The sequence below is a fragment of the Genypterus blacodes genome, unplaced genomic scaffold, assembly GCF_046128005.1.
Source record: "Genypterus blacodes isolate CSIRO-AG114 ecotype Tasmania unplaced genomic scaffold, CSIRO-AGI_Gbla_v1 ptg000029l_1, whole genome shotgun sequence".
NCBI lineage: Eukaryota > Metazoa > Chordata > Actinopteri > Ophidiiformes > Ophidiidae > Genypterus > Genypterus blacodes.
Genome location: NW_027466842.1, coordinates 5,522,161 through 5,644,056, shown reverse-complemented (window position 1 = coordinate 5,644,056; position 121,896 = coordinate 5,522,161). Strand labels below are relative to the sequence as shown.

At 44.1% G+C, this 121,896-nt stretch overlaps 2 protein-coding genes across 2 annotated transcripts; one reads left to right on the top strand and one right to left on the bottom strand.

Moving 5' to 3' along the window:
* Window positions 1-4,545: 4,545 nt before the first annotated feature.
* gpc5c (glypican 5c) lies at window positions 4,546-85,858 on the bottom strand. The gene is made up of 9 exons (XM_076144933.1): window positions 85,681-85,858; window positions 77,495-77,656; window positions 64,507-65,210; window positions 51,248-51,411; window positions 49,824-49,883; window positions 48,614-48,736; window positions 30,039-30,159; window positions 20,687-20,828; window positions 4,546-6,870 (listed from the first exon to the last, which is right to left on the bottom strand). Exons 1-9 carry the CDS (start codon window positions 85,856-85,858, stop codon window positions 6,695-6,697), a joined length of 1,830 nt encoding a protein of 609 aa, XP_076001048.1. The 3' UTR covers window positions 4,546-6,694.
* A 9,915-nt stretch (window positions 85,859-95,773) lies between these two features.
* On the top strand, window positions 95,774-106,623 carry nyap2b (neuronal tyrosine-phosphorylated phosphoinositide-3-kinase adaptor 2b). Its single transcript, XM_076144772.1, has 6 exons — window positions 95,774-95,949; window positions 99,193-99,506; window positions 101,941-102,996; window positions 104,749-106,032; window positions 106,148-106,248; window positions 106,354-106,623. The coding sequence occupies exons 1-6, from the start codon at window positions 95,774-95,776 to the stop codon at window positions 106,621-106,623; spliced, it is 3,201 nt and encodes a 1,066-aa protein (XP_076000887.1).
* The last annotated feature ends 15,273 nt before the right edge of the window (window positions 106,624-121,896 follow it).

Sequence of the window (121,896 nt, the reverse complement as noted above, 5' to 3'; positions counted from 1 at the left end):
GTGGGCAGTGCAGTCCTCCCTTCAGTTAGACGAACTTTTTGGCTCAGGGGCCACAATGATTTTGAAATTTGACAGACGGGCCGGGCCAGTATGAATTTACATAAATTACCTGTAAAAGCTATTGCATACATTCCCCAAATTCCTACTTCTTCCTTTTATTTTTATATAATTTCTGTATTGTATTGATCTTTCCCTTGTAGCTTCACTTTCAGCTCATTCATGTGTGTCAATATGTCCACAGCAAAAGCTAAATCACAAAGCCAATCTCTGTTGCTCAGCTCAGGAAAATGAGCTAATCTCCCCTTTGAGCTCCCACACTCATAGACTTAACTTAACCAGCGGACATTTAAGTGGTAAAGCAGGTCCTGGTGATCAGCATCAGTTTCCTCAAGGAGCTTAATAAACTGATAATGCTGAAGTCCTCTTGCTCAGATGCAGTTGATGAACTTTACGACTGGCTTCACTACACGATCAAACTGCAACACCGACTTGCACAGGGCTTCTTCGTATCGTAGCATGAGAATGAGCGTCCAGAAAACATTATTGCTCCATGTTTGTATCCTCTATCAGGTTTGACTGTCTGTTTTTACTGAGACTCGTCGGCATGTTGTTGTTTTTGATCCACGCTGCTTCACACAGTAGTTAAGCGTTATGTTAACATTTTCCTGTTCGGCTCCACGACCGTGGTCAAGGAGCACAGACGAGATGTTTCCTCCAGGGCCGAAGTTGATGCTCCGTAACTCCGCAGAGGCAGCTTTATTTTCACCAGTCTCTGGCACACTGTATATTCATATTTTCAAACGTAACCCGTAATTGTAACATTGCTCCTGCCAACGATCTACGTACCATCGGACTCTCTCTCCCTCGCTCGTCCACACACACAGACGCACACCAGCGGTAGCTGGGTCTCCCTGCAGAAAAAAATTAGTAACCACTGGATTATGTAATGTAGGAAAATTACATCTAGCTCAAAGTTTTCCACTTTTCACCTTATCCTGGATCCGTTTAAGCAGGCCGGAATTTTTCCTGTTAAATTCAGCGATCTGTCCATAATTGTATCAGTATTTGACAGGCCGCATTTATAAGTGCAATGGGCCGCATGTGGCTGGGGGCCGTAGTTTGCCAACCCCATGCGTTAGTAGCATCCATGCCATCCATTTTCCTATCGCAACAGATGAAAGGCATGTTTTGACATTGGGAGCTGCGCGCTGTGTACACTGTCTTTCCCAATACTTTAATTTTCCACATTGTCCCACATCTCAAAGTTTATTATTGATCTGTACAACTTTGATCAAGGATCTGTATGTGTGTGTGTGAACATGTGTTTTGTCATCATGCTTAATCAGTCAGCCATGAATCCCGCTTTGATTTGAAAGACAGCCATGTGGCGTAAAGACAAGCAGCGCCGGCCACCCAATGTGCTCTGATATGTTGGGTTTCTTATTAGAATCTCCCCCGTGGATGCAGACAGTGGAATTGACAACAAACTCGCAGTAGCTGGCAGGAGAAGATCTTCTCCCAGCTCTGTTTACCTGCCCTCTGCCAGCAGCACAGTGCATGACGGGGAACAGAACTGACAAGTGAGGCCAATCAGTGAATGGAAGGAACCAAGCAAAAGTTCTCTGTGTTCCTGTTGCAGATTTGATCTCTGTCAGTGCTGCCGAGGTTCCTCTTGACGGTCTGTCGTGTTGGAAATTTGTTTAATTGGTCTCAATTATGCAGCTCAAGCTCAGAGTACATAATGCTAATTTGCCGATGGAGCACAGTGACAGAGGGAGGGTTTGCAATGACAGCTTGTGTTAGCCTGTTGTGAGGGCAGAGGGAGCTGTGAGTAGAGGGGAATGGATACAGCTGACAGCTGAAACTCAAGAAGCAGAGCTGTGGTTAATAGCAGCCGTAGGTCCTCCTTCGTTTCCCCTCTGTCTCAGCCGATTGTACATTTTTGAAAAGCTATTTCCAGCTTTGCCTTCCTCCTCCTTTTGCTGCTACCCTGAATGCCAGACTGGAAAGGTAAGACAATCTGAGGGGCTTCTGCTGGTATCACGCCACCACCACACACTCAGTCGGGTTCAGAGGAAATGACTGTTAAAAGAAGTCTAAAGTTTGATGCACTTATGCACACTCTCTCTTAAAGATAAGAATCAATAAGAATTGAGGGGCTGTGAGTGTGTGTGTGTGTGTGTGTGTAGTGTGTGTGTGTATGTGTGTGTGTGTGTGAAGACACTTAGGTGCAGGCCTGGCCAAGCTAGTGAGACAGAAGCGCTGATCTGTGCTAGCATTTAAAATAGCCCAGACAGACAGCTGAGCAGCTGTGACCTCAGGTCCCCCTAACTCTCAGTTACACTTACTGACCACACTTTCCTTGCTTGGTGTGCGTGTGCGCGCGTGTGTGTGTGTGTGTGTGTGTGTGTGTGTGTTTGTGTGTGTTTGTGTGTGTGTGTGTGTGTGTGTGTGTGTGTGTCAGTGTGTGTATGTTTGCACTTACCCAGCTTGTGTATATGGAGTTTTTAAAAACCCACACTGAGCTGAATTCCTGCATGTATCTGTCTTTAAAAAGAAACCTCACTTTGATATCTTTTGCAGACTCAAGGTAACTCTCATTTACTTCATACGTCTCACTTTTTCCCATCACTGTCCAAGTCTTCTTTGACTTTCTTTGTAATACAGCAGAGGTTATAAAAGGACGGCAAAGGGCTTTAGCTTTGTTCAGCAGAGACAATGCTGCTTTAGCGAAGACGAGGCACAAAATCCTTGGACTAGGCACTTTGCTCTTGTCTCCAACCAGGCACTTAGTTTCACAGCAACAACCGTGAAATAGACTCCAAGTATCAAATACGATCTGCGTGCAAGTGGAAGTGCACAACTGTGGGACAGGGTGTGTGAATTAGATCATCGGTGTGTGTGCGTGTGTGGAAGGGAGAGAGAAAGAGAGAGAGAAAGCGTTTGTGGACATTGTGTGCTTAGCCAGAAAAGTGCTTTCAGTTATGTGCTCCCAGGCTGATGGTTTAAACAGTGGGAGGTGTGGTGAGACTTGGAAGGCCGCTGTCGCCCGATCCATCGCCATTAAACACTTTTTTTTAAACAAGCTCTGCTGAGGAAAAGTACCCTGATGACCAATTATAGAATAGCATCACTAATTCATTTGCTTCAATACTGTAAGTATTGCATGGTATGTATCGTTTAAGTGACTAATTTGACACGAGACGGTAATATTTCTAACAACACTAGAGTAATTGCATGAAACAGTGCAACTATAATGACGATAACGCTACCACATGACACAGAGCTAATTCAGACCATCACCTCATTCCCTTTTACAGCAGCAGTGCATGCTTCTGTTGTGTTAACACTGGAAGCCTGTCTGCCCGCTTTTAATGCCATGTGTGCTACTGTAAATAAGCCAAGGTAACAGTAAGGCTAACTTTGGAGCTGACTAATTCAGGGCCATTATAGCCCGTACATGGACAAGGTTTCCCCCCTACAGCAGCAGCCAGAGGATCAGCCGCACATCAGCTGAGCGAGCAAACTGCCCCCGTCGACGCCGCTGTCATCACGGCTGACTGTCTGCGGCCATCATCTCCAGCAGCAGACCTATTCATGTCTGCTCCTCTCTCTCTCTCACACACACACACACACACACACACACACACACACACACACTCCCTCGCCCAACCAACCCAACCCCACCATCCCATCCCACCCCGCCCCTCCCTGCCTCTATTCCTAGTGCGAAACTGGCACAGGCTGGGCTTCGTAGTCAGAGCGACTGATATGTTTAGAAAGAGACTTCCTGGATACAAATAGAGAAGGTCAGACAGTGACGGTTTGCCCTGCCTACGCTTTCACAACTCACTTCTCCTCCTAGCAGAAGCAATATGAAGTCCAGTGATATAATAGCGTGAGGGAAGCGACTGTTTGCAGGGACTGAAATCCAGAGGCTGTACAACTACTTATTTTAGTACATGAAGAAAGTACAATATGTCAACTACAATAAGGAGTTGTTCCTACTCAATGTACTCCATTGCATCTGATGGTGTGATTCCTAGTTTCTAAACAAACACTGGAAATATTGCTTTTGTGAGGTTAACATATGGCAGAATTTAACAGAGGAGTGTGTGATCATCTGTTCTCAGAGGAAGATTGCAAAATTTCCAATTGTTTCAATTTGGTGACTTATCTAAATTAACGTTATTTTTTATACAACCAGTGTTAATGCATTCTTCACAAAGAGTACTTGCACTGTAATACTTACAGAGTTCAAATTTATAAAGGCAAATAAATAAATGTGGAATTGTAGTCATTACTTTACTTTTGTGAAGGATTTGAAAAGAACAGAGCTTAGATCACAATGTGGCCTCCTCAGAGTCTGTTATTCCCTTTTCATAACAGTGGAGGAGTGACTTGTCTAAAATGTCACACACCTTTTGTTAGAAGCAAAGCACATAACTGTAGTTTTATTATCTACAACAAATTCCATTATTCAAGGAGAGGCGATCAAGAACCAGCAGAATAAAAGAAGCTGAGCGCATTTAATAGAGCTCGGCTACACCGTATCATACTGATACAAAAGAGAAAGAAATGCAACAAAAACGTATGGCAAGTGACTCAAAGTATGTACATTTATACACATGCTAGGGTGTAGGGTTATAAGTGATCTGTGGTGCACTGAACACCACTCAGAAACAAACCAGACATAGAGGAAATTGCATAAAGTGACATTTCTAAACTGCCAAATAAAAACCTAATACATCTATAGTCATCTTTATTCTTCGTGAGCTGCCTGGCTTCACTTCATTGTATGACTGCTTTTAAGTGCAAATAGTTAAACTTGACAGATGACCCATTTTACCTCAGGCAGATATTACCCACTTAATAGCAAAGTAGTGAAGAGTTCATTGATCCAATTCGCTGGAGGATATCTGCCTCTTTTCTTACATGACAGAGAAGACAGTGGAGGAAGAGCTATGACTGCTTTTAGATACATGTAAATCCACACTCAGCTTCAAAATCTGTGTAACTTTGAATAAAGGCACAGTCATTTTAAATACTGTATCAGTCTCTGATCATACATTCACCCCTCTCTTTAACTCAGGCATCTGTAATCCCACAAAAACATCCTCGCTAGAAAGAACAGAAGAAGCTTTACAGAGGCCAGCCATTGTAGTAGTCTCATATTTCACTGTTTGTTGAACAATTGTTACTACTTCCAAGAGAAAAACTATTCTGATTTGTTCATTTTCTGGGTTATAGCCTGGACCTGGATGGAAAACATTTAGTCAGCCATTAGGGTTTGTGGGAGTTAGGTAAGGCAGGTAATTTCTTCATGGATGTGATGGCAAAGCAGACCAGAGAGGGTGCCATCTCTTACTAATGTGGGTAAACGGACATTAGACTTATCTGCATCATACAATTTTGCTTATTCCGAACAGCATTCCAGAATGACAACACATCTTCAGTCCATGCAGGGGAAATTCCATGGAGATTTACACACTGGCGACTACTGTACTGCATAAAACAACAGCTGCACTCAACATTGTAAAATATTCTACTTTTCTATATATATTAATATACATAATGTAACTGGTTTGAATCTGAATGTGTGGGTCCAATCATATCAAAACTTTAATATCTCGGTAGGTCATACATGCATTAATGTGCAATTCATCAAGCAAAACCTGGATGCACAATACACATACGTAAAACGATCAAATATGGAGCAAAAGTCCAAAATAAAGTCCCGTTTGTCGTATGCTGTGATAGGCAAATTTCTTGATTTATTGATGATAGAACCCTTTATAGGCGTTTATGCGTTGCTTTCCACCGTATGCAACGGAGTTCATTCCAAAGCTAAAGGGAGAGAAATATCCGCTTCAGTCAGTAAGAGCTTCATGTTGGATAAGGTTCATCATCACCTCACACACACCATCAAATCTTTCCACCCATATATACAGTTACATACTATACACACCTAGTTTGTCTTGTTGAGCCGTGCAAATGCGCTCATACTCCTTCCTGTCAAGTCATGACACTGTAATCTCTGCTTTCGTCCAATGCACCAGGGATCTGTGCATCTGTGCGGCTATCATGCATTCGTTAATCATTGGAAAAATAAATGTTTTGAGTTTTCAAATTATCTTGATTTGACTGCGATGAGGAATTGGCCAGAAAAATAAAAGGATTGTTGTATCTGAAAAATGAAGCTGTGTGTATATGAGTAGATGTCTCTAAATGTGTGCAAGCATTTGAAAGTAAATTCAGTGCGACGCAGTCCAGCCCAGCAGAGTGTGTGTGTGTTTGAAGCAACAACCATTCGGGCCGCATTGGTGTCTCTGTACACACACACACACGCAAGTGTAGCCGGCAACATATACAGAGCAAACTGGTCGAAGCAGCAGGCGTTTAACTTTGTACGTAAATTACTGTGCATGGGATTAGCTTGTGCAAACGCCCACACTGGTGATGAGGCAGGACAAACAAGTGCCCATCTACAGTCTCCTTCGTCTGCACCATCGTCTTCTTCTCTTCCTCAACCATCAGCTTTTCTTTTCTCCATCCTCACCACTCCTTTCATGTCGTTTGAGGACAGGATGTACAAAAAAAGTGTATGTGATATGTGTGTGATGACATGAATGAGAGTTTATGTGCATGAACATTTGTCTGTGACTCGGCAGAGGGGGAGGGGCGGTTGCTTGCATTAGAACAGGGTCCACTGCAAGGAAAGTGCAACGAGGAGCAGTGCGAGGCCCCAGGGTCGTGGCGAGCTGACGGGCGGCGAGGCCCCTCTCACCCTCACCACAGGGTTCTGGTGTGGGACGTCACCCCCGGGATGTCTCTCTGCAGGCTCTCCCTCGCTGGACACATCTGTGTGCGCTGCAAGAGGGACAGAAGAACACAAGCAGGAGATGAATGGTTGGGATTGTTACCGTAATCACGGTAATCTGATCACAATAACCTCGCCTCCCTTCCTGCAGATTTCCATGAGTAGGGATATAAAAATGATGTATTATTACAACTAATGTGACATCATCTACATAAGAGGAGAGTAGTGATGTGCTTCTTTAAATCAAAAGCCGTCATTATTTCATTTTTCATGAACAAAAATTAAATAGTATTTTTCCGCTCTACACACACACACACACACACACACACACACACACACACACAATGATAAGGGGGTCCCCTGCTGTCCTATCTCAAGCAGTAAATGATGGACAATACTGGCCCTGTCATTACAGCTATTCAGAAATAAATCAGCCCAATGAGAGGCAGGTCAGACTTTGTGCATTATTTTATCACAGATCAATCAAACACAGGGACACCCACACAAACACACACGCACACGCACACGCACACACACACACACACACACACACACACACACACACACACACACACACACACAGAATTCCAGTCTGTTATGGTCGACCTAAAATCAGAGGGAAATTGATTCCTTCTGCCCATTACTGATCCTTCTTTCCATCTTTCCGTTCCTCCTTTATCCACAGAAGACAGATTTCAGCCCAGCCCAGCTACAGTATGTAAAACAATGGATTAGAGTGGGATTACAACCCACCGCACAGCAGGTGCACCACACAAACAGACGCACCCCCAGTTTCCAATTAAGTTAGTTCCTTGGCCCGCATCGGTTAGTCAATATAGGTGTTATATTTTCACTTTGCACCCACGTGTTGGGAGTTTAATAGTTCTCTGAAAGCATTGTGTGAGTGGACAAGGAGGGAAGAAGGGAGGATGTAAAATCAAGGACTGAAGCCAAAGAGAGAGGGGAGGGAGGGATGGAATGTATACTGTGTGTGTGTGTGTGTGTGGTGACAGAGGGTAATGCTCGTTATCAGTGCCAAAGCTCGGTGTCAAAACGTCTCTTTAAGCGGTCACTGTCACAAAACCAGGCCAAGTTCACAGTACTGACTCTAGCCAGATTGTGTGTGTACAGACTGATCTGTCTGGAGCTCAGCCGTCTCGTAAAAGCTTCAAGTCTTCTCCATACGGCGACCTGGCTGTCAAACAACTTGGTAGGCAGGTGTGGACTGAAGTACTAGACATTCTATTATAAACGATCAATATTACGTCAATATACGTCAATATTATATTAATGCAAGAATAATATAAAGGCTGAACTTCTTCCTTCACACCGAGCATTGACCACAAATGTAATTGTATTCTTTCACAGAGAAAGAAATTGCTTATCAACCCAACCCTCCTCAGTGTGTGTTTGTGAATGTGTGAAATGGGGCTGGGCAGCTCTCTAGGGAGACACAAGTGTATCCCGTGCCAATGGATTTTGTTGTTCCAGTAGACAATAGACAAAGACGTCGTTTATCCTAAATCAGATTGCTGTTATTGTTTCAATGGAAATGGGCTGCATCTCATCAGGGAGATGTCAGAAAGGAACAGTCCAATGGGCCAACACAACACTTACACTGCTCCACTGCAGGCTAACAAACTAATTAATGGAGCTCATCTTTGCCAGAACAACAAATTACAACATAGAGAAGAGAACTGCCAAATACTCGATCAAAGTATTTGGTCCACCCAACTATTTAATATTTTACCCTTAAAATATTATCCTAATATTAACACACACACACACACACACACACACACACACACACACACACACACACACACACATGCTGTATACACAGCATATTGTGTATTGGCTGCTTTATTTCCAATATTCAGACGTGAGAAGATGGAGTTCTTACAACTTGTGGCAATTTCTGTTATGGAAGCACTGCGAGTTTTGTGACAGTAACCTAAATGTAAACAAATGTTAAAAGCACACTGCTAGAGGGCTCTAAAAATGACACAGTGTTGCTTTGAGAATTTTTTAACAAATTAGAGTAGAATAGAATATCAATACGATTTTTGTCAGCAAAGCGCTTAAGGCAAAAATGCAAAGTCAGTTAAAAACATGGATGGGATTAATACGATTCTGTTTTTTGCTGAATACACATGAATTGCTGCTCAATCATCTGGGGAGGGGAAGAACACCCTTGCATGGAATGCTTACGTGGATTGTAAGACGAACATTGATTATTTTGCTACCATGACTGGAAAGAGTCAATTTTATTGCCTTAATCTAAGTTGGATCAAACAAATAGAGTGGCTATCCTGTGTCCTGACAGAGAAACACCACGGGCACGAAAGTACTGCTGGGACAAAATACTAGAAACGCCTTTCAAAGTCATGCAATCCAATAAAGAAATCAAATCAACTTTATTATCTTCAGATTTATTGCAGGCCTGTACTGTTGGCCAGCATTGGATAGTGCAGGTGTTTCCATTTTCCTTAGTGGACGTGTTTTGAGACGAAAACGTACACACACGTCCATCAGAGCACGCAACACCTCCAGACAAAAGGAAATAAAAACTGCGAGGGCAGGGGCGATAAACGAAAGTGATGCTGTTATAATAACAATAATGAGACAATGTTAGCAGAAAAGCCGTCGTTCATAAGCTGGCTCAGGTGTAAATCCTCCAAATGTGGTCAGAGAACATCAGAGAGAGCAAGTGACGCAGAGGAGGAGAGTGTGAAAAATGGCCACGGGTTACAAAATGAATAAAGTACAACAATATTTATGTTGGCTTATCTGTTTGAGGATGAATATGCAGTGTCACTCATACAAGGCAGATGGAATTAGTCATCTTGAGCAACTTGGATGCTACCCGACAGCACACGAATGAACTATGAAATATGTTTTCTACCTGCAAAGCGTTTGCTCAAGCTGTGAAAAGTGACGCAAGTAAAAGGATGAAGGTGATGGCAGAGACAAATAGGACCAAAGTATTCACAGATCCGATCATGACAGATAGCTGCAGACCTCAAGTGTGTGAAGATTTATGTAAATGTTGTGTCTGTGCCTGATGCTGTCAAAACAGGAAGTGGTACTTTGTTGTTAATGCAACAGGATGCAGGGTGTTGATGTTACCCTGCAGAAGTAGCTGTTTTACTGTTCCTCATGAGCAAGTTCAGTTGCCTGAAACTGTTACTGCTCCATGTTCAATGACCTGGATGACTGAGAATCATCACAGACGCGCAGTCGGGCAGAGGAGCCAACACAACTTCACCCCCCCGTTAACGAGGGCGGCAAAGTCTTCTGCCACTTTGTTGACCTCTAGATCGACTAAGTGTGTGAGAAATGGACTTTGGTGTGCACTGCCACTAATGCGTCTCCAGATGGGTGGACTGTGTCATTTGTAGAAAGCCTCCATTTCCCCCTGGCCAAGAAGCACAACAGCTGCTCCTAACGCGGCTGGCCACGGCACCGAAGAGGTGGACCTCAGACGCTGGCCAAGGAGAGGGAATGATGGAAGGGGAGGGAGAGAGGAAGGGAGGAATAGGGGTTGGAAGGTGAGTGGGAGGAATAACAAAAGCCCTGGCAATCATTTCTATGGACAGAAAATGTGAAGGACACGAAATTGCATGGTGGTTCCTCTGGGCAACCACGACAGTTTTTTGTGCTCCTGCTCTCTGCTCTCTGCTCTCTTTCTCGGTCTCGCTCCCTCTTTCTCCATCTCTCTTCCACTTCATTCAGCCCTATGCCACTGAGATTAAATCCACAAATTTGGTTTCAAACAATGAACAACAATCATCCCTCTGTCCTCCACTGATATGATTTTGTTTCTCCCTCTTAACAAATTCATAGGCAAGTCGACATGCAGTATGAATGCACGCTGAACACAGATGGGAAGGTTTTGCTGTGTTTCTTAGCTGCACTGGGAGAACTTGGCAGAGAGTTTATTCAGGGACAGATCCAATAACTTAACCCAGGAAACTCTGGTCAGCATACATGTGTGTGTGTGCGTGCATGGCACTTTTATCTGACCACTGGCTACGGAGCTATAATCCAGTGAGGAAAAGAGCTATTATACACTAGAGCTTAGCAAGTTGTCACACTATCTGCTATGTATTGGAGATGACTCGTCGCTTCACCATACAGAGAACTAGTGCGTAGCCACAGCAAACATACAGACATATGTGTGCTCAGGACCTAATTGCACGTCACTTTGTTCAATGCACCATGCTGTCCACAGTGTACTTCTGCTGGATTCGCATGTTTTGACGTTAAAAAAACAGCCATACCGGTTGTTATTGCGGAATCTGTCCACCGCAGCGGAGGACAGCAGACAATGGCGGATGATATGTAGTAATTTGTGTGGGATAAGAGCCACCGCTTCCTGTGCAAATCCCAGAGAATCTCAATATCAAAACCTTCCGTAAACATAGGAAAACTTTGGCCTTCGCAGTTTAATACATTTATTTTTGGAAATGGCGAGAAAAGCATGCAGGAGGATGTGGGTTCATAACTCCACGTGTCTCTTCGCGAGGTTGCGATGACTCTCATCACTTATGTCTTTGTTGTGCAGAAGTTGAATGAGACACTCGGAATCCATCAGCGTCCCACAAAGAAATCAACATTGGGTTTGTCTTTGCAGCTGCGGTACTCTTTCTACCGCAACATGAAAATCCAGCACTACACTACACGCTATTGTACAACGTCCCTAATTTGACTTTGAGTGTGTAACAAGCAGGATTTGACCAAACCTGGAGTTTATCAGCACCTGTAGCAGCTGTTATTAAGAGGGCCAGGAGGTGGAGGCTTGATTTGAGGCACATTGAGGGACATGGAAGAGCTGGGTGGAGGTCAGTACTTTATCCTCCTTTGGCTGATGGACCTGTATTTGGATCTTTCTAGGTGTGGTGGGTGTCTTCCATTAAAGAGAGGTGACCTCTGTCTCAAACATAAACGCTGTCTGAATTTTGCAGCGTGACAATGGCATGATTAGCTGCGCCCTCCCCCCGCCTTCCCTCTCTCAGTACCGCAAGACAAGCGGCTGAGTAATGGCACCGCTGATTTGCTAAATCAATCCGTATTTGCTGTGAATCAAGACCTTTATGCAACAGCCAATGTCCCTGCGGAGTGGACCGGCTCAGTGTCTTCCAGTGCACTAAAGCCGGGAAAATGACATGTTCCATTAGTCTCTGTCATTAACAAGGATAGAACATTCTCTTGTGATTCAGCCCCACATGTGACCTTTAGCAGATGTTTGCAGGGCTGCTATCTGCCATCCATCCCTGTGTCCGTGCAAGCAAAAGGCGAACACACAGATCGAACAACACTGGGGAACAACTTGAGTGAGTATGAAGCCCAAGTGGTATTAAGACCTCTTTTATTCTTGGTTTAAGTCAGAATCAGTAATGTCCTATAATGTTATTCTGACAGTCCTTTGCAGACTTATAAGGGACCGCAGGACAGATCTTGGTGTCTGTGGATGTTCAGCTTCCTGACGCTGTTTCCTAGGGCGAGAGAACGCTAAATAGCTCCCTCACACACAAACATACACATTCCCCCCAAAACAACACCATTACTTATTTCTTTTCACACAACCTTTATGTTACAAAGGAGGAAAGAGAATACGGTTTGCAGAGAAAAGGAGGACGGATTCATCAACTTCACCACTGGCCATCCATCTCTGTGTTTGTGCGGTTCCATGTCAGGAAGGGGCACCTCTCTCCTCAAACTAATCTCCCTATTCTGTATTCTGAGAAACACATTCATTCTGTGTGCATGTGACACACACCAGCAACACACACACACACACAGACACACACACATATGCAGAGAGATTCTCTTCCCTGGGAACTATCCCACTGGTTCACAGGCAACCTGTACAGGGAATCCAGGGCTGGTACAGGGTCTCTGGCAGGACACTCGGGGAGACAAAATGGACATAATACAGGGGCACCAGTGGGGTTCACATCCTGGCCTACAGCTACCCTAGCAACAGGCGTATCAGCATGGCAACTCGAGAGCAGGGATAAGTGCAATGGAATCTCCCCAGTTCGTTTCTTGGCAGCTCTGTCCTATAAAACTCCTTGGCAAGATTAAGATTTACTCCCCTACACACACACACACATACACACACACACACACACAAACACGTAAACAAATAGGCGAAAGGGGGCCTGGGAGGACCGTGACCTTGACCAGTTGGTACGACAAGTTTCGAGCCGGAGGGGAAGGAGGAGAAAAGCAGCCTGTAGGGAGGACAATGGTTACAGACCCTGTACATCACACCAATGTCTCTCTCTCACACACACACAGTCTCATTTGAATGATATCGCACCTGAAACTACCCACAGGTGCACACACACACACACACACACACACACACACACACACACACACACAAACACCAGATGTCTTATTGCATTGGCACAAGTCGAGTTGTCCTTCTAGACAGGAAGGCATGAAGGACACAGTGATAAGCTCTCATTCATATTCACTTTTTTCTCTCATCTTCACACACACACACACACACACACACACACACACACATCATCGTTTCATCATCCATTAAGGCCTAAAAGGAGTGCACAGCAGGTGCCACTTTGTGCGTCTCCTGCCACACAAACATCTGACACGCTGACATGCAGTGTCATTTCTTTCAACCATTTCCTTGGAAACTGATACAGAATTCTGAAGATGAACACTTCAACCCCTCCCAACGCTCTCTTCCTCTTCCTCTCCCCCTCCTTCTCTCTCAATGTGAGTGTGAAAAACACAATGCAGCATACACTGGCAGTGTGAGCTTGTTGTTACTGTCAAGGATCGCTAAGAGTGAAGTCCTACTGAGCTGCTACTGGTTGAAGCAGTGAAGTAAGATACTGAGGGTGCAAGACAGCCTTCAGTTTAGCCATGTGACCAGCCTCCTCTGAGTGTAATGGATCTGAAGCCATGATTGCCGTCTCAACTTCAAAGTGTTTTAAGAAGTCTGTGTGTGTTTTAATGTGATGTTTGAATTTGAGCAAAACAGTTTGATGTAAACACGTTGTTACTTGTGGTACTGGCTCACTCCCTGTCCCATCTGAAGTCGGCTGAGGCAGTGTGAGGTCAGCGCCCCACCCACACTCAGACTCCAGCTTCCAGGTTCAGGTCTAATTGCCACATCAATTATAGATAAGGGAGAAGTGCTTTGTCACTCTCACTACTGTTCAATAGGATCGACCTTTAATGAAGTGACTTGGCTGTCCAACACTACACACACAAGGGGGGGCATGCACTCCCACTTCAGGTAGTCAATACAAAAATTGGCTTGTTGCAACCAACTTCCATTATCTGACCACTCGTGCAATGCTAATGTGCGCCATGGCTTTGCTTTAAAACAAAAGTTCAAACCTGTGCGTTACCACTTGAGTTTGAGAGAGAGAGAGAGAGAGAGAGAGAGAGAGAGAGAGAGAGAGAGAGAGAGAGAGAGAGAGAGAGGGCCCCTGCAGAGTGGGAAAATCCCACTTGTATGTTTATGCTTGCTCTTCTCTGCCTCACCTTGTCTGTTTTTCCCTCTGCATTCCAGGCTAAGCTGAGACAAAGAAGGTCAGTCTCATCCCTTCTTATCCCTCTACTGTATTTTTCAATATCAGTGGAATGTCTGCCTTTATTTGCTCAGTACTCTGTTACAGCTGGAATGTCTGTTGTATTACTAGCCAGGACTGGGCTCAAGGCTCTGAGGGAGTCAAGGCGGTCACTAACTCAAAGTCACACACACTAACTGCAAACAAACTCTGAGACTAAAAAGCCCCTACATGTTCTTGCATTATAAGATCACACAACAAGGTGTTTTTTTGTGTTAATGCCAATTTGTGGGCAATTCTGATCTTTGTACATGAAGTTACATGCTTGTTGTATTATTTTATGTTCCTCCATAAGCCTGTGAAGCTCTAAGGCTTATGGCTTAACACTTCTCAGAGTACAAACAAATACACAAACGTACAATTCATTCAATCAATGAAACATTATAGTAGGATAAGTGTGTGTGAGTAAGTGAGTAAAGACATAATGCCATGTCAGTAAGTAAGAGCTCATTGTCTTCACGTGGTTGGAGTAACCAGGATTACTCACTCCTTTGTGTGTAAAACCTGCAATACAAATTGCTCAATGCCACATTTTCAGTGAACTGTTCCTGCCACTACTTCCCCTTGTGTATAAGCTGTTGCAACACCAGCTTCTTACCGTTTCCTAAAGGTGTGCTGGAGTGGCTCAATCATAAAGGCCTGAACGATACTGCTAGGACAGGAAACGATGATGCCGGCTAATGAGGACCATTCTCCTCTGATGACAGTGTGCCTAGGGAGCCCTTGAAGCTAATATGCTCTCAAACCTCAAACTACCATAAAAACCACAGAGTAGAATATGCCAGACGAGTCAGAAAAGCCGATACATCGACTGCAATAGGAAGTGGATGATGGGATAACAAGGGCTGGATGGGCCAGTGGGAAAATGGGGGACAGTGGATCACAAATGTGGATGTGATACAGTGATTATCATTTAACAGAACATCTGTCAGCCAGTTTAAGTGCTGACAAAGGGGTCTGCACACATATTAGTCTAGATTATGATGCCCATCAGTGTTCTGCTGTAGTGTGTCATTCTCCATGTTCATTTAATTAGGAAAAGGGAACACTGATTCACAGCGAAGACAAATATTTAAAATTCACGATTCATGTCCCTCGCATATTGAGACACACTGCATCTGTAATGACTCTGCATATCTGAGTGAAAACATGATTCTGGTCGAAAACATCCATCCACAGATCAGCCCATCTCCCCCTTCAGCTGTCTCTGATCCTCCCATTACCTCTTGTCCTACCGCACTCTGCACTGCAGAGCTTTGTCTTATCCCCTCCAGGTTCAGATGAAAGGCTAAGGGAAATGGCAGTCCTGCAGCTAATATCCGCACGGGGACACAGCCACTACATCTGCAAGCCAGCCTTCCTCTGCAGTCCCAAGGGGCCATGGCTCAGTCTAGCACCTCGGCTGTATGTCTGTTCCTCTGTTCCTCTGTGCCTCTTGTTCTGTAACTAACCACCTTGAGATCTTTTCACATGACACAGCTTCATGGTGTTATTTCAACTGCTGCCAAACCTTCCCGCCTCCCTTCCTCCTTACTTTTGACCTTGTCGCCCCTCTGAGGCTATGACCTAGAGCACGTCTCCCTTAATCTCTGCTGTTCTCTCCCTCTTACATGTTTCCGACATGAAAGGCAGGTGCGTGCTGGGTTGAGGCGAGGAACAGACCATAGTGGGCTGTAGTGGGCTTGGGACTGATTCTGAATAATCCTACTAACACTGAAGTAGAGTGGCCATATCCTGCCCAGGCAGCCATTCATGTCAAGTATGCACTTCCTCTGCCAGGGGGAACAGCTGTGGCACACCTTTGTAATCTTTGATAAGAAGTTCTCTCGATGGTTTGGACAATTAGGTACAACTACATCTTGGGACCATAATAGGCCCTTATATCCAAATGAAGTCCCTGCATTAACAATCAGGGTTCACAGCCTGTCTGACACTATGGAAAGAAAGACAGAAATGTGGTTCTACAAGTGCAAAACCTAAAATCCTTCTGTCCGTGCGTAACAAAGATACATTTATCCACAATCTTGCCAAATTTAGATAATTATATTCCATGACAGGTTGACAAAGCAAAGCAAACATTGCTTATGGATTTACGCAAACAGACAGCTTATCCACTAAACTTTAGCGGGGTGTGTGAGCAATGCCGAGGGTGTCTTCACACTCTTGATGAGCTCACCAGCATTCCTGACAGATGGTGTTTGCTACCAAAAGAGAATTGTACTTTCATGGCTTTATGCCTCACACTCTCATTCGCTGCACACCCCTCTGGCCCAATTGCAGGAAGTGTTTATCCATGCATTTCCTTCTCCTCGTCCTCTGAGATGGATAACCTGCTTTCTCCCCCCCCTTTTTTGTGTTTTATGACTTTGCACACTTTTGCCAGGCGTATTGCTTCAACGGCGGCACAAAGAGCACCGGTCTGCAGTCGACACAAAGGGTGGAGCAATGAGAAACTAATAAAATTGTTTATCTCCCACATTCCAACTCAAACTCCCTTAAGTTTTCTGGAGAACAAAAACAAAACTTGAAATGTTAATATTAGGAAAAACAACGTGGCCTGGATTCGGCATTGTACACTGTGCTCCTGATGTGATCTTGCAAGAGGAGAGAAATAATGGTAACAAATGTCCTCCATTTGTAGACACTTAGTACTGTGTACTGACACCCAGATCTGCTGAGAGGCTTAGAGTCTGTCAGTAAGCAGACTTCATGTGCCTTTATGGTCCATACCCTCAGTCCCATCTGATCCGATAAGAACGTCTAATCCCAATTATCTTTAGCCATTACCTCAGATGCTTCACTTATTTTTACTTACAGTTAATGTCTGTGTTTTCAATGCAAAAGCGTTCTAATGTCTTTATCATTACTTTAATTATACTGTGCTTGTCTACCATTATCGCTCAGATGAAGATCACATTTCCAAATAGTTCACTAACTTTGTCTTGGCCGTGTCTGTTTTCTGCAGTTCTGTGCGATAGCCCGGCAAAGACAAGAGTGCACTGCTACAGCAGAAGGCTCAAACACGGCTGCTGGATGTCTGGAAGCAGACAGACAAAGCGCTCTTCTGCCTTTCAATGCAGAGACATTCAGCGTTAGCTCCTTTCTTTTCCTAAACATAGATTTCTGTGAAGAGATAGTCATCTCAACTGTCACTGCGGGTCTTTTGGTGGTGAGTAGTAGGTTAAAAATGAATAGGTCCTTCAGAAGGAGCAGCCATAAGTCTTCTGGCTTTTGCTGTTAATAAGCCATAGTCACGCCACAAAATGTGCCACGGAAGGGGCCCTCGTAGCTGCAGGGCAGAATCAAGACATGGTTCATTAAAGATTGGCTGATTTATTCTCCTGTCCATGCCTGTGGTCATGGCAGTCTGTACACGACCAAGTCCGGTTTAGCTGGCACGTATGTTGGCATGTACGCAAGCATGTCTCCAGGCGAGAGGAGGAGTCTCTGAGACAACATCAAAACAGGCATGACGTCATGCAATCAGACTGCACTTTCATCCAAAACTGGAGAGAAAAGTGGTGCTTGTCTTTTTCAATTTTTGCCAGACTGGCTGTTGTCTATGCAGCAGCTCATCTTTTTCATCTTTTGCCAAGTCAACCATCAACATCCTGCTCCACATTCACAGCACAGCCTTTATATGGCTACCCTTGGGTTTAGCCGCCCTTTCGTCTCTGATAGAAGTCCAGCATCAAGAATCTGTATCTAAGTTCCTCATCATACCTAGAACGTGACAGAAGGCCTGTAATCTTAGGCCCTATGCATGCACCTAATTCTTTCCTAATTGCTGCTGCAGTTGCATCACTTTGAATGATGGGAGCAACAGTGAGTCTGTTCGTGGCAGATTAGTACCGTTCATTAGCTCGGTAATGAAGTCTGTCTCTTAGCAGAAGGCATGAACAGTGGGCGGTCATGCCCCCTTTTAACACGGACCTCGGGAGCTCTGCCACGCCGACACAGAAGCAAACAAATGCGCAGGCAGACGGAAGGAGAAAATAAGCCTCCAACCCCTGCAACACATTACCGCCTCACCCTGTTAAAGCCCTTTTAATGGATGCCACATTTGTTGTTTCTATAGTCGACTGTTAAGCAAATATTGATGTAGCACATATGAACGTGCTGATAAGATGCCACTGAGAACTGGCATTACATCCAGTTAAACTGCGGATAAAAGAATGTACTGTTCACTCATTATCTTGTATAGCATAACAGTGGATGAAGCAGGGAGACGAAAACTTTCCAGATCATTGCATTAATGTACATCACGCTAACTACCAAACTATGACTCGCCTTTGATGTGAACTAAACCGATCCAACTTGTTTCATCTCATATATAAGGAATGTAAATTTAATTCCATTAGACATTCACAACCTGTAAGACAGAAAACAGAATAAACAACTCCAGTGGAGACACAGATGGATAGACGCAGTGATGATCAGAACAAAAACGCAGCCCAGACACCGGCCCATTTACACAAAGCACAAGGGGGAGTTACGGTCATGACGGTCAGTGTTAAGTGGTCTGGAAACATCTCACAATGTCCTATTGGAAAGAAAACCATCTCGTGTTTCCAGAGATGATTTAATGATTAAATGAAATTTGAAAGCTTCTGTTATTGAAATGTTTGTCTGATCTTCTGAGCCTCTTTATCCGGAAAGAAAAGAAATCTACCTGCCGTTTTCTCTTTTTCTTTTCACCACTTGGGCAGAAACAGGCTCCCAAGCTGCACTGTTTGGTGAAGGAGAGATGTTTCAAAAGCTGCAGGTCGGCTTTAGACAGGCAGCAGAGCTCACCAGGATATTGATTTGTCCTTTGAGGGGAGCCTAATGGTTTTTGTTCTGTAAATCTCTGACAGTGTTTTTTGATTGATTGCACCCTGCTGTTAGGACACCAGAGCTGGTGCAAGAGCTACAGGCCAAGCTGAAATGTTGTATCCACATCACTGGGAAGAGTGGTGCATAACTGGGACTGAATAGCTATCGATTGGTATTAACTGCATTGTTGTGTGGATGGCCTTTGATAAAGCAGCGGTAGTTTTCGTGCTTTTGTCATATTTCACAGGTGTGTTTCATTGCTTCTTACAAAATGTGCTTGTGTAAGTTTGTCTCAGAGTGAAATAAACAAGGTGCACGTACAATACTGTGTTTGTGTGAGTCAGCATCTGGTATTTCTGCTGTGTTGCACGCTGGGAATCCAGCAGGGATCTCATCATCGAGTCTCATCTCAGGTTCCCATTTCTTGACGGATCGTTTATCGTGATCAGGCCACGTAATAAACTATAATCTAACTGCCTGACCCGATGTTGCTGTTATATAAAATGGTCTGTTATATAAGATGGTCTCTGGGTATGAATTGCTATGTATTACATTTATCAATACAGAAGATGTTGGAAGAAAGAGTTTAATACGTGTTCCTGCAACAGCTTAGAGCTGATGTTGGAAGATGTCTTAACACATCATTAGGCCCAGCTCTGGGATGTGCAGTTATAAGTCTGCTGAATGGAAGGAAAACCTTTTACTCTGCACTAACCTACTTTAGATTCTCCACAGCGTTGCTCGGCCTGTATTCTCCTCAGAGAGCAGATGTTGCAGACAAAACAGACCCGCTCTGTTACTCAGCCACTGTCAGTTACATCACCGGCCACAGACAATCACAGATCACCAGATCAAAATAAAAAAGAAATCTATGTTCCTCGCCTGTGGCATAGACGCACATCCTCAAGTCTATTGTTGTCTACTTACAAGAACAACAAAGCTTCACACCAGATGCCACGTGTTCCAATGTGACGCAAGTGGAATAAGCAGCCTGATAATTACAAATGATTAACATGCAGCTTGTTCAAGAAATTCTCCAATTAAAGCAACATGAACACATTTGAAAACATATTTGCAAGATGTGAAAATTAGACTGAACAGCGACAAATGACGCATGGAGAACAGAATAAAAATATACAAGGAGATGTTTGAAAAAAAAAAATCCATTCTGACCAAAGGGGTGAAAAGCCTTTGATGGTTCTTCCCATGGATTTAAAAGACTCTTCACTTACTTTACTTGCCATTTTTAGAATATCTACACTCGATTTGTTTACTCTCACCCACTTGAGTCAAAGATGCACCACTGGGAATTCACACCATTCTTGTTTTGAAAATTCATGGGAAGATTATGTTCAAGTTAAAGGCGAGCAGATGGTTTGTAAACAGGAAGACAACAAGGGGAGAACTATGTGTATATGGGATGCGTGTGTGTACTCACAGGTCTTGTCTTTGCCGTCTCCTGATGCTTGACATCCATCTTCGTCGTCACAGTCTGTGGCGCTGCCCTCTTCTGTTTCCCCACTGCCCAGATCCTCCCATGGCTCCATCTGACCTAGTTTTGGAAACTTCTCCTGTGTCTCCTGGACCACAAAGACAGAAATGCAACACTTATTACAAAAATATACAGAATATTCTCATTTATGCGTCACGTATTCACACATTGTTGAAACATTGACTTAGTGAAACACTTTCATTGTTTCCTCCTATTCAGCATGGGGCCTACTAATTGGATCACATGCTGGCACCTTCCTGTCTTCCATGATCATGTTTGAAGAGGTGCCTGCTCCTCCTCCTCACACAACAACTAATAACGATGTGATGCCGAATGCAAAGAAACGCTCATTAATTATAGATTTTTGGAATTGGAAATTTAAGGACACAAAAATACATTTGACAATCCTTTTCAACACACACAGTCAATTCAAGTCTACACACGCTATCACACATTCATGAGAAAGCTAATGGGGTCAGTTCTGGTACACAGCTGGCCTTCATTTAGATGAAACAACCACTAAAGGCATCTTGAAAGGCGAGTGGGAGGAATGGGTTTGAGGCTTAAAGTGTTGAGGAATGACTAATATCATCGCAATAAACGCCACTCAAGCGCCATTTCACTAGTTGTTTACAGCAGCGGTTCTCAACCCCTGGTCCCTGAGTGACCCCAGCACTTCACATTTGACACCTCTTCCCTGCTTCCAGAACTCTATTAGCTGGACACACCTGGTGAACTAACCTGACAACTACTGATCCTGTTTTGCTACAACTTAATTTTACAGTTACAGTAGTGTTTACTGTTTATACTTCATGGGACCAGCACTCACTCAGACCCGATCTAATGCTATAGTGAAGGGTTACGGGCAGCCAGGACGCAAGGAGAGACGAGCAGGCTGCTGAAGACTCAAGCGAGCCCCTTTAGAGAAGACAGCTAATGCATCACTTACTTCACAGAGAATGTGAAAGCCCTTGTCGACGATGAGATTGTTTGGGCTTTTATGAGCTCCAAGTAAAGTAAATGTGAGCAGTATTACATTCTGGTCATTAATATGCATCTTACAGGAACAGACTGTGCTGACCAGTGCTTTGCTATGGGACACATAACAGACACACAACAATAGGGATTTCCTCCCTTAGGTGTTTAGTGCTGTATGCTCCATACTGACCTCTACTAGTTATTCAACTACACATTTATCGTACAAGAGCGTACTGTTGCAAAGAAGCAAGAGGGATTAGTTTATAAAAAATTGGATGATATTGTAAAATAATGTGAAAGAGCTAAATAAGTAAGTTTGAATTGAATGTATTAGTATTTTACCGCTGTATCAATGCAGATGTTTTAGAGAGAGATGAGTGAGACACTAATAAAAAAAATGGAGAGAAAAGAGAAGTGGAGAAATTTTCCCTTGAGTTTGAACAAAAACCGCAATGAACCTAAAACCCTTTCATTATGCAAAATAACTCAATAAATTCAATAAACATTTCATGAGTTTGTGAGGAAACACTAACTACTTAACAGCTGAACATCCGGTGCAAAGGCCTTCCATATAACAAGCCTGCATATTAACACCAATAACTGTGCTATTCAGGGTATGTTTTCACAATGTTAATTAGACAATCAAGCACCGTCACCCTGGAAACCAGTGACACATCACCGCAGCATTTTTAACTGGCTGCGTAGCAAAGCAGTTAAAGGATTTCCGAAACTAAGGACAGGGAATTTGATATTCTAACAACTTATTTGGCCTGAGAGCGATTTGGCATCCCAGTGTGAGTTTGGAGGACTTCTGAATGCTTGTATGCAGCAGATCATCTTTCTCTGCTGTCTGGTTGAATAATAATAATGTGTAGTTGCTTTCATGACTGGCTGTGGGTCTCAATGAGCGTAGGTATGCTGTTGTTCAGACCATCAGAACAGGAACAGAGGCAGAAATCACGTCAGGGAGCAGTTAAAGCACATTAAAGGCTCAGATGAGGAAAAACGTAACAATAAAGAAATAGATCAAGACTATCGAGCAGGTAGGGTGAAGCGAGCAAGAAATCCTGCCAACTCATCCCCCATCACTCCCTTTTCTGAAGTATTTCTCATTCAATGATGATGTAGTAGGTTTGAAATCTCACTGCTCTCAGCTCAGTGTGTGTGTGCGCTTGACTGTGTCCTCCACACAGTGAAATGTGCACTTTCAGAAGTTGCCAATGCCTCTCTGAAGATTTAAGCAGCAAAGCCTGGCGTGTGTGTGTCTGTGTGTGTATGCCTCAACCAAGAGGGGCGGTAAGGATTACAGATTACAGTTGCTTGGGAAAACAGAAAATTTGACTATATAAAAAATGGGGTATAAATATTGCAACAGTTGCAGTAGTAGTAGTGGAAGTGTGTGTGTGTGTGTGTGTGTGTGTGTGTGTGTGTGTGTGTGTGTGTGTGTGTGTGTGTGTGTGTGTGTGTGTGTGTGTGTGTTTGTGTGTGTGATTGATGTGGAAACCAGGGTCAAAGTATGAGTGTGTGTATATCAGTCTACATGCAAATTTCCATCTGCAATAATATGTAATCAGCTCATTACTGGCATCTGGCAGAGACTGATGTGGATAGAGAAAATGAAACAACTTCAGAGGTAAAGTCTGCAGAAGTTCTGTAAACTTTTTAACAAAAAATCTTTAAATTCAAGCTCATAGTATTTTTGTGTCTAGGATAAACATTAACTGTGTGTGTGCGCGTGCGTTCGTGTGCGTGTGTCGTGTTGTGCTGTGTGTGTGTGTGTGTGTGTGTGTGTGTGTGTGTGTGTGTATGTGCGTGTGAATACGTGCTCTTATCCGTGGCTTCAGAGGGAATGGCTGCAATTCTCTCTCCATCTCGCACTGCCTGACTGAAAAGAGACAGCCAAGAGACGACAAGGAGGAGTGTATTTTCCAAGAATGCGTGCAGAGAGCGAGAGAGAGAGAGAGAGAGAGAGAGAGAGAGAGAGAGAGAGAGAGAGAGAGGGGAAGAGAGAGAGAGAAGAGGAAGACTGCAAACAAACAAACAGCAACAGTAGATTGCTGCAGTGCTCAGCCATCCCTAGCTGCTGGATCTGGAAGCAGATATGATGGATTGTTTGTGTGGATTAATGGTGCCTGTTATGGGCCAACTGGTCTCCAGACAGCTCTTAATTAATAGAGAGAGTTGGACAGGCAGATACAGCAAGTTCTGTACACGATGGCATTTGTTGCTGTCAGACACGGTTCCTTAGTGAAAGCCTGCATTGCAATCGACAACAAGGAAGATGAAATCCAAAGCGTAGCTCTCTGGACGACAGACAGCTGCTGCGGTTAAGAGATGGAACCCAACACAGACTCTTATCCAAACCTGACAGGCAGTGCTTTTGACCGTAACACACTTTTGATCGTCCACACCCTGTGGACGATCAAAAGTGTAATTCTCAACAGATCTCTGGCCACCTCACAGTTAAACACACACTGGATGACGTGCAGGCACTTGTTCGGAATCATGTCAGCATTGTCTCCATACGAGTGTCAGTAAAACGATTTTGTTTTTGTTAACAGGGGCGTGGACGCACTCACTCGCAGCCGTTGCTTCACCGAGAGACTTACCGAGAAGTCTGACTCATGCTTTGAAAACATTTTAAACAATAGCAGAGCCACACGCCCGTGCACTGCAAGCTCCAACATGCTGACTGCTTTGTTAACCGTTAGTGACACTGTATTTGGCTTAAAACCCGCAAGGGCCTCATAAGCGAGTAACGACAACGCGCTGAAGAGCTGTCCCACCCTGCTCCTGTCAGCCACTGACTGCAACAGACTGGGAACATGGCAATGTGTGTGAGGGTTAGGGTTAGGGCTAGGGTGTGTGTATGTGCTGCTACCTGGCAAGAGATTCGTTTAGGCCAGGTTCCGATTGCAGAATTCTCGAAACCCCTAATCGCTTAACTGTTCAGAATACTGTTGATTCTATCTTATGAAGCTGCAGGGTGCACGCGACACGATAAGGTGCACGAATCACGACATCTACGCGGTAACGGTGTGTGCAATCTGGACAGAAAAAAAGCTCAAAAGGAGGTGGAAAGCCAGAATGTTGAGGAGTTGTGTTGTTTTTGTGATTTCCAAGTCCTCTCATGCTCTCTCTGGCTGCTGCTCACTGCCACTCAAACTGCAAGAGCATTTTAGATTTTGTGTGCCGATAAAGTCAAACATTTCATGTGCGGCGCCTCGACTCGGGACACATCTCAGAACTGCTCAGATTCAGTGAACGTTGAAAAGCAAGCAACTTGGGGCTATTCTCTTAAATCGGAAAAGTTTGTCTTTGAATAGAAAATGAGCAAACTTAAGAAATCTGTGAGGCACTGGCACCATCGCGATCATCATCAATGCCCATCATCATCCCATGCGTGATCTTGCTTGAGAGTTGCTGCCATATTCAATAGACTAAACAACATAGATACATTTCTAAAAATCGTCCCAACAGGAATAACTTCGCCTCAGGAAATGAAAATCCTGTCCTAATTTATATTTTCTAAACATATAAAGGCACAGGAGCCTATAATCCTTGCTGCAGATAGATTGCTATGTGGAGCCGTGATATGGTTTAATCTGAAGCACACCTCAAATGAAAAGCCACTTTCAGTACAGAGGCTGACCTTTAAAACTATGTGCCACAAACACACACAGGTCATTTTTTGTTTTTCTATGATTAAGATGTAATCATCTTGGACCTGGATGGAAAATGGCAGAAAATATGACCAAACATGGAAACAGTCGGTCCACTGAATAGTTTCATTGATCTCATTGTAATGCGAAAAAATGTTATGATTGAATTTGAGCCTGGTTTCATAAAGTTTGGCTGCCACGTTAACCAAGTTAAGAGTCCTGGGTATAGCCATGTGTTGATGTATCGTTGCCACAGCAGCAGCAGCAGCACTAAAGAGCAATAGAGCTCCTGTGAAGGCCAGTTCCATCATCTTCTTCAAGTGGAAAGAATCTGTCGCCTCCCTTTGAAGGGCAGCCAGCTCAGCCTGAGCACTTTCTTTATCCCTGAATTTACACTCATTGAGCTTTGCACTGTGAAGCTATATTAAAATCAATACAGTGCAAACATCACACTCAGCCAATATTATTTGAGTAGTTTATGTCTCATTTCTATTTAAGAAACTAGCTAACAAGAGCAATCTGTAACTCTGAGTTAATCCATTCATTGAGCATTCTCTCTCCCTCTCTCTCCCTCTGTCTGTGTGAGTGTGCATATGTGTGTGTTTTCTGAGGCGGATTCTGGCCTGGCTGCACCAAACTGCGCAGCGAGGCAGTAGTCAATCTCATCAATCACACATACAACTTGCACTCACTGCTCTGTTTTCCTATGCTGGAGTCTTTCCAACTCCCCAGCCACCGTCCACCTTCTCTAATGATGTGTGTCGCTGAGAGTAAGTGAGTGTGTGTATGTGTGTGTAAAAAACTAAGCGTGCGAATGAGGGTCTGGCCATTCTTCCCTCAGTGTTACATGTTGCCACTGATGAGATGAGACACATTTACCAAATTGCATATTGACAAACTGACAAATGATCTGGTCTTAATACTCCATGTGGAAACAGATAGACTATTGTAAAAGGATCCCCACCCAAAACCAGCTGGGCTTATGGCCGGGATTCAAAAATCCTCTTTGAAGCATTAATCGTCCACATTAGCAATATTTACAGGCAGAGAGGGAGAGAGAGGGGTTAGGGTTAGGGGGTGAGGGGATAGTCCGAAGTGAATCACACAAGGGAACGCCGTAAACTTGGCCGATTCATTTAATGGACCATTTTAAAGGACGTACTTGTCTTGTCATGCGTTGGTGTGTTTAGTGTGTGTAAGTTCATCTTTGTTCCCACTCTGACCATATTAAGTTGTAGCTGTGCATCTCTGTGATTTCCCCCCTTCCTTCCCACCTTGCCGGGCCGCCGGCTGCCGGCTTTCTGAGCGTCTACAAATCAAACAACAACCCACTATCTCACCAAAATAAACACACACACACACGCACACTCTTTCCGTTCGTGTCTCTGAGTACTTTGAGAGGAAAATGTCACGGCTAGATGAGAGTTCAGAGTCTGTGATACAACGGCAGCAGTTTCCCCAATCCTCTCAATGTCAGAGTGCCCTGGGATTAACTACTACAGTCGGCACAAAACACACACACACACACCCACACACACACACACACACACACATACACCTCAGCCTCACTAATGCTCTAAATGAACGTAATTCCAACAGAAAATGCAAAGATGTTATTTGTATAATGTCTGTAATATTTATATTGACTTTTCTCCGCTTTATACAAATATGGCACAGTTGAGTCTCAACATCTCTCAACTGTTTCCCAGCAAGAAAAGCTCAGAGCAGCTGCTGTCCCACCACAAAACAGATAACAGAACAAGACTTCAATGGGATGCTCATGTTGCACCGTGTCTGTTGCCTATCTACATAAGCAATCGTTGGCCAAAACATTCTAACATTCTACAGTTAAATAGAAAAAAAGGAATATTATTGTAAAGCAGCTTTGGGCAAAATAGAGACATATAGAATATAGAAAATGCCTCTAGTTGGGCTCATTAAAAGTGCCCCTGAAAGAAGCTAAAGAGTTTAAGAGTTTTCTCAGTGCTGCTCCATTAAAAGAGACTAACCAGATAGTACATCCAGATGATGCTATGTTGATTTAAAGCTCACTGTTGCAATTTCTAGACGGAATTTGCCATTTGCCAGGATCATAAAAATTAACTTCAAACTTATACCAATTAGGGTAATATCTGGATTTATCAAACTCTGTAGCTCAGTTGAATATTTTAATCGCGTTTGTATAAATTCTGAAGGTTATCATCCATAAACCCAAGGTAAGTGAACCCCTGTGGATACTAACTTCTCTGAATGTATCTATGAAAGTGAAAAGCTGCCATTGGTGGTATTATGCACGTAAATGAAGAAGACTCATTCATAGACTCCCTAGTTACTCAATCTCAGCACCACCTTACACCATAATCCATAGATGGTGTCTGCACCAAAAGATATATCCCACATCAAACAATATTTTGCATCAGTGAAGAAGTCTGTGCTGATTGAACCACAATTAACATTACACGCTGCACTGAGGATGCCCAGTAAAGTTTGTTATTTGTAAAAGGATCCAGATGGGCTTGTCAAAACTAACTGCAAATAAACTCACTTCGCAGACTGACTCGCCCACCTGGAGGATTCTTATATAATGGGCCTGTCTGTCTAACAGCATCTGCCAAGGGCTCCATTGCAGGGATAGAGACAGAACCGGGGACACTTTGGCAGGTTTGCCCACTGCGTCTTCATTGTGCTGTTATAAAGATTGTTCTAAAACATTTCATTACGGATAGAAAGTTACTTCAGTGATAATTTGATTTAAATTAAATTTCTTTAACCATCCGGCTCCTCTGAATACAGAGCAAAAAAAAGAGAAGCGAAACAAAGAGAGCATTAAGCAGACGGAACAAGATGAGGAATTACATGAAACTTGAATATTAATGACTCGTCAGTTTAAAAGTCATAATCTTTGTTTTTGTTTTATACTATATCAAATAAGAAGCTAAAATACCAGTATAAACCTCAAGAACCACAGCTTACAGATACACACACTGCATATTTACATTCACAGATGTTGCTATAGCGTCCAACCCACTCAGAGCTCTGTTGCTGTTCCAAGCTGTCAACATAGTTAGAACCACCTTTTAAAACATCAACATTGAGTATGGAGCAAAATTTGGGGAAACCTTTAAACCTGTCAAAGAGCATGAGCAAACATTTCGGCATTTCTGGGGGTTAACATGTTGATGCTTACATGGTTTTTGAGTAAAAACGTATGTATAAACAACAAGACACAGGGTATTGTTGCACTTCTATTTTTTTCACTTGTGTAACTTGGAAACTGTGTCACATTATGCAGTGTGACACTCTCCTATGGGCTACCTGACATCACACCAGCTCAGCCAAACTATGACACCTGGTCGAGACTCAAGGCTTTTCAACCCTGTAAATGTCAACGGTCGACTCGACTATGGCGTTGCCGTGACAACGGGGCTACTTGGGAGCCGTCGTGCACAATGGGATGTTTTGGTCTGACAGAAATGATCTTGAGCTGTCAGGGGCAGACATGTGGACAGGCTATAGGAGAGATATATGGGACAAGCCAGATATACGATACGTGCAAACTGAAGAAAATGGGTGATGGAGGGAGAGGAAGGAGGGAGATGAAGGTGCGGAGGTGTATGAATGAGAAGAAGTTAGGAGGAAAATGAACAAATATCTGGAAGAATGACATTAGAGGAATGGAGGCACAAATGAGAAAAGGGCTGAGAGATCAAGGAGGAGGATAACATCAGCAATCGAAAAGGCAGTGAAAGGAACCAGAAAATAGTGTAAAATAGGGGAATATAGGGATAGAAAGTGAGAGATTGCTGGTGTTTTTCTGTAGGCATAATTTTCAGGGCAACAAAAGGGCAGACAGGCTGAGGGGAACTGAATCCTGGTCCGTTTGTCTCCTCAAATGGCCTCTAGGGACTTTGTGAAATGGCCTTTTTCTTCCCGGCCCCTTTCAGCCCTAAACCCCATCTACATGACAAACAGTGTCACTTTGAAGCTGCTGGTGTCATCTCTGCTTATCTGTCATTCATTCTTGACCTTTTGCTCCCGCCTCTCATCTTTCCCTTTTTTCTATTCAGTTATTCATTTCTCCACGTCTCCCTTCCAGCTTCTATCGTTGTCTTTTATCTTTGATTTTCTGCATAGTTTTTCCAACATAGAAGAAAAATGGCAGCACTTCCTGTTATTATGTTATGGTTCACATGAAGTGTAAAGTCTTTTCAGCTTTGTTATTTCCTATCTAAACACTGTTGGTTACATGATAATTCAATTAATGCAATTGTTTCATCTAAACAAATCCAAACAAAACATCAAATGTGCCTGAAATGTTTTGAAACTCCCAAATCATCTGATATTTTTATAGTTAAAAATAAACCATCAAGTAAATGTTTGTTTTCCCATGTAATCATTCTACCCACTGTGACACTTTGCGCTCAGCAGTGTATGATGTGCTGTGTGTTACATGAGCATAATGAAACAAACGAGTCAGTGTGTATTTGAGATACAATACAATTTAACCCTGAAATGCCTGTAATGCTGCTGATTGATAAGGGACAAACAGATGAATAATCAGGGGAAAGAAATAATAACTTCAACAAAAGTAAGTTTTGTATTTTGTGTATACAGTAAATGGGGGAATGTCCTCGTATGCTGTGCAGTGACAATCGTACCTGGTTGAAGTGCTCTAACCTCTCCTTGACCTCAGCCAGGACAGGGTTTGGACTGCGAACTTTGACCTCTGGATTTTGCCTCTGGGCATGAAGACCATTTCCGACCACTCTGCCAGTATAGCTGTAAGGGAGGGAAACATGTCATTAGTGAAAATAGTGGCCAGTATTGAGTTGATGATGATCATAATATGAGCACAGTTAGGATGTCTGCATTCACAGTAATGACAACCGCAAACTCCTTCAAGTTCATTTTTCAATTCATCATCACCCAGTCATTGGGCCACGATTGTGTAAGTATAGATTTGAAACGGACCAAGACCGGACCAAAGACCAGAAAGCCCTGCATGCGGAAATTAATGACTGAATAGTTAAAGTTCCATCCATCCATCCCATTTTCAAATTTCAGTCTTGGTTGAAATGGCAGCAGAATAAGCCAAGTGGTGTGACAACCCTCCCCCCAGCCACCGCTGCCTAAAACATCTTCAGAGAGGATTCAGAGGTTTTTTCCGGCCCAAATGGAATGTGTAGTTCCTGCCCAGGGGTCGCCTCCAAGTGACATGCACCTGGATCACCTCCACAGAGAGCCATCCTGGGGCAATCTCTTCAGATGCCCAAACCAAATTGGAAATTGGAAACTTCACTGGAAACTAGTTCTACTCTGACCTCTAGATATCAACTCCATGTCCTTAATAAAGTTGACTCTTTGTAACATTCTGGCCACTTGTATTCATAACCTTATGGTAATACGTCATGTCTGCAACATCTACCACTTATTACATTGAGAGCTTTGTCTTTAAGCTCCGTATAGTGTTTACAGTCTGGTGCATCACCCCATGACATCAGATTATATTATTAAATAATTTGTCCTACAATGGTATCAAAAATCGTTTGAAAGTTGTTTTATATTGTTATAAATCTTTCATGTGAGGGATCTAAGAGCAATGGAAATGAGGGACATGCTGGCAACTACTCAAAAGATGCTTTCCTTTTAAGTGTTCAGCAGACAGCGAGAGGCACTAATGTGATTACGGATGGCATCAGTGAGATTGTTGTAAGGAGGTGTTTGTGTGTATGCGTATTGGTGTGTGGCTGCGCCTGCACAAATTTGTGTATTTCCACGTGAATATGAGCGGAAGCAATCATAAAAGTGCTGAATCTCTGGCCTGTGATCTGAGCAATGTCTCGATAAGGTCCGTGCTCCCTCGTCTTGCTGAAACAGCGCGATACAGCGGGCCCATAAAAATGCACCCATTTCTCTTCACCTTACCCTCTGTCTCTACGCATGACTTTCCCTCCGCTTAATTTCATTGCCTCTACCTTCTTAAATTCCGCTCGTTTCACTTTGGCACTTTGACTGTCTGCTTGTCGACAAATGAAGCTCTTTATTGCACCAGCGGCTCTCTATCTCGTCTCGTCATGAAGGAAACAATCGATTGCTTTTGGACTTTCAACTTCCTCCCTGTGACATAATGATGAATTGAATAAAGAAACACCTCCCCTGCAGGGGTTGAGGCCCTGTGTGTTATTGAGAGTATGTATGTGTGTGTGTGTGTGTGTGTGTGTGTGTGTGTGTGTGTGTGTGTGTGTGTGTGTGTGTGTGTGTGTGTGTGTGTGAGAGAGAGAGTGAATAGAGAAGAGCAGTATCGGTGCAGAACTAATCTCATCAGATGGAGGGGGGGGGGGGGGGGGGGGGGGGGGGGGGTTACTGATAGGGGGTTGTCAAGATGCATTTGTGTTAGATCCGGAATGTTGCACTGCAGGGTGTGTTTGATAATACATCACAGGTTATGACAGCTGAGACAGCAGGCTGTCACAAAGCTGATTACCTTGATAGACAGAGACGAGCGCAAATATCCCAAAAATAAATGTGCCACTGCCCAGCTACTGGTATTCCACTCCCCCGATCCTCTCTGTGTCCCACCAAAACAAAACAGACATTGACACAAAAAACAGCGCCGAAGATTCTACAAGAAGGCTACACAACCAAGCAACTGTCTCTCTTTTGCATGGATGAAGAGTTGGTGAGGTCAACAGGGCCTTGCTCTCACACACTTAACCCCAACAATCTGTATTACACACTTAAATGACGACCTACACGTATAACATTTCTGATTCATGGCTCTCTGACTCCTTGTGTAGAGTGAACTCATACCCATGTGAATGCCCCCTTGAAGTCGTTTGCTAAAGGCGGCTTTGTGCGTTCTCCTCTCTCCCTCTGCCAGCAGTGACCTCGAATCCCTCATGTTAACTCAGAATTGGCTTAATGTGGGAAACACTTGCCAGAAACCCATGGGTTGTAATGGAAAAATACTAGATTTTAATATCTCCAAGGTTTGTAGTGAGGGCAGGGAAAACATGTAAATTTTGGCGTCTGCTCATGTGTGTTTGTGTTTGTGTTTGTAACTTGTAAACAAAACTGTGATATTGTGTGGATGAAAAATTTGCAAGCACGTGTAAACATTTGATTATGGGAGTGGAGAAGGTTCGCAGAGTGCGTGGTAGGGTGGGGTGGGGGTGCACATCTATCAAAGTTTGCCCGAGGTAAAGTCGATCCTGGCCGTCTTTCATCTGCACTCAGTTTTTGACTGAACTGAGAGCTCTGGCTCGAGGGCTTAATGAGCCCACAACACTTGCCAGAGACTCAATTACGTAGCGTGTGTGTGCGTGTGTGCGGGTGTGCGTGTGTGCGTGCGCGTGTGCGTGTGTTTCTTTGACCATACACACAGGTCATAGTTGCATTTGCCCTTACAGCTCTTTGTTTTCCTCTTACAACTGGTCTCAACTTCAATCACGGCACCATGATAATAACAATAATTGTTTTTTACATCAAGGCTTATTGAGGTGTAATTGTCCCAATAATTTAATCACATTTTTTGTATTGCTTGGCAACCCAAAGCCTCAGACACACTGAGATTAATCACTCGTATGTTTCAGCGAGTTGATTATAGGCAGTTTGGTAATATTTTCGATACAGGCTTCAAAATCCCGATCATTATTTTAAAGAAAACCAAGGTTTCTCGCTTCAGGCGTGCCGTTTTCTGCCAAGAATCTTAAGTACAGAGTAGTACACAGTTTATTTTTCCTTTTGCTGTGTTAATTAGTGCGGTTGATGCTTTGCACTGAAGGCAATTTGGTAAAATTCCAAGAGTTGATAAGATAAATTCACTCAACCAGTAATTACATCTCTATCTAATTACATTTCCATCCAATTAGTCTTTGTACATCTGAAAGTAAAGAGAAAATATAACACAGCTAAAGTAAAAACATATCTATCACAGGTGGAGTGGTAGAGAAGTTAAAAAGAGAGGGAAAAGGGAAAGATGAGTTGATGAAATTATAGATTTTTCAAACAAATTATGTTGACCTGCACACGCATAGACACGTCTTCTTCAACAGAAAGCAAACAGAAACAGTCAATAATATAACACAAACAACAAAACATCCGCATGGGATGAAAGACAGAGAAGACGGAGAAATTCATTAAAATATCCCAAAAAAAATGGCTTTTGTGGGAAGCAATCATTGAATATCTTTGATTTAAATAAGAATATATGAGTATCATCGTTATAGTTATTGAAACATGTGTTCTAAACTACTGCACATTTCCTTGTGGCAGCAGGTGAGACCCTGAACGCATCCTTGGCAGACCCCACATGGTGCAGTGAGAGTTTAGTCCTGTCAAGATCAAAGATCACCTTGAAGACAGGTCCCTTGACTGGAGGCTGGAGAAATACCTGTATAATCTTTCTCTCTCACTCTCTCTGTGTGTGTGTGTGTGTGTTTGTGTGTGTGTGTGTGTGTGTGTGTGTGTGTGTGTGTGTGTGTGTGTGTGTGTGTGCGCGCGTGTGTCTGTGTGTGTGTGTGTGTGATTGAGCCTTTCAGCAAGAAGCCATTACAATCACAGTGTGACATTTCAGGCCACCTGCACCGTTAAAATGTGAGACAACTAATAACCGCAGCGTTTAGACCAATATCGACTGTGCTTCTGAATTCTTTGTGACATGCATGCATACGTGTGTGTGTGTGTGTGTGTGTGTGTGTGTGTGTGTGTGTGCGGGGGATGGGGGACAGAGCATTTCACAGGGCATTATTGAGTGAAACACATACACAAACAAACACATGATTACATCACCAACACAGGACCAATGCTTGGTCTGTTTAGCCATAATATGGAGCCTTATATCGGAATGGAAATTGATTTCCACAAGGCCAACTAGCACAAACTGAAAAGGATTGAAGTGTAAGATATCAGAGTGACGACTGGAAGTAAATTAGTGTGTGTGTACGACAGTGTGTGTGTGCATGTGTGCTATTGCTGTCAGGGTAAACAGGAAATTGTTGGTTCATCGTGATTAATCTCAGCTCGCTGCTTTCCTTGGAATGAAACATCCAGGTTTTGGTCCTGTGATCGCTCTACACGGAGCTTGTTGTGTTCTCTCTGACTTCACTATGACATTGTCACAAAGCTTCCCTCTTCTGCTGAGGTGACTCTCGCTATGCGCTGTTTTTTATGCTATGTACACTGTGCAATAACCCAAGCACGAGGGTCTTCAGGCAGCAGGGACAGCTGCTACAGGTCAACATAACTCTTGGTCTGCACATTTTAAGAACACACACGTGTGTTCCATGAATAACAGGCCAGTAACAGACTGTTCTGTATATGAGAAAGCCCGGCTGAAAAAATTGGAAACTGCACTGCCGCATCTGTTTGTGGATGCCATCAAGTGGGCTTCTCCAAAATAAATGAAAAAGGGCAACCCTATTTGTATCTCTGCTTTTCCCTATTACTTCTCTTACTCTTCTGTCAGTCTGTATCTCCTGTGCCCATACACATACAGGTGAAGTTATATCCACTGTGCTTTCCAAAGGCTTTCCAAAGTCTTGACTGCATACACCAAACACACACACAGCAACCTGTTGCCTTTTTGTAGGGCTTAACTTCCTTGTGTGTATGTTCAGTGATCAGTGGTTCTCAAACTGTAGTATGTGTTGCTACAGCGGGTACATTTTCTTTGCAGACTCAGAACAATTCTGTACAGCACAAATGCTTCATAAGTTTTGTATGTATATATATTGGCCTGTGCAAAACGTATAGCACCATAAAATCAGGCATTACAGTTTTATATTCCTGTTTATTGGAGCAGTGGACCTGCAGTGTTTTTTGTAGCAGGCAGCGAAGTTTATGAGCAGGTCCCGAACATGTTAAATACTTTGAACAGGAGGTTTTGTTCGGAAAAGGCCAGACTGTTCTCACACACTGAGCTTAGCAGACGTGCACTGTACTAACACAACACACTCGAACAGGCGAGTGGTCAAAAAAGCCACTCGGCAAACATTTCATCAACATGAGATATGTGCACATGCTGTCTGAGTAACCATGAACGTGCACACACACATAAACGTTGTTCAAGCCTGTGCCCACAAACGCATGCTGGCATATATACACACACATAAACACACTTAGACGCTGCCCATAATTCCTCTGAATTTCTACCGACCTCGTTCCCAATGATGAATATTTTACACAACTCACTACATACTAATTTAAGCAAAAACACAATTTCTGCGGCGGCTACTGTTCGTGCCCCGAAAATGCCGACATTATGCAGTCTGCTGTGCTTCAAGGCAACGTTATTTCGTTGCAAACGCTAAGATCGTATAAAGCACAAGCACTAGAGCTCCAGAGAGGTTGTGTGCAGGGCAGGCGAGCTCCAACTGGGGCGTCTTTTTTCATTCTACGCTCTGTTTGCCTCCTTCCCCTCTGTGCTCCTCCTTCAGTTAGGATTTTCTAAATTATTTGTCAAAGTCTACTCGGCTGTCAGATGAGGTCTTGAGACACCTCCACACACCCTAAACTCATCTCTCTTGTAACCCTCTTGTCATTATTGAAGTTGGAAAGTTGTAGAGTGTCATCAGTAGCTGCGGTGACACGGCCATCTTCATCTTACCGTCTTTCTTTCCTATATCTATACCTATATCTGCTTGGGGATTTGGAAGTGAAACTTGTCCCCGAGAAACGAGGAAGTAATGGACGCCAGTGTTGTGTTAGGTTTTTGCTCTCAGCTGTTTGATACACTGAAGAAAATTAATGATTGGTTGCTGAATGCTGAGACATTGAATGTGTTTTCAAAGAACTGCAAGCTATTTATTTTTTCCATTTTTAGTCAAGTGGGCCCCCTGCAATGCTCCTTCCAAGCCGGGGAGGTGATTGCATCGAGGCACATGCACGTACGTAGGTAGAGGCAGCTAGAGTCTGAAGTATAAATAGTGGTACAGACTTAGTAGTTACATCAAAAAAAGATCAACAACTCTGTCTGGAGGATTCAACGGCTGAATCAAACAAAGCCCTGAAGTGACATCGAGGCACTCTCATGATTCTCATTTTCGAGTGAGTTAGAAAGCAGTTTGAGAGCAATTTGAAGTTGTAACAGTATCTCTCGCTGCTGTGTAAGACCCCATTTCAGTCTCCGTGATTAGCAGTAATTTTTAGTATATTTGGAGTATTTTGTTGGTGCATAGGAAGCAAATTAATCAAGAAATGACTCTTTGTACAGCCTATTATTATTATATTATTATTAGTTGTAAAATATCCGAAACTCTTCTGTGGCTTTTACGATAATGGTTTGCTAGCTAGAGTGATTACATGGCTGCTTAGGACAGGTCTTTTGACCATTTATAATGAGGCTCTACAATAAAGTGTCCTCAGGCTGTTTTTAACTGCAGGGTTATGTCATTCCAGCCAACATAAAACATCTTAGTCCGGCAGCTTTACATTAATGAGGCCTTACGGTTTTTGTTTAGCTTTGGCGAGCCTCACCTGAGGCAAGACACCTGGCCAAACTGGACGTATATCTGTCTTTGTGGCACTGCGGAGCAGTGAAATACAGTATAGCTGTTTATGGCTGTGCGGTTGGGTTGGAATTACACACCCCTATGTGGGTCTCAACTGCTTTACCACTTCTTAAGAGGTCCCATGGTGATCCTGCTAAAACCAGGCTGGTTTATTGTGTGGTAGCACTGTAACAGCTATATGGTTGGAGTTCCAATGGATCAAATTACTCATGGCTATTACCCAGTGAACACCAGACCCCCACATGCGTTAAATCCACTGATGAATGGTTCCCCTTCATAAGTTTGTTTTGAATCCTTTTGATACTATCAGATACACATCCAGGGTCTCTATTGGGTCGGGTCAAGTATCCGGTCAATATTCATTCTCGGGTTTATCTTCAATTATTAATGTAATCATTTATTACCACAACCACTGTGGAATCTGGATATCCAGATCTATCCATCTTGCACAAATCATTTCATTTGAGCTTTTTTCCCCCATCATTTCTCATTTATTTACTTATTTCTATTGTACCCATTCTCTTTCTTGTGACTGACCAGGACCTTGTGTTGTTGGGGAAAAGAAAGAAGCCCGACTGCTTGTTTGTGTAGTCAGCAGATGTCCCTCTGGCAGCCAGCTGGGTGTATCTTATCAGATTGGTGGGTGGGTGAAGATGAAAGCTGACCCCCGTTCCCCTGCACCAGTAGACCATGGTTGCGTGGTGATGCGGCCCACTGCTAATAGCAGGTTGGAATTCTCTTAAGAATTGGGATTTCCAAGCTGCTCATGTCCAAATGCTGAATCTCAGCCACTAGGACTTGTTGTTACTGCACAGGTATCAGTACTTGAGTAATTTCCATAGAAACACCTGGCCTAACATCTTAAACTTGAAAGATGTCTTCCTTGTCCTATTCTATAAATAAGCATTGTGGGACAACTCAAGGGTGATGCCATATTCTGGGTTCAGCCTGAGCTCAGTCCCGTCTGGCTGTGCTCTCTGGACCAAAACCCTGAAGAAAGACACTGAACAACAAGGAGGGCCAAGAGAAGAAGTTGGTCGACACAGAAACAACAGAAAAAGGAAAAATGATCCACGACAAGGCCCAATGATTCACTTAGTAGGCACATGCACTTTCAGAGATTTACAATACTGTGATTACTTTGTGCACAGGAAGTGTTTAGTGCCGATCATTAGATCTAATCTACCCATCTATTCCTATTTCTGTCCTCTGGCTAGGTGATGTCTACAATATCTAGTATGGATCAGGTCTCATCATTAGCCCATTACTAGCCCACACACACCCGAGCATGCCAGATTTTTCATTTCGATGGTACTCCAGGCAAATGAACAAGTATCGATTTATCTAACAAGCATAGCAACTGCAAAGAGCTGAATTAATTTGGTGTAAGTGACTCACTCCAGGCAATAAATAGCTCTCCCGCTCTTGTTTTTTCTTACATTCGCTTTCACTCACACTTGAACTTGTCCCTGTAAATATGTTAACCAATCCTGACATTCGCATTGCGAAGAAGAAACTGGGGCAGGATATAATGTATGTACTCATTCTCTTATGGCCAAGAAGCCACAAGATACAACATTTAAACTACACCCACTACTTGGCTCTGCACACAAAGTTGACCTCATGTTTAAGGTCTAAGATGTTCTCTCATACTGATGAATAAAATACAAAATATGACATATATTACATTATTATTTTTACACAGCTGTGTCTGTTGTTTGCCAGTTTAGCAAAATATGTGACCACACTGCATCCATGTGGCCAATTGTATGTACTGAAGGATTTAGTATCTCCTGTTAGAGCATCGGGTCATTCTGAGGCGAGGAGTGGAAGAATAAGCTGTATAAGTTAAAGTAAAGTAATCACGCTTTCCTGTAGTTCTGTGTTTTGATTCTCATATTTGTAGTCATTCACTCTATTCCTATTCCTATTAATACTATATTCTATTTCAGCGAAAATGCAATACAGCATAATGCAATCCACTCTATGCTTCAGAACACAGTATGACAAGGATGGAAAGATGCAGTGTGGCTCCACTTGAAAGCTTTTATACTCTGGTGGCAGCAGGACAGATTAAAGCTGGAATTGGCTGGTGGTTTCCTTTAATAACATTCCCAGAATGAACTGTCCCCAGCTCTGCTCCAATACACCAATAGACAGAGTCCAGGAAGAGGCAGCAGACCACACAGGCTCCTGGGAAACAAACGCCACAGAGCTCCATTAGCCTGGATCAAGCGACTGTGGCACATCTGCTTTGCCCACATGTGCACATGCAAGCAAGCATCATAAACAAAAACAGAACTCTTTTGTGCAGCTAAGTGTACTTGGACACATTTTTCTATGTATTTTTTGCACACACACACGCATACAACACCTTATTAGAATAGTGGGGGTCTAATTACACAGGTATGTCTTCACTATGAAAAATGTCACAAGTTAACAGGGAATGTTGTTTCTATTTGTGCCATTTTTACAATAATTGGTCCTGACAGTGAGCCTGGTGTGAAGCTGAATTCAATTACCCCACACAGCTGCCCTGAATATTAATCCAAAAACAATTTAAAGGCCCTGAGCGCCCATTGAACACCCACACAGGCGTTTTTACTTATCTCGGCTGATAAGGCCTCTTTTGCGGGCTGTGTGGGTGTTTTGACATCTTTTTGGTATGTGTCTCATGTCAGACCAGGTATGCAGGGCTCTCCAGGTGCATTGCTCCAGGTTTGAAGACAAACATGTGAGCAAAATTTAAATCACATTTATTAATTTCTGTTCTTCGACCTATTGGCTGTTTTTTTCAAATTCCCATCCATGGATTCCACACATTTTTCAAACATGTTCACAAACAATAAACTCATCCTGTGTACGCCTGTCAGCCCGGCACTGTGTTCAATGACGTTAACTGCCCAATAGGTGGCAGCATTAAACAAATTAGACTTCACCTAGGCCACACTGACAACTCTTTTACTTTACAGGCATGAAGTGTGAGAGAAAGAAAGAAAGAAAGAAAGAAAGAAAGAAAGAAAGAAAGAAAGAAAGAAAGAAAGAAAGAAAGAAAGACCTGGCGAGATGAATCTATTCCTTCTTTCAGCCACATGCCGAGGAGGGTTTAGAGGACTTGGGGGTGGTTGGTGTATGGAAGCCAGGAGGGTGAAACTATGCCCTGGAGTGCAGACATATGGACCATGATCCTCTGGTGTGGTTCAACCACCTGTTTGTCTGTCTGTCTGGGTGACTGATCCAGGCCAGAATGTCATGATCTGGTGCTTAAGATGACAGCTCCAGTGTAAACAGCAGGCCAGTCAGGGGTTGAAACCATTCTACTTTTCTGCACCGGCCAAATGTGCAGTGTAAGAATTACTGAATTTATACAAAGTATGTTATAAACACAGACAAACAGACAAGGGAGAGAACTTACCGTCACTGGTTTGGGACTGTATATGCTGCGTATGTAAGCAAAGAACACTCAGTGCAGTCTAATTTTAATTCACACATGCAATTTAAGGGGTAAATGGTCTAAAGGAAACACACACACACTCACTCCCACACACGCACAGCAGAGAGAGCTTACGAGGGTATTGACTGAGAGGGTCATGGATCAGAATCTCTCAGCTGCTGTTGAGGGCACAAGGGAGCAAAACTATACTGTTTCACACCCATCTTCTGTCACGAACACACACACACACACACACACACACCATGTGAAACGTCTATTACGCCTTGTGTGTAATCATAAGATAGGTATACCCACTCCAACACACACACACACAGAAATAGTCCCCTGACACTTGGTAAAACGGACATTGAGAGCATATTGTAGATTAGAGAGATCGAGTTGCAGCTCTAACTACAGCAATCTGACACCCAAATAACACACACTCCCAGGGTGACACATCGCAATATTGTGCAAACTGCCATTGAGGTCAAGGAGTAAGAGTGACTGGACGCTAGGCAGGGAGAAGAAGGGCAAAGGTTAAGATGTATCATTGAAATGAAGTCAGGCAGATGGTGGCATTGGAAATTTTACCACCAAAAAGGATTTTCTGGCAGAAATCCAGGCCATAACTACCACATTTGTCCCAATCAGGCCTGTCTGTCTATCAGCAGTGTGGAGAACATGAGAAGTCCAGGTTTGGGTGAAGAGCAGAGGGTGTTTTCCCCCTCAGAGCTCAGAATCACTGCCACATAACTTGTTGTTCTTTCCATACCTCTTTCATTTATCTATTTATTTGGTGTGCGTGTTTTGATTTTGCAAATTGGTGGGCGCATGTAGTGATTAATTGCCAGGTGACGTCCTGTATTGAAACTCTAATCAGTGGCTTATTTCAATTCCAATACCTCTTTGGTTGGTGAGAAACATGGAGGGATTTGAGAACATAATGATTAATAATTCCCAGAGAGTGATAGAGAGTGATGTGTTTGTGTTTATCATGAGATGAAGCACGCAGCGTGTTCCATTGACAGGGTTTCTACTAGACTGCCCCCAACTTGTAATCGTGAGATTCAAATTAAACATTCACTATCTCTCCAAGTCATTACATTCGCAATATATTCTGAAACAAAACTTTGAGAGTCCTTAATTGATCAGTTATTTGGGAATGTGTGGATTTGGCAGCTGGGTAAAGTGTGTGTGTATATGCATGAAGATAGGGGGTGGGGGTTCGGGGTGGGGGGGGACTTTCCCTTGATTTTTTTGGCTCTTCCGTGCCGTGCAGAGGCCTGCATTCCCAGTACCACTCAGGGGGCTTGCAGCGAGCGAGCTGCGACACCAAGCCCACCCGGAATTCTAGGAACGTTTTCCCTGCGGTCTCAGGTTACCGCATACACACACAGAGCACGCGTTACAGGCACACACAACACCCTCAACAGTAGTGTACTGTACTTTTGTTGTATTGGACTCAGCCGGGTTTGTTGGCATTCCCTCTCCCCATCACCTTCCTGTCATTCATTATAATCGCGTACTCTCGTATTCGTCCGCTGCACGAGTGGACAACAACTGTGGACTAAAGCGAAAACTTGTTGCAGTCAAACCAAACGTCCAGTAAAGATTCTCACCCAGATGGCAAATACCACACTGGAAATGCTGGAGTTGAACACACATTGACACTACAACTCAACCTGGACTGTTGCCAACGCTCATTACAGGCCTCCGGCTCAGCCTCACTTTGTATCACCGTGAATTTCAGCACGTCAAACACCAACTCGTGCTAAAACATCTACACTCAGTCATGACGGCTCCAACTGACGTCCGCATACCCTGCAGCATCCCCCAGGAAAAGGATAACAGTGTCCCTATAAATAGTCACGGTAGAGAGAGGGGTTCAGCTCTGAACGTGTCAGATGGGAGCATGTTGTGGATGTGTTATGTGCTCGCTGTGTGTGCAGTGCGTGACACCATTGGGCACACAGAAATAGTGTGATGGTCAATAAAGCCGTAATCCCGTGTCCATATGGCCACATGCAGCGTGTTTGGATCAAAGCAGAGGTTTTGAAAGCGGATTTTCTCTCCCTTTGAACTGTGTTGAAATGCACAACAAAGGCAGTGAGTGTTAAGAGTGTGTAAGTGTGTGAGTGATATGGTAACAGTCAAATCTGTGAAGTGCAGATCTTTTAATCTGTTAACCTGCAGCAAATGTGTGTCTTACTTAAGTCAGTTATGAGAGTAAGAGATTCTGTTGAAGAGAAACTTTCACAATAAAGTTTGATGTTGCTGGTACTGCTCCAACTGAGTTTAATTTGTTTGACAATTAAAGCAAAAATAGGGCATCTGAGTCTTACAGCATATGCCATATAATCGCAAGAATGTCAAATTATAAAGTTATGCTCATATAATTTATTTTCCTTTGATAGATTACCGAGAAATGACTAGTTGTTCTCTACAAAGTTCACCGACGTGCCTCTAATATTTGAGCGGCACGATAAGCATCAGCGCAGCCTCAGAAACAACAAGCGCTCCATTTGTGAGCTGTGATTCTCAAGAGCTATGTTATGACAAGAGAAAAATTTGCCTCTCGAGTGTCTTCCTGGAGGACTCGTCTACAAATGTTCTGTGCTACATGTAATAACTTCTTCTTCGTTTTTGTGTGTGAGAGAAAAGTGTCTATAATCTGTGGTTCTTGGAGATCAAGGAGGCATTTTTGAAGGCTTTTGGTGCTTTGTCCACTCGGGCAGTGAGTCCATGTGTGTCCCAAACATGAGAGGAAGAGATGCTTGAGAGGGTTTTTACAAACACACACACACACACACACAGAGGGGGGCGGGGGGCGCAGTGACATACTGGCTGGCACCCAGACACGCCACCATTGAGGACTTCAAACTGGCTCATACAGGCAATTAAAGCCACAAAGAAGCAGGGCTCTTCCAAAAGCCACTGCTTCCTGATGCCACTAACCTACATCCCTCTTTTTTTTCCCCTTCATCCATCCATCCAACAGTCTTTCTTGTCTTCATCTTTCCTTCCATCCATTTCATTATTTTCCCACATCTCCGGTTTCTCTCCCCCTGCCCCTCCCCCCCCTTGGCGTGTCTATTCCTCCATTTCTCCTGTCTTGTTATAAATCTGATGCCTCGCCAGTGGGCAAACACAGAGGGCAGCGAGTACACAATGTCTACCTCACCCAGTAGGAACCGCTCCAGTAAAACATCCCCGTCTACTGTGGCATTTTAATTATATTAGTTCAGCCCACTCAACCAACTGGGCACACAACAGAAGGGAGAGGCCGTGAAACTATGTCCCCATCTATAAAAGTGATGACAGTGAGACTGAATGGGCTTGGAAGGAAATTTCACAAACACACAGCGTGCACACCATACAACTCTGAAATGCATAAACACACACTCAGAGACATTATACTACACCCCTGCTAAGTGAATGCATGGAGGCCCTTTTCATAGATAACACACTCAAACCTCCCACTATCTAAGCATTTCAGCAGAGAGAATAAATAACATACAGTTGCTGCAATACGATCGCCCCTCTCTCTCCCTCCGCTCTGCTTGTCTCCCTCGCAAGACACAAACTCGCCAGTACACACACATACAATGGAAAGACGTAGGCCCGATGGCTGAGTCAGGAGTGTAAGCAATGCAAAGTGGGGTCACGGTGAGGTCCCACGCAGCAGCCCAGGGTTATGGGAAAGGGATGGGCTACAGAATTAGATCTGAAGAGGAAAAGAAGAAGAGAGGGGCTGATGGAGAGACAGAGGAAGGACTGAGCAGTTTGTCGGAGGAGTCGGTCCAAATGGCAGGGGTGAAGAGGGTAAAGAGTCGTACAGGAGAGGAGGGAGTATAAGTTACTTTCCAGAGCTCTTCGCTGTGTAGGATGTGCTGATATGTTCTCATGCTGCTGCTGCTGAGACACTGCTGAAGAGACTAAACTGACCTCTGCTGTACTCTGGTATGCAGGAAGGTATGCTGCCATGACACAAGCCCTTGGCCACACACACATACACAGGCTCAGAGCCACAACGGTCCTCCGTCTGCATAGGCTAATTAATTTACTGTCCCCTCTGCTATGCATTCCATTATCCAATTCCATTGCATTTTTTCAAACCTGAGTTCTCCTGACGCGGGAGACCTGCACAGAGAGCCAGCAGGGAAGTAAAAAATACGACATGATGGGATTGGAAGAAGCCTAGGAGAGGGAGATAGAGAGAGAGAGAGAGAGAGAGAGAGAGAGAGAGAGAGAGAGAGAGCGAGAGAGAGCGGGAGTGAGGGGGTGAGAGGCCTTTGCCCAGCGCAGCACTCTCCCTGCTTCTCCCTGTAACGTCGGAATGGATTCCAGATGTCAAAATGATAAACAAATGGATTGTGATAACCTTATAAAAATGCAAGGCGTTCAGCGGCGCTCACACTGCTGTATTGTCTGTAGCCCGTCACCCTGTGCTCACCCAAATTGCTGGAAATAATCCCTCAAATATGGCGATGAGTTATCAGCTCTTTGTTCTTAAAGTGGATACACGTGCGCACACACACACACCCACATGTGGATACACTCACAAACTCAGTCACACGCCCTCTCATTTTTAGATCTCATCCATGGCAATCTGACACTGTCACAACAACTTTTGACCCCACTGACACATTCTTCCACCACCGGGGTTCAATGTTGAATCATTCAGAATGAATAAACTTAAAAAAAAACTTTAAATTAATATTGATCGAAACAATCTCTCTTAAAAAAGGTCAGGGAAAGGAAGCGAGCCGTCCAATCAGCACACTTGCTTGGCTGGAGAGGATAGTTTCATTTTTTCCCTACTGAATCACACACACAGCGCCTGTCTGCACTGTGTAAGTGAGTACAAAATGAATCCCGTAAGTGTTTCTAGATCCAAAAATGCTGATGAAATGCCAGAGCCCGTCTCCTTCTAATCCTAACACATGTACGCAGATCCTAGCTGGAATTCAGCGAGGAAGACTACTCCATTCATCACTTCATCCCAGCCACACCTCTGGGCTCCTTTCCAGTTATTGTTTTCCTGTTTCCTTATGCGATCCAGTAAAAAAATCTGAGCGCCGCCACCTTCCAGGTTCACTTCGTACGAACAAGTAGGGCCAAATCCGAGCAGGGCCTCCCGACACAGACGCCAAAGTTCAATCCTGATCTTGTCCATCGCCACAGCTACAATTATTAACAATAATTTGAGTGAGGACAGACGTCAACCTACTGTTTAGATTAGCAATAACGCTACAACAATATACGTGCAGTTACTTGTCAAACAGAATGAAGCAATGCTTTAGTTTTGGTTGATCTTATCCGTCTGGGAGAGATGGAGCAAAGTATTCACACTTGATGATGTAAACGATGGCGGACGTTTGAACACATGCCAGGACACTTTTGGTGTTTTGACTCACATTTGTGAACCCCCACCTATCATCAGATGCTGAGTAAGAGAGGTAAAGGAATTTCAATCCCTGCTGACTTTGATGTGCTTTGAAGTGTGTGTGTGCGTGGTCCACACGCGGATGTGTGTCTCCTTGTCTGAACACTGTACAAGTATGTCCCATGAATATCCCCTCCAGCTGTTGAATAGCATATGGATAGAGTGTCGACTGATATAATAGTGTATGTCTGTGTGTGGGTGTGTGGGTGAGTGTGTGTGTGTGTGTGTGTGTGTGTGTGTGTGTGTGTGTGTGTGTGTGATGTCAGAGGCATTGTGGGGAAATCAGCAGCTTGACATGTCTTACTAATATACTTCCTCTATGTATTTATTTACTGCATCTCTTCTTCACACACTTTCCCATCATGTCCTTTCTCTCTCTCTCTCTCTCTCTCTCTCTCTCTCTCTCTCTCTCTCTCTCTCTATCCTCCACTCCTTCTTCACTGCTACTCGTGCGGCGTTCCCAAGCAGGGTCCGGGCAGTGACTGTTGCAGTGGCAGCAATGTCCGAGTTGTTCCCATGCACGCTCATAGGAGGGTCTTTGTTCCCTCTCCAGGCTTTGGGGGTCCCCACGGCAGGGCTGTGCCCCAGTCTCCAGCCTCCACAATGGGCCTTTATCCTGCCAAGGTCCCCCTCCCCCCAATTCCTCCACCCTGCTTCCATCATCAGGGGCAAAGGGAGACACAGGGTGCACAATGGCACCAAAATGGCAACCCGTTTAATGCCATGTCCTCTTTCCTTCTCTCGCTCTCTCCCTCTCTCCTTCCCAGTCTGCTACGATGGAAGAGAGTTTGCTCAACAGCCAGTCACTAACCTAAGCAGTTTGTAAACCTAAGCAGGTGCCAAATGTCTCGGTGGGGTGCCATTTTCTTAATCAACCCAAGAACACGCATTGACCAGGCTCTCAGCGGGGAGTGTGTGATAACATGCAGTTAAAGCTCATTAGCACAATGGTTGAAAACAAGTGCCATTGGCTGTAAAAATGACACTTTCACTTCACTGCCGCACATGAAGTGAGAAGTTGAGAGAGTTGGTGGTTTGGCTGTCAGAGAAAGTGAAGAAGAAGTGAATACGTGTCTCTAAAACTGGTAAATGGTTCCATCTCTCCATTCTCATATGTTCCTGATCGTGGATGCAGCCCCTAGACATTGGCCACCTGCTATGCATGCTGTCACACAGTCACAAGCCCTGATGAATGACAGAAGAGAAGAGAAGAGAAGAGAAGAGAAGAGAAGAGAAGAGAAGAGAAGAGAAGAGAAGAGAAGAGAAGAGAAGAGAAGAGAAGAGAAGTAAAGTAAAGTAAAGTAAAGTGAAGAGAAGAGAAGAGAAGAGAAGTTAAGTTAAGTAAAGAGAACAGAACAGAACAGAACAGAACAGAACAGAACAGAAGAGACAAACTAAAACAATAATGGGGTTGTGTACGCTGTCTCATGGTCCCATCAAAGGCTCTGACAAAAACCTTCTGCCCTCCACTGAGGAAAGCTAAAATGCTCTTTTTAGTAACAAGAGTGTGTGTTTATGTGCCCGATGTGTTGTGATGTCTAACGTATGGCAGAATGAAGAACAGGAGCTCAATGCCAACACTGGCACTGCGCAGGAAGTTGCCATGGTGATGGAAGCCTGCTTAGAGGCGCAGGAGATGTTAAACTTGTCTTAATTGTGGAGTGGTTTTTTCTATTGATTTTTCTAGAGTGTGTAAGAAGCTGATCCACGGGGGAAACACACACACAAACACACACACAAACACACACACACACACACACACACACAAACACAAGAGTCAAACTCAAAGAGAAAGTAGTAGACTGGGAGAGTTAGGCACATGATCACGAAGAAAAGGTTTTAAGGTCACAGCAATAACAGCAGAGAAAGAAAACCTCATAAATAAAAGAAAGAAAGAAAAAGAAGAGAAGACAGGAGGAGAGAGAGAGAGAGAGGGAGAGAGAGAGAGAGAGAGAGAGAGGGAGAGAGAGAGCGGTCCAGAGGGCAACTCTTGCTCAAACCACACACACACACACTATATGGAAACTGTCAACATTTTGCTCAGGATGGAGATGAATTTACAATTACTTCCTCATTTCCACATTGTTTAAAAACAGCAAGCTTCACTGACTCGCAGCCTGAAATTCACACCAACACACACACACACACACACACACACACGTACACACACACACACACGTACACAAACACAGTCAGTTTTCCACAAATCCAAACATATTCTAAACTTATAAAGTATTTAATCCCCCATTGAATTGTCACGGCAGGCTGTTTGAGAAGATGCATTAAAATAACCATTAGTTCCATCTGGAATAGTTTTTGAATCTACAAACTCTTCTTCCAGCAAATCTGTGTGTCTACACAATAACTGCCCAAGGCAAAGTAGTTAAGCAAGATAACTTTCCTAACCGGGGGCGAAAAAACTGCATTCCCAACATTGTTCTATGAAGTACAAGTCGGATACTGTATGAATTGCATCTTAAAAAGCAGACAGGAATATTTGGGGGCTATAAATCTGCAGTATGTCTCAAGAGGATTAAAAAAAGGTTTTCCTGGCATCATAATGAAAATCTTACGACACAGAATTCAACAGCAACAGCATCTTTTAGTTTCCGAAATTCAAAACAACTGTATAGTGGCCTTTCCAGCAATTTTCCGCAAAGCGCAAGGTCAGAAATCTTTGCGTCACAATTTACCACAACACAAACAAGCATTTTGAATGTGATCTCCATAGTGTTTATCGCCTCTCTTTGTCATTTCTCCTTTCCTTCCCACTACATTCAGCTTCTTTTAAAGTTTCATTGGCAAGGAATCGTTAATTTCCCTTTAGCCTTTCAGTCCTCTTACCTCTCCACCACATCGTCTCCACTCCAGCATGTGGAGTCGTCCACCACGTTCTCTCCTTCACACAGCATCTCTGGCAAGGCGGCGAAGAAGGACTTGTAACGCTGCAGGTACATCAGGAACTCCCTGAGGAGAAAGAGACATGTAGGGAGGATGGGAGCAGAACGGGCACATAAAATGAATCATGACCCATGCTAGAAAACACAAAACTTGTGTGTTTCATTGTGGTTTAAAGCGCTCAAACCACATCCATTGTGTAAATGTGGTCTATGTTACCACACGCTTCTACTTCTGTGCTTAGATTGGTGGGTATACGTTACAGTAAGACACACAGTATCTGCAAACATATGAGCAAACAGTATCTGCAAACAGTATCTGCATTCCATTCAACAGTGCATGCATGTGATAAATATTATAATGTGTTCCGAATGATAATGATGGTGATGGCTTTTTTCTAATCTGACCACTTCACTGAGTCAGCACATTTTTACCAATTAAGCGGTGTGGGGAAGCTGCAAACAGATGTCATCGATATGCACAGCGTTGTCTTGAGCAAAACAATGGGATTTAAATGTTGATTGGCAACACATTGTTGCCACCCATGAAATAGCGCAGCTCTGATATAAAAGGTCGTGAAGGATTATGTGCTGAATCAGTCGGAGCAGTCGCACAACTCCATCACTCACAAACACTAAAATCTATCCAACACAATGTGAGATGATGCCAATGGTGCAGATAGACTGACACAGAGGAGAGAGACAGGGAGAGAGAGAGAGAGAGAGAGAGAGAGAGAGAGAGAGAGAGAGAGAGAGAGAGAGAGAGAGAGACAAGAGAGAGAGAGGGGAGTGTGAGAGTGAGTGAGAGGGAGAGAGGGGGGCGTGAGTGTGAGAGTCAGTGAGAGAGAGTAAGAGTTAGAGTTAGAGTTAGGGTAAGAGTAAGCATGAGAGTAAAAGTAAGAGAGAGAGAGAGAGAGAGAGAGAGAGAGAGAGAGAGAGAGAGAGAAAAGAGAGAGAGAGAGGGGAGTGTTAGAGGGAGTGAGTGGGAGGGGGAGTGAGTGTGAGAGTGAGTGAGAGAGAGTAAGAGTTAGAGTTAGAGTAAGAGTAAGCGTGAGAGTAACAGTAAGAGAGAGAGAGTGAGAGAGAGAGAAAGAGAGAGAGAGAGAGAGAGAGAGAGAGAGAGAGAGAGAGAGAGAGGCCTCTGGGTTCATGCTTACCTAGAGATGTTTCTCAGACTGCTATTTTTATTGTTCTTGGAGGGTTTCAGGGGGAAGGAGCTGGGGATGACGGGAGTTGTTGTCCAAGGGGAGAGATTGTTGCAAGCAAGGTAGATGCGGGGACATGAAGGGGGGGTTGAGAGGAAAGAGGAAAAAAAACAATAGGATTGCATGACAAGACATGTGGAGAGGAGGGAGAGGAGACGGTCAGTTGACACCTGGAAGAGAGGGATGAATCATGCACATGCAGAGTCCAGGCCACACGGGCAAAACAACAACCACAATCACAATGACTCCCCTTTACACACCGACAGTTAAAACAGAAATGTAAAATAAACGTTGAGTCAGTCAACAGACAAACAAGCAACCATCTGCACGTGTGCAAACACATGTTCTCAAGGAAGGTGAAGAAATTCTCGGTAAATATCTCAGTTCCTATTTTACATCCCATTAAAGAGAAATGTAAATGGTCCGTGTTGTTCTACCCTATCGTGTTCCATACTTTGCAGCAACAGAATCCTCTCCATTTACTGCGCCGGGTGCTGCCAATCTCTGAAGTGGCCTGCACCCGCGATGGCAGCGAGTGGGGAGCCGGGTTATGTTACCATGAATGACGCTGGTAGTGCCAGGGCAGACCTGTCAGCGAGGCTGGCATCACTGCAGCCATTCATGGTTTGGGACAAGGTCAGGAAGGCAACACTGCAAATGTGTGTGTGTGTGTGTGTGTGTGTGCGCGTGTGTGTGTGTGCGTGTGTGCGTGCGTGTGTGTGCGTGTGTGTGTGTGTGTGACTGTGGTACTATTTAAGCTGCGGCAGGCAGGGGATCAGAGTTGGTGGTATGGCTGTCTGGGTAAACAGGAAATTGTTGGTCCATCAAGATTAATTTTACCCCCACCCACTCCCCTCCCCTGGCACATCACTGCCAGCTGCTGTGGGCATGGGACGGCTGCCTCAGAGGCCAGGTGGAGGGCATGGTCCTTGCTGCCAGGAACTACATTTATTCTTTGCGTGTGTGTGTGTGTGTGTGTGTGTGTGTGTGTGTTTGTGTGTGTGTGTGTGTGTGTGTGTGTGCGCGTGTGCGTGTGTATGTCTTTGATGTGTCCAAATAACTATTTAAAAGAAGGAACTAGGTGGCAGCATAAAGAGAAGTCGGCCTGTATCTCAGGTTGTCATTTAAAAGTCAGTGTTAATCAGTGTTCATGTAATTTACTTTACGCTCGCGGACTAGAAAGTTATATAATTACATGTCATTCTGCATCTGACCAGTGTGCACAATGTAGTTTAACAAATTAAATCAGCAAACAAACTAGCATTTCCACATTGCACATAATTGAGCGAAAATGCGCATGTTACTGTAGCTGTTTTAGTTCTATTTGAATGATTATAACAATGTGATTTTAATCTGATTGCTGTCCATGGCTTTACCTCTTCAAGTGAGCGAGCTGTCCCAGCAACTGCTCCGGTAGATGTTGGGAAGGTTGAGCAGACGGAAGATGAGTAGGTGATATCACAGTAGAGGTTATGACCTCTTGGCTTGTAGGCTGCATGCTAGTAGGTTCTCTAGTAGACAGGCCACACACCTTGTCCACCTGTTAGGAGCAAAGTGCAAGAACACACACCTGTTATGCTGGGAAAACACAAAACAAAAGGGTGGAGGCAAGCAGGGTGGCCTCAGCATACTTGAGTGCATACATACATACATACATACATACATACATACTGGTTATGTGCTTGAATACGAAATGAATGAAATTAAATGCAAATAAAAGTAATAAATGACGTAATAAATGACAAATGTTAAACTTTTTTTAGGGCGACATCGTTTTAGAGCAAGACATTCCCAGACGCCAGTGCAACAATGTCTGGATGAAAGGAATTCTAGAATGGAGAGGTACAGCAAAAGGACACGGCAAGATGGTGTATGTGATGTGATGAAAGAAAATGGTGTCATGAGTGAGTTATTGCCAGTGGGGCTGACAGTAAATGTAGAAAATTCCACTGGCTTGCAGAGGTGAATACATATGCGTACAGTTGGCAAAGAGTGTATCTCCAGTGAGCTATTAAAGCCGACATAGGAGAGAGGGAGACAGCGGAGCTCATGAGAATAAAGAGGCACATGTTTCAAAGCAAGACGCAAAATCAATGACATCTCATTGGCTTAAAAGCCTCTGGCTGTGTTATTAAGTAGTCCTCAATTATCCAGGGATACAAACTGAATGGCACTCGCTGGACTGAGTAACTCATAGTGATCAATGTGTGTGTATGTGCGCTTTGCTTTGTGCATAAGGATGACTCACTCCATTGTGCAAGATAGAGCCTCAGACACCCCTACATGTTATTTAGAAGCACCATTAATCCACTGGTGATTTATTTAGAGGAATCAAGAATGAATCAAGCTTCTCTGTTTGAACCTAATTGAAGAAAACACAAAGTAAAGCTCATTTAGACAATTTAAAGTAGAAAGTGTATGAAAGTAGAGTAATGTTTTTCTTTGTAGATGCTGTAACTCAAGGTTAAACTCATTTGAATACATTAAATTGGAAAGTTCTGTCTAAAGTAGACTGGTATCAAGCTTAGCAAACAAACCCTAATTTTGTTTTTCAGATTTTTCAAATTTACACCTGCAAAATGTCACTAAGCATACACCGTCAGTACTGTTATTAGAACTATTAAAACTGCTGACTGTTTTATTGTGATTTCTGTTTGTTCCACTTGCCCACAGATCTCTAAATGAGTAACAGGCAGTGCGTTTGTTTTAGAGGAGGGCAGCTGGAGCAAAACAAGTTTATGGTGAGAAGAATGATCAGAGAAGGACCTCGCCTTCTGCATCCAATAAGAGTCACTGGAGATCAGCCCAAGACCTCCCAAGTGGTAACACCAAAGCAATACCTTGCGTTTTTGTCGTGCCGCTAGATGCAACGCCTCAACAATGCAGGTGTTTAGGGAGGGATTTGATGGACCCTAAACAATGGAATGCATAAAAATAAACACATGCAGCTTCTCCATAAGGCAAGGAATTGGTAGTCATGCGGGTGTGAATGGTTTTGTGCGGGGGCGTGTCAGATGTTACAAAGATGTGAGTTGAGTAATCCTGGAAGCAGGTGAAATATGCGTTAACGGTTACAAAACATGTCTTAGTTGGGGTCTGTGTGCCAGACAGATATATATAGACTTTCCCTTTAAGGGTGAGGCAGATCACTCATACGTGTGCCCTATAAATGGACTTTAAATGGAGGTTTCCACATAGCAGCCAGCTATTCCTGAGCAACGGCACAACAATCTCAGCATTGCTTTGTGCACAGAAATGTCTGTGACTTCTGTTCTCAATCTTCTAACGTCTCACCACCCAAGCATCTTTCCTCGCCATCCTTCAGCCTGCACTTCACTCTGCACTCTCTCTCTCCCCCTTCTTATTCTGTGCTTAACTTCCCTCTGGAGGCAGACGCTGGGCACGGGGATGGTTGTTTTATTGCATTAACCTTAACTCCCTCTAGACCCATAAAACACGCTCACATGTGTTTGAGCGGCACACAACCGCACATGCACAGAGACACATGCTCACATGCAAACATGCCACACACACACACACACACACTTCACTGTGGCAGGGAGAAAAGATCGAGCAAAGCAACTGCTTTGTGCTCTGAGCCCATCGACACACAAAGCCAACAGCTGCACGCGCAGCACTGCTTCTGAGCGCAATTAATGTGTAAATCATTTGCATGCTGTCGACACAACATGACACATTCGACGTTTATTAGAATGCTTGTAAATGTTTGACTTGAAAAAAGCGTGACTATATAAAACAAAGAAAGATGGCAAACAATGATTTCCAGCATACGGCCAAATAGTTTCTTTGTTTTTGTTGTTTGTAGCAACAGAATATCAATACACTCCTCCTTCATATGTAACTATAACTAAACCTAGACAGAAAACACGTATGCACACAAATTATGATTCATGAAGATACACTGCTGGCAACATTCTGCAGAGAACCACAGAATTGCCGCACACACATATTACTGGTTTTAAGAAGGCAAACCCCAGATTTATAACTACAAATCTTGGAATAAGACAAAAAGCAGAACATGGTGAGGTTAATACAGTACATTTATTCATACTGTGTGTGATTTATTCTTCCTGTGAGAGAATTCTGCCCCAAATTAAGGAAAATAAGAGATCCCAAGTTTTTCAGTCTTTTGCCAGCTATGCATGCTTTCACTGTCACATGCTGCAAATGCTGTCAACAGAGTAATTTTCTAACCTAGTATTATGAAAGGGGGAAGTTTTATAATTTTGATGGCCGCTATGTAATAATAAAAGCCGCAGCGGTATTGTAATGTTCTGTTAAGATTTAATCTCTTCAAGATTGTGGAAATGTTGCCAAATACTGATACAGCAGGATACAAAGTATTGGTCTTTGAATCTTTGTTTGTCCCGATAGGCAACTTTGTAGCTCTCAAAAGCCCAAACACTTCATATTAGACAGAAGGTCATGAAGGTCATTCATATTTCCAATTCAAGACAAATGAAGAGAAAGAAAAAGAAACGAGTTGTTTTATGGTGCGTCTGCAGCAGAAAGCATCAGGAGATTAAAGCAGGATTTCAGGCTTTTCAAAGTGGCAGATTTAACTTCTAAATCCCAACACCATTTCTCGCCTGTCGCACAATGCTGCTCTCTAACACAAAGACATGTAAACATCTTTGTAAAATATGAACATGGAGAAGAGGTCACCCACAGTTCTGTTTGTGCAATCCCCTCATTTGTACAACAAAGCCGCAAAGAGCAGGATAAAAATGTCCTCATTTTGAACACGCACGAAGAGATTGGCAAAAGGCCTACATATCAAAACAATAACATTGGCAAAAAGTCAGTCATATGCCTAACTAAACACACAACAGCGTAAACAAAACACAAGGTCCTCAAAAGGGAAAATAAACACTATCTGGGTTACAGATCCTTGTGAGGAATGGAGACATTCACTCATGGGCTGAATCTCACGACCACATAATCCTGAGGGCCAATCAGATGACAGCTTGAATAATGACAGGGCCCAGAACACGGCGATAAATCAATTATCTCTTGACCTGATGATGGCGTGAGAATGGAAATCCCATTTACGCCCAGCGCATGTGTGCGGTTGTGTGCGTGTGCGTGTGTATGCGCTCGACCACCTGTTGTTCCTTGTTATACCTTTACAATTCCAGCTATTCCGTGTGGGGCATTCCTTGTATGATTGCCTGAAGATGGAGGCTAATAGAAGGGGCGGAAGGGTGAGATACACAAGCCCACATGGGAAGACTAGAAAAACACAAGGCATGTTATCTATGTACATCAGACTACCAATTAAATTAGATTTCTACTGCTGCTGTGTGAAGGAACAGGTCGCTATTTTCACAAGCAGCAAGACTCTACTTATAGTGTCAAACATACATGAATAATTGATTTTTAACAGAATACCGAGGCGAGTAAATCTAAAGATAAGTAAAGAGCGAGAGGATCAGCTGCGTGCTGGTCCGGCCCTGGGCCATCCCTCCTCTCGGGAGTATTGTCTTACAGATAGCTGTGGTGGCTCGTCTTCCCAGTTTATTTATCGAGGGATTAGCCAGCGAAGCCAAGGAAACGTTCTCAGCCCCCTCTCACCCCATGCACGCCGGACTGTGGGATGAATAGCGCGTCTCGAGCTTTTGTGCTTAATGGCATGAACGCGAGCAAGCACACAAACAAACACACACACTGTTTGTACACTGCCATTCACTTTTTAACTTTTTGAACTTGCCAAACAGCCCAAGTCACTGTCAGAGCTCTGACATTGGCACTGACTGCACAAATGTACACTTTCTTTCTTTCAGTGTGACCAAGTGTGTTGAAATAGAAGAAAAGAAGTTGATGGTAAGGATCTGTTATAGTATCATCAGTTCCTGACCTGGACTCAAACAACACCCGATTCCTAACCAGGACATAATGACTGTTTTCGTTTATCATACTTGCATATTTCTTGGCTTTAATGACCTTTACGGACATCAGTTTCAAAGAATTACAAACCGCTGAAGCACAGAGCTGGAAACCGCCTCTGTCTTCATTCATATCCTCCTGGGCCCACTGCTTACATCCATTATCTGACCACATTCAGCCGCCTGAGTTATGGGATGTACACAAACTTAATTTCTCCCAAGTTTCTCCTGTAACCATGGAATAATCAATTTCCACTAGAAGGCAATACAATTACGTTTCACTCTGTGGCAGTGAGCGATCAAAAGAGCCGACAGTGCTCTTCTGGTGTAGATTGTAAATGTACTGACTGACTCTCAGCGCCCAGAGAGATGGAAACTTCTGTTCAGTGCTCTTTAAGACCACCATTAGGCCTGATAATGGCCACTTTTAGCGTCTTAATGATAAATCTGAAGATCCTTTCTGATCTGAGATGTTGCATTAGAGTTCGTCACAGCGTACATCAGAGGATTATCTACCTGAGTGGACTTTGAGCCATTTCAGGATGGCCACATGTGCAGGAGTTCAAGGTCATGTTAATGTTAAGGTATGCGCTAAGGTATTAATGGGCCCAGTGTATACCACTTGGATACCTCTAAGCCTCTAAACCTAGTGTGTGTAGCTGTAGCCATGCTTGATGGGTCAGTTGTTTACACCACACCCTGAGTCCTTGTGGTGCAGCTAAAATCCAAACCAGACTTCCTTTTTCCAGTCACTAACAGTCCAGTGCTGATGCTTCTTAGCCCACAGCAAACACCTTCTTGTGGTCTGACAGGGCCAGGAGAGGAATGTTGTCTGGCGGTCTGCTGTTACATCCTCCACAGGTAAGCATCTGATGCATCCTGTGTTTAATGTAGTGAATGAGGATTGGAATCTTATTTAAGTGTATCATAGCAAGTGGGTGCTAGACCATTGAAATTACTTTCCAAAACCTGATGGGACCTGTCTGACCCCGATTCTGGTTCTGTCAAAAAGAAAATCAAATGTGTTGTCAATGGAAGTTGTTTGGAATAGTGTAAGAAAACCAACCTACTGGGTTTGTTCACTGCAAACGTAATAAGAATCAGGCAATTCGGTCCGATTATGATGAAACAGACGCTGTTGTAAGAATGTCTTGTTTTCTCTGGTTGCCTACTGGTCCACTTCCAGTCCGTTCAACATCTTTGTCAGGTTTGGATTCAAAACTCTCTGCTCTGTTTCAGGCCCGGTTGGACTCTAATTTGTCTGACTACAATAGGGTGAGGATTGAAATCATTACAAATTACAGTACGATCGGCCAAGTTGGACTCGGACAGCACTCTTGGGTTACAGGTTTTAATTCAAAGCAAACATCACAATTTAGGACTTTCAAAGTTTCAGGTTCAATTTATTAGGTAAATAGTCTCTCTGAGCAGGTACATCTGCTTCATCTATAATGCCAGAAATTACCTTATTCCAGGATCAACACTGGATATTACATGTAACACTGTGGATACTGTATGCAACACGATGTTGTCACCCTATGTTGCCATCCAAAAATAACAATACGCATATACAGCAAAGGTCCAGCCAGATAGATACTTTTTTTCTCCTTTATTTATGCATTAAAATGACTACTTCAATTTCACAGGAGTAGTAGTGATGTGGTAGTGGCCTTGAGGTTAAAGAAGCTGCTTAGTTGCTGGAAACTTGCCAGTTCAAACCCTGGACCATCTGGGAAAAGTTGGGTGGGTTAAGAGAATAAGAAACTCTCTCTTCTCCCCCAACAGCCCTGCTGGGCTGTGTTTTATGTTCAACCACACATACAGACAGATGTCAGCGTTGAGGTGTGGAGCTTAACAGAACCCAAAGGGCTCAAAGAGAAGTCAACCCAGAATTACAACGGTAGCCTAAGTGCTTCTTGTATGGTGTAAAGGCAAAGTGAACATAAATTAGGTTACATACATTGACAGATCAGATTTTTATTTATAACAACAGGCTTGAGAGACATAGTAGTAGTAAATTGCAATAACTGGGCATGTGTGTTTAAAAACAGAAGACAGTTTTAGCCCAAAATCAATGTGAGGAGAGCGTTTTGTTCTTATTGCAGCTGTCTTGTGGATCATTGAATCTATTTAAATACTTAAAATTATGGCACATTTGGTAGAACTCGTCGTGTAAGAGACACATAACTCAACAAAACGTACTCAACTCTTACTGCAGGGACAAGCCAAGGGGTTTAAGACCATTTACGACTAATGAGAATAATGGAATGATTTGTCTCTTTTACATTCTCTGTTGTTTGGGACATGCCTGATGACTATTGATCAATCATTAATTAAGCAATTAATTAAATCTATAAAATGTCCCCTGAACTACTATCAACCTCTGTGTGTGTTCTCTCCCAGAAGGCCTTGAGTGACAGTGAAAGCTTGATTAACAGCATAACTCTTCTTCTCTTGCCCTCTTTCCTCTAATTAATCCATTTGAGGTCTCTCTTCATTCCTCCTCTCTGAATGAGTTTGTCTTCGATTTTCTCACTATGCACTTTACATTACAGACTATCTGTCTCTCTGTCCTTGTTCCCACTATCCCAACCCCCATCTTCCTCTCCTGTCCAAATGATGTCAGCGTTAATTAAAGAGAGAGAGTCTGTCCCTCACATATCATGGCGATAAGTCCTTGACGTTCCAAGTCAGAAGAGAACATTGAGTTTCTCCCTCCAAACTGTTTACTCTGATTAAATCATTTGCAGATGATCTAAATATGAGAGGCTTTTGGTTTACCCTTGTAAATATGGGTGTTACTTTGGAGTTGTCCTCCGAACAAATCTTTGTAAACACATTTAGGAGAATTAAAGAGAGAGAAAATGTGGCAAGACGTCTGAATGGAATGGGTTTCATACCACATAAACAAAGGAAAACAGGGTAGAGAAATAGACAGATGGAGGTCAAGTGAGTTCAATGTGTCTCTGTCTGACATATGCTGGAATACATGCACACAAGCAAAGAAAATAAGCTTGCGGATAGAAAATTTCAGAAGTCCACATGTCCAAGTGAGGCCCTCCAATGAAGCAGCAACTGCAACAGAGATGCAGAAGGCGTTTGTGGTTGAAGTCACAGCTGTGTGAAAATATTTCGAAGGTGGTTTAAAGGTGATCAAACACTTGACCGGCGGGCATGTAAGGCAACAGGTGAGGTTGCTGCAGGGTGTCAAGATTGAGATAGAGAGGGCTGGGAGGCTATTTATAGAGTGACAGACAGGAGCGGAGGGGGAGAGAGGAGAGCTTACAAAACAGTAAAAAAAGACCATAGACGAAAGTGTTACACATTGAAAGAAAACAACAAGAACTGTATCTGGGATATTATAACGCTTCCAGTTAATCACATTTATTCCAGCGGATGACACAGTGGTGTGTGTGTGGTGGTATTCATCATTTTGTTACTGTGCAGCCTCTTTAGCACATGAATCATTGAATGTTCAAAAGGGCCCGATCATCAATCACTCTCAGAGGCTCGGTCTGGTGCAATTAAGGTGGATTAGTGTTGAAGTTCATAATGCAAATGGAAACACTATGACGGGTGCAGCAGATTCCAGAGCAAACGAGAGAAGACTAACAGTGTCATTTCTTTTTCTTGTCATCTCTCTCGTCCATCATTTTCAATTCTGGCTGAAACAGTTCAGCTGAGGAGCAGACGTCAGGGTCGGAATGAATGTGCTGCACCACCACAATATTTAGTCTCCATGCTATGAACATTTCATCAACTCATAATCAGCTACATATCTGAGAAATGACATGATTTCTGAAATTATATGATTCCATAAATCCAAGTCATGGGTCATATAAAAGAATAATACACTGTGGACGACTGCTCTATGTTCGGACTTAAAGTAAATGACACAGCAATCAATCACCACGGCCGCTATTATTGCTCACAGTTACCACAGCATTAATATTCAAAGGAGCAAAACTGGGGGATTTCTGCGGCGTGGTCATCGGCATATTCAAACGAGGCAAGCACCAAGAGAGATAGAGAGGGAAGAGAAAAGTAGAGTAGAGGAAAAGATGTGTGAATTTTGCTGAGGAAAGGAGAGGCTGCACCCACCATCATTAGCTAATGGACTGCTGAGCCAGCCAGCTCAAGGATTAGACCAAGTGCCAAGGGCACACAACAGCAAAATGGGGTAACCATATAGACTGGCCATGAGCTGCAATGCTGTTACCAGAAACATCACTTACACAAACCATATACTGCAGATGAAACTCTGACCATTATGGCTAATCTTCTCGAAAATGGTGTCCAGTGGTCTCCTTTTAGATAACGCCAGATTGAAAAACCCAGCATCACCTCCCCTCCTTTATTCTACTTCCACTTTTTGTTATTATTCTGGCTATTATAAGTTGTGCATTTGATTTTATATATCTTATATGGCCCCTGGTGGTATGGCAGAGAACTCTCCACTGGTTTGCCACGAATCACAGCCGCATGTGAAATCATCGAAACTATCAAAACACTTCCATGAGCTCAAACCCCAGCAGATCTGAGCGACGTCAGAGAGGTGACAAGAACCAGATGGTCACTAACAGAACTCCACAGGTCTTCTGTATTGACGGGAGAACCTGCCAGATGCATCATCCCACCAAATGTGCATTTTTGTCACTAAAAGATTCTTGAGCCATAGCACAAACAGGATCCTGATTCTGATTGAGCTTTAGAGTTGTCAGCATCTGCATTACAACACATCAAATATTTTTACAAATAACTTCAATTGCTGACCAAGATATAAAATGTCTTCTTGTGTTGAGGACATGGGAATACGAGACGGCAGAGAATGGGACAAAGAGTTTTGTGTCAAAGATGTGATAAGAACAAAGTTTGTTTTCACACCACTGAGGTTCTTTCATTTGATTGTGGGCTGGAGAAAGAGAAACAGTGCTCGCAATGTAAGCCGCGGCAGCCTACTGAGGTGCCGCCATGGTGAATGGAACCCTTCCAGTCATCCCACTGGCCCTTGTTTCCATTATCTAAAGGCCCAGGCTGCTATTAGCATTCCTCCATAAGACTGTAATGAGAAGCTGGGGTAAAACCAACAAGCGGATAAGGTAGACCTGCGTATAAACGGCCCTAATCTGGACCGCCGTTGCTGTTTTCTTATAGGCTGGAATACGGAGCAATCTGAGCTTCCCGCAGTGACTGAGTGAGTGTGTGAGTGTGTGACTGAGTGAGTGAGCGCGTGCCCCTCTGTGTCCTGAAACCTCCTAATTCTCTGCAGCAGAAGTTGTTAGGTCCCCCTCTAGGTCATATGAGCCGTATCATTATTACAACCATGTCAATAAACAGCAGACCCTAGGCCCTGGAGCACAGCTGATTCTAGAGGGAGGAACGCTGCGATAAATTCAACAGAGCGGCATTGAGAGAAGGGGGAAAACCTCCACCAAGCACTGGAGCCACCTTTTACACGGGGGCCTAGTAAGAGCAGCTACTTTTTTTTCTGGATATTTTCCAATTTTCTCCTAATTGTGGCTACTCGACATAATCCAGCCGCCTAGCCACCTCCAATATCCATAACCATAACCACTTCCCTTTGACCCGTGTTCATGCTCCGTCCCAGTAAGAGCAGGAATGTGTTAAACCAGAATCTATCCCGCCGCTGCCCCACATTACCGTCAATAGTCGCCTTTCAGTCTCGGGCGTCCGCTCGAGCTCCCCCCACCGCTAGTATCATCAAAGTAAGGTGGGGCCACGCGTGTGGACTTCTAAAACCTGATACCTGTACACGTGTGTAATCATACGTGTGTGTACCTGTTGTGGTTCGAGGCTCTACCCTGTGATGTGCTCAAACCTATAGGAGAGACTTTGTGTAGTCTGCAGCGTACAGCGAGAGAGAGAGAGAGAGAGAGAGAGAGAGAGAGAGAGAGAGAGAGAGACCACAGCATGGTTTTGGGGGTAACATCCCAGTCCAAAACCACACAGTCACAATAATTCCTTTAATAACAACTCCATATAATACTCTGACTCGACAAAAAAAACACAGCGCCGTGGTGCTCTGCGCTTCACTTCTGACACTGAGCGTAAGAGAGAGAAAAAAAAGCAGCTAAAGTCAAGTATTAGCACGTGTCTAAGTATGGAAAATATAGGAAAATAAGAGCATGAAGGACAGTTGGAGAGTTGGAGAGTTAGTGAGTCGTGCTGGTGCAGAGACGGTAGTCGTGCGTTGGAGACTTAACAGCTTTCCTTGATGGGCCACTGAGGCGTCATAAAAACTTACCTGTGATTAAAAAGGCCATAGGTTCTAGTTACCCATGACACAACGGCTCCTGACTGTACTGATATATATTTCCTGTGTGCGTGTGTGTGAGCAAGCACTGTATGAGAGTCACCACTGTGTGTGTGTGTGTGTGTGTGTGTGTGTGTGTGTGTGTGTGTGTGTGTGTGTGTGTGTGTGTGTGTGTGTGTGTGTGTTTGTTTAGGCCACAATTCTCCTGGCCTGTTTCTCTTTTTTTTCCCCTTCCAGCCGGCTGGGTCTGGTTTGTATGGCCTAGCAGGAACCCTCTCTGGTCCGGCCCACTTGTCGCTGTGCCGGGCTCCCCGCTCGGTCCTGCACCCCCGTGAATACCAAACAGGCATACAAACTTATAGTATACACATACACACACACACACACACAGAAAATACAAACTCGGCTCGCTCTCTGCATAGTTGTAATCCGTCAGTGTTCAAGCCTGGCAACCGACCCTTTTCATGTCTGAGTGTGTGCGTGTCTGTTGATGTCTATGCTTCGACGCCTGTGTGTGTGTGTGTGTGTGTGTGTGTGTGTGTGTGTGTGTGTGTGTGTGTGTGTGTGCGTGTGTGCTTGCTGTGGGGCCAAATATGTCAGAATCAGTCTATGATGTGTTTTCCCCAAAATTTCAGAACTGATTAGAATGATTTTTTAAACTTACGGTCATTAGCAGTGAAGTACTTATATTTTACATAATGGCCAACCAATATCCATCCATCTGTTTCAGCTGATATGCACGGCTCTCTCTTACTTTGCCTATGCTGCTGTTTCACTGCTGAGTATGCGATCGCCTCCGCTGCATTTCATACACACTCACCACCGCCCCAGAAAACACCTACAGACAATTCACCCCAATTTCATTTATATATTGCGTTGTCAGACTACAGACTACAAACTGCAGCAAAAGCACGCGATGTAGAAGGATGAACTACCAGTTTCCTCCAACAACCCAACAAGTCACAGATGATACTATCACACCACTGCAGGCTCTGGTTGGACGTTCACTTACACTGTAGTCACATCTTAAATCTGTGAATTGGCAGACTGAGCTTCGTATTCAGTCATCCATGGGCATTTCCAAAATTCAATCCACAGACACTTTGCATATTGTGGCCTCTCCAGTTCTGTCTTTACAGTCCAAGCCCAGTTCTGGGAACGGTTCCAGTCTACATTGCAGTTGTCCGCCACTGGTACCATTACAGATTATTTGGAAACAGCCTTCCCTCCCCCACCCACAGAGGCCTATCAGCATTTTAGGGATTCTTTTTTTTTGCCATTCTGTGGTCTGATTTCAAGGTAGTTTGGATAATCACAGAGGGTTTCTGTTCAGCTGAGCACCTCAAGTAGACACAGACACAGAGAAGGAGAGATCGGGATTACTGACAGAGAGAAAGAAGGAGAAACTCTCACAGGATACAGGGAAGCCATAACCAGCCACCCACTTAGCAAAGGGAATAACTAAATGTGGTGGAGTCGTGATGTACAAACCTCTCCAGTTCTTTTCCGAGGGGAGATATTTAAAAAGCGCTCATCTAGGCTCCTTCGACAAGAAATGAGCACGTGTGCACTGGACAGAGCAGAGCGTGAGTGGCTCCTTCCCCTTCGAAGAGGAGAAGGAAACGCACGCAGGTTTGTTAAATCTCCAATAATGATCTTCTGCTCCTCTGTGCCATGACTCAGTCTGGCTCACACCTACTGAGACGCCGCTCTTTAGTTTGAAAGTCAAAAAATCAGCATCTTGGTGGAGCACAATTACACACAATTCCCTTAACCATAACACTTGTTGGGTAAATAAAGGGTATACATTGAAAATAAATTGTTTAAACAAAAGCAGAATTTTTTCTCTTTAGTCCTGTACAGTATACACAGCTTTAAGGTCCTGGCAGTCATTCATGAAACTGTCTTCATGTGGTGAATATCCAGCTTATAACCATACATAACGTGAGGCATATGGTAGTACTCATAGCATGCAAGTACACCCAATCCCCATTTTATCCGCTACTCTTCTCATTTTCATTGTAGTCAATAAGGAATTGATAATATTCCCCCACAGTCCAGAAGTTAAACAACATTGGTGATTTTCAGTTTCCTTGCCATTTTGGATAATGACCGTACTTTCGTAGCCTCGGCCTGCACTTCTCTGGAGAATGTTGGACTTGTTTTATGAATACAAACATCATTTTTCTCTGAATAATTTCTACAGTCTGCAATACAGTAATGCAGCGTGCCGAGTACCTTGTGTTGCGTTGGTGGAAAAAATAACGGAAAAGCCACAAGAAGCCAGCAAAAACACATCAAATCACTATATTACAGTTGTCAAAATGTTTGCATGAAAGAATGCTTTTAAATCACTGCTGCTGGTCTGTGTCTGTCTGTGTGTGTGTGTGTGTGTGTGTGTGTGTGTGTGTGTGTGTGTGTGTGTGTGTGTGTGTGTGTGCGTGCTTGTGCTTACTGTAGCTGTGATGAGGGGCCCGTGGAGCTGTGCGTAGAGCAGGGCCTCATTGACGTGACCCCTGACCCCCAGCAGGGCCAGCTCCAGGCTGTGGTGGCCGGCCATGGCGTGGGTCAACTGCTCCAACAGGCCGGTGTACCTCCTCCATGGCTGATCTAGCTCGGCCACGCTGGCCAAGCAGCCTCGCATCACATTGAGACAGTAGCCCACGCAAGGCTTGATCAGCGTCAAGCCCCTGCAGTGGGAGCAGAACACCATCTTCACCAGGCTCTTCATGCACTCTCTGCTCAGGCTCACGTGTTCGGTGGCATTCATTACCTCCAGACCTTTGTCCAGGGCCAGGCTAAGTTGCCTACCGGCGTCAAGTGACCCGGCCAGCTCCTGAGCCATGGCGGCGGTATGGGGCCCGAAGGGGTTGACGTCCTGCCGAATCATGCGGATGCAGTCGGCCATTTCGCTGCCCTCCATCATGCTTCCTTCGATACCCGGATTGATGAGCCGCGTGTAGACGAGCGGGAAGAGCTTGTTGAAAAAGCGGTTGACTGCCACCTCCACGGAGACGTTGGCTCCCCGGAGGTAAAGGGAGAGGGAGGAGAAGAGTTCATTGACGTGGGGTAGTGCATTGTGGGACAAGGAAGAGTAAGTTCCCTCCAACAGAGAACTCAGGTGGCCTTGTGAGAAGGTTATTAGGTTCTGGAACGTGTCTGTTAAGAGAGCAAAACAGAGAAACCGGTGTCATATTTCCCTCTAATATCATTGAATATCATTGGGAAGTCATAAACCTAGCAAGTATAGTTTATGTTGAGGAGATTTCCACACAGCAAAGAGAAACAGGCTCTGGAATTCAAAAGTATAGTTTAGCCATGTCTGATAAACCATCCTTTGATACACACACAGATGAGAGGACGAGGAAGAATGCAAGAGCTGAAAAAGATTCATTTCCTCTCCTTTCTTGCCATTAGTATCAGTCCAATATCACATCAAAACTTATATTGTTTGAATGTAACCTTTTATTGCTACAAAAGTCGGAGAACATTAGGTCAAATATATAGAAAGACTCAAACTTTCCACTCTTGCTGAGGGACAATGAAGCCAACTCATCTGTTGATTCCTCCCTCTCCATTGCCCATCACCATCTTTCTGCCTCTCTCTCCCTCTCCCTCTCCTTCTCCCTCTCTCTCTCTCTCTCTCTCTCCCTCTGTGTGTGTGTGTGTGTGTGTGTGTCCTGGACATGGCACTCTCCTGTGGCCTGTGATGTCAGCCCAAAAGCATGCCAGGACATAGAGGAACAGTGGCAACTGTACAGAAATCGAGAAAGGAGAGGAGTGTGCCAAACCAACGGCACACACGCCCACGCTCGCTCATATGCACACACACACACACACACACACACACACACACACATAAACTGAAAACACATTACTACATACGGTAACGAATTGATTGATTGTTTTTTTTTCTTTTATTCTTGGCAAACACTGACGGATCTATCAATCCCAATTATTTCCCACTGTTTGTAGAGTGATCATATGGAATTTAAGTGCATTTGTGTGTGTGTGTGTGTGGGTGTGTGTGTGTGTGTGTGTGCGCGTGTGTGTGTGTGTGTGTGCGTGTGTGTGTGTGTGTGTGTGTGTGTGTGTGTGTGTGTGTGTCTGGCCCCTCCCAGTACACAGACAGAAGGATAACAACAGCCATGTCTTCCCAACAGCTGCACTAATATGACCGCTGTCTGTGACACACGGGGACTCCCCACTGGCCAGTGAAAGGCACGACTCATTTACGCTGCACCAGGACACACCAGCTCTCTCACACACACACACACACACATACTCACAGAAAACACACCAATACCAGAATTAACGGTACTGGAAGGTATTATTAAAGCAAAGGGCGACACTGGGAGAAAAACAAGAATGAGCAAAAATAGCATCAGACTGGCATGAAGAATTTTGTTAAGCTACAGTTTCACTTTCTCTGCACTGTCTCCTGAACCCGCCGTGTCTCTGCCCGCATGCCTTCCAGCCAGGCCTCAAGGCTCAGTATCCACAGGACGTTCACACCACACAACGTACCCATAGGCTTGGGTTACGCAGCAACACATATTGTTATTATAAAATTATCATGCTCAGAAACAGCACAGTTTATAGTCTGTCTGGTTCTCTGCTGAAGCCCTGGCTCGGCTGTTCGTAGAGTTAAGTGTACATTACAGGTCTGTGCTAAATAAGAAAAATCTAATAAATGTCAGAGCAGTGGTTTTCAAACTTTCTGTGCTGTATAGAAAAGTTCTTTCTCAATAAAAAATGAAATAATTTGCACCCAAAAACAGACTTTCCATATATGTTTTATTTATGAGATTATTATTATAAATGAGCTTGGCGTCCACCAGGGTGCGCTTCAAGTACCGCTGTTAGCACTCGAACCACAGTTTGAAACACCAGAAAATCTAAGTTTTCTTAAGGCAAGACGTAAATGTTCTTGTATTCAACAGATAATCAACAGTGGCAGACATCTAGCGCTTGTCAGACGATCGTTTCAACCCATGAAGTAACGTTTTGGTGAAATAGTTTTTTATTAGGGCAGACGAGCGTCACGGTGACAGATGGAGATCAAGGGGGAGAAACGGAGGGATAGGAAAGTGGAGCGAGGCCAGAAAAAAATGCAATAAAAAGAAGCAACTGAACTTCTGAACAAGCTAGAGCAACTACTGTACAAGCAGACTCCACCTAGTGAACATGCACGCACATCTGGATCCAGTTGGCCCCTTGGCCCCAGAACGCTTCCCTGTCTCTCCATGGCTATTAGTGCAAACACGTATCTCCCTGAATATACAGAACCTGGAGAACCGGGGCCACCTTTCTACCTCTGAATCCTCCTTATGACAAACCACAAACTGGATCTGTCGTTTGCTCTCTTTCACACATCTGTTTCTCACTGTTTTGCATCAACTCGTCTTGTTCCTCCTCCGCTCTGGATCCGGTTTCTAACCCTGTGATGAATTAAAGGCATTGGTCGTGGGTTTTTTCTCTGCACTTTCCAGCACTGGAAAACAGGGTGAGAACAAAAAACAAGAAACCAACAACGATTTTGCTTTTTATGTCTTAACTACCGTTGCATGACAGTCGATTGGCTTTGATTATCCTGTCTGACCACCGACTCTGAATCTGGATCTTGACCACACTCTCAACAGCATTCACACACTCACACACACACAGTTGTGGGTGGCTCTCATTACCATGTCATTGTCTCCCACCAGTGAGCCTCTTGAGAAATGAAGTCTGGGTGGACAGAGGCTTTTTTGCATGGAGCCATTATCTTTAATTTGCAAGGAAGTCCTTACTGAACACACTGAAATTCAAAACACATAATTGCCAAGCTTGCTGTAGCGACCCAAATGAACAGGCCTGCTTTGTCTGTGGTCCTGAGAGGCTAAATCTGCCATGCTTTCTGCATGGAGTAAACAAGGTATTCAAGGGATAAAACACCACTGAGCAGCGGCGGCAGAGGAGGCCTTTGTCTCACAGCGGCCGAGGCTCGTTTGAATTTGTATTTATGACTCTGTGATGGGATATTATACAGCCTCTTTCCAAGCCTGCTGAGCCAAGTTCTCCCTCTCTGAGATCACAGGGTTTTAATCATAAGGAGCTATTTCCACTTAACATTCTGCATGGCAACCCAGTGTTTTACTGGCACCATTATAGCCCAAGTGTCACCGTGGTGATGCTGCCACAATAGCGAGACAAATATGAAGAGGGGCTTTATGATTTCAGCCACAACTGTAAAGCACTTTTCCTCCCACTTCCACATTAAGAGCAAGGTGTGTTTTTGTTCGTTCTGTGTGTGTGTATGTGTGTGTGTGTGTGTGTGTGTGTGTGTGTGAGCCTGAGCTGTACTGTCACAGAGCCAGAACAGACATGTGACACCTGCCAGACTGGCACAGGCTGACTTGGTATGTCCACAAACTTACTAAGTCATCATTTATACTTAACAGCGATAATACTCAGCACAATGAGGAATATCTGCAGTTAGTTTTAGTAAAAGTGTGTTTGTTTCTATCTTTATTCCAGATTCAGAATCAGTTGATGACATAAATGTAATATTATTCAAGTGATCTTGAACTTTTCCTTTCAGTTCCATCCTGACTGATAGGATTTAGTATCATCAGGTTGCCAGGAAGCTTTCAATGACAGCAAAGCGACTGAATCTATTGCTGAGGTTTTGCCACTTAAACTGACATTGAGCCAGCAGACTTGTGCCTTAAAAAGCTGCAGTGTGTCTTAGTAAAGCTCTGCAGCTGTCAGGGTCAGAAAAGTATCGGATCAATCAAATCACCATAGAGACAAATTGTCTCATCTTACACATGGGACTTATTCTCACACATGAATGCGTTTAAATCTAATAGCTCTCATCTCTACCACACCACTGACAAATACAAGCTCACATTTACCAGCGGATTCAAGATGTATTCCATATATTTTAGAAGTGGTGCGCTGTGATTTCAATTTAAGACACTTTATTGATCCCTGCGGCAGATTAAAACGGGAATAACCTTTCAATAATTGAAAATGTGTGACCGCTAAACTTTTATATTTCTAAGTCTAGAGTTTTCTGTCTGTGTCATAAGTGAGACTGCATCTTTAAATGTGTGCAAGCTTGAGAGCGAGCCAGCACGCTTGTCTTTTTAAGTATCTGAACACGTGTGTGCATGTGTATGTGTGTGTGTGTGTGTGTGTGTGTGTGTGTGTGTGTGTGTGCGTGCATGCTTGGAGATGCGGTAATATTGTGATAATGAGGTAGGAGACACTGTTCTCATACCATGGAGCTGTGGGCCATTCCTATCTTGGCGATCAGTCCCGACCAACCATCTTCTCAGGCAAAACATTTTAATCCCGTCACAGGCTTGGGTTTCAGAAGGGTCACCGCACAGATATGCGACATAGTGACATGTGTGTAGATTACACATCCTTGTTTTAATTAGTAGAAATACTGTACATACGGCCGTCACCCACCCAGCGCCGGCAGTCTTAGGTTACAGGAGAGAGGTGCAATGTCATACAATCTCCAAGCCTCTAACCTTTCAGCAAACAGTTTAATGGTAATACGCTATTAATAAACCAATGAGTCAGGTTGATGATTCATCATACTTATATGGGAAAACATACATATCTGAAGTCTAAAGTGGGAGCATGACTCTGATTTGTCTGACAGGCACAGACAGGCCATTTACTCAAACCTGACCTGCTGCAAATGTGGAAACACACTCTTCCTCCTTCTCCTCCTCCCCCTCCATCTACCCCCTGCCCTAAATCCCGATTTGTGCCCTATCAGGGGGCCAACAGGTGGGATAATGAGCTTGAGAAAGAGGATGGGAGGAGGCTGAGAATGAGAAGGAGGGGGGGGAGAACAAGCCCCCTCATCTCTCCATCAGCATTCCAGGAGTTAAGATGGCAGCCCAGCTATATCAAACCTCTCAAACATAAACAATTCCACAGATACCACGGGGCATTCGGGGTGCGCGGGGCGGTAGCTGCGGTGGTGGAGAGGAGGAGGAGGAGGAGGGGAAGGGTAGAGTAAGGGACTTGGAGAGGGGTTGGTGGGGGTGCTCGGGCCAAATGGGAAACATGATCGAAGGCAGGGGAATGAGTGGAGCAGAGAGAGAGAGAGAGAGAGAGGGAGGACGGGGACAGAGGAGACAAGAGCGCAGGGGCGGAGGGTGAGGGGGCCGGTAGAGGAGCAGGGCTGTTCAAATGGCTCATACCATAAAGGGGAGATGTGGAGGGCCGGCAGAGGGGGGGGGTTGCAGACCGCTGACAGACTGATGGACAGCACCTCTGGCCCCGGGCATCAAAGAGGCCACGAGACTACTGTGACCCCATCAGTCTGCTGTTTACTGACGTATAAATCACAACATCTCTCCTGATACAGTGGCACTTACTGTACTTGGTAGCATTTATACACAGTATATGACTTAAATCTGTGTTTTCGAGAGAGATGCTTCTGAGAGGCCAGTGGTGCTGCTTTAATCGCTCTGGTTTTCCTCAGACTTGAGCGGATCGGAGCATTAAAAAGCAAATCTGACAGACGTGAGGCTTTGGCCGGCCACGCTGACGGCAGCTCGCGGTTTGTGATAAACAGAAAAAGCCTTGTAATGGTGATACTCCATACAGTATAAGTGGAAACTGATGAAGCCTTGAGAGAGACCGGACTCCAGATTCCAGATTTCAGAGAAGGCAGAGAGGAAACATTTAGGGCGAGTGTAAGATTAACATGAAACAGAGCCCGCAGTGGACTCTGAAGTGTGAAGGAATCTGAGATGAAAGGCAGTTTAATGTCGGATTTTCCACATTTCTCAACAGGTGTTTTCATTTTTCAGCTTCATTATGAAAAAAAGCAAAGGTCTGTTTCAATTACAGGCCAACAATAATTATTATTCTGGGCCTAATCCTTATAAATGTGTCATTAAAATTGACACATAAAAAATAAACAAAACACTAATTACACATCAAGAAGGTTGAAAGCTTGCGTGAATTAAAAATTCCCGTCATTATCATTGGAACCAAACACAGTATCCAGAGTTTGCCAGGCTGTGTTGTGGTTGATTTAAGAGAAAAACCATGATCCGCTGTTCATTCTGGCAGAGAGCATTTATCACAATCCATATTGGATTAAGCTCAAATCCACAAAATGGAAGAGAGCAACAAAAAGAAAATTGCTCTTATTATTTCGTCTGTCCATTTCTCTCATCCTCCTCCCCCTCCCCTGTCCCCCTCCTCCACCTCCTCCTCCGTCTCCGTCTCCCTCTCTGTCTCCGTCTCCTTTCACACGACAGATGAATGACCAAAGGAGCTTTGCAGATACATGAAGCCACCCATCGGGACTCTTTAATGGCGTGTTAGGAGCCGTGGAGACAAGGAGGAGGAGGAGGAGGAGGAAGGAGAGGCAGCAGAGGGGAGCGGTGTCCAACACAGGGCGTCAAAAGGGAGAGGACCTTATGGGAAAAGATGGGAGGAAGAGGGCCAAAACTCCAGCCTACTTTGGGCTAACGCAGCGGTGTGAGTCACTCCACACAGACAAGTACATCAAGCTGCATATGTATTAAATCATTAAGGGAGTGAAAGTGACGACGGTGACCCTCTGGAGGCTGAGACGCACCCACTCACCTTCCTCCCCCTCCTCACCTCCCTTACCTTCCTCTGGCTCTTGCAGGAGAAGGAGCTCTCTTAAATGTCGCATGTCTGGCCAGTCTGCCTTGTCGCCCCCCCTTTTTTCCCTCGCCAGTATTCCTTCATTTCCTGCTGCATGACATTATTTTGGTCCAACTCCACCACCCTTTCCCTTAAGGATCGCATTTTGTTCCTGTCATTAGACTGAGGCAAAGTATGTGTGTGAAAATTACACAAAAGGGGGAATTATTACACAGCCTCTCCGCTCCTTTCATTTATCAGACATTTCCCAATGAGGATTTTCGACTGCCGGCTGCTACACAGGCATATCCATATCCCCCCACACACACACACACACGCACGCACACACACACACACACACACTTGCACCTTCACATTTATTAGCTCGTATAATCAGTTGGGGAATAACGGGTGCAGCAGAGTCAGACTGGACACACAAAGGGAGCACAGGCCGGACCAATCAGCAGCTTTACAAATCCCATCAGTCAGCCAGACAGAATGTGCTCCAGAAAAGCCAAATTCTCTTGGACGGAGAACAGGCCTCAGGAGACATGGCTTTGTCTGATTACGGAGAAAATTCCTGTTACATCAAGCTTATTGTGCTCATGCTGCAGAAGTGAGACTGATTGAGCTTAGTCTACAACAATGAGTGTTTGTTGAGGCTAGGGCTATAAGGCCGGTGTCAAAAAAATAGCATTTGTAAGATAAAACAGTACGTGTGAGAGGAGTTGCTGTTGGCGCACAATGAAGAGACATTTCTTTCTTTTCCTCTCCATTCCATCTCATTCTTTGTAATGTCAAATTATGGCTGTGGACACTGGCCACACGCTAATCCACACAGAACTCGTGTTTGTTCGGGCCCTGAATACAACGTCGGGGAGCGTGCATGGTTGGTGAGGGGAGACGGAGGGCGTTTGGCGGAGAGCGGAGTAACGATGGGAAACGGCGAGAGGAGACGCTGGAATAGTGACGGAGGAGACGGGGGGAGAACTTTGTTTTATGGTTTTGTTTATTGGGGAGAGGGGCTATCTGTCAGGCGGAAGGGTTCCCTGCGGCGATGCGTTGCCAGTAAGCAAGCTGTTGGCACGGCGCCCACCTTGCCCATGTTCTTGTTAAGCCTCTAATGCTGACGAAAGTAGGGCCGCAGAGCGCGCACACACACACACACACACACAGAGAGGGAGAGAGAGAAGGACGCAGTAGCAGTAGGACAAGAACCTGTTGAATGGATATTTAAATATACACACACAGACCTGCACCCTTTGACTCAAAGTTCTCCTTCACCATCAGTCCTCCCTCCATCTTATCTTTTCTAGGCTAACTCCCCCCTCCCCCCCCCCCCCCCTCCCCCTCCCCTCTGTTGGGTTCTCACACGTGCATGCAGAGGTGAGCCATGCAGATGAAAAGCAGAGGTAATTAGCAAGGGTTTGAACGTGACTTTATGACTGGGAGAGGCGTTGAGCTCTCCCCCTCTCTCCTCCTTTGTTCTTTCCCTCCGTTCTCCAGAGAGCCTTGAGCGTCCCACAAGCTCAGAGGGGAACGCGTCCTGCCCTTGTGTGTGTGTGTCATGTCTGCTCAGAAGATGAGATAGTTGAAACACAAACATGCATACGCCACACACACACACACACACAGTGCTTGCTCCAATGCAACACGCACAAACACATTTCCAACTCCACCCTAGATGATTGAATGAGACATGTAAGGATGAATTCCGGATATCGTCCCTAATTTGAGCATGAGCTCATGGCTAGAGCGCAATTTCATCATGAGTCCAAGCGTCAGCCTCTAGAGCAATAACCCAGTCTGTCAAAACATCTGCAGAGGAAAATAAGTGGCGACGAGGCGTGTGAAAAAAAGGAGTGATGTGAAAAAGGACAGACAATGTGAGAGACGGAGACAACATCCAGACAAATGCATAAATTGCGATGAAGATAGGAAGACCCGTGTCTGAGGTGAGGAGGAGGACAGAGCACAGTGGCTCCAGTGATTCATCATCCCTCTCACATGCACGCGCAAATGTTGTGCACCCAAACACGTATAAATCACCCGCATTTAATGAGACACTTGTCTTTAAATAGGACGGTTGAGCGAAACCACCCAGGATGAACCTGACAGCCACAGAGGGGGAAGCAGTGAGGTCTCACTCCTGGAATTCCAAGGAAGGTTTCATCTGGTGGGGGACGGCTTATAAACAATAACGCATTAGGCCAGACATCTTTGTCTGTGCGTCTCTGTACCTAGACGGGAAAGGGGAGAGAGTCACATGAGGGAGGGGCGGGGGGTGGAAAGAGCAACAGACATGGATCAGACAGATCTATGTCCCCAAACGGGCAATCAGAGAGGCCAGAAATTCTCAAGGGGGCAGGCAGGGAGACAATTACGGCGGGTTATACCCAGCGGTCTGTGAAAGCCCGAGGAGGACGAACGCTCCCGGGGGGACGACGCACCGACCGACCAGACAACCGAGGCTTTTCAAATGCCACACTCCCCTCCGCGGCCAATTCTTCACCGTGCCATTAACAAGTGAGGCCCCCCTTGTATCCCCTCGTCTTAGGCTGTACTTTCTATCACTTTGTCTCCCTTTCATACTCTCGTGCACAAATGTGTCTCTCCCAGGACACGGGAGAGGGGGGGGGGCCTGGAGAGTTCTTGGTCGATGAGACAAGGATCAGCTAATTATGTCGCCTCAATGAGAAAAGCTGCTGTCCTTGCCAAGGCCTCTCTCTGTTTCCTTCCGCTGCCCTGTCTAAGTGTTCCTCTAGCGTCTTTGATGAAAGGACAGCTAGAGTTTTCACTGCAATGTCCTTTAATTGGCGACAGAGTGCGGCAGCATCTCGTCGAGGAGTAACGTGTCTCCTGGACGCATTTGTCATCTCTTGTGAGGACAGCTTGAGCCCTGAAGTGGTCATAGAGACAAGCAAGAGTTGTAAACACTTCATGCTCCCATGCCTGTATACACACATACACACACACACGCACAATGACAACATGCACATGTACCAACCACCCACATTACACTCACTCTCACACACACACATTGATGTCATGCCCTTTAGCTGTGGGCCAAGTCTACCTCATATCGGTGACACTGCGGATCAAAAGTGTCAGCATTTTCATGACATCTGCTGCCTAGCAGTGTGAACGATGGTTACACTCTTGCTGATCATTCCCACCTGTCTTTTCAGTCACACACACACCCTAATTGCGCTGCCTGAACAAAATGAATGATGGAAATCATTATAATTATGAGGACACACACACACAGAAACAAACATATTCTGTCGGCTCATCCATCTGTTAAACTTTACGTCAAAGTGCAAACAGAGGAGCATCCAGGATGATTCTCTACAGATCAGACGGGCTAAAGCAGGCTAACTGGCAAAGCCCTTGATGGCAGCTCTAAGCTGTGGGTGACACCTCCCCACCATCAGGCCCCAACACTCATTACCCATCAACTATTGCATGGAACAGAAGACAAGAGGACGGAGACAGAGACAGGGACGTGGCTGGCTGGATCGGGTGTATGATTCACTGCGGCTGGAAGGAAGAAAGGAAGAACAACACGGACACTGCCAGAGAAGAAGAGATACTAAGGAGGTTGTTACATAAGAGGTTACAACCTGTCTGCGGGACGTAAGGCGCGGCAGCCACAGGCAAGAACAGAGAGACGGAACTATCTTCAGGCAAAAGATATCCAATCTTGAAAATGTTAATCCTATGACAGTATCAAACATCAAGAGGCCCCTTATGAGTGATAAATGTGCTCTGTGTTTACGGGGTCAGGCGGTGACATGACGACTCCCACACATGACAAAGCACAGTAGGGACTTCTGGGCTGTCAAAACAAAGGCAGGCCAACACAAACACACACAGGCACACACACACATACACATGTCCTTTTGATTAAACCTCGCCAATCAGCGGGAGCGATTCCCGGGTCGAAACAAAGGAAGCTACAGACTAACGGAAAAAAACAGTGCAGCGGATTCCAGCAAAGCACATATAAGGGGGGGAGATAAGGTTTGGGCTATCGTTATTTGGGAGGATTTACAGTGTAGGGATGGGGGATGGGCAGGTAGAGAGCTGTTTGGGAGATTGTGGAAAGAATGGAGACGGCATAAGAAGGCCAGAGCTGATAGCCTGCATTCAGTTAGAGGCTCTGTGAGGGACAACAGAAGGTTAAATATGCACCATGTTCCACTATCGCAAACACACTAAGTCAAAATCTCATTACTGCACGCCATATATGAGACACTTTGCTATGTCACATTCCACTCCAGGAGTCTCAGACAGACAAAGCTTGTCCATAGAAGGCTGTGCAAACCTGAGGGCCGTTGACATCATCATTTTCGGCAGCATCACACTTCGGTTTTCTCATGTTATGACATTGTTTTCTTTCCATCTTGGCCTTTTCTGGATATCTGGAACATCTGATCTTCATTCTCTAGACGCGCACAGACATGAGGTAATGACGAAAAGATCTTAATGATGATTAGAATTACCAATAACAGGGAGACGACGGGAATGATTTGACTTTTATTTCTGTGACATGCCAGCAACGGAAGCCATAACAGTGATATAAGATGGAAAATACTGCAAAAATGAGAATGTAAGAGGGGTTTACTGCCAGTAGCAAATATGGTTAATCTAGGGAGAGTAACACTGTTTGACAATGAGATATTTTTCACATGTTCCATTCCAAGCTGACGTTTAAAAGCTAAACACGACTGTAATATTTTCCATCACATTTATGCCTGAAAACGATCTCCATTACTCCCCAACAAACTTCATTTTCTACATCAGCATTCGCTTACGAGTAACACATGACGCTTTCACATGACCGCATCAGCATCTTCCTTACATCCATCCATAAAACTAAACTTAGCCAACGTGAAGTCTAGGGAGTGTTTTGCCTTATAAAACTACAGTAATTGCATAGTGCGCAAATTCCTGCAACACCCGAAAAACACTGGAAGCATCTCTCCAACAATGTGGGGGGAAATAAATTGTCTGTTTCCAAATGTTGAAACTCGCATGACATCACAACGGCGAGTGGAACAGGCGGGATAAACTTGGGGGTGAAACACTGCTTTGCTTGATTCGGCTGGGCGTAGTACAAAGCTCCCTGGCAGCCAGTCAGACATATAAACTGACCCCAGCTAGCAAACGTACATCACAATCAATAAAATATGGCGGCGGCCTGGATTATTTCACTCTCCAAAAAGCTGCCTTGAAGGGTTCAGGTAACACAGTGTTGTTGTCCAAACTGCGGGTCAGGAGAAGAGCGCAGCACGCCTCTGTACCTCCCCTTTTCCCCGTCCACACTCAGTGATCCCCTCGCTACGGCTCCGTTACTGCCAAACCCGCAGAAGAAGAAGGGGGGGGGTCGGGGGGGAGTGGAGCCATGCCCACTTTCTGAGTTACGCTCCCAGCCTGCACGCCAGCTACCGTGACCCCGGAGAATTGAGAAATAACCTTTTTTTTCTTCGAATACTAGACAAATAAACACCCTAGCCAGGCAAGAAATACAACGTTATGTAGCTTTTCAACAGTGAATGAGTGAATTTGGACTGGAAAAAGCCTGCGAGTTCGGTTACAGGTCAGCTTTTTATTTCAAATTAAATATTTGCAGTAACTATGGCTGAGGTCGGCGCAGTTAAACGGCCCCATGCAGCGATCGCCGTTTAATGCAGTCGACATCTCTCCAAGCACTTTCTCTCCTCATCCATCATCACCAATGACCCAGTCCTGTTTGCCACAAAGCTGTCCCCCGGTCTGTCCCCATGTTGTCCCCTGTGTCTTACCCTGGAAGGCATCGGCATGGCCAGAGATGAGGTACTCCAACTCGAAACTGTAGGAGCGAATGTTCTGAAGGGTTTCTCGTTTAACGGCCAACTGGTAGCTCTCCTCCATCTTCCGCGTGCAGCAGGATGGACCTTGGTGCTTGCAAACCAACAGGTCCACATCTGAGAGAGAAAGAGGGACACACACACACACACGGACACAGTTTATTCAAAGCATTGTTTTTTCAGTGTATTACAGGAAATGTAATTATTATATGTGAATATTATACTACAAAGAAATAGTAAAGCAAAAGCAGATCTGTGCTATGCTGTGCGGTGCTATGTGCCTTGAGTATGCACACACAGAGACCGCTCATAAATCCATAGGGAGACAGTAAGAGGCACCGTGGGTGGGTGAGAAAGTAGACCAACAAGAATCCATCCACATTTCCTGCTATAAATACTGTCTGCACTAAAAGTTTGAATATCTTTGGCACATACAATTAAAAGCATGTCAACAATATGTCATTGAGATATAGTGTATGTTTTGCCATAAAGACACACGCTCACACACTCCAGTTACCAATGTGCAGTGAAGACATACAAATACTGTCACTTGCACTTAACGAAAACACACACACAGGCATTGACACACACACAGCTGCCCGTATGAAGTCAGCCCAAGAAGTGGGCAGTAATAATACTCCAGTTCATAACAACCACATAAAGGCAATGACCTAAGTCCAACTAATATGATCCAAAGTAAAGCTCAATCAGGCACTATTACATCAGCAAGATTCCCGAACAGGGTCCACCCTGTCCCGCGTCTCTGTCACACACATTTGCTTTCATGCATCGGGGCATTTTTATGTTCCAGAAGTCTGATATGATAACTCATTTTACTGGGGTTGGAGTGGCTGGGTGGAGGCAGGTGGTGTAACCGGAGTCTAAAGCATGGCCTTAGGATAGACCGCAAGACCAGTGCCTCACTGTCCAAATCCCTCCATGAAACACAATAGGGTTGCATTCTCAATCCCTCTTTCCCTTTCTGCCCCCTCTCTCCCATTTGCCTGGCATATCCTAGCGAGGCCTCGGTGTCTCTTAATTACCCAGCGAGGCTCCATGTGTTCCCATCGCTGAGCCAGACCAGTGAGGTCATAAACTGGCCGCCCTGCCCCCTACCAGCTCATTATCTCCATCTCTGTTGTATGTTCACTTTTTTTTTAATTTGTTGACACCGTTTCTGCGAGACGGTGAGAAAGTAACTTCACAAAGCACTTTCAGCAACAACACAACAGGTGAGAGAATTGACAGGTTGACCTTAATACTTTTGGATATTAGTGTCATGATTGATGAGCCTTGATACAGGTCCAGTACGTGTCTCGAAATGAATCATAAAATACAACTATGCTGTAGGAGGAAAACTGAGCTTGTGAATGATCAGCTGCTGTTCAGCACTTGGATGACACCAAGAGTCGTCCTGTCGGGACACGATGTCTCAGCCACCGGAGGATCAGGGAGTCATGAGTTCAGTCTGGACCCTTGACAACGATGTTAAGTATATACCTGCTTTCACCATCTGATTATGTGTTGATGGAAGATGATATTTATGTCGGTTGATAAACACATTTTGATCCTTTGAGAGTGCAGTTAATGTCGCATTTATGACCGCAGTGACGCCAGGAAGTCCAGCAACATCAACATCCTATATACCATCTGTATACTCTTACTGTAATCAAAACCTTAAAAATGTATCGTATTGTTATTACAAGATGTAAACTCACAAAATTTTATTTAGGTTTTTGAGGATTTATTGTTTTTTTGGCTCCACAAACAACAGTGACAGTGGAATGTCTTATCACACGCTCACACAAACCGATCGGTCTCCAATAAACCAATCACAGCAGTTGTTGTTGGTGCGCTCATTCTTCAGACATCATGTCATCCATAACAATGACATCAGCCCTGCACTTTCCCGTTTCGATGAAAAATACACCCTTCCGTTCCCGTTCTCGGCAGAATAGTGACTATGTCCCTTTGTACTTCCCCTGGAGAACATGTTCTGCTCATCAAATACGCCTTACTTTTAATTGAATCCATTTTTCAAGGGTTGTCATTTTACCACATTTGGTAGCCGTCCCCCCCCTACGCCTTCTGTCGCTGACCCCGGCCCCTATTGGTTGGCTCTTCTTCTCCTTTGTGTTTGTGTGTTATCTATGATATGAAACTAATATCCAGGGGACTCACAGTGGAATCCAGCTTGGCCTCTCCGTCCCTTGCGAGTAGATGCATGGAGTAAGTGATACTCCGAAAGACTTTGGCTGCTAAAGCCACCACAGCAGTCAGGACAGATCGTCTGTGTCACGAATATTCCAGAGCACCGCATGGAATTATTAGAACTCGTCTGTGCAACAGCAAACAAATTGTTGAGTCTGTTTTTTATTGCTGAAAATATTTAACATTATATACAACATACAATCTAAATTTAGATTAGATTGAAATTGAAGTGGTTATTTTCAACTTTATATATATAAATATATCTTTATATATATATATTAGAGGATGTGTTTCTTTTTGTATTTAAGAGAAACTCTCACCTATTAATACCTGACACGTTAGTCCATGGGTTAAAGCATATTCTATATATACAGTTAATACAGACTCTGCCTCATTTACACCTTGTATTAAATGCAGTCTGCAGCCAGATATGTTACACTGACAAGCAAAAACATGTTAATGTAACACAGAAGAGAGATTAGACCTCATTCACGTGGCATCCAGGTGTAAACACACTCCATGCAGCTGGGACATGTTTACTTTGAATCAGGGGGTTGCATATGGCGGCACATCCATGCACACAGATGTTAAGACTTTAAGAATCTAAAGAATAAAGTAACATTTTAAATGCAAGTCTCAACATCAGATGTCATCATGCAGAAGGTAACCAGATACAGATTGTGTTCTTAAGCGGGGCGTTAATGAGGCCCAAGGGTGCTTCCTAATGACCAATGTGTGTGTTATCCATTCTGGATGAGTAAACATTCTCCAGACTGGATGTCAATTCTAGATCCTAATTCCTTTAATCAGCCTCAGGTGGTAAATGCCTCTTGGGTAATTTGCTGTGTTGAAGCTGCGACTCGGGGTCTCGCCTTGTTAGTCACAATAAACCCAACGCCTCACTTCACTTCATTGTGCGAGTTCAAATACAGAAACTATACCAGGATTTGATTGGCTGGCTACTTCTTCTTCTGCGTTTTCTCTACAGCAGTACAGTGATGGAGCTGAGAGGTAAATTCACCACCTTATTCAAACATTCACACATAAACTATGCCACTTATTTCCCGATTAATATGCAGCTCACGTCTCTTCAATATGGAATGTAAATGGTGTTTTCATTTCGAAAGTGTTGATGACTGGGAGGTTTGCGGTTTCGTGATGCCGCTGTTTTGATATTTTTCGAGAACAAGAATAACTTTGTTGAAAAAGAAGCCAATTAATGCCATTGCCCTTCTCCCTGCCTCAGGAAGCCGGGCCGCTTTGAAGCGGTCTGATCCGCTGAACCTACAGGATATTTACTCTATACCGACTTGCTGTGCTTGGGATGGACCGTGTTGAATGAAAACACGTCTCAAAGGTGCTTTCCCACATACCTGCATTTTTGGACAACTTTGAATCACAACTGGAATGTTTTGCTTTCCCAGACCCCACGCTGGAAGTTGCCTCGAGTGATTGGCACGGAGGCCGAAACCACACCAGAGGGCGATGGTGGGGCTTAGATGATGGTGGGGGGAGGGGAGGGAGGGAGGGTGGCAGCCAGATGAGACGAGGACGCGATGGTGACTAAGCGTTTGTTTGTAGCGCGAGCATCATTTTCATCACTGGGGCGGCAGTGGCTCAGTCCATAGGGGATTCAGCTTGGGAACCGGAGGGTCGCCGGTTCGAGTCCCGTATGGAACAAGAAAGTGGACTGACAGCTGGGGAGTTGCCAGTTTGCCTCCAGGGCACTGCCGAGGTGCCCTTGAGCAAGGCACCGAACCCCTAACACTGCTCCATGGGCGCTGTATGATGGCTGCCCTGCACCCCCTCTGTGATGCGTGTGTGTGTGATATGAGGGGGTGCAAGATAAATTTCAATTGCATGCGATTTGCTGTGAATTGCATGCAAAATGACTATTAATAAAGTATCTTAAATCTTAAATCTTAAAAAATCTTTGTCGAGAGCTGGATTGTATGCTGGGCAGTCTGCTGGCTGTGGTAGAAACAGGCGCGTCTGTGTGTTTAGAAGAGCACGTTAACACACATTTAACCAAACCACAATACGCACATCCCAAAAAAGAGCTTATATAGAGGCAGACTCATAAAGTAAGTAGAGGGCACTCAGGATGTGCTCTGCATAACTCAAACCAACACTCCTCCAACATTCTGTCTTTCTTCTTTATTGCTGCTAATATGATGCCAGACTTCTGCTATAATTACCCTGCAGATTTATCATGCAAATGTGCTGTGTGGTGATACTGATCTAATACTAATGGTAAAAATACACCAAAAGCAATTTATCCTGTTGAATGAGTATTGTGACATACATACATACATACGTACATGTGGTGATGATATCTGTATACATCAACAAATTCAATATCTGGCTCAAAATTGTCAAAAAGCTCCAAAACATTCCTGTAAACAGCCGATTACTCTCTGCCAAGGACAGGTAAGGTGCTTGTCAATGACTGATCTGCATTGTGTTTTGTTACCCAGTGAAGATATTGTGGCGTTGAGAGCTTTAAACTCAGTAAAGATGTGCCGATGTAAACTTTACAACACCGGTCTGAATGAAGTGCTTGTGAGATGGCCTATAAAGAGAACACGAACGCTCTACGAAATGAGGACGGAGCAGGAGCTGTGTGTGTGTGTGTGTGTGTGTGTGTGTGTGTGTGTGTGTGTGTGTGTGTGTGTGTGTGTGTGTGTGTGTGTGTGTGTGTGTGTGTGTGTGTGCGTGCGCGTGTGTGCTGCTCTCGGTGAGAAAGGCCGAGTTAAAAAGAGATTCAAAATAACTCCAGCCAATCAAAGAGTGTGCTGAGCTTTGAGAGTTTGCCAAGGCGTTTGATGCTGTAACTGGTTAAGGATGTGATGACGTGTGATAACACACCGTGTTCCCATTCCCTCGCTATTAACACATGAGCCTGCTCGCTTTGTATTAAAGGTATAAAACAAGTTCTCTCTCACGTGAAAGGAGCTGTTAATGACCCAGTAAATAAGAGTGGTTAGTGAAGGTCTGGTTTGTAACTGAATGAGGCACGTCGGAATACTGTAACTAATAAAATGTACTGTATTATAAGTCATAAAGTAGCAAACAAGAAAAGCTGAAGAACAATTTAAAACATAAGTTGCAAAAGAGAGCATAAAGTGATAAGCCCTCCTCAAACTCATTGAGCTGAGCTGTAAAAAAGGAGGATTATATGTCAGGATCTTATCCAACAAACAAAACGAACCGCCAGTGTGTTTATGCACTGCACTTGCCGTCTCCTCTCTAAGTGATGGATCTCTAAAGGGCCATTTCAGCACCCGGCGGCAATCTCAGTATGGAGCATTTGGCTGTGTACCACACAGGCAGAGTGGCCATAACTTTCACAAAATAATACGGGGATAAGCAACTTCATGTCACTGATGCTGAATTTGGCAGTGAGATACGGTAACTCAATGACTGAGACCCGGGGAGTCTGGCATCAAGAGTCTGGGAAGCAAATACGGCATTTTGGTATGGAACAATTTAATTCAGACCCATATTGATTAAATACTGCATGGTGATTTCAGAGCAGCTCATTGATTCCACTGTGATGTAAACAATGTCATCCCTGCTGATTTCTCACTACAAACAGTTGAATTGTTAAAAAAGGCAAAAGCAAATCAATATCTAAGAAAACGTACATATGGTAGAAGTGTCATTGATGTTATGTAGGATCCCACTTGGCCGGCTTTTAAGATCCCTACTGGCACACTCTTGGCGCTTAGTGAGCAAATCAGCTCACCACACATGAATGAAACGCAGCACTGTATCCTAAAACAAACACCGGACTGTGAAAAGAGCTGAAGTTTTGCCACTTCAAATTTCAAGAGTTGCTTTCCTTGGCATTTGATCTGAAAAGCCAAGCGGAGTAATATAATTGTGTACACACACACACGTATACGCCAAATCTCCCGCTCTGACACCACCCACCCTGTCATCCACCGGCTGGGGGCTTTGAAGAAAAGATCTCAAAACAACTTCTCGTGGATAACTATAAAAAAAAGTCAAATCATATGTATATTAATCCAGAATCACTTTGACCTTTTTCATCAATTTCAGTACATTTCATTAGCCGATAATACAGAGGCTTCTGTAAAGATATGTGGTTCTCTTCACATTCTATTGTATAAGCAATGTGTCCTTCACTCTACAATATGATTACTGAGGGAAGAAAGTTTGCATCAGAATGAAGTGACAGCAAAGTTGTCGTTTCCACCCTTTCTGTATGTTACAGTGTGTGTCTCTGTGTGTCAGACTGACATTTGTGATATAGAGTTTGTGCCGATGTGTTGCTGACTTTACAACCCAGTCATGCAGCTTCCATTCAGGCTGCTGACATCCTCGCAACAGACCGAGGACCTTTGGCTGTCTCGCAGAGCTTACCCTCAAATACTGCTTGCCATGAAACTCACATTCTCTGTTGCTAGTGGTGACACCCTGCTAAACAAACATATCAAGTGGTTTGGATGCACCTCGAGGTATGTTTCCCACTCAGCTATCTATTGCTCTTTTCCCCCTGGAAGGCACGCAGGCGCGGACGGCGTGACACTCAAAGTTGCGACCGACTGGTGTCCATGTTAAACTATGCGAGGACGCTGATGTCCGCACAAGACAGGAAATCGGAGTCTTTTCAGAAAGTGGTTCACTTCTCATCACCGCTCCAGTCAGAAGACATAACTGTAACTAGCATAGTTGTTCTGAGGCCTAACCGACTCAAAAATGTGTTTTGCCTCCAGAAACCGATTTGGAACCAATGTTTATGCCAGCAAAATAACTTTCCCTCAGTGTACGGAGGAGGAGGGGGGGTCGCATTCCACAAAACCTTCAACGCAATTTGAAGCTGTTTTCAAACCTCACAAACAAAAATCTGACATAAATTGGGAAATCAAAGTGGGAGAAGTTGCCCTCTGAACAATCTTCTCTTTTAGGTGCTCATGTTCTGTCTTTAAAGCTTGGCGAGCAGCATTTGACTGTGCTGGTAGAGTTTGACCTGTTCAGATCGATCTACAGACTGACTCTCTATCCACAGAGATGAAAACATACAAAATGCCCCACTTGTTAAAGCTCATAAACACCATGTCAGCACTGGCTCGTGTGGCTTTTCTGACCAATTAAAATCAGCAAAATAATTACTTCATCTCTTCAAACAGCTCGCTTGTACGGCAACCAGCTGGTTGGCACCTGAAACAGCCAATCTGGGAGAGATTCAAGAACTGGAAACCTCGAGATTTAATGATAGATGTTTTTCAAAACAAAACCGTCCGAGTCTGCTGAATGTAAAATAGCACACAGATAAGTTGATATGGTGTCAAGAATGAACTGCAAGTTCAGAGAAATGGTGTAAATTGAAGGCATACTTCATGACAGATCATTTCAGACTTGGCAGTGCCTTGAATAATTTATGAGAAAGTAAGCTTGGGATAAAACACAACATAACCAATACATTGCATCATACTTATACCACACACTCAGACACATTCAAAAAAATGTTTATCTCCTCTAAGTCGTATTCTGACTAATAACAGCAGAAACATGACACCACTGAGGACACAAATCAATATCTGCTATCTCTCTCTCTCTCTCTCTCTCTCTCTCTCTCTCTCTCTCTCTCTCTGTCGCACCCATTACAAATTATTGCTGTCATTTGATTGTGTTATTGCTTTTCTGAGGCTTGCAGGAGTCTTAACATCGCCTGTGTGCGTGCGTGCCCGCGTGCGTGCGTGTGTGTGCTGAACCACGTGTGATTTTGACAGGAGTACACACTCAACTGGAAACACGAACAGTCATTAAAGTAGCACTTTTCAGTCTCAGGCAGAAATCTACAACAGCTAAAAGTTGAAAGGAATGTTCTGTTCTATGTGTTCTGGATCTATATACGCTGTGTGCCCGAGGTGCTGTGCGTGCGCGCCCGGCAAGAGACTCACCTGTGCCCGGCGTCTCCGGGACGCGGTGCAGCGGTCCGACCTGCCGCAGCTGGAACGCGGTCCTCACCTCATGACAGCTGTACGCGGCCACTCTGGTCACACTGAGCGCGAACACAAGCGCGGACAAAATCCACAAGGATCCGCAGAAGTTCACGCGTGGGCATATTCCTCGGGACATTGCCGCATCTCACACCGAGCGCCCTTGTGGATGTATAGCCCGACTGTAACACCGGCTGGAAGCTGTGTGAGTAGGGGTGCTGTGTGTGACGACACCGGAGAAGTGCGATGGAAGCGACGAGGAGTTCAAACATCTGACAAAAACGTTTCCGTCTTGATTTTCACATTATTGTTTGGGGATGAGTGTGAGCGCCTCGCAGCAGAAGTGTGTTCCTCTGTGGAGAGAGAGAGGGAGAGAGAGAGTGCCGTCTGCCCCACACTTAACACTTCGCGCTGCGTGCCTCTGCGCTCTCCCCCTCCCTCCCTGTTTACCTCAGCCGAGTCACCCCCCCCCCCCCCCCCCCCCCCCCCCCTCCCCTCCCCGAGTCACCCCAACTGAAAAGGCACGATAAAATCACTACAGGGGGACTTAGAGTGTCAGTGACCTCATAAAGATTTGTGTAAACCTGCCACTTCCAAACTGCGCGCTGTGATATTAGCTTTATGTTAGTATTTTAGCCTGCAGCTCTCTGTGCGTTAACTTATCGTATGTTAGTGCTCACAAATGAACCCTGACGAGCACTGAGGTTATTATCTTCGGATCAATTTTAAATCCGCCTCATCTCCAAGAATTCCACTTTTATGGAATCAATTTCCGCTGTTATGAAATAGTTTGGTATATACTGTGGCTTTTCTTCATTTTTCTGGCGTCAAAAATAACTAATTTCAAATCCTACATAGAGGTGGTGACAGTTTGTCTCACTAAGGAATGGGGAAATATGTTTGTGGGGTGGCTGCAAAAGTATGTGTAACCCTAAGGACAAGCACGACTTCACTGCTATAGGAGCGTGTCGAGCCTGTTCGTTATGTTTACTTTGCTGCCATCTGTCGGTAAAAATCTGGTACAACATCAAAAGCACAATATTTTCATATTCTAATATTGCTCCCAGTGACTGGGAACAATATTCTTTGTCCTAGTGACTGGTGTTAAGCACTGTTTCACTCTCATTGCCAAAACTCCTGTTATACATCTCATACTACTAGTACCGACAGTCCATTCTACTCCAGTCCTCTTTTTTTACATCTTCTCAAAAATGTAGCTCACCTGGGAATGCAGAGACACAAGCACGCAATTCACTGCAGGTTAACTGGGTCAATTGAATTTAAGAAAATAAGGGCAAAAAGTAATTCCCCTTACCTGATTTGCCAATACCTCTTAAACACAATGTTAAACTTTTACATTATAGTTACATTTAATACATTTCTAAGACAACTCAAATGTGACAAACACATTTAAATTGCAGTGGAGTGGGATTGAGAAAAAACAAATAAGAAATTACAATACCTGATTGGAGCTCAGAGGGTGAGGGGGGGCTGTTCAAGGCGAATTAGATACTTCTGTATATTCATATCCTACTTGCATTACATGTATACACATGCATGTAATGCAAAGTACATCCTATGTATGTGCTATCAGTGATTAATGGGGTCAGTAGGTGTTTCGGGCATCTGACATCATACATTCTCGCCCAGGCAACCAAGTCAGGCCCTTAGTTGTGTCCTAGTGTCATGTCTCGCCATGTTATAGTTTAGTTCATGTTCAGTGTTTGTCATGTCCTTAAATCATAGCCATGTTATAGTTAAGTTCATGTTCAGTGTTTAATATCTCATCCTTGTCTCACGTTATGTTAAGTACCATCACAAATGTCTTGTGATCGTCTGCCCCGCCCTTGATTGTTGTCACCTGTGTCTCATTACCACATGTAGAAGTAGTCCATGTCTCCCCTTGTCCGGGGCGAGTTTGTCTTGAAATGTCTTGTAAAGTCATGTTAAGTTGAGTGTCAAGTCCAAGTATCACGTCAAGTGTAGTTTTTGGCCTCGTGCATATTTTTGTCAAGCCTCGTTTATCAAGAGTAAAGGATATTTCTGTTATTTGAACCTCGTCTTGGAGTCGTGCATTTGGATCCAGTGTGTTTGTGCCGTGGCCCCCTGACACCCAGAAGCAATGGGTATTGATACCCTACTTGCATTACACTAATGCATGCACATACCCTGTCTTTTACTACTTGCTGAACTCTGATTAAAATGATTGAGACAAAGCTAAAAGAGAACTCCACAAAATTGCATTCAGGGGATGTTTGAGGGATAATTCATATAACACCCCTCAAGTCTTATACGCATATGTGTGTAATGTTGTATAAGGCTATATTTATTTATATACGTAAACATATTTATATATATATATTTATATATATATATATGTTATGTTGTTATGCTATTGCTGATTATTGGATGACATGCTTGCATAAGCAAATCTCGTGTTAAATACTGCCCTCACCTGGACAAGGACAGCATTACAGATTATAACAGGACGTAGTCGCCAATAATTTTCTTTTTTTTAGTGTGTAGCCAGTAATATTTAATATTTTCCTCTAGCATCAATAATTGATATAGCTATTGTGAGCTTTATGATGGTGTATTACATTAAACTCACACATATATGAGGTACCAAATGAATCCTCCAAATCAGTTTACAGAAGAAATATACTGTGCAATTCTAGTAAGCAAGCATTTTGTAATGACTTCCTGGGTTTTGTTATTGAAATGACATAACTGTGACTAACATCTGTCCTTAAATGACCTGTCAGGCCAAACGTGTCTATAATTCAAGTGTTAATATACTGTGGTTCTCAAATGATGCTCCATTCTTACCAAACAGACATATACGGTATATGCCTCAAGGGTAACAATCAATCAAGTTTTAAACTGGGTTTAGACTTAGTCCCTGTCTGATACTGGTTCCTCGATCATTAGCGGTAATGCAAAACCATGTATCACACAAAGCAAGCCTCGATGCAAAATACAAAGACAACAATCCTTGTATATAATCTATATTGCTCCTTTTTCATTAATTACGGTAACGGCTCCTTAAAACTGTTGGTTCCGGCGAGGCTTGTGGGATTTGTATTCGTTGCCGTTTATAGATTTGGTCAGCAGATGGCGCCAATAATTTACATTTGCAAACACATGCTACTTTGGAATCCTGAGAATAGATTGCTTCTGCAAATTGAAGTGCCATTAAAGTAAACTGCAAAGGAAGCAATGTCCTGCTCTTCTAAATCAAATAAAGTGAACAGAAAATGAACATTACATTAAATTTGCTTTAATGACAGCAGTGATTCATCAGTCACCTCTAGCATATTCAAAGACGCTATAAAAGTCTGTTTACACAGCATCAGCTGATGATCAGAGAGCAATATCAACCATCAACCAACAGAAAACATCATACACAACCTGCCAATCACTTCATGTCTCTCACAGATCGTGCTTTTATCAAACAATCCTTTGACTTGGACTATCAAAGGTCAACTGACTGCAGAGGTGGCGATATCTGTATCTGGGTCCAGTTGTCGAAAGAAAATCTATGATGCCTTTAGCCCATCAGTCCTAGGGATTTTAGGGGCTTACAGGCAGTTAAACCACCCACGATTGAAGCCTGTTTAAGAGATTACACACTTCAGGTTCAGTCTTCCTATTTTCACTTCTCTTTTGTGGTGGAACAGCGGGAAATGAAGAGGGACATCAGAGACATGTCTCTGCTTGAAGTCTCTGGAGGGAGGAAGTACTGATGAATAAGTGTTGAGAAGCTTCAAAAAGTAGAACATGAGATCATGCTGTGCAGCTGTATACAAAGGAACTTGGGGATAAGATATTGGATAGACATCTTTTCAAAAATGGAATATTGTATGCAGAAACAAGTAAATAGGTCACCGGGCTTACAGAGAAGAGTAGAATAGGTTTACATGTATGTATGCATGGATGTACAGTAGGTATACGAAACTCACAGTGGTCAGACGTCAGCACATTTACTGGTCAAAGCTGGAAGCTTATGCTCTATTTCTCCTGTGGAAATGTGCAGAAGTGGAAGTAAATGATACTGAATTTTTAATGAGAGTCTGACATCTTGGTGCCACTGGCTCACTCTCTGTCCTGCAACTACCTCCCTCGTCCTAATCTGCATAACATGAAATAAGTCGTATCATAAGCTTCAAACATTTTGGGCTCAATGCCACCGCTCATCGCTCACCGTTCCCCCCCACCCCTCCCACACACACACACACTGAAACACAACAGCAACAATGGGTAAACTGCACATAAATGATGGAAAGCAGAGTCCCCGCTCTGCTAAACCGGCTGTGTTTTGTCTATGTGTTAAATTGATTGTTGTAATGGTTTTTATAGACTCCTCATTAGCCTGTTACAGCAGTGAATCAATGAGACATTACATGCATGATTGAACTGAATATCAATGCTAAACAGATGAAGAGTTGGACAGACAGACAGACAGACAGAAAGACAGACAGACAGACAGACAGACGGAGCTCTGGGGCAGATTGTTCTGTATTCATGAAATATTTGACCTTTGACCTCCAGTTGCATTGCAGTGATGGATGGCTGACAAGATGTTGTAGTTTACTAACCAACAAGTGGATATTATCTACCCATAAAATTGACGTTCAGATGTGTTGATGTATTTATTGATCAGCCTCAGGGTAGAGAGTAGGAAGATTGAGTCCATAGCATATAACATTATTCAGTCAGATACGCTCATTTGCATGTATTTTAGTCCGTATATAATTTTGAATTCTGTAAATTAATGTAAATTGTGCAATATCTAAAGCTATAGTATCATGATTATTCTCCCCTTGCCGCACTGTTCACCAAACAAAGTATTATGGTGAGTCTAGGTGGAAAAATTGGTTTAACCCATTCACCCCAGCAGAGTCTGTCACTGTCTGTGTTCAGTGAACTCTGATAGGATCTAAATGCTTCTTTTGAGATTTACACACAGGTCTTACACAGAGGTCAGACAAGGGCTTTGTGTGTGTGTTTGTGTGTGTTTGTGCATGTGCATGTGCTCTTGTGCTGAGTCTGTCTGGATCAAGTGACTTGCTTTGTGCGTGACCAGTCGACCACGTCCCTCACAATGGGCCAAAAATGGGGGGTGACTACCTTCTGACACAGGATTTTATGTCAATGAGATCATAGCAGCTGGTCATTTATGGCACGTGGAGGTCTGTTATGAGAAGACCTCGGTGCAGAGCAACACTGATTAGTCTAATTTAACCTCTTCTTGCTGCAAATCAGATGGCCCCTCCGTAATGGTTTCTGGTATGAATCCAGCACAGTGGCTTGACCCTAAACCCACTAGACTCTGCTGGTGCTGCACTGTTGCTCTTTTTGGCTTGCTTAATTTTTTGGACCAGTCCCATTATCCCCTTATCTGAACTGGCCATGGCATGTTTGTGTAAACAGACTTTTGGATCACCTCAGTGTTCTTATTTCCTTGCCTAAGTGCAAGACAGAAGGACTGTTAGAGAGAGGGGGAGAGGGAGGGGGGATTGCCGAGAAATGGAGAGAAAGGTTTGATGAAAACAACAGATCTCTGCTCCCTAATTCCTTTTGTGTCGGCGGCATAATCCACCTCGAGCGAACCCATCCCCCCACCACCACCACCACAACCGACTACCACCCCCAGCCCCCAGCCGCTGTGCTGCTGCACCATGTACCAAGCACTCCCAGCATATAAACAACTGACAGCGGCGTTGTAACCAATAGCAGGCCCCCAGACAGCCAAACAGCCCCCCCCCCCCCCCGATAAACAACAACAACTCAAGCTCAACTCTGCCTCCTGCCTTCATCTGGTCATCTGGTATCTACTGCTCACTTTGTTTGTATATGCAAACATATTTTAATGTTGCTTGAGAAAGTATGTGTGCGTGTGTGCGTGCGTGCGTGCATGTGTGCGTGTGTGTGTCTATGCGAGCCAATTGCAAAGCACCTTTGGCTGTGTGTCTTTTGGGCTCTCTTTTGTTTTAATCTGCATTGTTTTTGAATGCACTGGAGAGCACCACAAATGTAGCAAGTGTTTTTTATGTCGTTGCCTTGTTTACGAGAGAGCGAGAGGAGGCGGGGCGGCGGGGGCTTGCGGGAGGGGGGCGCTGGGTTGCTGGGGGAAGAGGAGGTTGAGCCTAATGAGGTCACACCCTGGCAACTCGCTGACTCCTCCCACTCAGCACCACCACCCCCTCACCCACCCACCCTCTCCCATTTCTTCACTTGGCCCCTCTGAGTGTGCCCACCCACTCAAACAGCCACCACCACTACCACTACCCCCTCGCCCTCTGATCTCATCCACTAACCCAGAGAGAGCAAGAGAGCACGCGCACGAGAGAGAGAGAGAGAGAGAGAGAGAGAGAGAGAAAGAGAGAAAGAGAGAGAGCGAGCGAGCGAGAGAGATAGAGAGAGAGAGAGAGAGAGAGAGAGAGAGAGAGAGATAGAGAGAGTGAGGTGAGAGAGAGAGAGCTCTCCGTGGTGCTGAACGAGGAGAAAAAAAACACATTCCGGCTCCAGTTACATTGGGAAGGAGAGAGGAAAGCAGGAATGAGATTTGCAAAAACAGAAACAAAAAAGAGAGAAATGTGGATGGAAAAGAGGATTTAAAAACACACATCAACTGTGAGTGGAGGGCAGAGAGAGAGAGAGAGAGAGAGAGAGAGAGAGAGAGAGAGGCGGGATGATGCTCTAGTGAGGGGAAGGCAGGAGATTTGCTCAGAGTCAGGCGGCTACAGCGGGCAGTGGGTGTGCTCTTTTTTTGTTGTGATCTACAGTTCAGAAGCCCTGGTGTCATCTGCTCAAGCACAGACCAGGTGCATAGGACAACCCGTGCAGAGGGAGAGCGAAGGGGGGGGATGCCATACCTGGAAACACACATACACCACTCTGCTGAGGACTGTGGATGAGGATTCCTGTCACCTGTGTGACACTTCAGAGACATTTTTGCGCATTTGGACAGCTTGAAGCAAAGTAGAGCTACGTTTGGGAAAACAGTTTTTTTTTTACTTGAATGAATGGGTGAGAGCCCTGTTTGCATATGCAAGGGTAGTTTGATGTAACAGTGTGTGAGAGTGTGTTAGTGTGTATGTGTGTCATGTTGGCAGATGCGGGTGCGGTCTGTTGCTACGGTGCTTTTTTTTTTCTTTCCTGGCTCTAGCATGTGCAGATGTGTGGAGCAGTGAAGCTGGTACCTGGGTTGGAGCTTAACACCATCTGGCCTGGAGGGGTCACATCTCCCCTTTCTACCCAGGAGAGGGGGCTTTGGGCTCGGCGTCCAATGTTCCAACTCCCCTCTGGCACCGGCCGACTCCTGGGTTACAGGGACTCCTTTTAGCAAGCCAATCAGCTGGACGTACAATGGATGGGAGTCTATGTGGATCTAAGTGGATTAGTGCCCCGGTGATCCATAGGTCAGAGTTCACTAGTGTGCACTGGACCCGCCGGGTGAAGACAGCAGACGCGACGGTCAACAAACCAGCAGGGACACAGCCCCATTGTAAGTATACATTATAACTGCATAAATGTGGAAGGACAAAGATGTGTGTCAATACACCCTCATGTCATACACAGTGTAGTGCACGCAAACGGTCTATTGCTACACACACACACACACACACACACACACACACACACACATACACACGTCCACAATAGACCCATACACTTCCTCCAAATGTTGACTTTAGATATCTATTGGGCCTGGGCAAATAGATTAACTTTTGCTACTTGATCAAATGTTGTCCAGTGTGTGTGTGTGTGTGTGTGTTTGTGTGTGTGTGTGTGTGTGTGTGTGTGTGTGTGTGTGTGTGTGTGTGTGTGTGTGTGTGTGTGTGTGTGTGTCTGTGTCTATTGCACACATGTTGTCACCAGACTGTTGGCCCAGCAATCGTTTTGACATTGTGTCTCTAGAATATCCACGGTGCCCTTCTCCTGTGACATTGTTGCTTGGAAACAGTAATGGCGTGCCACTTTGATTTACTTTCAATGCCCCCGACGCACCTTGGCGTTCCAACTGTTGCAGCCCGATGTCAGCTGGGGTAAAGGGAGCAAGAGGGGAAAAGGGAACATGTCGAGTGAAGGGGTAAAAGAGCAACAAAGGAGAAGAGAATGGGAAAAAGAAAAAAGTAAAAGAAGGAAATCAGGCCAAATGAGTGTGTAGCTGAACTGACAGAGATAAGGGGGGAGAGGGGGTGGGGGGGAGCGGGGGTAGTGATAACAGCATTTTACATCAGTGGGTTATGAGAGGACAAACCAATGTGAAAGGCTGGGTTTGGTAAAAGCAGGGTGATAAACAAGCAGATTCCAGTGCGGAGTGCTGCTGCAGGCTTACAGGGATTAGGCAGGCAGGCTTAATTCAGCTCACACAGCGTTTGAACTGTGGAGCCTTCACATTGCGGCACCCTTAATGCAACTAACTGCTGCACCTCATTTCCCCACAGAAAAGCAAGATTTATTCCCTAGTCAGTTGCGGATCTCCAACCCCTGCCTGTGCATCTGTGATAAGAGTGGGTGATGTAAAAAAAAAAGGGAAAAATACAACAACCAGGGACGTGTCGACAACGGGCTTCTGTGTCCTAGTTTGAACTCTGCGCTCAGGTGATGATTTTGTTTGTCGGCTCTTATCGGTCGCCTCCTGATGCCCCTGTAAAAGCCTTTCGTGCAAGGTAGTGCTGAGGTGCAGTGTGAGGCAGGGAGTGGAGCAGGGCAGATAAACCTGCTGTCCTGGAGCCCCTGCAAGAGTTATTCACAGACAGACACCAGGTAGACGGCGACGATGGCCAGACAATAGCTGGTCTCTCAGATTGCCCTGCAATCTCCATCTGGCTGCCCTCCAAACCAAGCCCCCCTCCCTCCACTAAACACAGATGAATACAGACATTCAGACATACAGTTATCACAACCCCCTCCCCCTCTCCACACATACACACACGCTTGCTCTTGCACGTAAACAAGCATGAGTCTAAGGCTGATCTGCAAACGTTGACCTACATAAAATTATGCACCCTCTCTCTCTGTTCCATCACTGGCCTCTCCAAATTCACATCGGGCGGCCACACATGTATGTACAATGCCACGGCAGGCAGTTACACTTTTGCAAGCACATGTTTGCACAGCGGGCGACATCGTCATCAGCTCAATGTGATCGGATGTGTGTTTGGATCTAAACTGGCTGCCAAATACTCTGCAAACACACTCCCATTCAGATGGAGTGAATCACAGAAGGGCTTCACCATAGCAGATGTGTCATTCTTCTGTGAAACATCTCTGTTATTATACGAGCAGTAACCTTCTGTTACAGTATCAGGGATGACTCAACAACAACATCTGAATATTAAAGCCTGTTTATAATTTCATCAGAAACACTCAAGCCAAAAATTACAGCCGGCGAACGTTCAAAACACAAAATGAATAAACTCTCTATTAAACTCCAAGCCCCAAGCGAGTGTCCAAAAATAGCCATGACCTTATTTAAAGACGTCTATCATGATCAGTGCTCTAATCCATTATACCTTTATTCACAAAATTATGTACAAGCTATCAGTGTGTTCATGTCCTCTCGATCGATCATGAATCAGTACCGAATAATCCTCTCTATCCCCAGAGCTCTCGTTTGATTGATGGATTTATGAGTAATCACAGCTCGATGTTGAGTCTCTTGACTATTGACTATTGACATATTATGTGAGCTTTTGTGTGTACATGAGTGTATAGTGTGTGTATCTGTAAGTGTGTGTATAAGATGCTCCCAGGGTGAATAATTACCGTTGTGGTTACTGGCTTGCACCAATGTAACACTCCACAGGCCGCACGCTCAACAAAAAACAGCTCACAGTGCTGATGCAATCTTGCACCATCAGCTTTCATCTCATCATTTGACCTTGGAAAAAACGAAGGTTGAATGAGTTGAATCACTGACACCACTCCATGTATTACTCTTGTGATTGTTCTGTGTCAGTCTTTGAAGTTAATAATTATTTACAATTTAAAAAAATTGTGCTATGTTTCCACCTCAGAATGCTGTGGATATACTTGAAGAATGATGAGCTCCAAAGAGGAGGAAACATTACGTTTTTTCCAGTATGTTGAGGAGAACGGGCTGAGTGTCTACAACGGGCTAGTAGTGCAGAACTTGGACCATGCCAGGAACGAGAGGAATAGGACATCCCTGCAAGAGAAAAATGACAAGAAGCGAAAACAGGAGGAAGCCATAAGGAGGTAAGAGGGGGATTTACAGACACAACACACTACACACTACTACACTACTACACTAGTATGTTACTACACTACTACAGTAGGTTGGATTCTCTCCTGTAAAGATGAGAGAGAATGGGTTTACGTGAGGAGGAGGTTTTAGGAACTGGGACAAGTGGCCAGAGGGTCCCTGTGGCAATGGCAGGTTGCCATTTTTTTGGCTTTGCTAGTGTGGAATGGTGCGTACAATGATCCATAGAGGATAATTAAATTCACATTTAGACTTATTTGGAACTTGCCCTTGAGTAGAGTTCATCACTGCTCCATTTCTGAGATGGGAAGCTTTTAGATTTAGGAAGCGAGGGGGGTGGGCTGTGCTGTGATGAGAGAGGTGAATGAGTTTAGACGTGTTTTTCATGCTGCTCTGATTTACATCAACCCACTCATGCTGATTTGTGGAGGATGTAAATATGTGCAGAAGTTCCAATTAAAGTTGTAATTCATTCTTCATTTCTTACCGCTTGAGGAAGTTTGATGTTAAGAAAGACTTCAGAGATCAACACGTCCACCCGAACGTGGAGCGTTTACAAGAGCGGATGCAGCCACGACACCACTGGAGCGCAGACGTGGTTACACTGTTACAGCTGTGGAGTAGATTAGAAAAAAATCAAGTCAAGCTGCATTTAGTGAGGATGACTATGGCTCACTGCAGAAAGACAGGCGGAGGGTGTTCTGATGTGGTGATAAACTGTCAGTATAATGTCTAACAGAACAGATTGTACGATTTGTGATTGATTGTTAATAGTCATCAAATGGGTGAAGGGTTGTTGATTTCAAGCTCATTTTAAGATATTAACACAATTTCCATAATGAAGGCTTACATTACTCATGAGCGCTACAACTAATTACTAATTAAAACTCACTTCTTAGCAAAACACTGATTTTACCCTAATGGACAAACAATTGATCCAATGAAGGATCTAACTAAGCAAAGAACAGCTTGGCTTTATGGGAAATGGTGTCCAACGCCATCAGGGTATCCAAGAAGCATGTAGGCAGCAGTGGTGTTCTGCCAGGTTGTCTGATACGGTAGAAAGTAATGAGGCAGCTGTTGGGTTGTAGTTGTGCATCAGATTTACAGCAGAGATGTTGTGTTGTCGTTCTGAGGAATTGAATGATTTTAACTGATATACGTTGCACAACGCTATTTCTAGTATAAAAACTGACTTAAGGTGGCTACATGCAAGAATCGCAACTCCCTGCGTCCATCTTTTATAGTAGCGTGTCCCAGGACTGAGCGGTGCCTGAGGGGAGCAGATATCCTTGCGGTGTCGCTCAGCTGTTGCTAAAAGCTAAAATATTAATTCTAAGTCACTGGAGGGAGAGTCTAAAGAATAACTGGATTTTTCATGAGGCCGTATATGTAGGTCGACAAAAAGACCCTTTTTTGCCACAACCGAGAAAGAGAGAGAGTAAGAGTTAGTGTGAAGATTCATGTGTGTGTGTGTGTGTGTGTAATTGCAGAGGAGAATTTGCATGTGCTTGTGTGTGTGCCAGGGGTGAGGAATTAGAATCATATTGAAACAGGATTTAAAAGAATAACAACGGTGCTGTATGAATGTATGATGGAGAAAGAGCTTGTTAGTGCAGATGTGTTTAAGTGTGTGTGTTTGAGGGGGGGGGGGACCTGTTAGAGAGATTAAGTGTGAAGTGAGATGCAGGAGATGTGTTCTGCCTGGTGACAGCTGGAACAGCCACCGGCCAATCAGATCAGTGCGTTAGGTTTGAGTGAGGCGGGTCTTCCTGCCTGCTGCCGTCTCACTTGGGTGTTCTTTTATTGTATTTCATCAGAGGGAGAAATGCTACACACACACACACACACATCACATCACATCACATTTCATCTCACTATTTTCTTCTCTGGCTCAGTCCTTTACGCATAGAAATAAAGACACAAACACACAGACACACTTCCTCTCTTCTATGCAAACATTTTTCCTCTCTGCGTCTCCTACAGCGTGTTGTTAGGTTGTTTTGCGTGACGTCTCCTTTCCTGTGGCACGGCGTCACTGCAGGAGAAGTGAGAGAGCTGCCCGGCGACAAGTCACTCCAACTGGTCCAAGTGCACCTGTGGTCTGTCCTCTAGCCAATCACTGGGCAAATATCCTATAAATAACCCAGTCACTGCTCCTCTAGTCACACCCACACAAACACTCTCCATGCAGTCACAGACGAACCCACATGCACACACAAAACATACGAGTACTACATAGAGAGAGAGAGAGAGAGACTGAGAGAGGGAGAGAGAGGGAGAGAGAGCGAGAGAGATAGAGAGTGATAGATAGAGAGCGATAGATAGATAGAGAGAGAGAGAGAGAGAGAGAGAGACTGCCATGCTGAATACAATAGATGGGTTACATTTACTAATTCTATTAAGACATTTTTCAAATAATGAACTTTATATTCTTTTCCATTCATGAATAACTTTGGCAATATGGCTGCAGGTAGACTCACTTTCAAATCTTTTAAATCAAATTCACGATCATGTTTTGATGTCAGAGCGTACACATGCTAAAGTGCTACCATGTGCATGTGCACTTTATTATTGTTGTGTCGCGGCAGCTAGTTTTGTGTCTGGTTTCTATGGGTACCCTGTTGCTAGGCAAGCTTAAGCCCCTGACCAATGAACCCACCCCGCCAAGCACCTTCTGCTCAGCAGCTGGTTGGGAGGGAGTCAGAGTCAGCAAAGTCACACACTGACACACACACACGCATAATCACACATAAGACTCATCCAGCCACACACGCAAATAGAAGCTGTTTGACATGTTTGAAGACTTAAACACACACAAATCCTCAATATGTCAACATTTCTACAGCTATCAAGCACGCATTACAACCTTGCTGTACATTTATCATCTTGAACTCGGCGACACTCCCCCCCCCCCCCCCCACACACACACACACACACACACACACACACACACACACACACACACACGCACACATACACACACACACACACATACACACACACACACACACACACACACACACACACACACACACACACACACACACACACATAGCCTTCCCTTCTTCCATGCCAACACTCAAAGTTGGACAAAGTTGTTATACTGTATATTTCGCTAATGAACTTTGCTTTATATTTCAGAATGTAAATGTCTTAATGTATTGCACATCCCGTTTAGCGTTCATATCAATATGTTATTTTGTATTTCCTCTCTCCCTCCCTTTCTGTTGTAGGGCAGGCGAGGACATAGCAACAGAAGGGAAGCATTTACGTATGGGCTCCATTACCATGCCGGACCCCCAGGAACGCATGGCCATGCCCCTCCCGCAGAGCCTCGCCTGTGGACCGGGCTTCTCTGTGCGCTCTCAGTCCCTCCACTCTGTCGGTGGAGGGAGCGGCGGCGGAGGAGAGGAGGAGGTCGGGAGCCCCACCTCCAGGAAGCAGCCCCCACCCAAGCCGAGGAGGGACCCTGCCACCAAGCTGAGCATGTCGTCTGAGGCGGTGGACCAGAGTCCCACGTCCACCTGCCGTGGAGACAGATGTGACGGTGAGTGGTCATGGCACGTCACACCAAACTGCTGCTCTATATATAGATGCTCTCTGCAGTGCCTTCATCACCATTTCCTCCACATTGTACATGACATTACATCTTTTGCAATAAGTGCATTAGAAAAACAAGGGAATGCATTTGAAAGGATGCTGTGACGAGTCCAACATGGCTTGTGCAGCAAAACATGAAGATGTTCCATCAAGATGTGGCAGAAACGCCCCAAAAAAACAAATTCTAGGTTATCCTGCCTGCTACAGACCTCTAAACGAGATCATCAGATGTTGCTGAATGTTTGCTCTACTTCTTGCTGGAGGAGGTTTCCCAGCTCTGAATGCTACTGTCCCAGATTCCACTACTGAATGTCCCACTATAATTTATATGGGAACGTGCTCTGTGTGTTTGTTTGGAGGTGAGAGCTACACAGACACTTAGCAGAGGAGATAAAGAAGGCCTCATTAGTGTCTTACAATTTACTGTTACAACAAAGCAAATCAGCAATATAGGCCAAGCAATTTGTCTCCTAGTTTAGAATTGGCAAGACTTAAAGTAAAAGATGTCTTTTGATCCAGATCCAGTAGGGGTAGCCTAAAGCAATGTTCAGTGTGTTTTCTGATGCAACATAAACAAACACAGTATGTGGATGTGGCCATGGAGATTACGAGGAAAGTGCCCAGTAAAGCCTCAAAGAAGAGGACTGGACTTAACGGAGAATGTTTGCCGCAACAAACTACATGATTTTGATTTTACAAATGCACAATGCAGACGCTGAACAGCTCCGAATAAAAAGAAATAAAGAGGACTGCAAAACGGAAAAGATTTCTACAGCATATTAGACATAAAGACGAGAGGCTGGAGGAGGAAAAAGATTTAGAGGCTGCAGAAACGTTCGACTCCATTTCACTTGATGTGATGTTTAGGGTGTCGCCCAGCCGGGCTCAGATTGGTGGGGATCTCTCTGTGTGCACACAGATCTTCCTGGGCACCACGGCAACCATCCCACAGAAACAAGACCCCCTACAGCCCAGCCAATCACAACATCACAAAGCAGCTCTGGCCAATGACGCTCCAGAGATGCTGAAGTCTCAGGCGCCTGAGCCAATGAGAGTGAGAGTGTGGGGGTGTCCCTGGCTGAGGGGAGGGCCGAGCGCTCTGTAGCTGGCGCTGTAGCGGGAAGAGGCGGAGCTTGTCAGAGTAGAATTCATTCAGGAGGAGCTATTGACCTAGATTCTGTTTTCCCCAGGAGGTGAGGGGTGAGGGGTGGGGTGGGGTGGGGGGGTTTGAGCGGTAAACGCATTCGCTGTAGGGGGGGAGGGGGAGATGAGGGAGGAATAGAGGGATGAGAAGAGGAAAGACAGGGAGTGATGGTTGGAGGGATGGATTCAGCATCAGCGCTACGAGACCGCAAGTTCAACCAATCAAGCCTGTTAGTATAAAACACACACATACATGTACACATAAAGGGAGAAATGTGATGTGCGATCAACCCAATTAAACCCATGCCAGGAACACATCTGGGTTGCACCACATATTCTATCAACACTTTGATTAGGAGCGATAAGTAAAAAAAAAACAGTTGAACAGCCAATAAAATTTAATTTTGATTCTCAAACACCTCCTGCCATACTGTAGATGTGTATGTGTGAGTGGCTGTGATCTATCTGTTTAATGGCTGTAGATGATAACAGCAGTAATTATCAATAATTGATATTATTGAAATTTCCAGCTTCGCAGGTTGTGAACATGTGTGGTGGAAATTGTGTACATACGTGCTCATCCGTCTTCATTTCCTTCTGCCAGTGCATGGGGCGTGTGTAGATGTGCATGCATGTAGGGATGGTGGTGAGTCATACAGTAACAGGAACTACTATGCATGTGTCTGAGCCATCTGCTATCTGAATTATTAAAGGTGCAAAATCTGCAGTTTGAAGATTTCAGCCATGGTCCAGCTCTCCACTTCACTTACATATCCCAGGCTTATTATCAGAGAAAGGAACACTCTTCTCGTCACTGTCCTAAAAATATTCAACTCTGTACTATAGAGGACCGTCGACTATAAGCACCCTACAGTGAGAGTTGTATATACTGTACTCGCACTGTACTATAGATTCACGTCACCACATCTAAAGAGATTCACGCTGCGATGCTACGTCACCACTATTATAAAAAAACCTCCTCACTGTGTGACCCAGATACTATACTCACATACTGCTGTATACGTGACCTAGAAACATGCATATGCCTCAACTATTCCCACATATCTGACTCAAGATATAGCTCTCAGCAATACACAATGACCTACATCTGACCCACAGATGAGCAGAATTGCCGTAGATCTGATATCTGGTTTGTTTATATATGGAAAAGTAGTCAACAGGACAAAAACGATTCATAAATCCCATATATGTTTCTCTTCTCTCGTGTTTTTGAGCAGCTCATGGATGCAGTGAGGACTGTAAGAGGGTGCCACCACCCAAACCGAAGAGGAACCCCAACACCCAGCTCAGCGTTTCCTTTGACGAGTCCTACATTAAGAGCCACGCGGTTGGTTGCACCTCCAAACTCCTCCATCACGTCACCTGCCCTTGGGATCGCTCGCCCCCGCAGAGCGACGACAGCCCTACAGATGACTGCGAAGATGAACCCGTCTACATAGAGATGGGTGGGGTTGACGTGGGAACGCGGGAACCCTTGAGGAGCGAGGACGAGGAACCGGGAGAATCTGTGTATGAGGAGATGAAGTACCCGGCTCTGGATGATATGGAGTACCGTACTGACCCGGTGGGGTGTCGCTCTGCGTGCCCCACCCCAGCACCCTATGAACCTGAATCTCTCAGCCGCTGCTCCACGCCTCGTAACATTCCCCTGTGTGACATTCCTGCACCATTTCCCAATTTGCTCACCCACCGGCCTCCTCTGCTGGTATTCCCACCAGCACCCGCCCAGTGCTCACCCAACTCAGACGAGTCTCCCCTCACCCCTCTTGATGTAACCAAATTACCCATGCTAGAGAACCAACCCTACAGCAAATCCCCAACCTCCTCCACCGAGCCGCCCTCCTCGGCTCACATCCGCAGGGAGCTCACTGCCACCCCGACCCTCACTGTATCCGGCCGTTCTTCTGCACCTCCTCTACCCTGCACCCTCTACAAATCCTCCTCCTCATCCTCCTATCAGCGGAGTCACTCTGCTTGCCCCTCACCGGTCAGCATGGGTCGCTGTCTCACCCCACTGAGCCTTATGCGTACACCTCCCTTTGACGCCCCTATGCCATTCCCTGGGGGTCTGCCTAGGAGTGCCTCAGCCACTCCTCACGGCAAAGGCTCGCCACCTCAAGACTGTGTGGTACGACTCCACGGTTCTATGCAGAATGTGTCTACCGGGCGTTCACGGACACCCACCAGCCCACTGGATGAACTAACCAACCTGTTCACCACAGGCAGGAATATGCTGAAGAAAAACACCAGTGGCAGGAAATCTAAGGAGCCTGGTGAGAGTAAGTCTACTTGTTTTTTCTCTTTTGAATGTAGTGAAGCAAAAGACACATGAATGTATTCATTGCTCTGCGATTGCTGGACTACCCAGTTTATCATTGCATCACTTCTTCATTTCTGTACACCAGAGAGGAGCTGCAAAGTCTTAGTAGTTTTAAAGAGATGCAGAAGAGCAGGCTTCAGTGTGCATGGGTGTCAGCATTTTGCAGCACTGGCAGATATTGGAGCAAATACACAGCCTGATAAAGTATCCATGTGGTCATCGTTATAGTTTAAATTAGGAGTCTGTGAATAGCATGCAGAGTGTTTGTGTCTCTGCAACTTCATATTGTTTAATACAGGCCCTGTGAGTTATGTCTGGAACAGATCATATGATTTAATCTGAGGGGATTAGGGACCAAAGCAGCAGCAGGACTCATACATGCATACATACTCATGGCATTATGCCACCAGGCAGCATTGCTTTTAAATATGTAAACATCATGCTTAAACACAGATAGCTACGACATAGACAAGATGAAAACTTTGCATATAGACTGAGAACCAAACATGAGACACAACATGCAGAGGTGCTGTTACCACCTTCAAAACTGAGGTGTATAATCAAAATTGACTCACATAGTGGGTATATAATCTTGACATGGCTCAAACTAATAAAAGTCTCCACGTCCATGCATACTAAAAGGTCTCAGCAACCACAGCATAGAAACATTGGAAGCAGGAAAAATTCCCCTTTCTTACATGCAAACTCCCTCTCTGTGGGTAACGCAGTCAATTAGAACAACTGAACTAACAAGCAAGCTTCTGGTATGACATCATTGGCTCTTAACTCAAAACTATACACCAATCCTTTCTCTTCAGCATATACATGTGTAATCACATATGTAGCTGATATGACGTTGATATTCACGGACAAGATGAATGACTGGAAACTGAGACAATCTGCATTTTCTCTCTGGTGTGTACAGTATTTGTGCGACACACTGACTGTATCTAATCAGTGGATGATAAAGGGTAATAAATTTACTTAGTGCTGTGACTCTCTCTCTCTCTCTCTCTCCCCCCCCCCCCCCCCCCCCCCCCTCTCGTTCTCCCTCTCTCCTGTTGATGACCCACTTACCAGTTAATCACCACATTCACTCACTTACACATACACAAACGCATGCCAACAAAAATAGCACGTATAACACAATGATGTGGTATCTCCATGAATGGTGCTTTAAAGTCCATTATACAAGCAATAGGCTGTGTGGGAATCAATCATGCACATTAATTTCTCATTTGTGCAGACATTGCATGGAATATTCTTGAACAAACCCCGATTCTTTACCCATCAGGATTTACTGCTGGCACTGTGTGCATTAGTTAAGTGCAAAATCTATTTATTCAGAGAAAGAAAATCTGCAGTGCTCATAAAGACATTAGGAACAGAGACCAAATTTGTCGCTGTCAATTGTGTCAGATGTCAGAATTTTTTGAGGTGAAAAACCTTTTAAGTGCGTAGTGGGTGCCATCTAGTGTTTTTTTGGTAGTAGTGCAGCACATAAGGATACAGCCTGCCTTGTTTCTCCCAGATTGCTTCTCTGGTGTTAGCGACTTAAGTCATCTTAACAGCACACTAGTGCCAAATACTCAATGTATATGTTTTACACCACATTCAGTGACATCAGATAATTAAGAAGAACACTCATCTACACTTCTCTTAATGTCTGTCTATCTGAATCCATCTTTGTTCTGTTCTTTTACAGGTGAGTCCAAAAGCAAGTCTCAAAGTGAATCCAAACGTGAAGGCAAGGAACGCCACAGTCACAGTAAGGAGTCCAAGCGAGAGTCCAAGGAACGCCACAGCAAAGAGTCTTCTCACCGGAGAGACCGGGAAAAGGACAGAGGGTGCAGCATTGTAGAGCCACTGTCCCACAGACGCAACAGTAAAGACCGTGGTTGTAATGGCATAGACCCACCACCAGTTCGCAGGAACAGTAGGGACAGTAGAGACAGTAGAGACCAGGGATGCAGCAGTGTGGAGCCTATCTCTGGGAGACGGGACTCAAAAGACAAGGGCTACAATTCCTTAGAACACATTCCAATGATCAGAAGAGACTCCAAAGACAGAGGGATTAACAGTGACCTGATGCCAAGGAGAGACAGCAAAGACAGGAGCGTGGGTCATGGAGTTGAGTCTTTACTGAGGCAGGACAGTAAAGACAGTGAGAGACTATTAGATCAGCCACCTGAGCTCTTACCTCGGCAAGATAGTAAGGAAAGAGCCAGAAATGGTGTGGACAGTAGACATGAAAGCAGAGAGAAACTGCTGGATCAGCCACCCGAACTCTTACCTAAGCAGGACAGCAAAGAAAGATCCAGGAATGGTTTGGACTCAAAACATGAGAGCAGAGACAGACCCGAGCTTCTACCACGAGTAGAATGCAAAGACAAGGACAAAGCAAGAACTCACACAGATAACAGGCATGATAACAAAGATCATCGTCCAGAATTAATACTAAGACTGGATAGCAAAGAGAAAGCATGGAATGACATTGAACATAGACATGAAATCAGAATAGACCAACCGCCTGACATCCTACCCAGACAAGAAATACCCAGAGGCGTCAGCAGCAGGGACAGGGCCGGCTACAGCTCTGAAACCAAGCATGAGGGCAGAGATCGGAGCTGTCACAACGGAGGAGAGTTTCCTCCCCCGCCGTTACCCAGGCAAGAAAGTAAAGATGTGGGCAGGACCGGCCTCGAAGTCAGGCGGGACAGCAAAGACAGAAACATGAATGGCTCAGATCAATATCATTACAACCTTAAGAACTGCAGGAGTCCAACTGCAACGGAGTTCAGGTGTGATGGCAAAGAAAGAGGCTACAGATCAGAGGGCACACCCAGGAGAGAAAACAGAGACAGAGCAAACTACGGCACGGACCAATCAAAAGCACAAGAGAGGAACGGCTGCGCAGCAACAACAACTACACCCACTCACCATGGGAGACCTGCTGGTAGCCCTCCAAAGACACTGGGAACTGGAAATGGTGAGGACTTGGAGTTACACGTTATATGATGCTACAGAGCAACAGTCTGTATAAATAATATTCATTCACGCTCATGACAATTGATCAAATATGTGATTTTTTTATTTCTTGGCAGAATTAAAAGCAGCACCTAAGTATGGCCGCTCACCTACCATGCCTGCCAACCAATCTCCACTGGGCACACCACAAAGGAGAGCAGCAGATACACCAAGTCAGGTATGTTGTTTTTGGTTTTCATTTATGTTTTTAAAGCAAAAGGCACAACTGCCTCTATGTTCAGACTGTATTCACATCACTGGATGCGTTGGCTCTGTCCCTCAGATGCCTCAGATGCCATGGATATGTGGAGACACCACCATGCTTGAACAGATCGAGAGGAAACGCACCCTCTGCGCGGAGATCCGCTCCAGAAAACATCCTCACCTGCAGAGATCTCTGGACAGAAAGGAGGAGCGGCACAAGGGGCGGAACCAGTGCAAGCAAGAAAACGCATCTGTTCTTCCAGGATGGGGGAAAAACGGTGGGGCCAAAAAGATCCGTCCTCCCCCGTATCCTACACAGAAGACTGTATTCTGGGACACGGCCATCTGACAGTTACCACACACTTACACCTCCCTGCCACCTACATACTAATTATCCACTTCCTCGATCCCCTTGGTTGAGCTGTTTGGTCCCTGCACATCAGAGGGGTCAGGACAGCCAATGAGAGCACTGGGGGATGATCTCACTGATGTCAAAAGACAATGGTGGTTACCATAGCAATATTTCTGCTTGTTCAGGTTGTCATGTTTTCTTACTATCACTGGTGATATTTGATATTTTTCTATTTCCTGTGACTTGATTCTTGTAATATAATTAGTAGAGTAGATATTTGATGAATAGATATTTTCTAAATCAGATGGGGATTAAAAATCATCTAAATTATGTATAGTAGATGTAGATGGATTCAAATGTTTGTTTAATGTTATTTTTTGTTGTTAATTTACATTTGAAAACATAATCTATTAACATGTGTACTGTAGTAGCATAATTTTCTTATGCATAACATTTTTGTGTGCGCAAAAGCACTAAAATGAATGGACTATTCAGTTCTGTCTATAAACAGTATACTTTACATTTGTACTGTTGTAAATTGAGGAGTTGTGTCAACATGCTTTAGATTCCAAGGCCTACCATACCTAGTCAAATATGTGCTGGAATGTGTAACAGCCAGTCCTAGAACAGAAACAGGAAACTGTGTGCGCTTCACTTTGTATGTTAGATCAAGAAGCTCTGTCATTGATTCAAACAGCTGAATCATTTCATAGGTAAACCTGTTAGAAAGTATGTTGGAAAAGACTGGGAACATGAGTGCTGTATTCTAAGAGACAATATGAGGGTTTGTTGGACAGGTGATATATTTGAACATTATAAACGGTATAATTCCCCAAACCAGCCAAAGCCTATGAAAGCAAGATGTAGGTGTGGTTGCACTTTGGAAAGTTGGTTTTTGAAAAAAGATTGGTGGAAACAGCTGGCAAATACCAGCATGCTTACTTTGCCATGCACACTGCAAACACCATGGCACAGTGTACATAGTTGATGCCAATAACCAGCCCAAACAATCACCGCCTAAGCTTTTAGAATATTTCTTAATTTTTCTGCAGATTATCATAGCCATATGCACTTGCTTATAAGAAATAACTTTCAAGATTATGCTTATATATATTTTTTAAATGTATGAGTAGCAAGCTGTGTCATGTAAGTTTTAATTTGGCTGCGGAGTTTAGCCTTAGGAGGCTGACTGTGTATGACTTGCAGTCATAGGTCATAAATTGTTTGTGACAATATTCCCAAACCAATTGACTGCTGATCGGCAACCATTTTAGGGATCAATCCATAGAAGGACCTATAACATGGTAACAGCTCCACCCAGTCAAAGGCACAGGGGTTGCACAAAGGCCGAAGATTCTTTGAGGCTTCGTAGAATTAAGAAAAACTGCACTACCCATCATTTTCCATCACATTTAATCATGCTGGGTACATACATGCCCTTCTCCCCCCGCTCTCTCCCTCTACCTCAACCTCCCTCTTACAGCATATGAATTGGTTCTCTTTTGTACAGGTAATGCACCGTCTGCAAAAAATATAGGAGTATGGGTTTGACAAATGAGAAAGCCCCCAGAGTGCAACTACAGTAGCCCCTTAATGATGAGAACCCATGCTGTAAAGGTCATTCTATGTTTTGCCTGTATGTGTATGTGTGTGAGGGAGAGAGCTGTGTGTGTGTGTTTGTGTGTGACAAGCTACACTGTATGCAAGTTGATTCTTTACAAATGATTGTTTTAAGACATTCACTTTGTCTGCCCAATCCATGTTGTTGGTGGGTGGAGGTTGGAAATGTAACAATGATGATGTACAATCTTTTTTTGTGTGTATAAACGTGCACTGTGAAAAGGTAGAGAGAGCACCGCACTGTCAGAGTCCTCTGTCTTATTGCACTTGAGTGTTCTCTTGTTTTCTGTACTAAAAAAAGAAAAGGAAAAAACATGCTTGAGGAAAAAAGTATTGTATTCTTGATTGTCACTTGGGATCTGTTGAGATAAATAAATAAACCTGCTATGGAAAAATTGCGTTGTTAATTTTCCACTACCCTAGGAGTTTTGCACGTCAGATATTTTCAGCTGCAAGTTATGAGTACTGCACTTGATGACTCATTTTATTTATTAATTAAAACAAGCTAAATTTACACAGGTAGGATACAAATATTTCTATGTTACTGCAGCAAACTGTAGAAACAGAACAAATCAAACAGCAAAGAAACAGAACAACAACAAAAAAGTCATGCATCATCATAAAAGTGGTCATAAAAAGAGACACTATATGTTGCAAAGGCAATAGAAATGTCACGCAATATAATGAAAGCACACCTGACATTCTGAATTATACATTAACAGTGTGAAAAGGGTTTTTAAAAAAGTAACAACTTACTGTACATCTAAAAGTACAGTAAAGACCCTTATAGACCCCTTGTGCAGACGTGACACTGACTGGCCTTGTGTCGCTGCTTATCAGCTGCTTTGATGGTTCCAGGCAATGGGGTGACAAACTGTTCTGCTTGGCTCACAGTGGTCAACCAGAAACTGTAGAGGTTGGCAAAGTAGTGACAGGCACCACGTGAGCCCTGACACTCTATGAAGGGGTGAGTTCGGAAATTCTGAAGGCAGCTACCAGAGGAGGTCAGAGACTGGCCACCGCCCTCATCGCCTGCCCCTGTGTGCTGAGAACACGGAAGCAACAGATTTTAGATTGAAAACATACATACATCATATCAATATTCCAGTTATCTACCAAGTTATCATTCTCACCAGAAGGAAAGAGTACCCTGTCCAGAGGCTTCTCCAGCCAGGTGGGCATGTGGGAGCTTTGTAATCCTGGCTGTGAAAAGCCACTGCAGGGGAAACTGTCTCACACACCACACAGCGGCTAATGTGGGATTTAATTTCCTGGCCTGTGAGGGGCATCATGGGTATTGGGGCAGTAGTAGAGAGCCAGTAGGATTTGTCATTGCGACTCGAGTAGTGGCAGGCAGCCGTGTTGCAATAGGAGAAAGGCATAGTGGAGAATACAGGCAAGCAGGAGCCAGCTTGACCTGAAGAGGAGGCAACAGCAGAACCAGTAACAGAATGAAAAGGAGAAATGAGGAAAGACGAAAGACGAAATTTGTATAATTATGTGGTATGATTATATGACATTATTGCCACACAAACAGTTTTCATGAAGTACACCTTTTAATGTCAAAACAAAGAATTTTCACTTTGTGGTGCTTTTAATGCGATTCAGACATACCCAGGTCTTGTGTGTGAGCTTTTTCTTGACCCTCTAGGTAGACTAGACTGTAGCCCACCCAAAGAAGACTGCTACCTCCAGGACACTGTGGCACCTGAACTGACTGGCTGTGGATAACCAACAAGAAGCCTGAGTTCAGTGTGCCTAAATAGCCTGGCTCACCTGCCTCACCAGGTGGACCTGGCGAACCTGAAGGTTGAATGGGTGGAGTAATGAAGGGAATGGCAGAGAAAGGAGAGAATAGGAGATATGCAAAGATAGTAATTAATTGGAGCGCTTAACATTTTTGACAAACAAACAGACTGTTCATTATGACGGCTGCTCTTGGTTTAAGCTTCCAGTTCCTAGTTTCTTCTACGGAACACGTTTGAAATGGTCAAATGACTACCACCGGTGACTAACCTTGAGGTCCAATAAATCCTCGCTGACCGACATCCCCTGGGTCCCCGACAGCACCATTTCTGCCAGGAGGACCTGGTGAGCCTGGGGTTCCGCTAGACCCCACAGGACCCTTCTCTCCTGGAACATAAACACAAACAAATACAGTATAGAACCATGTGGACAACTGAGGATAAAAAATGTGAACTAATACAGTATATGTATAGAAGGAACTATATCATTTTATGATAATTATTTAGACACTGTAATCAGTCCCAACAGAACCCAACAAATTAAATGAGAAAATTAAAGAGACAGTCAGTGTCTCTTGCCTTTACACCCTGGAGTCCCAGGAGGTCCCACATCACCATGGAAGCCTTCATGTCCTTGGTGACCAAGTGGTCCATGGAGTCCAATTGGTCCCAGCAGTGGTGTTTCTGTGATGGAATCACCACGGAGACCCTTGACACCTGAAGAAATGCAAAAATGTGTCAATCAGCATGTGAAGCATGTTTATTAATCTATTGACAGGAGTCAACCTAATTTGTGTAATTAAATATCACATCATTCAAAACAATACATATGTGTTTCTACGGTGACTGTGGACTGTTCAAGATAGATACAATGCCATACACTCACCCATATGCCCAGGTAAACCTGCTTCTCCTTTACAACCCCTTGGGCCAGGCACACCTTGTTGTCCTTGTAATCCTGGAAGACCCATAAGACCGATGGGACCTCTCTCACCTGTCAAAGCGCAGCACATCTTAGTTGAAAAGAATCCAAAAAACAACTAAATCAGGCAATGAATGACAGTATCATATCATTGTAGCATCCTTTGGTTTGGCAGAATGGTTTCTACCAGTGATGTCTTTATATGAGTGTTTATTTAGGGTGACACTGATGGTGGCTTTGTAATGTACCTTTAGATCCTCTAGGACAAGGGTGGCCTGGAGACCCAGGGCGTCCCGGGAGGCCCTTTAATCCCTTACGACCTGGTAAGCCAGGGAGGCCAAATGGTCCTTGGTCTCCCTTGGAGAGAATGGAACTGCATGGCCAGCCAGGTTCCCCGGGTGGACCTTAAAAAGAGAGTACATGATCACAAAAATGGAAAAATTGGCTAAGGGAACACAGATCGACATAAACAGACATATACACACATACCTGGTGGTCCTGGAGGCCCTTCATATCCAACATCTCCATAGGGCCCTTCCTGAGGCTTGTAGCATTCTCTTCCAGAAGGACCAGGTTCACCAGGCTTTCCTGGTGAACCTGAGCAAAGAAATAAAAACACATGAGTGTAATGCAGTCCAACAAAATACTATTGTACTGTAAATAATTGTTGAATTGTAAATTGCATGTTTGTATGAAACTGTATCTGAAGTGTAATTTGAAACTGGTATTCAGCCTTTAATTGATACCTTGCTTAAAATCAACATTTGGTGTTTTGAGCATTTGCATTGCAATGTTCATGGTCCATCAACATCATAGTTTACAGTTGGTACATCACATGAACTGAATCATTGCTCATAGGCATAATACCTGTGTAGCCAGGTGGGCCCCTGGGGCCTTTGGGACCAGAATAAATGACTCCTAGAGGTCCTGGGGGGCCCATGTGACCTTTGACTCCATGATAACCATCTGGACCTGGAAGGCCAGGAATATCTATGCCTTGGGATAAATGAGAGTGCATAAGTGACACACTTTAGGTTAATAAACAAACAGATGTGTTTTCTCTCTTACCACTTGCTCCCTTCATCCCTTTCGGTCCTCTAAGCCCATCCAGTCCATCAAGACCCGGTGGTCCAAGGAGTCCTAAAATAAGATAAGATAAGAAATAAGATGATTTCAATGAGTGTCTTGCAATGCAGCAGTTTTCCCTTCGACACATCATCCTTAATTTTACGTTTAAATTTTAAGTATGGTGACTTAAAAATATTATATATGTAACCACAAATGCAGCATTCATTATCATTTTCACCCTGGAGGTGTTTTAAGTTATTGTGTAAGAAATACCTGTGACACACTCAGGCCAAGTAAAACAATACTTCAAAATTAATAGTATTGCTAGGCTGCTACTGCCAACTGTACCCTCCTGTTAAGGGATGGGAGAATTACTAGACATCGGGTCAATACCTTGGGGTCCACTGGAGCCAGGTGGACCCTCTGGTCCCTGACTTCCACATTCCCCTGGAAGTCCTGGAAAACCTGGAAGGCCTAGCTGGCCACGTGGGCCAGGGAGGTCTGCACAGAACCAACATAACGGCGCTCAACCCAGCCTTTGAGACATTGTATGTGATATTGGGCTATACAAATAAACTGACTTATACAGATTAGTTTGTATACTTACACTAAAGATATGAATACGCTAAACTTATAGTATTTTCATCAACAATTTGCCTCAGGATAAATATAGTTGTATCTAATCTTATCATGTGAAAACCAAGACATATGCAAGAACAAACAAATCTTGGTACATGAAACTGTTTACTTGCAGACGTCTGTCTGAAAGTATTCATCAACTGGGTTTCAGTTATCTGGTCTGTCTGAACTATACTCCACATTACCTGATGCTCCCTGTCTTCCTGGATCCCCAACAATGCCTGGCTGTCCGGGCTGACCTGAGATTCCTCTGGGACCTGGGTCCCCTGGATCTCCTGGTTCTCCATCAGGAGCTGGAAGAAAGAGAAAGATCACAGTACATTTTACACTCAACACTACCTGATGAGTGAAAAAGGAAACAAATTAGCTTGTTAAGGATAAACATCTACAACACTTCAGTTTGTTCATGAAAATAGTCCACATTATACTTCAAACCAGCATGTTTATAGTTTCTCTTCATTAGTTGAAATGATCTTCTAGCAATTCTTCTGTTTGAGACATTTCATAAGCTCACCTCTGGGTCCACCCTCCCCTGGCATTCCTTTGGGTCCTTGTTGACCTGGGTGTCCAAAAACTTGTCCAAGCTCACCTTGAACAGATTTGGACAAGATTGGACAGACTTATCGTACTGTAGAGACAGTGCAATGTTTTGATTAAATTGAATTGTATTGTATTGATTGATTACATACATCCAATCTCCCTCTTGACTCACCTTTGGCCCCTGGGAATCCTGGTGAACCTGGATTACCAACATGTCCCCCAGGTCCGTTATATCCCTGAAACAGGTATCAACAAATCTTGCCAAACTTAACTATTTGACATCACCTCTAAGTTTGACATACTATGAATTGCAGTATGTAAAGTAAAGCCTCTTACAAGGTCTTCAAGTTTTGAGTTGTCCAACATACATCCGATATTAAGTGGTGTTGATTCAGGTAATTTGCTGCAGGCGTAACAACATCTAATTTATCAAGCTGTATAATAAGATGAGTTGTCTTGTGGGAAACCGCAATCAGTCACCCTACTGAATGTTACCTGGGGTCACAAGAGTGTTCTCTTCCAAAAAAGCGGTGCAGTGTAGACTGTATAGAAGTTATCAAGGCATACGATATAGCGCTCCAGGTATTTTTGCGGTGTGATTTTTTTTGACAGTGTGTGTACATGGCATGAGATTGTACAAATTGTGACTCAAGCAGCAGCTACTATTATTCCTTGGTATATAGGGTAAAGGAAATATTATCTGAACTATAACTACAGTGAATAAGTTTAACTTTATACCATATCTCCAACATGCCCTGGATATCCCCTTGGACCTAGGAATCCTTTGAAGCCAGGACGCCCAGCAGGGCCTGGAAATCCAGCTCTTCCTGGATGACCAGGGCTGCCCTTAAATCCTGGGTGACCAGGCCATCCATTGGGCCCTGAATCACCTGGGAGTCCCCTTGTGCCTTTTGAGCCTGCAAGGGACAAAACAGATAAGAAAATACTTTGAAGTTAGGTTTTTATCACAGAGTTTGATTTACAGTATAATATAACACTAAAGTGTCTCTGTCCACTGCATTGCCTGTTGGTCCCCGTTTGCCTGGTAGTCCGATCCCTCCTGGAAACCCTGGGAGACCTTTGGTAACATTAAAACTCCCAATAGGTGAAGGGCCTGGTAAGCCAGGGGAACCACTGGGACCTGAACAGATCACAGAGTTGAGATAAAATGTTTGTCACTCTGATTTAGAAAGCACATTACAAGGGCAGTAATTCCTTCAAGGCCGTGCAAATTAATAATTATCAAGGTTGTTGTTTCCTTCACTCCTTCTGTGGAAAACTTTGACAAGTCCAAGTTGCAAGTAATCCAGCCATGCTTCAGGTCCTGAATTACAGTACCTTTAAAACCAGGTAGTCCTGGGTCTCCTATGTCACCTGGGTGACCATCCAAGCCCTTCTCCCCCTGTATCCCTCTACGTCCTGGAAGTCCAGGAGGACCTGGAAAACCTCTACCCCCATCTCTCCCAGGGTATCCAGGTTCACCTTGGTAAATTGAAAACATAAAGGAAAAGGCTTCACTCAGGAAATACTAATGTTCAGATAAATAGCACCCTAGGTCCAGTTCATCAGCGCAATTAATGATTATAGAGATGAACACTATGATTAGGCAGACACATAAGAATAAGGTTGAATTTTGTTTGTAAAACGTGAAATTATAAGTCATTGTTATCTATCAAATCAGCTAAAACCATCAACCATTTCACAGAGACTGTATCAGGGTTAATGGTTCACCTTTATGTCCTGGAAATCCTTGTGTCCCAGGATCTCCTGTCGACCCAGTGGTGCCTCTTGGCCCAGCGGGGCCTGGCAACCCAGGAGGCCCAGGAAAACCTGGTGAACCTCTCAGACCATGACCAGGTGGACCTGTATCCCCCTTAAAACCCTTCTCCCCTCGGAAACCTATGCAACATCACCGCAGAAAAGTAACATGAACATATTTGTGGATGGTTGGGTAATGAGTCATGGACAAATATCCATTAATGTAAGAAGGAATCAACACAACTCTTGACTTCCTGCTGTAATTACGTCACCTGGGATTCCTCTTAGTCCTGTGTTTCCTGGTGGGCCCCAAGATCCCACAGGTCCATTCAGTTCACATTCAGAACAGGGTGGGCCTGGAGGTCCAGTGAAACCAGGGTCACCAGTGATTCCGGGTTCCCCTTGAAGACCAGAATTTCCAGGTATGCCTTGTACCCCTATGATTATTTTATCATGTGATATATCAACTCAAAAGAATGACAGTCAACTACTTCTAGTGAACAAGAAGAATGGGAAGAATATGTTTCAATGTTGAAATTTTCTATGACCAAAACCATTATGTTGTTTGTCTGCATTCACAATGGACATAACACTGACCTGGTAACCCTGGATTTCCAGGAATACCTTGGAATCCCTTCCTCCCCACGACTCCAGGTTGCCCAGGTGCACCAGGTGCACCATGCCCGACACTGTGGACACTTCCCCTAGCACCCTTCCTGCCTTGTGGTCCTCGTATACCTGGAGGGCCTGCAGGGCCATCTTGGCTCGTTCCGCTCTGGCCAGGGTCACCTGGATCTCCATTAACACCTGCAGGTCCTAGTACAAGTAAAGAAAATCTATAAATCTGCTCTCTTTTCTTGGTAATTGTTAATTTTATCCTCTCTAAAATGTGTGTAAAGTATAAATAACAGGATACAGAGGTCTTACCTTGAAGTCCAATGCCAGTTCCCCCATCGTCTCCTTTCATGCCTTTAGAGCCTTGGTTTCCCTTGACTCCTGGGAAACCATCTCTTCCTGGCTGACCTCGGAGGCCTAAGGCAAAATTAAACTTAAACTGAAGCATCAAGAGACACCATTTTATGAGTCATAAACCACATTTCATTCACATGACAAAGTTTAACATGTTCAAATGCTCTGAGCAAACAAATACATCATTATATTTGAAGTACTTTGGCACCATTCAATGTATTACTAAAAGTTTTGGTATTCAGATGAGAGTTTTACAACAATCACAAAGATTAGAGGTGATAAATGTAAACACCTAGCACACATCTCTTTTGACCAAATAATTTGGCTGGAATGCATTGAAAAATGTTTTGATTTAAGTTTCTTTGCCTGGACAAAATCACAAAGAAATCAAGCTGTGTGTGCAAAATTGCTTTGCTTGCTATTCTCTGATTGATTTACTATTGATCAGTATATCAACAATACATTTAATTTGAGCAAGCATCAAAGCTACATATTGCTTACCAGATGCACTGCCTCTAGACACCTCTGTAAGACAAGGCGTGCTCTGATGGAGGCATGCGACCACATGTTCACCCAACAGTTTTTTCTCTTCTGAAGACGCATCAGGTAAATTTGAGATATCTATAAGCCTAGGCATTATCAGCCAACTCTGTTGCAGTGTGTATACAGTAAAGGCAAGTGAGTTGTATCAGTTAATTTCTCAGACAGGATCGTTTGATTTGGTCCAGACCCAAGTGCAATTGCGGCATTCACAGATGCCCAAATGAACCGATCTAGGGGGAGAAACAAACTAGTTCTGAATACAGCCAGACATATTATTTGCAACAGTTGTAGGTCTTACCTGGTGAACCTGGCTCAGCCTTAAGGCCAGGTGATCCAGACTCAGCTTCATGACAGCACAATTCATCTTCACCTGGTGACCCAAAGAGAACAAACTCAATGAGAGCACATGGCAGTTGAGTAGTTGAATAACAGACAAGAATCTCTGTTTCTCCCTAACCTGGAGGTCCTGGTTGTCCAGGATTTCCTGTAGGCCCAGAAAGTCCTTGATCTCCTTTAGGTCCATGTGGCCCTTGGATGCCAGTAAGACCAGGGCCTTGAGGACCGACGAGCCCTGGAAAACCTTTGGGTCCAACAACACCAGGTTGTCCTTTAGGACCAGGCAATACTGCATATCCAGCACCCTACAAGGACACCACCAGACTGTAATCTTACAGCGCTTATTTAAATAATCAAGTAAATTTGAACAGTTATTCATACAGAGTAAGCTGTACACAATATATAGTATATGTAAAAGTATACACACTCACTGGAGCTCCTGGGTCTCCCATTAGGCCAGGATGACCATCTAGTCCTGGCCTACCTTTTGCTCCATGAAGACCAGGGTACCCAAGGTCTCCCTTGTCACCTTTAATAAAATACGCTGCTGTAGATATCAGTCTATTACATATTGTTTACTAGTTTTCCACTTTCATTTACAAAATAGCCTACAAAGTTATCAACGTACAGATGTGTTTTTTTATTTTAAGCTACTGTCAATAAGAAAGTAAATATTTGTCTGACTTAAGTTTTTGCCTTACTGCCCTTTGTACTGTACTTTACTGAAAACTGCATAAATTACAGTTTTTGCTTTTACTGCAACTCACCTTTAATGCTTGTCGCAAAAGAGTCACCTTTCTGACCTTTGTGTCCTTTTGCACCTGGACGTCCTGGAAATCCCTACAGGAAAACACAAATCTTAACAGTGATTGCAAAACAAACTATAATTACAACACAGACTAGACAGAGGGGTAAGAAAAAGTATGTTGACTTAATAAATTGCAGACAAAATAATTAGATACATTTTATGTCTGTGGCAATGATTTTGGCTGGCATTTTCAAAATATGCATTAAATCTAGATTCAGAATAATATTTTCCTTACTTGTAGTCCTCTTGGACCATCATCTCCTTTGAGCCCTGCGTCCCCCATATGTCCTTTAGCTCCGCCAAGCCCATCAAACCCTGGAGACCCTGGATGACCAGGTGGACCAGTGTGTCCTATGGTTCCCTTATCTAAACTACATATGCAGTTCCCAGTGCAGCCTAGGGAAACACAGATGGATAGATTGGTGCATGTGACATATCATGGTCATACACATGTACGCACCCACACACACACACACACACACACAAACACACACACACAAACACACACACACACACACACACACACACACACACACACACACACAAACACACACACATACACACAGAAGAGAAGCATTTTCATTTGTGTAGCTGAATCTTAGGGATACATTAATACTCTCAAAAAGTCACAGATCACCTTTGATTCCTTTGACCCCTCTGTTTCCATGAGATCCTTTGCGTCCATGTTCACCAGGATCTCCTGGATATCCAGGCTCACAGACATAATCTGCAGGATGAATAGGGATGTATTTACTTGTTACAGCACTCTTTTCAAACCATGTGTCAAGATTTTTCTTTAAAGCCTTATAAAAAGTTATTGGACAAGAAGTCATCCAAATCTCACCTCCACATCCTTTTATGATTAATGAGTACAGACACACGGACACAGACACACACACACACCCCATTAGTCCAGCACAGAATGCACAGAATCATATAGTTGGCTGACAGTTGCAAATAATGTAATGATATCAGTGACATTACCCACCACAATACTACAAACAGTTGTGTTGTGTTAGGTATACAGTAGCTATAGTATAGATATACAGTACCTGGGGATCCAGGAGGGCCTGTGACACCTTTAGGTCCACGCACTCCTTTAGTTCCCGTTCCTCCAGGTAATTGATTTAAATCAAAGTTGATATATCTCCCTGGCTCTCCCTTGTTGCCTTTAGGACCAGGAGCCCCTCCAAGACCAGGCTGACCCAGCTCACCTAGGAAGGGATGAGATCAAAGTTCAAACAAGGTAGAGGTTCAACCAGATAATTCCCAAACAAGGAATTAGGACTGAATATTTTTATTTATCTATCACTATTTCATCAATCAATCAAAGAATCAAGTGCATTAACTTTATAATGTATGATTTGCTTCACAATTATAAATTAATTGTTATTAGTTATTTATGGTATATTATATATGTATTCCTTCAAAGTTAAAGTACACTAACCTGGATGTGTTATGCCTGGCTGGCCTGGTGGTCCATGCATACCCATTTCTCCAGAGTCACCTTGGATTCCAGGAAATCCAGGATACCCACGGTCACCTTTTGCACCTGAGACAAAAAACAACAGAATAAATTGCTGTAACTGTGGTTATTCATGAATATGAGAGGGAAAACTGAGAATCTAGTGAAATGTATTGTAATGCTACAATAAAGATACATTCTTACTAGCTTCATATTTACCACCTAGATATCATTATTCCAGACCATATAAGTTAGCAAACAATAGCCAGTGTCATACATGGTACAGTTAGTGCTGTGCTCTCACCTCTGGTGTCACTGCTGTTTTGGTACAGTAAAGGACCTGGGGCTCCCAGGTCCCCTGGGTAGCCCTGATACGTTCAGGGAGAGTTACATAAAGCAGATTCATAAATTGAAAATACCGTTGACACTGTGCACTTATTTTCTCTGTGATAAGACTGAATAGAGATCACTGGTTCTGGTTGATTGCAAAAAATCCACCAGAGGACAGCCCTGGCAGGGCACAGCAGGGGGCACTGTTTCCTGCCTCACCAGTTACACATGTTCTTCAATTCACTGCCAAGTTATTGGAGTGAAGAAAATTAAATAGTCGAGCAATATGCAATCAAGCCTCATTAGGGATTTTTCATTATAGTTTTGCATCTTTTATTATACATTTCGGTTTATGCTAAACCTTTGTAGCTTAAATTTGATGCAGATACCTGCAGTGCTCATCAGCTCACCTTTGGTCCAGTTCTTCCAATGAGACCCGGAAGTCCTTCCTCCCCACGTAGGCCCTAAAAAGTATTAATACATATAGCATATCAAATTGAATTGCTACGAGTTTGATAGCATAGAGTAAGTAAACACATAATCATATGACACAAATACCTCAGGCCCTGATGCTCCAACATTACCAGGCAATCCTGGGAAACCCTAGATATAGAAATAAGGCAATCAAGAGTAATGCATACTTGTTTTTTTATATTAACTAAAAGAAACAACATTGTGCCTCTGTTTAAGTTCACCTACTTCAGTTCCAGGGAAACCAGGGAGTCCTTGCTCTCCTTTAATGGTGAGATAGAAGTCTCCTCTACGCTCCTGTTTAGGTAAGAATTAGGTAAATAGAAGTCAGTCATCTGTCCCATTTCTCTGTAACACACAAAGCACAAGCTGTATAAAACTCACACTTGCACCCTTCAGTCCACATGGTCCAGCATGGCCCTTGTCTCCCTAACAAACACAGAGGATATTGGGGTCAAATCATTAAAACGCCACCTAACTTTGTATTAATTTGTGAAGTCTCATTTAAGTTTTCTTTTTAATGCAGCTCTAACTACGAACTATGAATGATCAGCCATTAGGCCCTGCCTTCACCTTGTAACCTTTGGATGGCAGATAATCTGGAGGGTATTCTATGATTTCTTCTGGTCCTTGTGGGCCTGGGGGTCCCTGTTCACCCTAGAATGTGGAGACATATTTGTGATCTGGATACACACCAAAGTCAAACCTTGTGTGTGGCTGTCACAGGCTAAAATAGCTTACATCGTCACCCTTATTGCCTGGTAGTGATCTTCCAGAGTCACCCTAAAAACAACAACAACAGTACTGGTACTGGACATGAAAAGGCAATGTTGTTGCAGCAAACATATAAAAAGATTTAAGTCAGGTGACTCACTGGCAGCCCTCTCACACCTTCAGGTCCATCAGAGCCCTAAATCACAGACACACAAATACAAACTCACACACAGTTCTCGAAAAAAAAAAAATTTGCAGCATGTTGAAAAATGAATGCAAATGTATTGTGAATGCTTGTAGTTGAATCATAAAATCATCATTAAAGATGCAGACTTTTTTACCTCTGAGCCAACAGGGCCAGGAGGGCCAGTGTCGCCTCGGAGCCCAAAGACACCTGGTCTTCCCTAAATCAAAAAATAATCCAATCATATCGTGAAGACAATAAAAATCAAACAAATAAGCTCACTTTGTGAACATATTATTACTAAGAGGCATAATACTACTGAACAAGAAAAACAACATACACGTTGACCTGGCTGTCCAGGAATTCCAGGATGCCCCTGCAAAAAAAACTCAAAGCTATCATCATATCAAACATCTTATGTCAGATGCTTTCATTGCTTTCAAACTATCATTATCATTGTTAAGTTTTAGGGGAAACTTACACGGAGTCCTGGCAAGGTTGAGTTGTACAAAGGCTCTCCTTTAATTCCTTTGGGTCCAGGTAAACCCTGACAAGAAGAGACAATACCCACAGAAATCACAAACACCACAAATAACAGCTAATGCATGAAAAAAGGTGTCTGGGCATTTACAATGTTTTGACTCTTTTACCTCAAATACTATATACTTCAATTTCTGACAGTAATTTTCCAAAGGATAGATTTTTAGAATGACTTCCTCCCTACTGAGTATCCATTGGTTTCAGTTCATGTCACTACAGTAACCAAATAGCAACTGGCAAAACTATATTTGTCCATTATGAGTTGTAGTGACTACTGTTTTAAAGTTAAGAAATCATTCTTAAATCATAGTGCTTTGCAAATATGATTTGTTGTTAATGGGAAAAATAATTGCTATGCCACCCTTTAGTTGGATAGATGATAATACAAAAGAACCAAATTTTATCAAGAAGGACAGCTGTCCTCACTCCTGGTTAAATAATTGGCAACAGACCCATTAGGTTCAGGATTCTACTATACTCACCGGGGGCCCATGGAGACCATCCAAACTGGACCCTGGACCCTGGAGTCCTGGTTGGCCTCTCGTCCCATTACAGCCATCCAATCCTGGCCAGCCAGGTTCACCCTGTGGTCCAGGGTGGCCCTGTCAAGTAAAGTAA

Excerpts from the sequence above, each read along its gene's own strand:
- gpc5c (XM_076144933.1), bottom strand. The coding sequence starts at position 85,858 with ATGTCCCGAGGAATATGCCCACGCGTGAACTTCTGCGGATCCTTGTGG. Across the intron at positions 65,211-77,494 it reads CCATGCCGATGCCTTCCAGG|ACACGTTCCAGAACCTAATA; the intron begins GTAAGACACAGG and ends CTCTCTTAACAG. Across the intron at positions 49,884-51,247 it reads CAGCTCGCTCACTTGAAGAG|CTCCTTCCCCCTGAAACCCT; the intron begins GTAAAGCCATGG and ends CGTCATCCCCAG.
- nyap2b (XM_076144772.1), top strand. The coding sequence starts at position 95,774 with ATGAGCTCCAAAGAGGAGGAAACATTACGTTTTTTCCAGTATGTTGAG. Across the intron at positions 95,950-99,192 it reads CAGGAGGAAGCCATAAGGAG|GGCAGGCGAGGACATAGCAA; the intron begins GTAAGAGGGGGA and ends TTTCTGTTGTAG. Across the intron at positions 102,997-104,748 it reads CAGGAAATCTAAGGAGCCTG|GTGAGTCCAAAAGCAAGTCT; the intron begins GTGAGAGTAAGT and ends GTTCTTTTACAG.